This window comes from Mustela lutreola, chromosome 5 (genome assembly GCF_030435805.1).
Source record: "Mustela lutreola isolate mMusLut2 chromosome 5, mMusLut2.pri, whole genome shotgun sequence".
NCBI classification, from domain to species: Eukaryota; Metazoa; Chordata; class Mammalia; order Carnivora; family Mustelidae; genus Mustela; species Mustela lutreola.
The window spans coordinates 85051563-85195741 of NC_081294.1; the positions used below are offsets into that span (position 1 = coordinate 85051563).

A 144179-nucleotide genomic window follows, 5' to 3' on the forward strand; every position below is an offset into this window, starting at 1 on the left:
AAATGAGATAATTCACGTGAAACCACTTACAAACGGTAAAGTATAATTTGCAAGTAAATGGTTAATCAGTGGGTCAGTTTCTGAGACACCATAAATCTGGACTAGAGGATCAGTTTGTTTCCTCTTTCTGGGAATATGTTGACTGATATTAGCTGTTTGCTTCCTAATTTAATGAAAGGTCTAAATCCTTGCTTTTTCCGTCCACTCCTTTAAGGGCTGTGTTTATTAAATGTCATATTAATGAGAATTACCTGCGAAACTTGTTAAGAAGCAGTTTTTATAACCCTTTCCCTAGAGATTCTCAGTTGGTAGGGCGAGGTTAAGGGCCAGGATTCCAGTCCTGGGGGATTATGGACCTCAAGTTACAGAAATATAAAGTGAAATTTGTCCCTGGTGAATGAATTTCCTATGAAATGCTCGACTATACATGTTGCAACACAGGAGCCCAAAGTTGGGAATCTGGAGACCCAGACTTTATTCCTGGCTCAGGTACCAATCAGGACTTCGTACAAGGTGGGAGTTCCATAAATATCTACCTTAATGAGTGGATGAAATGACTTGTCCCATGACCTCAGATGTCTGCTACTTCCCCTGTCCAAGCATCTCTCTCCTCATCAGTAAAATGAAGGGGTTGAGCTAGATAATCTTTAATACCACGTCCAGCTTTGTGTGTCTTTGACCCTTCCAACTCTGAGGACTGCTGTGAAAACGAAGAATAGCTCCGTAGAAAGCTATGTATGCATCTTGAGAACCCATACTTATTCTTTCCAGAAAATAAAGGTTTTCTGTAATATAATTTGTTAGGTTGGCATCCTGTTGAATTAATGCAATTTGTTAACATGACTGATTTAATTTCAAAGAATGTCTTTAGCAAAAGAGAGGTTATGTTTGTTGATTTCGTATGTTATTATACTTAAATTTTAGAAATTTGGAGATAATTCCTTTTAAAACTCCCATACTTTTCTCATGTTTTCAGTAAATGAGTATGTTCTGTCCCTGGTGAGTCCATCTTGGTCCAGATCCTTCTATCTTTTACCATAGCCTCCGGGGGCTTCCCACTCAATTCTAACCTTTTGTTCTGTTTTCATCATTTTTTTCCCAAAACAGCTCCCTCTTTTTTCATGGTATAAATCTTCAGTGGCTCTCGTATTAGGTTATTGGAATGACATTCAGAATGTCTCATTACCTCTCTAAATTTCCAGTGCATCCTCTTCTGTCATGACTCCTGTCTTTAGCCATCCTGGAAACTTGAACTTGTGATTGTCCATCATGCTTTAAGTTTAAGCTGTTTTTTCTGCCCTGAATGACCTTCCTTTGACTCTATTTGTCTTTCTCAAAATTTAAAACCTAGATCAAATGTCATTTATACATTATGGCCTTCCTTGGCTACCAGCCTGAATTAAGCTTCTCCTTCTGAACTTCCACAGTACTTTTAAAAGAGTATGACTCCACCAGGTAGAAAAAGAGAGGGGTCATTTCAGGCGAAAGAAAGAGCAAGAACCAAAATATAAACTAAAAAATAATTATATGGTATAGATTTAAACATTACTACATATAAATAATAATAACAGCAATACTAATAGTATGTACGTAGACCAAGCTTATCCAGAATTAAGAGAATATAATGATTACTCATCTTAAGAAGTAACATATTACCAAATATATTGAAGCTCCTAGATCTCATGGCCTTCTCTTCCTGCCAAAGATAACCACTTTCCTGAATGTGCTGTTTGTAATTCTTTTGCTTTTTTACATATACATATAAAAGTTTGTTCCTTGTATGATAACTAGGTAAGTTGTTTAGATTTTTGTATGTCTTGATGTGCATATAAAATTTATTATATACTAGGGGCACCTGGGTGGCTCAGTGGGTTAAAGCCTCTGCCTTTGGCTCAGGTCATGATCTCAGGGTTCTGGGATCAAGCCCCGCATCAGGCTCTCTGCTTGGCACGGAGCCTGCTCCCCCGCCCCGCCCCGCCCCGCCTGCCTCTCTGTGTATTTGTAATCTCTCTCTGTCAAATAAGTATATAAAATCTTAAAAAAAAAAGTTATTATACACTATATTCTTGCCACTTGCATTTTTTCTTAATGTTTTATTTGTAAGGTCTTATCTATGTTGATATGTACAGTTCTGTATATATCCCATGTTAATCGCTCTGCACTATTCTACCATGTGAATAAGTCTCAACTCATTTATGTAAAGCTCTTACTGATGAATATTCATATTGATTTATTTTTTTCTCCCTTTTTTTGTTGGAAAAACTGATATTTGAATATTTTTGTACATTTCCCCTAGTGTAGAGGTGTGAGAGTCTCTGACATGTTTATCTAAGGTTTGCATTGCTTGCTCAGGTGGTACATAGATCTTCAACTTTTCAAGACAGTATTGTTTTCCAAAGTGTTTTGGAAATGTGTAATATTAACCATTGGTAATTAGTCATGATTAAACTTTACTGTTTAAGATGACTATTAGGAAATAAAGCTGGAAAAGAAAGTTGGAATCACACTGTGCAGTAAGCCAGGGGCCTGGGTGTTTCAAAGGAAACCATCACTTGTGAGACCCTATAGGATACTTAACTTCTCTGAGTCTTAGTTTCCTTCTCAATAAAATGGGGGCAGTAATGCCTTCCTCACAAGATTGTTGTGAAGACCTTAGCATGTGGTAACAAATCAATAAATTGTTAGATATTAGTATCAGAAATCATGGTGAACTGGGCATGATATAAATAGATTTATATTTTAGAACTTAATGGCACCTGGGCATAGAATGAATGTTTTCAGGAAGATAAGAAGCTATGGTGATCATCTAACTGGTAAAAAAATCCTCATTAATCTTTTAAAATATAATTCAGGGTTTTTTAGCTTTGACACAATTGAAATTTTGAACTGGCTCATCCTTTGTTTTGGGGGTGCTATCCGGTGCATTACTGGATATCCCCGGTATCTGTCTACTCAGTACCAATAGCAATCCCTCTCTCTCTCAATGCGACAATCAAAAATGTCTCCAGATATTGCCCAGTGTCCCCTGAGGGACAAAAGGTCAACTACATGAGGACCTTTGCTCTAATTCCAATGTCAACTTATCCATGAAGCCTTCCCAGTCTCCTTTAGAAAGATGGAATTGTTCTCTTTCTACAAGTGTGTTTGTATGGCGTCTGTTGCATGGTTTTCTCATTTTTTATCTACTTCGGCACAAGGCCACATTCTTGTAAACCATATTGATCATCATTTGTAGGCCCTTAGAACTTACTAGAAACTAATGTAGATTTTTAAAATGTGAATTATCAAATGAATAATTCAACAATTATTACTGAGTATATCCCTTGTCCTAGAGACTGTATCAGGCATTGTGCTGAAGCTATAGTGTTAAACAAAATGGCATGGTTCCTGATCATGTCAAATTTATAATATAATGGAAGAGAAGGAAAAGATATGTAAACAGTAAAATAAGAAATAGTTACAGAGGTGATAAATTCCATGAAAGAAATCCAAATGATGTTTTGACCAAAAAAATAATTAGGGCCTTTATTTATTTTAGGGCCTTTAAGTTTTTCAGGGAAAACAGTGTTGTTTAATTTGACACACGAAAGTTGACGTAAGTAAGTTGTAGAAAGAATTAGGTAGAAGAGCTTTCCAAGTAAAAGAACTAACTCAGAAATGTCTAGTTAAGGGGGGTTATGATAACTTAGAAACAGAGAGAAAGGTTGTACAATCGGAGCCCAGCCAACACAAGTGAGAGCAGCACAGGATAGAGATGAAGAGCTGACAAGGATGAGATCATTGTTGGCTGTACTAAACAATTTGTGTTTAATTATAAATGTAACGGAAATCTGTTGAACAGTTGCTTAGGAAAGGAGACACATGACCTGGTTTCATTTAGGTCTTTGGCCTGAAGCAACCTATTTTACTTCTCTAAGCCTTGGACCTCACAGGGGTGTTGTGAAGAAGAATTAACATGTGTGAAGCACTTCAACAGTGCCTGGCATGTATTCAATGTGTCTGTATTATGATTATGATTATGGTTACTTTTTTAAAATGCAGTCTGGCCTTTAATATTTTTTAAATTTTTTTCAGTGTTCCAAGATTCATTGTTAATGCACCACACCCAGTGCTCCATGCAATACATGCCCTCCTTAATAACCACCACCAGCCTCACCCAACCCTCCATCCCCATCCCCTCCAAAACCCTCCATCTATTTCTCAGAGTTCACAGTCTCTCCCCCTCCGATTTCCGCCAACTAACTTCTCCTTTCCATCTCGCAATGTCCTCTGTGTTATTCCTTATGCTCCACAAGTGAAACCATATGATAATTGACTCTATTTATTTCAATCAGCATAATCTCTTCCAAGTCCCATCCATGTTGATACAAAAGTTGGGTATTCATCTTTTCTGATGGAGGCATGATGCTCCATTGTATATATGGACCATATCTTCTTATCCATTTGTCTACTGAAGGGCATCTTCGTTCTTTCCACAGTTTGGCAACTGTGGCCATTGCTGTTATGAACATTGGGGTACAAATGGCCCTTCTTTTCACTACATCTGTATCTTTGGGGTAAATACCCAGTGGTGCAATTTCAGGGTCATAGGGAAGCTCTATTTTTAATTTCTTAAGGTATCTCCACACTGTTTTCCAAAGTGGCTGCACCAACTTGCATTCCCACCAACAGTGTAAGAGGGTTCCCCTTTCTCCACATCTTCTCCAACCCTTGTTGCTTACTGTCTTGTTAATTTTGGCCATTCTAACTGGTGTGGTTTTGATTTGAATCTCCCTGATGGCTAATGATGATGAACATTTTTTCATGTGTCTATTAGGCATTTGTATGTCTTTGGAGAAGTGTCTGTTCATGTCTTCTGCCCACTTTTTGACATGATTATCTGTTTTGTGTGTGTTGAGTTTGAGGATTGATCTTGGATATCAGCCCTTTGTCTGTAATATCATTTGCAAATATCTTCTCCCATTCCGTGGGTTGCCTCTTTGTTTTGTTGACTATTTCCTTTGCTGTGCAGAAGCTTTTGATCTTGATGAAGTCCCAAAAGTTCATTTTCATTTTTGTTTCCTTTGCCTTTGGGCACATGGCTTGAAAGAAGTTGTTGTGACTGATGTAGAAGAGGTTACTGCCTGTGTTCTCCTCTAGGATTTTGATAGATTCCTGCCTCATGTTGAGGTCTTTAATCCATTTCCAGTTTATCTTTGTGTGTGGTGTAAGAGAATGGTTGAGTTTCATTCTTCTATACATAGCTGTCCAGTTTTCCCAGCACCATTTATTGATGAGACTGTCTTTTTTCCATTGTATATTTTTTCCTGTGTTTTCAAAGATTTGTTGATCATATAGTTGCAGGTCCATATCTGGGCTTTCTATTCCATTCCATTGGTCTGTGTGTCTGGTTTTGTGCCAGTACCATGCTGTCTTGATGATCACAGCATGTGACCAGTGAGCGAAGTGGGAAATAAAAAAAAAAAATGCTTGGTTTTTAGCATCTCTGACTGGGTGAATGGTGGTGTAATTCACTGTAATAGGACAGACTGTGGGTGGAGGTCTGGTTTGGGTAAAGAAAGTCAGGAGTTCTACCTTGAATGTATAAAAGCAAGTGAGCAGTCATGCAATCATTAGTAATGAACTTAAAAATACAGACATAGATTTGGGATTTTATGGATAGACTCAAGATGTTGTAATCAGTTAGATGTAGCTAGATTTTTTAAAAAAGTTAAAATGACTTCTACATTATTAGCTGGGGAGGCAAAGCTCTAACTGTAGGGAACAAAAGAAAAAGAGACTTGGGCATGAGGAAGAAATAATGAGTTAGGTTTTGGATGTGTGAGTAATAATGGCTGATGGAGTGTTAGAAGTTTAGATGAAGGGGAATACTGAGATAGAGACAGTGGTTTGGGGTTGAAACTTAATGGGTCAGGAATAAAACTATGAGACATACCAGGTGTGAGAGCTAGGCAGTGAAGGAAAGAAAAATAAAGAAATGAGATTGAGAAAGAATGTTCAGTATGGCAGGAGCATAGCTGAAGAGAGGGGCACTGAAATGAAAGGCAGAGGGTTCAGGGGGAAGTGCAACAATCATGTCAAATGTTTTAAAAAAGATGTATTTATTATGAGAGAGAGAGAGGGCATGCATGAGCAAAGGGAGGGGCAGAGGGAGAAAGAAAGAGAATCCCAATCAGACTCCACACTGAGCACAAAGCCTGGTACATGGGGCTCAAACCACAATCCTGAGATCATAACCTGAGCTGGAATCAAGAGTTGGATACTTAACCAGCTGAGCCACCAGGCACCCACAGTCATGTCAAATTTTTATGGGAAATTAAATAAAACAAAAAAAGAATTTATTTTCAAATAGCTAATGCTCAACGTTTTTCAATACAATTGTAGGAAAGGGGCTAAATTAGATTTGGTGAATGCTGAATGAATGAGAGGCAAGGAAATACAAGTCATAAGTAGACCCTGACCTCTTGAGGACCTCGGGAAGACAAGAAGCAAGGGAAAACTGAGGGAGTAACTTACAGAGAAAGATAAAGCATGTTTGTGGGTTAAAGGAAGAGCATCCTGTTGTGGTGAGACTATCAGAAGGAAATTTGATAGGGCAATTTTGCCTCTTGGGGGTGGAGAATATCCATGTGATGAGGAGGCTGGAGTGTGTTTATGTCATATAGGTTGTTATGGTAGAAAATTCCACAAGGAAACCTTCTAGAAGTATTCAAAGAACATGTAAACTGGGAGATAAAACTGCAGGGCAGGTAACCCCATGTATCATAATAAAATCCAAAGGGTGTATCTGTATTTTATTTTATTTTTTTTTAAGATTTTATTTATTTATTTGACAGAGACAGATACCACAAGTAGGCGAAGAGGCAGGCAGAGAGAGAGAGAGAGGAGGAAGCAGGCTCCCCACTGAGCAGAGAGCCTGATGCGGGGCTTGATCCCATCACCCTGGGATCATGATCTGAGCCGAAGGCAGACGCTTTAACCTACTGAGCCACACAGGCACCCTTGTATTTGTATTTTATAGAGTTGTCAAAGATAGATAAAATTTTGTAGATTATTTTTTCTTCAAGGAGGCAAAATGTATGTGCATAGATTTTTAGAATATTTCCCTCTCCCCAGGTATGGTTAAGCCATATGACATATAAAAGGTAAATTCTGAATTATTTGGAAAACTTAACCATACTGAGTAAGTAATTGTGCAAGGTATTGGCTTAGTGATACCATGTTCTTTAAAATTATTTCTACTACTTGTGTACTCGCTTAATGTTCTGGCCCCATTGTTTAACTGATTTTTCTGTCATATATGGCCAAGTAGGCTATATGTCTGTCAAGTATATACTCCTTGCCGGTAAATGCAAGGAGTCCTCAGAATCCTGAGAAATGTCTCTATTCTTTGGTACTTCAACTGAGCTGCCCTTCCACCATGTTGGGTAAGCTCTTCCCTTCTTCAGAGAACTACTTGGGAAATTCCCACTTGCATTCCACCTGAAGGTTCTAGCTGCTTCCCACCCACTCAGTATTTTTAATAGCTCCCAAAATAGCTTCTGTCATCTATTTTTTCTGTCTTCCTCCTGATACAATTCCTCAAGTAATAAAAGCAATAATAAGTACATATGGTACAGTTTTCAAAATGTTTCCATAGGCACATCTTTGTCTTCACTCCCAAGAATGAGAGAAAGCTCGAATTATTTTCACTTTACTGACTGTTGAGAGATGTCAAATGATTGCCCAAGGTTGTTTCCTCCAGTAAATAAAGATGACCAGTGTGAAAACCTAAGTCTTCTGAAGTCACCTCTCATCCCGAGAGCTTCATTCCTTTAAAGAAATATGAAGTTTAGAGTTTGAAGGAAAAGGTTTTAGAAACCATCACTTGGAACCTTCCACTTACTGCTGATATCCCATCCTCAGTATCCTTGCAGGGGAGCTTTTGGCTCTTCTAGGCCCTTTACATTTTCATATGTAATATAAATTCAGCTACTCGCTTTCTACAAATTGTCTTACTATAACTTTGAATGCTGTTGAGTTGACTTTGTACATTAAATTTTGGAACATTTGAAATTTTTATAATTTTGAGTCTTTGTATCATGAATATGTTGTATTTATCCATTTATTTCAGTGTTCTTTTCTTTTCAAGTATTGTTTCATAGTTTTCATAGAGCTTTTGCACATCTTTCATTATGTTTATTCCTAAAATTTTTGTTTCTGATGCTATTGTAAAAGACATTTTCATTTTTTATTTAAAAAAATTCTTTCTAAACAATTTTTAGATTTATGTTTTAAGTAAAGAATAGTTGCTGTATATTAGTTTCAGGTGTACAGCAGAGAGATCTGACAATTCTATGCATTACCCAAAGCTCACCTAGGGTAATCACCATCTGTCACCATACAAAGTTATTACATTATTGACTATATTCTCTATGCTATACATTTCACCCATGTGACATCTTTATTTTATAACTGGAAGCTTGTACCTCTTAATTCCTTTCAGTTATTTCTCCTATCCCTGTATCTCTCTTCCCTGTGACAACCACTAGCTTGTTCTCTGTATCTATGAGTCCATTTCTTTGTTGTTTGTTTGTTCATTATTTTAGATTCTACATATAGGTGAAATCATATGGTATTTATCTTTCTCTGACTTGTTTCACATAGCACAATATCTTCTAGGTCCAACATATGTTGTGGCAAAGGGCAAAATTTCATTCCTTTATTATGGCTGAGTAATATTCCTGTGTGTGTGTGTGTGTGTGTTTCTTTTTTATCTATTCATCCATTTATGGACACTTACGTTGCTTCCATATCTTGACTATTGCAAATAATGCTGCAATAAACATAGGAGTGTATATGTCTTCTCAAATAAGTGTTTCTGTTTTATTAATAATTGAGAATTGATATTGATAAAATTTGGATCTACCATCTTACTGTGTATTTTACAAGTTTTCCCTCCTGGGATTTGTTCCCTTTTTCTCATTTTCCTGCTGTTTTTGCATTGAGTATTTTTTTTTAAAAAGATTTTATTTATTTATTTATTTCACAGACAGAGATTACAAGTAGGCAGAGAGGCAGGCAGAGAGAGGAGGAAACAGGCTCCCTGCTGAGCAGACAGCCCAGGACCCTGGGATCATGGGCCTGAGCCGAAGGCAGAGGCTTTAACCCACTGAGCCACCCAGGCGCCCCAGCATTGAATATTTTTTATGATTTCACTTTTGCTCCACTGTTATACCTTTTTTAAAAATTTTAAATATACATTTTGTTTTTGCAGTCTATGACTAAATATTATGCCAACGATTCATCATGTAATAATCTTATAATAATATGTTTTCATTTCCTCTCTCCAGTTATTCATGCCATTGTGGTGATGTTTAATTTCTTCATATATAATAAACCCACAAATATATTTAACTTTAGGGTATCACATCATTTATTTATTTTTATTTTTGTAGAGATTTAAAAATTTTTTTTTGAGGATTTTATTTATTTGAAAGAGAGAGAGTGCAGGAGCAGAGGGGAGGGACAAAGGGAGAGGGAGAAGCAGACTCCCTACTAGCAGGGAGCCCTCTCAGGACTTGATCCCAGGATGCTGGGACTATGACCTGAGCTGAAGGTAGATGCCCAACAGACTGAGCCACCTGGGTGCCCCAGGGCATCATATCTTTTATTAAAGTTACTAATTTTTAAAAATGTTAAAATTTGGGTTTGGGAGTTAGTAGAAGTGAAATCTCATCTCATTTATTTTTGTTCCAGATATCATGGACTAAGTTTGACATTTTTCCTCATCCTTTAAAAAGATAGGACTTTTCCCTTCTATAATACATTTTTGTTTTGTGAGATGTTAATATTCTAATCTAATGATAATTTAGTGGTTAAATGATTTTAGAAAATGCTATATATCTAGTTTTTCTCTAGGCATTCCACATGTACATTAGCACTTGAAAGATATCCTGCAGCTAAGCACAGCTATTTAATTTGTTTAAATCAAGATTGTCAAACCACATTTGACTCTAAAAAGCTTTTATCTACTTGGTCTTGTATGGAATATACTTTGAAGATCAATGCTTTAGAATATATAAAATATTTTTAATTTTATTGTTCCTAAATCCAGAGGTTAAATTATTGATCATATTTCATTCAATCATCCTTTCTCACTCCCCCCTTACAAATAAACTGAGTGTCTACCATGTATAATTTATACAAATAAGGGTGAAGTTGATCTTTAAATACAAATTATCTGCCTTCAAACTCAATACCCTTTCTTTTTTGTTGTTGTTGTTTTTTAAATTTAATTTTTTTCAGTGATCCATAATTAATTGTTTAGGCACCACATCCAGTGCTCCATGCAATATGTGCCCTCCTTAATACCCACCACCAGGTTCACCAAACCCTCCACCCCCTCCCTCCCAAAGCTCTCTGAAAAACAAAAGTTTGCTTCTCAGAGTCCACAGTCTCTCACGGTTTGTCTCCCCCTCCAGTTTTCTCCAACTCACTTCTCCTCTCCATCTCCCAGTGTCCCCCATGTTATTCCTTATGCTCCACAAGTAAGTGAAATCATATGATAATTGACTCTCTCTGCTTAACTTATTTCACTCAGCATAATCTCTTCCAGTCCTGTCCATGTTGATACAAAAGTTGGGTATTCATCCCAATGTGGCATAACATTGTGGCATAACACTCCATTGTAGATATGGACCATATCTCAACAGGACAGTACACAACAAGTGTTGGAGAGGATGTGGAGAAAGGGGAACCCTCTTACACTGTTGGTGGGAATGAAGTAAATGAAGTTGGTGCAGCCACCAACTGGAAAACAGTTGGAAACTGTTTGGAAAACAGTTCCACCACTTTGGAAAACAGTGGAGATTCCTTAAGAAATTAAAAATAGAGCTTCCCTATGACCCTGCAATTGCACTACTGGGTATTTACCCCAAAGATACAGATGTAGTGAAAAGAAGGGCCATCTCTACCCCAGTGTTCATAGGAGCAGTGGTCATAGTTGCCAAACTGTGGAAAGAAACAAGATGCCCTCCAATGAACGAATGGATCAAGAAGATATGGTCAACACCTTTCTACTGCGCTTTCCCATAGTATGACAAGGGCCTCCATCAAAACTTCTCTACAATTCCAGGTATTTCCAAGCCATTATGGCATGAAAAGTAAAATCCAATACTAGCTTTTTCATTATTCCATGATCTTGGGTAAGTTTCTTTCTTGTTCGACAGAGCGATTTTCCACATTTTCGATCCTAAATGTACTTCACAACATACAACAAAATGGTCTCTGAATATTATTCAGTAAAAGATGAGATTCCCACAGGCCTCTTAGTATATAAACAGTTATTTTCTTTTTTCATTTTCTTTTTAGATAGTTTTATACACTAAAATTTGTAAGTCTTAAGTATACAGTTTGATGCATTTTTATGGATGCATAGATCAGTATAGAAATTGCCTTAAAGGTTTCTTTGTGCCTCTTTATGGCCAATGCCCCCTCTCCCCATTCCTGCCCTCCCAACCACAGAGGTTTGAACTTCCGTCATCACAGAACGGTTTCATTTGTCTGGAACTTTATGTAAAAGGAATTACATACTACGCAGTCTTTTTTCTTTTTTTCTAAACAGGCTTAACCCACTCTACTCTTCTTGTATAAAAACATTACATGGTAACTATGTGGTCTTTTGTATCTGGCTTCTTTCACTCCACATGTCTTTGAGATTCATCCAAGTTGTTACCTTGTGTTTTAATGTCAATAGGGCTTCAGTCTCTTAATGCAATGAAAGAGGTTGGGCTAGATGGACTCTAAGGGCTCCTTGAGTTCTGACAGTAAGTGAGACACTCTTTCCACTGTTAGGCAAGAATTAAAATGCAGGAATTCTGACCTGAATCAGTTGCCATGACACTGTAACAACATTAGGAATGACACCTTTGAATGTGTAATCCAATGAGAGCTTTCATGTTGCATGTCTGGGCTGGAAACATTTTATGCACCTGTGTTATGTAAGGACAGAAACCATAGTCTATCTCAGGATGCCCTCACTGACTTCTGGGTCCTCCCCTATTCAGCATTTTTTATGTGTGACTTACTAAGTTGAATTGCCCATATTACACTTTTAAAATTGTTGATAAACAGTGAATTGCCCATATTACACTTTTAAAATTGTTGATAAACAGGCTTAGAATAAAACTCTAGTGAAAAGCTCCCTCCTAATTTCACTTAGAAATCTGTATGTGTAGTGTTGAAGAATTTAAGGGGTGCCTGGGTGTCTCAGTTGGTTAAGCGTCCAACTCTTGGTTTCGGCTCAGGTCACAATCTCAGGATCCTGAGGTCAAGTCCCACATGGGACTCGGTGCTACAAGCCTGCTTGAGATTCTCTCCCTCTTCCTTTCTTGCTGGACCTCCCTCCTCTCTGCCCCTCCCCTTGCTCGCTCACATGCTCTCTCGCTCGCTCGCTCACTCTCTCTCAAATAAATAAATACAGTCTTTTTAAAAAAAAAGTGTTTAAGAGTCATCCATGGTGTTAGGATAATTCATATTCAAATTCTGAAACTTTATTTCTACCTGTGTGACCTTGGGCAAGTCTTAAACTCTCTGAGTCTGTGTTTCCTTACCTGGAAACAGAAATGAGGCTAGCTCCCTTACAGGGTTGTTGTGAAGAGCCAAATAAGAGAACATAGGCAGAGTGTTCATGGTGCCTGGCACACAGGCAGAGCTGCGTCTGGGATGCCTGTTAGCCTTGACGGACTGCAGGGCCACCTGCATCCACACTGTTTCACTGAACTTCCTTTGTACACCACTCCCATTTGTTCACGTTTGCTGGGACAAAGGTGGGCATAAGTAGTGGGTAAGGAACAACCACAGAATTGTTCACCAATCCTATGAAGGGGAAAATGTCCAATAGAGAATGGATTGGGACAGGTAAATGAGAAGATCAAGCACTGGTCTACGGGATGAGAAACGGGTTCTAACAACTTGTCTGGTCATAAAACATTTCAATCTTGACTGAAGCATTGAATATCGTTGGGGGTAGCAAAATAGTTGAATGGTTTAGTCTGTGTCTTTTTCATTCAAACCCTGTTCTGCCACTTATTCTCAAATTGCACAAACTCTTCAAAAGGAAATTTTTGTCATATGTGAAAGCGATATAATATAGAAGTTGAAAAATGAGGCTGGACTCAGACAAATTGGCTTTGAGTCCCAATGTTGTCATTAACAATAGCTGTACAGAATCATACCAGTTAATTAATTTCTCTTCTCCTTGGCTTCCTGACCTATAAAATGTTAGTTGTCATGAAGATTGATTAACATAAGAAGAACACTTTTAACAGTGCCTGGTATGGAATGATCAGTCAACAAATGTTAGCTGTTGTTCCTGAAATGGGCCTGATGATACCCAGCCCTTCAGGTTATTGAGGGCATTTAAATGAGACACCAGAGATGAGATGACTGACACAGATACAAATGATACTTTGAGTCCTATTGCTATGAAAAAAGTACAATGCATAAAAAGAGATCTGGTAATGTGATCAAGGATGAGAAGATTTAAGGAAAAATAAACATCATCAGTACCAAATTAATGGGTTTACTATTTTTTAAAAAATGGGAGCATAAGAAAAAATGAATGAAAGAAATTGTGGTTTGTGTGATCTATGTAATGAAATGCTCTTACTTTTGCTCTGAAATAGGGAAACCAAGTGGAAATTCTCAAGTCACACAATAAATAATAATAATAATGACAGTGATAATACCATTAACAATAATCATGAAATACATCCTCAAGGAGTAAAATCTGAGAAAGAGTTTTTTCTCAGGGAATGTTCTATCTTTATGGAGCCTATATTCTAGTGGAAAAGACAAATAGTAAAGAAGTAAACATTAATAATAAGAGGATTCCAGTTAGTGATTATTCTACAAAGAAAATAAACTGTCATGAAAATGACCCATATTGAGAATGCAGTAGATGGAGGGTCTGTTTAAATTTGGTTACAAAGAAAGGTCCGTCGGAAAAAATATATATTTAAGTTGACTCTCATGTGGTAGTCAACCCCTCACAATTTAGGGGATGAGCTTTCCAGGCAGAAGGTTAAGCTCATATGAGATTCTAAGGTAGCAGTAAGCTTGCATGTTGGAGAAACAGGAAAAGGGCTGATGGTAATAGATTCTAATAAGTGAGAAGAAACAATAGTACAAGTTGACATTGGAAAGATTCATTAGAATTTTTTAGGTCAAAGTCTGGATCTAATTCCAGTGTGAGGTCTTATAGAAAACAGAAGCTCTGAGAAGGTGGTTTAATTGATCTGATTTGTATTTTTAAAAAAGATATCTCAGACTACTGTGTGGAAAATTGACTAGCATGGGGGCCAAAATGGAAGCAAGGAAACTGATGAGGACGCTGGGAGCATCAGTCTTTATGAGAGATGGTTCGGGTCAGGCCACAATATAGAGACAGGTATGCTATAGAAGAAAACTTGACTGGATTTAACTGGAAGATTAGGCTGAAAGGAGTCAGATAAGAATCATAGGTTTTCGGCTTAAGAAATATATTTACTGAGATAGGCTCAGGATAGGTAGGATAGGTAACAGAGTACAGTTATGGTTGAAAGGTCGATGAACTCAAGCCTTAGCAGCTGAACTCTGTGGCTTATTTCACCATTTTCCGTTTGGTGTACATTTAAGTTGTTATTTGCTTGTATTTAGAGATACACAACTATCAGACTTATATGTTTAGGTTAGTGAATTTGATCTGTTGTGTCACTGGCATAAAGAAGTTAGATTACAGATTAAGATATGCATTTAAAATCCTTGTGCGTTCTCTATATTGCTTTGCAGAATGGCTGTATGTGTTTCCACAAACTCCTCCGCTGTTGTCAGTGTCTTTCTTTTTAAGCCTTGTGAATTGAAATTACATCCTTTTTCAAATCATTAAATATTCAGGACCCTCTCTGTGGCCAGCTAATGCTAAATATTTGGGGAGGTTGCTGGTGAGAAGGTTATCAGAGAGAGCAAAGAATGAAATAATAACAACAACAAATACTGAGAACTTATGATTGCCAGGAATCATTCTAAGTACTTTATACATGTGCTAACTTATTTAATTTTAGTTATTTACTTAAGAGATAGCTGTTATTATTATCCAGAATTTCCATATGAGCAAAGGGAGGCAAGGAGAGATAAAGTAACTTGTCCAAGCTTATACAGTTAGTGGCCGATGTAAATCCAGGCAATTTACTTCCAGAATCCATCCTTCTAATCATTACATTCTGTTGGCATCTGTAAGACACCTGATTGGTGAATGTTTTATATATATAAAGACAACAACGTGAGACAGAATCTGTGGCTCAAATGTCAGTCTGTATAGTAGTTAGGGAAAAATACGTGTGGGTTGAATAAGTCAATATTGATTTAGTTAAAACTCAAAGTATTGAAAGAGAAAATTTTTTTTCTACTCTCTGCATCTCAGCTCAGTGGCCAGAAAATCATCTTCCTCATTTATCACCATAACTGCCAACTACTGAGTGCCTACCATGTGCTAGGCCCCGAGGTATAAACCATATCCTTGCATTACCATCACCTTTTCATAGATGGAGCTAGATTAAGTGAAATCCATAAGATCCTAGAGGTATGAAGGGGTAGAGCCTGTATTCAATCTCAGTTAACTGTAACTACCTTTAGAATCTTTAATCTTTCTACAGTGACAAACGGAGGGACAAAAAGATGTATTCAAAAGCTAGGTTGTCAAGGTCGAAGAATTCACACAGATTCCCATGTATTCCAACAGGTAAACGACACACAAATTATTTGGTCTTTAAAAAGCAAAGATGAATAGGAAGATCTTGATTCTGAGGCTGGGAGGAGTCCCTGGAAGGTTTTTGTGGATGAAATCATAAGGTAAGATTTAAAAGTTAAGACTTTATATTAAATTTTTTTTAATTTTTAATTTTTTTTTAAGATTTTGTTTATTTATTTGACAGACAGAGATCATAATTAGGCAGAGAGGCAGGCAGAGAGAGAGAGGAAGGGAAGCAGGCTCCCTGATGAGCAGAGAGCCCGATGCGGGGCTCGATCTCAGGACCCTAAGATCATGACCTGAGCCGAAGGCAGAGGCTTTAACCCACTGAGCCACCCAGGTGCCCTAAGACTTTATTTTTTAGAGCAGTTTTAGGTTCACAGCGAAGTTAAGGGAAAGGTACAGAGATTTCTCATATATCCCCTGCCAACCTGCCTACACAGAGCTCCCCACCAGAGTGGAACATTTGTTACAGTTGATGAGCCCAAGATATCATCACTGAAAATCTATAGTTTACATTAGGGTTCACTCTTTATATTGTTCATCCTACGAGTTTTCAGAAATGTGTGATGACATGTGTCCATCATTATGGGGTCATGCAAAGTATATTCACTGCCCTAAAAATCTTCTGTGTACTAATTATTCATCCCCAAACCCACTCCTAACCCCAGGGAACCACCGATTTTTTTTACTGTATCCATACTTTTACCTTTTCCACAATTTCATACAGTTGTAATCTGACAGTACCTACCCTTTTCAGACTGACTGCTTTCATTTAATAATATGTATTTAAAGTTCCTCAGTATCTATTCATAGCTTTTTCTTTTTAAAAGCTAATTTCTTTCTAGCCTGAATAATATTCTGTTTTCTGGGTATACCAGTTTATTTATCCATTCACCTGAAGGGTATCTTGATGGCTTTCAAATTTTAGCAATTACGAATGAAGCTGCTATAAATATGCATGTGCATGTTTTTGTGTAAATGTAAGTTTTCAGCTCTGTTGGGTAAACACAAACGCACGGTATTGCTGGATTGTATGGTAAGAGTGTGTTTAGTTTTGTATGAAACTGCTAAATCATCTTCCAAAGTGGCTGTGACATTTTGCACTCCCATCAGCAATGAATGAGAGTTTTAATTGCTTATATCCTAGCCAGCATTTGGTGTTGTGTTAGTATTCTAGATTTTAGCCATACTAATCGTTACATTTTAGTATCTTTCATGTTTTAATTTACATTTCCGTGATGAAATATGATATGGAGCATCTTTTCATATGTTTTTTTATCTATAGGTGTCTGTCTTTGGCCCATTTTAAAATCAGATTGTTTCTTTTTTCAAATATTTTATTTATTTACTTATTTGAGAGAGAGGAAGTGTGCTTGTGGGGAAGAGAGGCAGAGGGAGAGAGAGAATCCCAAGCAGACTCTGCATTGAGCATAGAGCCTGATATGGGGCTTGATCTCGAGACCCTGAGATCATGACCTGCGCTGAAATCAAGAGGCAGATACCCAGCTGACTGAGCCACCCATGTGCCCCTCCAGCACCATTTATTTGAAAGATTATATTTGCTTCCTTGTATGGCTATTGCCCCTTTGTCAAAGATCCATTCCCATATTTATATCAGTCTATTTCTGGGCTCTCTGTTCTGTTTGTCTGTTCTTTCACCAATACTACATTGTCTTGATTATTGTAGCTTGATAGTAAGTGTTGAAGTCAGGTAGCATCACTCCTCCAACTTGTTTTTTTCACTTTGCTTTACTCCTTCAACACTGAATTGGCAATTCTGCATCTTCTGTTTCTTCATATAAACTTTGAATCAGTTTGTTAATATTCACAAATAACTTACTAGAATTTTTATTTTGAAAATATGCATTGAATTTTTATTTTGAAAATATGCATTGAATCTATAGATCAGGTTGGAAAGAACTGACATCTTGATAATACTGAGTCTTTCTATTCATGAACATGAGCTATCTCTTTATTTAGTTCTTTGCTTTCATTCACCATATTTTGTAATTTTCCTCATATAGGTCTCTAACATATTTTGTTATATTTAGACCTAAGTATTTCATTTCTCTGTGTGTTAATGTAAATCATGTTGTTTTTAATTTTAAATTCTATTTATTCATAGCTAATATAGAAAAGTGATTGACTTGTGGATATTAAGCTTGTATCCTACAACTCTGTCATAATCACTTATTAGTTCCAAGAGGGTTTTTTTGTTTATTTGTTTGGATTTTCTACATAGACAGTCATATCTGTGAAAAGACAATTATATGTTTTTCTTCCTAATCTATATAAATTAATATTTTGAGGAATGAATAGTAGTTACCATTTACTGAGTACCTGCTAAAGCCTAGAAATTTTTAGATATTATCAAATCAGTCATCATGATAACTATAGAATAGTTTAATCTCAGCAAGACTCAGAAATTTCAATAATTTTTTTTTGCTTTCATGGCTGGTAATTATAGATTCAGGACCAAGAAACTGATTTAATTTCAAAGCCCTTGTTTTCACTTGCCATTCTTCTCCGTCTTTAATTGATATAGGAACATAGATCAGTAGTAGAATGTATAACATTGTGCAAGATTTGAAACTGTAGGAGGCATCAAACTTAATAATTAAAGTGAAAAGGTTTTACAATGTCTGGGACCAATGTTAATGACGGAAATTATTTTGCGTGAACCAGAAAACATGTAATTGTCAACACATTCAAGGTATTTAAAATTTTAAATCTGAGAGAACACAAAAAAAGTTTCCCTTACCAGCATGTTTAGATACTCTATCAGATATTGTGGTTATGAACCTGTGTAAGGCTCTGTTTACTATGTGTCTTCTCTGTTAACTACACCTATGAAAACAAAAACCAACTCATAATTTAATCACTAAAATTGTGTGTCAAATGGGTGATCAAATCAATAGGCTAGAGGAGATCAGTGGAGGGAGTGTTCCCAGGTGGAGAGGAAGTCTTGTTGTAGCAACTGGAACTACCTCTATTTTAAGGTAGCTGCTGGACTCCCTGATTGATCTTCTGCTCCCATGATAATATTGCATCATAAACGTTGAGAGAAAAATGAAAAATCAACTAATCCTACTCCCTCAGTTCACCGAAGTGGAAACTGAGACTCAGAGAGGGCAATTTTAATGAAATCTAGCTTTTTGGATGATGAAATTATCCTCAATTCTGAATTATTCTGCTTTCAGATTAGCATGTCTTTCCTTTTCTACAGGGTGTTTTTAAGTTGGGAGACCACTGAAAGGATGAGTTTTCTCATGTTTATGTCACTGTTTATATCCTGGCAATTTGATTTAAGTTGAGTTGTCTGCCTTAAATGCTTTGTAGAACAAGGTGGGATGGAAATAAATTAGCAAGTGAGCAGAAATAGACATGAAAGTCCTGGATAAAAATGACACCTTTAAATCTAAGGAAGTCCTATATGATGAATCATACTTCATGCATTTCACATGATAATTTTACCTCGGAGAGTTTGATAGATATTAAACACAGTGTGATTTGATTCTTAAAAAGACAATGGGTGGGGGGCGCCTGGGTGGCTCAGTGGGTTAAAGCTTCTGCCTTCAGATTGGGTCATGATCCCAGTGTCCTGGGATCGAGCCCCACGTCGGGCTGTTTGCTCCGCGGAGAGCCTGCTTCCTCCTCTCTCTCTCTGCCTGCCTCTCTGCCTACTTGTGATTTTTCTCTGTCAAATAAATAAATAAAATCTTTAAAAAAAAATAAGAAGGAAATCCTGTCACATTCTACAACATAAGTGAAACTTGGAAGACATTATGCTAAGTGAAACAAGCCAGTCACAGAAAGATAAAATACTGCATCATTCCACTTACAGGAGGCATATAAGGTAGTCAAACTCACAGAAACAGGAAATAGAATGATGGGTGCCAGGGACTGATGGGTAGGGGAAACGGGGATTTAGTTGTTCAGTGTATATAAAGTTTTAGTCATGCAAGATGAAAAAGTCCTAGAGATCTGCTATACAACATTGTGCTTATAGTGAACAATATTGACATACAATACAAGACATTTAAAATGTCTTAAAAGGGTAAAACCTCATGTTATATAGTTTCTAGCAAATAAGAAAAGGAAAGAAAAAGAAAGAAGGACCCTGGAAGGGCTTTGGTTCACAACCAAAATCAGTTCAAATAAAGGATCCTCTCCACCTTTGTCCACTTCTCTCCACTTTAGTAGTCATGCCTCTCCATTCTGAAGAACATCCTAGAATTTCTTTTTCTTCAAAGAAATTGGATGGGGCAATTTTTCGTAGACAGGTCTGACATCATGGAAGACAAAATTACTATTATTGTCATTATTTGAAACTAGAAGATTTTGGTCTATTCTCAGTATGGCATAAATGGATAATCTCTTTTCCAAGAGGAAAATACAGTTTGTCCAAGGCCAAATGACATAATTAATAGCCACGATTGTAGTTTTGGTCTCTAGATTTCCACTTCAATGTTTCTCCTATACAAGATATTATCATTGTGGTATCAGCAGTGGTTTATTTTTTAATTTTTTATTTCTTTTCAGTGTTCCAGAATTCATTGTTTATGCACCACACCCAGTGCTCCATGCAGTACGTGCCCTCCATAATTCCCACCACTAGGCTCACCCAACCCACCACCCTCCTCCCCTCCGAAAACCTCAGTTTGTTTCTCAGAGTCCACAGTCTCTTATGGTTTGTGTCCCCTTCTGGTTTCCCCCAACTCACTTCTCCTCTCCATCTTGCATTGTCCTCCATGTTATTCCTTATGCTCCACAAGTAAGTGAAACCATATGATAATTGACTCTCTCTGCTTGACTTATTTCACTTAGCATAATCTCTTCCAGTCCTGTCCATGTTGATACAAAAGTTGGATATTCATCCTTTCTGATGGAGGCATAATACACCACAGTATATATGGACCATATCTTCTTTATCCATTCGTCCATTGAAGGGCATCTTGGTTCTTTCCACAGTTTGGTGACTGTGGCCATTGCTGCTATGAACATTGGGGTACAGATGGCCCTTCTTTTCACTACATCTGTATCTTTGGGGTAAATACCCAGTAGTGCAATTGCAGGGTCATAGGGAAGCTCTACTTTTAATTTCTTAAGGAGTCTCCACACTGTTTTCCAAAGTGGCTACACCAACTTGCATTCCCACCAACAGTGTAAGAGGGTTCCCCTTTCTCCACATCCTCTCCAACACTTGTTGCTTACTGTCTTGTTAATTTTGGCCATTCTAACTGGTGAAAGGTGGTATCTCAATGTGGTTTTGATTTGAATCTCCCTGATGGCTAATGATGATGTGTCTGTTAGGCATTTGTATGTCTTCTTGTGTCTGTTCATGTCTTCTGCTCATTTTTTGATGTGCTTATCTGTTTTGTGTGTTGAGTTTGAGTTCTTTATAGATCTTGGATATCAGCCCTTTGTCTGTAATATCATTTGCGAATATCTTCTCCCATTCCGTCAGTTGCCTCTTTGTTTTTTGACTATTTCCTTTGCTGTGCAGAAGCTTTTGATCTTGATGAAGTTCTGAAAGTTCATTTTTGCTTTTGTTTCCTTTGCCTTTGGAGACTTATCTTGAAAGATGTTGCTGTGGCTGATGTAGAAGAGGTTACTGCCTGTGTTCTCCTCTAGGATTTTGATAGATTCCTGCCTCATGTTGAGGTCTTTAATCCATTTCAAGTTTATCTTTGTGTGTGGTGTAAGAGAATGGTCGAGTTTCATTCTTCTATACATAGCTGTCCAGTTTTCCCAGCAGCATTTATTGAAGAGACTGTCTTTTTTCCATTGTATATTTTTCCTGATAAGGAAGTGTTGAAAAAGAAAAACAAAACTGGGGCATCATGTTGCCTGATTTTAAGCTTTACTACAAAGCTGTGATCACCAAGACAGCATGGTACTGGCACAAAAACAGACACATAGACCAGTGGAACCGAGTAGAGAGCCCAAATATGGACCCTCAACTTTATAGTTAAATAATCTTCAACCAAGCAGGAAAAAATACACAATGAGAAAAAGTCAGCATTGTTTTTTTTTTAAATACTTTATTTACTTATTTGAACAAGAGAGGAGGAGGGAGCCTGACACAGGGATCCAGATAGAGCTTGATCCCCGGACCCTGAAATCATGACCTGAGCTGAAGGCAGATGCTTGACTGACTGACACCCAGGCACCCCTGATATCAGCACTGTTAAAGAAAACTAGCACATGGCAACTTTTTCTTAGCAGTACAAATCTGTTATTGTATTCGTCATAGTAGATGTTATCACCACTGAATGTCTGGATAGATAGTGACAGGTACCACTCGATACAGATATATAAATATGTGGGTACATTTAAAACCACAAACTTAAAGTGTTCTTTTTAAATAACTGATAATTTTTCATTTTTACTTTTTTCAAAATATTATTCATAAAGCTTGCCTCATTTTCAGTAAAATCGTTTAGCCAGTTTCATTTTTAAATGTCATTTGTGTTAACTTTGGCCAAGTTTTTTTTTTTTTAAGATTTTATTTATTTATTTGAGAAGTAGCACTCACAGGGGGTATTGGGAGGGGCAGGGGGAAAGGGTGAAGCAGATTCCCTTCTGAACAGGGAGGCCATTGTGGGGTTCAGTCCCCAGGTCCTGGGATCATGACCCCAGCCAAAGACAGATGCTTAACCAACTGAGCCATTCAGGCACCCCATCTTTGGCCAAGTTTTTAATATTTCCTTCCTGATTATATGTACGTGATAACCATTCCCACTGATTATATTCTCTGACTAATAGAGCTATATTAAATTGCTGTTCAGTTTGCATGTCAATGTTGGTGTATACTCTGCAAATATTCAGAGCAGAATTGTTAATCAAGATGTTTATTTTAATAGAAGATTAATCCAGCCACAGAGTTCCTATAAAGAAAATATTTTCTATTTAAAAATACCAGGTAGAGGGGCACCAGGTGGCTCAGTGGGTTAAGCCTCTGCCTTAGGGTTGGGTTATGATCTCAGGGACCTGGAATCGAGCCCCGCATTGGACTCCCTGCTCAGCAGGGAGCCTGCTTACCCCTCTGTCTCTGCCTGCCTCTCTGCCTACTTGTGATTTCTCTCTGTCAAATAAATAAATAAAATCTTAAAAAAAAAAATACCAGGTACAAAAAGCCATGAGAAATAAAGCAGAACGAACTTAAGATTTGGGTATTGTGCCTTTTATTTATTTATTTTTTAAAGATTTTATTTATTTATTTGTCAGAGAGAGAGGGAGAGAGAGCGAGTACAGGCGGACAGAATGGCAGGCAGAGGCAGAGGGAGAAGCAGGCTCCCTGCCAAGCAAGGAGCCGATGCGGGACTTGATCCCAGGACGCTGGGATCATGACCTGAGCCGAAGGCAGCTGCTTAACCAACTGAGCCACCCAGGCGTCCCTGTGCCTTTTATAATCTGGTTCCAATATCCTATTCTAATTGTATCATTATTTTCATTCAGCTTTTATTACATCCTAATTAAAATCTACAATATCACTTTTCCTCCACATATACTTCTGCACTCGGGGAAAGATAAAATTTTTAAAAATCAGAAATGAGAAACTGGTTAATATAGTAAGTCACGAATAAATAAATATTACTTGGCTTTTCTGACGGTACCCTTATACCCTCTGTGTGTCACAGCAGAATCCCTTGTTCCAGAACCAACTGTCTAATCACTAAGATACTTAATAAAACTTTGAAACTAATACTGGTTAAGAAGTATAGAGCAGGGTTTCTGAACATCTCTATGGCGTTTTGGACTGGATAATTCTTTGCTGGGAGTGGGAGGTGCTGTCCTGTGCATTGCAGTATATTTAACAGCATCCCTGGCCACTATCCATTAGTGCCTTAGAATATCCTTAATTGTAACAACTAAAAATGTCTCCAGACATTGCTGAATGTCCCCTGGTTCGGAGACAAGGGGAGACAAAATTGCCTCCAGTTAAGATAGAGTAAACCTAATAAAAATGTAACCTGGAGTTCAAATCCATTACACAAAATTGCATATGCGATGAGTCTCAGCTTATTCCCAAAATACAGGGTGATGAAGAGTCAATCCCCAAATCAAGCACGAGAAGGTGATTGAAAAAGTGGTGTGGGAGAAAGCACATGAGGCTGGAGGTCAGGAGATGTGGAATGAGTTTTAACTCCGCCACTCTCTGTCTGTCCTTGAATCTAGCTTCGCCCATCGGCCTTAATGATAAAATGAAGATATTTGAATATACTGGAATACACTAAGACCCATTCCCAATCAAAGACTATGATTAGTTTGTGACCATTCATAAATATTCACCTGATTCTTTAGATACTGAATTCTCTCAAGGACTGTACATTCAAGAGGGCTGAGTATTTTCTTGTCAAGCCAAACCTAACAGGTTTCCCCTCTTTCTTTTTTTCTTTTCTAACAATGCTCATTGCTATAGCTACCTTCACTATTTAATTGTATAAGAAATGGAAGGGAGAAGTGTGTTCTGCCAAAGGCATCTGTTTTGCCTTACAATATTCATTTTATTTTCATCCTAGAGAGGAGGTCTAGGGCTAAGCACTTTTGGTTATACAAGCAAGTGGGCAAAGAATCAAGAGTGAACTTCCATGGGAATTATGGGGCCCAGTTCTCTCCATTTGCCTCTCTTCCCAGAAAACAAACGTTGGAGGATATTCTGCATTTCCGCCGTAAGTAGGCTGCCATTTTCCATTGCATCACAACTTTAAGATGAAAGATTACTGTGACTCCGAAGAGTTGTTTTCAGAACACACCAGTTAATTAGGTGACGGACAGCTGGGTGGAGTGATACTTTATTATTCTAGATGTCTCCACACCCACAGTGGATTTGGCCTGGTGCCACTGCCAGGCACCCTCAGAGCAGTGGCATCTTACTATACAACCACACCCAGATGACAACAAATTATATTTTTTAAGAACTAGCTTTAGTTAAAATTGCATATATTAATTAATCTAAGGGCAAAAAAAAAAAAAGCTCTTCCTTTCCTTATTCCCTACTCCCCCTTTTTAAAAGATTTTAGATGTAATGAGTTAGCCTTGTAAATGAATATGATCGAGACAAGGGTTGAGGCAGCTTGAGGCGCACAATACCAGTATGGATCAAGAAGAGCAGCGAGCTGCTTAGCTCTTCAGAGTTTATGGACTACTTCCATAAACTCTTCATGACAAAACTAATCTGTAGATAGCAATGTTATTTGTATGGTTTTATTTTTAAGATTTTATTTATTTATTTGATAGATAGAGGTCACATATAGGCAGAGAGAGAGAGAGAGAGAGGAGGAAGCAGGCTCCCCGCTGAGTGGAAAGCCCGACACGGGGCTCGATCCCAGGACCCTGGGATCACGACCCGAGCCGAAGGCAGAGGCTTTAACCTGCTGAGCCACCCAGGCGCCCCTATTTGTATGTTTTACATGAGAAAATGGGCTCAGTGATAGAAATAAACTTGTTTAAAATCACACAGATAAGTTATGGGACCTAGTTTTTTTATTCCAAATCTTGTGCTTTTTTCACTGTGGTTCTCTAAGTCACTTAATGATAGAATTTTTTTTTTTTTAAAGATTGTATTTATTTATTTGACAGAGAGAGACACAGCAAGAGAGGGAACACAGCAGGAGGAGTGGGAGAGGGAGAAGCAGGCTTCCCGCCGAGCAGGAAGCCCAATGTGGGGCTCGATCCCAGGACCCCAGGATCATGACCTGAGCCGAAGGCAGACGCTTAATGACTGAGCCACCCAGGTGCCCCAATGATAGAATGTTTTAATCAAAAGGGTCATCAGTTACTTCACTATCTACTGAATGCTGTTAACATTCCAGGTTATGCTGACTTTGAAGACAATATTTTAAAAAAAATTTTATTTATTAGACTTTATTTTTTAGAGATGTTTTAGATTCAGAGCAAAACTAATGGAAGTACAAAGGTTTCCATATTCCTCCTGTCCTCACACATGCATGGCCTCCCCTGTTACGAACATCCTCACCAGAGTGATGCATTCATTACAATTGATGAACCTGTCCTGACATATCATTATCACCCAGAGTCCATAGTTTATTTTAAGGTTCACCATTTTTCTTAAAGATTTATTTATTTATTTGAGAGAGAGAGCATGGGTAGGGGGAGAAGCAGGGAGAAGAGGGAGAGAGAATCCCAAGCAGGCTTCCCGATGAACACAGAACCTGAAGAAGGGCTCAATGCCAGGGCCCTGAAATCATGAACTGAGCCAAAATCAAAAGTCAGATGCTTAACTGACTGAGCCACCCAGGTGCCCCACTTTAGGGTTCACTCTTGGTGGTGTAGATTGTGTGTTTTGGACTAAAATGTAATAACATGTATCCACTCTTACAGTATCTTTACAGAGTAGTTTCACAATCTTAAAAATGCTCTGTGTGAAGGCAGTATTTTTATTACATTTGTTGATTCACTTGATTAGTAAAAATTAACTGGTCTACCCTCTTTTTGCCCCCATTGTCTATTTTCCATTGTGCTTCACACCTCATCAGTAATTTAGGAAATTAATCCATGTTCACAGTCTTTCTTCAGCTAAAGTGAGGACTGGAATTAAAATGCAAACTTCCTAATTCTTCATTAGATACTATTTGACTATATTCATGAACTTGCTAATGAGTTAGAGGTCTAAGAGGGACTCCCAACAGTAGGAAAAGGCAGTTCCCCAACCCCCATTTTCAGGTAGGTGAAGAGACATTTCCTCTCTTTTAAAGGGGGAAAATATTTGAAAATTGAAGAGGTTAGAATGAACCATTTGGTTTTCTGACCTATTTGAAAAGGAGTCACTTTTTCATGTCTCAAATAACCTGTCAATCCATCTAGCCACGTATGGCTATTGTTCATAGAGGATGACCCAGTTCCTTCCAAAGGCCTCACCACCTGGAGTGCAATCAGCTGTCCAAAGGAAGGGGTGCTGATAAGGAAATGACTCTTCTACCCTGGACATTGTTAATTTGTGCCCCTAAAATTAGACACTGGTTTTTGACACTTCCCATACAACATTCAATACTTTGAAAGACCCAGAATTGGATTTCACCACTGTGATCCCTAATTCAATATTGTCAAAAGGCTAATAATAAGACATTTCTAATAACATCTAACACTGCACTCTCCATATATGAGGTATCATTTTAAGTCTTTACTATGAATTACTTCCTGTAATCCTCATGGCAGTTACTGTTAAAATTCTCAGTTTAGTGGTAAAGAAATTGAGACAGAGTTGAGGTAAATTGTCACTGGTCACACATCCAAAAAGCCAATTTTTGAACCCAAGTAGTATCACTGCAAAGCTGAACACTTAACTTCAAATTTTATGTCCTTCGGGCTCTCAGGTAGTCTTCACAATATGATTTGCTCTGTTCCCAGTATAATAGTTGCTTTAGGTTTTTCACATAATCGTCTCAGTCTGCTCAACAATGCTGTCAAATGGATGATACTCTTATCATTGTTTGCTGAGGCCTAAATGCCCTAAGTCTCATATTTCAAAAAAAAAATCACTAGTCTATGGTACATTTTGGAGAACTGATCTTCTCTATCCAGACATTGGCTCCACCTGTAGATGGCTTGGGAAAATCCTGAAACATTTTACTTCATTTTGTCTGGAATCCTTTGTACTCTGGGTGTTTTTTCCCTTCTTTTATTTTTTTTTTATTTTTTAAAATTTTTAAAAATAATCTCTGTGCTCAACGTGCAGCTCGAACTCATGACCCCAAGATTAAGAATCACATGCTCTACTGACAGAGCCAGTCAGGCACCCCTCTCCTTCTTTTCTAATCCTTGAGTAACAAACAATAGAGAGGCATATATTCAGAAAGAAGTAAAGGGAACAGAAGGACACCAAATGCATGGAAAGAGAGAAATAAATATCATTTAAAAACAAAATAAGATTTATGCTTCTGGTTACAACAGAGTAACAAGTAAAAGATATTTCCTCCTACCTGAAACAATGAAAAAAACACAGAGAAATGACATAGTTTTCTGACATGGGACATCAAATAGTGCAGGTCAGTGATCCCTGGGAGAGGGAAAAAATAACAAGTAAGCTACACATAGGGAGAAAACACAGGTGGAGACTACCAGTCTCCCTGAGATGCAGATACATAGCTTAGAGTTGGGGAGACCAAGGGAGCTAAAGAAACATAAGTAGCATTTTCTATGTGTGAGAAAAAAAATAACCCCTACCTTATACTGTAGACTAAAGCTAGTTATTGCATTTTCCAAGGTTGCTTATGTGGTTGACAAGTAAAGTCCACTATTTACAGCTCCTTGAAATAGTAAAATTACTTTTTATTTTATGTTTTAAAAGATTGTATTTATTTATTTGACAGACAGAGATCACAAGTAGGCAGAGAGGCAGGCAGAAAGAGGGGGGGCAGATGCCCCGATTAGCAGAGAGCCCGATGCGGGGCTCAATCCCAGGACCCCGAGATCATGACCTGAGCCAAAGGCAGAGGTTTTAACCCACTGAGCCACCCAGGTGCCCTAAGTAGTAAAATTACTCTTAAGGGAAAATATTTTCTTAACTAAATAAGTTTTTTAGTAAGGATTTGGAATGTATTCATGTCATGTTGGAGATATCACTCAAAATAAAACAAAAACCCACCAAATTCAAAATCATTCCCATATTCAATTTTAATTTCAACTCCTGCCTCTGTGTGAGATAACTAACCAGAGATATAGTTAAAACTGAAAATGTCAGAAGAAATTACTAGATCAAAACTTTGATTCTCATAATTATTAAAGGAATGATTCATTCTGATTAACTGAATTTTTCAGATAGGTGAGCTTATATATCTTTTTAATCCCAGTTCATTTTTTTAAATTGAGCCTGATTTCATCAGGAAATCCCCCTCCAGAGTTTAAAACCTGTGTTATATGTTAGCTTTACTCCATGGATAGCTTTTTAAAAAATACTTTCACACTGGGGCATCTGGGTGGCTCAGTCAGTTGAGCTGACTTGTTTCAGCTCAGGTCATGATCTCGTGGTCATGAGATTGGGCTCTGCATCAGGTTCCACACTCAGCACAGAGTCTGCGTTAGATTCTCTCTCCCTCTCTCTTTCCCTTCCCCTCTGCTTTCCCCCTACTCATCCTTTCTCTCTCTCTAAAATAAATAAAATCTTTAATAAATACAAAATAAAAACAATTTCACAGATCTGACTGAACAATGATTTGTATGATCATTTTCCACCTCTTCCACTAGATTGTAATCTCTTAAACATTCATGTCTTTTTTATATGTATATATAATATATATATTTTTATAATCTCTTAAAGATTCATCATGTCTTTTTTATTCACAAATTTAGCATGAGGCTCTCAAACAGTGCCAGCAAATGTAGGCATTTAGTCAGTATTCATTGTATTCATGTGGGGAATATTATGGAATCTGTTGGAATACTGTAACACCTCACTTTGGACTTACATTTTCAACTTTTTAAGTCACATTTTAGGAATTTGGCCCCATACTTGAGAACTATATGGTTTCTATTCATTCCTTTCTTGCCTTTTCCTGTCTAATGAATCAAGATTGTGGCACGATACAATCATTATGTTACATGATTAAATGAAATTTAAATCTTAAGACCTAGGTAGGAATCTCAGCTTAACCACCTACAAGCCAGGTGGTTTGGTGTAAGTCACTGTGCAGACACCTCACTGGTATTTCTCTGTGTGTTCAAATTTCTTCTTCTTATAAGGACACCAGTCAGTTTGGGGCAGGGCCCAACCCTAATGGCCTTATTTTAATGTAATCACCCCTTTAAAGGACCTATCTCCAAATCACCTCTTTAAAGGACCTATTCTGAGGTACTGGGTGTTAAGACTTCAAAATATGAATTTTGGAAGGACACAATTGAGACCATAACAGTGGAGTGTCTGAGCTGAGTCAATTACAGATGTAGGTAATGTGGTCTCTGCAGTGTGTGGTATTTAAGGGCATGGGCTTTGGAGTTTGCCTTTATTTGTATGATGGTTATCAGTTGCAAAGACTATTACTTACAGGCTGTATGACCTTGGAAAAGTTAAAGTATTTCACAAAACCTCAATTTCTTTGCCTGTAAAACAGAATGAAATAGTTACCCTTTAGTTTTATTGTTATACCTATCAATAAGTGCATAATAAATGCCAGCAAATTTTTTATTTCTTTGCAAATGGTTTTATAAAGATAAATAACTCAAAAGCACATAAATTATCTTTTCCATATTTTGCTTATAAATATAACAATTTTATTCTTGCTTACTGTATACACAAACATATAAATATTTCACACATAAAATATGCAGTATTCTTTCATCAAAATTGCTCATACTAACTACTTCAAAGTTAATTCACTGTGATTTTTTTTCAAGGACTGTAGCTCCACAAACTTCTGTTTTCTGTACTCAGAGTGAATCCTAGGAAACTTTGGAATATACTGAATTTCCAGGTGATGGGCAGTGTGAAGTCACAGAACAGAGTTCCTGTAGCATAACATGTAAGGATATTGTATTTAAGAACCAAATATAAACCAAAACATAAAACTTAATGCAATTTAAAATTAGGTATTGGAACTTTCTTGTTTTTTTTAATCCTAATCTAATAAAAGCAACAATTATATCTATAAATAGCAGGGTCTGTGATCCAACAGTGCCCATCCCATTTTGTTCTTCGATAAAAAGAGATGCTTATCTCTGTAGTTTCTTAGCTTTTGCAGACAAACAGAAAGGAATTCTCAGAGAGGGAATAAAGTTGGCTGTTAACAGAACAGTGCAAAATAGGAAGGTGTGTAAAGGCTGTTTTCCAGTTAGTGTCTTTCAAAAAAAGAAAAAAAGAATACAGACACGCTAAATTATTGGGGGAACAAAAAGAATTATAGGAAAGGAAATTAAGAGTTAAGAAAATAAATTATTTTATCTTCTAAGATCTGTTCGGACATACACTTTTCAGTCACGATCACAACACATTTCTTTTTGCCTTAGTCATTATGGGCATATGGGGGTGTGTGTGTGTGTGTGTGTGCGCGCATTTGTATGAACATGAGACAGAAGGAATTAGGAGAACAAACTACATTAGCAGTAGCATGCTCTCCCTAATTTATAGCACCATAATGTCTGGATTCTCTCTGAACCCCCTGAAAGGCTCTGGGTTAGCCACATTGGGTGTACAAGGTGAGAGAGTGACAAGGGTGGGATTACTTTCTACACTAGTACCTGCTCTGTATCTCATTTGTGGTACCATTTGGGGCAGGTAAGAAAAGGATAATACCTACTTTGCTACCTCACATTATTGCATAGGCAGATAAGAGAGCTAATAATGGCAGATTGTTTTGAAAGATGCAGAAGGTGATCTTAAACTTTAAGTTTAAACTTCTTTGATCATGAAGGATATCTCTACATAGAAAAAGAGAAGATTTGAACAATAGTCTGGTAACTTCGGATTTTGGGAATAACCTTTGTGTTCAGTAATGCTACTGGTCTACAAAACCTTGTTTACTTTTATAGTTTCTCATCTCTTCCCTCGGTGTCAGTATGCTTGATATGAGTTCAGATTCTGGGTCACTTGATACATGTTCTGAATCATAAAGTTTGTGCTTCTTATAATCTAACTCCATTTGTGGTAAAGCAAGAAGAGCAGAGCAAGTCCAAAAATGAGGGAAAATCACTATGTGAGAACAAGCCAAAATCCCAGGCAAAGCCTGGAAGCCAGCAGTGGGCTTCAGAGAAGCACCTGGCTGGAGATTACATGCTGAGGAACGCAAAAAGAAAAAAGGACAGGGGTACCCCTTGATTTCTCCAAGGACTGCAGGACGACTTATAGGAAAGGCACTTGGGATACAAAAGTACTGATTGGAGGGGACACAGCAGCATTACCAACAATAGCCAAATAATGGAAACAGCCTAATTGTTAATCACCTGATGAATGGATAAAGAAGATGTGGAATGGGGTGCCTAGTTGGCTCAGTTGGCTAAGCCACTGCCTTTAGTGCAGATCATGATTCCAGGGTCCTGGGACAGAGCCCCTCTATGCTCAGTGAGGAACCTGCTTCTTTATCTCTCTCTGCCTACTGCTCCCCATGCTTGTGCATGTGCTCTCTCTCTCTGTCTCTCTCTCGCTCTCTCTCTGTGTCAAATAAATAAATATAATCGTAAAAAAAAAAAAAGATATGGTGTACATAATGGAATATTACTCAGCCATCAAAAAGAATGAACTCTTGCCATTTGCAATGACATGGATGGAACTAGTGTGTATTATGCTAAGTGAAATAAGGCACTCAGAGAAAGAAAACTACCATATAATTGCACTCATACATTGGATTTAAGATACAAAACAGATGAACATAGGGGAGAGGGGAAAAGTAAGCGGGACGCAAACAAGAAGAGACTCTTAACTTCTTAACTATAGAGAATAAACTCAGGGTTACAAGAGGGGAGGTTAACAGGGGTGGGCTAAATGGGTGATGGGCATTAAGGAGGGCACTTGTTGGGATGAGCACTGGGTGTTGTATGTAAATGATAAATCACTGAATCTTACTCCTGACACTGATATTACACTATATGTTAACTAACTAGAATTCAAATAAAATCTTCAAACAGAAAAAAAAAGAAAGGGCACTTGTGCAGTGAGGAGATGAAAGAATGTGGAGATATGTCAAGAGCTCACAAAGAGCTAAGGAAAAAAACAGAAAATGGGTAGTTTACATTGGATATAATAAAATGTACAAGATCCATTCTCCTTTCAAGGTGCAACAGCTGTCAGGGGAGTCAGGAGTGGAGGCAGGTGCCAAAGGGGCTTACATGATATCCCATATCTTTAATGCCTTTGACATTCAACTCTGATTTCTCTGATGAGAATATTGCTGACCCTGCTTTCCCTGACAGGCTTTTGCCAGGCTATGCGCTTTAACCTTAGGTGTCATTCTTATTACCAGCAACCTTTTGACCCAACCACAGTGTTCTCAATCAGTAGAATTGTTTTCGGTCATGTACATGGAAGAGAAAGTCATGCAATATTGTAAAATAACAATAAAGAAGAAACATTTTTCAGAACCACACACAAAAAGCACTCTGATGACCCAAACCCCAATTTTCTAAAATCTCAATCCCATTCACTTGAGTTGCATTTTGTGGTTTTCAGAAACATGGAGTGATTAACAGAGTATGCAATGAATCACCTCTGGATTTAAAACATTCCTGAAATGAAATGGAGAAAGAGTCATGATGCCAATGGGTAGCTGAGTATCCTTCTACTATTGTGGGTGCTCCTTGAATCTTCTTTTGGCTCCCTCTCCTCATAGAAGAGGCTCTCAGTTCCAAACCTCTTATTCATCATTTCAGGATGTCCTGGGTGGCAGTGAGGAGCACTTTTCCAGTAAGAAGGAAACCAACTCCTCAGCCTTTCCTCATAGCAGAGATTCTTCAGAGCTACAGTAATCTCTAGGTTCTTTTGTTCTACCCTCATACCACTTCCACTCCTGGGAATTATATCCATTTGGGCTAGATTTGAGGTTCATCAGAGCACGTTACATAGTCACCAGTCTACTGTGAGGTGCTAAATTTTCTTACGATCAGTGATAGAGTGTATTGTCGGGACTCATTTCATATGATCTGACAGATCAGATAAAAAATAAAAAATTAATACTAGTAAGTCAATATTTAGAAGATACTTTTTACAGAAAAAGCTGAGAAATCAATGCTGGCTGAAATCTTGCAATGACTTTGACAGGTTTTAAAAAGCAAATGCTTTGTCTACGGCCATACCACCCTGAATGCACTCAATCTCGTCTGACCTCGGAAAAAGCAAATGCTTTGATTTGTTTTAGGTATTGCGGTTTAGAACATAAAAAAATTAGAAAGAAGACTTATGTCTTGACTTTTTAATTTCACTTCATAATGTGTTGGGGGGTCTCATTATATCCTGAGTAAGCTTAAAATCTTTTGATAAGGACAATGTCCAAGAGATCTTGACTTTTCTTGTATCTTTGAAATTATCTAATAATACAACTACATCATTGTAATAACATAAGAATTCAGGACCAGCTGTCATTAACTATAAAACTTATCACTAAACTCAAAATTGTCCTAAGCCTCACACACACACACACACACACACACACACACATGAATTACCTCTAACTCTTACAACAATTGTACAGTGTAATTTTATTACCCCTGTTTTGCATATTAGGAAGCCAAGGCAGAGAGAAAATAAATGACTTGCCCAAGGCAACATAGCTAGTAACTGGTAAGTCAAGATTTGAACCCACGTCTACATTATGTCAAAGCCAGGTTCATTTCCATTACACTGTGTAGTTGCAAGGACAGAAATAGAAACAAATTTCCTGACTCCCTGTTCCATTCTCTTTCTATTAAGCTATAATGGATTCAATTTTCTAATCTGTAACAATAATGTAGTTTGAGCTTGCTTTCCATAGACACTCATTTTACTAAACTATTGAAAAGAAACGAAGTACAGACTTTGAAACCAATGATTACACTTTAAGAGGAAATAAGTTATTTCGTTTAAAAAAAGGGAAAGGAAATACTCTGGCTTTGATGGTATTCAGAATATTGACATCATCCTCAAATTGGCTAGCCTTAGATCAGTTTTCTGGAAGAATCTTTAAAAGGGCTTTGATCTCATAGAGTCCCAAACTTCCACTGTGAATGTGGAGACCCTTTGGAGTACTAGAATCAAACTGTTTGTCTCTGTCTTAAGTCATTTTTGTGTAATTTTTCAGGTGCTTTCTTGAACTATTAGACTAGAATAAGCTGGTAGACAAAAGGCATTACTTGTAAAGTGGAAGAAGGAACCAAGGAAAAGATACTTTCTCTGGAAAAATGTTACAATGATATATTTTTAAGTATTTAATTCTTTCTTTTCTTCCTGGGAGAGTAAATAAAGAGTTGATATTGTAGTAAACTTAATTTGGGGGGAAATTGATTTAGCCACATTTTTTCAAACAGTAATTTGGGGAGTGATGGGCTATGGGAAGTTAAAGTTTGAGCTTCTAATGTTTATGAATACAACATTTGGTTAGACAAAAAGATAAGGCTTTAGAATAGAAAATGTCCTTCAGATTGAGAATTTCTGGAAGTAATTATGTGCAAGCCATGATTTCACATAGTTTCTGCCTTTATCAGTGTGTGATAGAAGCATTGTATGGAGTTTTTAAAAAAAGTGTTGAATTTGCATGGTCTTCCTCAAGTACCACCTCTGCCTCTTCCATCTAAACTATATGCTCTTGTGAAAGTCATTGTCCCTTTCCTGAATTTTGCCTTCACCATGTACTCAGTGTTAAAATCTTGCAGGGTTATCTCTTTGGGTTGTTCACTCTAACTTGTACATGAGCCCATGGCACTGAATTGAGACCCTTCAAAACACCTGCAGATGGAAACAACAGAAATTCTAGCTTCTCTTAGTCTCAGCAACTTTCTCCAGATGTGGGACTCTGTAAGTCTCTACCTGACTAGTAGGATAACCCATCTGTCGTCTTTCCTTCCCTCCCACTTATGAAGGGAGCCCAGTTAAAGATATGTTTATCTGCAGAGTTGTATGTCTGGTCTTGGTGAAGAATTCAGTTCTTACATAGGAGAATGGAGCATTTAACTTTAATAGGGTTCTTGGACTGAGTCTATTGCCTTTTGGGGGAGGTATCATGAAAACATATTAGAATTGTGGAAATAGACATTATCTGTTCAGATCTGCCACCTTGACAGGATGCTAAAGGATGGAAACTAAATTGATGTGGTATAGTAAGTCTAGCATGACCTAGAACAACTGGTTTTGTAATGTTGGTTGTTAATTGTGGGTGTTCACCGAGCATATAAATGTGAGCTGCATCTCCATGGGTTCAGTCTTAGAGCACCAGCTGGTGAGCAATGCTCGAAGCTGACTTGTAATCAACTTACATCATCTTCAATATGAAGATAGCCAAAGTGCCACTGCTTCTGACCCTGGCCCTTTGCCTCATACAAGGTGAGCAATTTGCATGTAATCTAAGCCTCTTGCCACACATGGCAAAGCCCTAGGCAGGGACTTGTCTCCCTCCCCCTGCTCCTCAAATGTATATATGTATGTATGTATGTTTGTGTGATTATATGTATTTGTGTATGTTTACTCTTGAAATATCTTGCCAGACACAGAGTTTTGAAAAATTATATATGTGGCTTAATAACTATTTTGTTAACTTTAGAAATGGCAAATAGTTTGACATAGTCTGAATTTTCATCCTTGAGAAATCCTTCTGTTAATTCTATAATAGTTCTAAAAAGCTAATAGATACTTCCTCATCTTCCTCTCGCCAAGCATATTAATTCATACTGTTAGGAATTATATATATTGTGCGTATATATGATACTAAGCATACCAATTCATACTGATAGGAATTATGTATATAATATTTAAAACTTAGATGTATATTTTATAAATAATAATGCTATATTTATAAACTATTAAAATTTAATCATCTATTCTTATTTTAAAGTAGTAGTGCCTTCTAGCGCATTTTATTTCTGTGTTCTGCAATCCTAAGTTGATTAAAAGCATTTCCCCTGGGTACCTGGGTGGCTCAGTGGGTTAAAGCCTTTGCCTTCGGCTCAGGTCATGATCTCAGGGTCCTGGGATCAAGTCCCGCATTGGGCTCTCTGCTCAGGAGGGAGCCTGCTTCCTCCTCTCTCTGCCTGCCTCTCTGCCTACTTGTGATCTGTCTCTGTCAAAGAAATAAATAAAATTTAAAAATTTTTTTTAAAAAAGCATTTTCCCTAAAAGGTAAGATACTTTTGTGGGAAGTAGAAGGTAACTTTTTGTATTTGTTATTTGAATTTGAAGGGAACATTAATTTCCTAGACTCAGTCTTGCTCTGAAGCATTTGTATTTTTTTAGAAGATTTTTCAAATTTATTTAACAGAGAGAGGGACAGCGAGAGAAGGAACACAAGCAGGGAGACTGGGAGAAGGAGAAGCAGGCCCCCCACCAAGCAGGGAGCCTGATGTGGGAGTTGATCCCGGGACTCTGAGATCATGACCTGAGCTGAAGGCAGATGGCTAACCAACTGAGCCACCCAGGCTCCCTGAAGCATTTGTATTTTTAAAAGAAAATCTCAGAGATGGAGTGTCATGAGATCATTATACATAAATGATGCCCACTTTCCTAAAATAAGTATCTAAGTACAAAAGGGAGTCTGTTAATGAGAGAGTATAATAGCCTATGATTTTAATTATTCTTAATGTTTGTCAGATCTCTAAGTTTTGTAGCTGTAATGAGGAGAGAGGGTTGTAAGAATTCAGAAACTTTCATTTTATGTACATATCTGATATAAACTTTATGCTACATTATACTTTTAAATTATAATTGACATGATACATTTATTGTATTATAATTTTAAAAGAGTTCTACCATACTTTGCTGTGAAAGGATCTCTTTGAAATTAGATATTTTGAAGAGGGTAAGAAAGTACCTGACTACTATTTTCCAAAGTAATTAGACTTTTATGAGTGACTAGACCTCTGTGAGTACATGTACTGATTTCCTGGTGAAGTGCCCTCATTTTATTTCCATGGTAAATTTTAACATGTTCAAAAGCAATTTGTGGTTTTATAACATGTAGTCATTAAAATAAGCAAGGCACATCACTGAGTGAATCGTTTATTTGTTGAATAGTTTACATTCCCTTAACTTTGGTTTCTGTATTTTTGTCCCAGATGCCGCCAGTGAGGATGAAAATCAGGTTAGTCCTGCTTTTTCTGTTCATTGAAACCATTCCAAAATCTCTAAAGAAAAACGGCCTGTGGCCAACACCTTCACATTAATAATACAGACATATTATACTGATAGGCACTAGTAGCTTTTGTTAAAAACACAGAAACAGGTCTTTATGAAGGAAGACATGAATCACACACAGACACACAAACACACATATACATCAATGTATTAATGATGATGGATGTCTGCAAGATGCAATCTACCATGTTAAAGGAGTGCTTTCAAATTCCATAAACAAACCAGTGAATTAGTATTGTTTGACTTAATAGCTGAAAAAGTCATGACAGACATAGAAAGCAAAAATAAATGTCCTTGTGGTCGTTGTGTATAAAGGGGTTGTCTGTACCTTGTATATAGTCAGTGTATATATATATCATTCAGTAAACATTTACTAAGCATCTATCATTTGTCAGACCCTGTGTGAGTTGTCAAGGATATTGGAAAATAAAGATAAATAGGCAAGAATTCTCCCCTTGTGGAGCTTACATATTAGTGAAGGGAAACAGATAAGTTAGTAAGTAAATTAGTAAAATATATAGAACATTAAATGATGATTAATGTTAGGAGGAAAATGAACCAGAATGGAAGATAGGAATTTCTGGGGATGGAGGTGGTATCAATACTTTAGAATACTCAAGTACGTTTTCTCTGAAAAGATAGTATTAGACCAAGGATCTGAAGGTAAAAAGTCCTGCAGATTTTTGCAGGTGACAGCAGATCAGGGAGAAGAATTTGTAATGGCCGAGGCCTTGAGTCAGGAGGGTGTGTAGCCAACTATTAGAGGTCTTTTGTTTGAACAATAAAAGTATCATTTTCTTATAGAAGTTAATTTTTTTTTTTTTTACCTATTTGGGAAAAAAAATAGACAGTGGGTTACATCCCAACCAGTATAGGAAAGAGTTTGGCCTTGGAGGGCTTTAGTTTTTCTGAAACCTGTGGAGAAAGCACAAACAGCAATAATAACAAAACAAAACAAAATGGAAACAAGCCAAAAGCTGGAAGGTGGAGTGCAAGTAAATACTTGCTGAAAAGCAATCTCCCCACCTCAGGATGCCTTTTTGGTGTAGATCTGTTCTTGTTTCAACCCTCTTTCATTTTTGGGTAATTGAGAGGACATTCCTTCTTTCTCAGGGAAAACCCTCCTCCTTTCAATTTGTATGGTCTTTTCCTGTTTTCCAAGAGAGTATGTTGGATTATTTCATAACTCAGAAAGCAGCATTGAGTTCTACCTTAACTAATTAAACTAATCTTGACCTTCTCTCTGGGTCTTGGTTGTCCATCTGTTAAAAAAAAAAAAAACAGGTCTTGGGGCGCCTGGGTGGCTCAGTGGGTTAAGCCGCTGCCTTTGGCTCAGGTCATGATCTCGGAGTCCTGGGATCGAGTCCCACATCGGGCTCTCTGCTCAGCAGGGAGCCTGCTTCCTCCTCTCTGCCTGCCTCTCTGCCTGCTTGTGATCCTCTCTGTCAAATAAATAAATAAAATCTTTAAAAAAAAAAAAAAACAGGTCTTTCTAGGAATTAGCCATTCATCTCATTGTGATACTGGAGAAGTCTGTCCAGTTCAGGAGTTATCCTGATTGGTAATGTTCTTTTTCAACGGACCACTAAAAACTATTAAAACCTTCATTCTAGTGTTCAGTGAATCTTTGTTTTCAATACTTTCTGAAGACCTGCCTCACAAGGGATATAATTCTATCATAAAAAACACCAGGTTCTTCTCTGATTGTATGACAAATTTTTATCTAGACTATATAGAATCAGTTACATCTGGCAAGCTAAGCAGGAACTTGCAATGTGGCATTAGATACTGTAGAGTCAAGAGACTAGACAGATCTCAAGAGGCCCAGTCGTCAGTCTGTTGCCAGAAATTATTGCTGTGCTACTCAGATAAGATCACTGGGTGGTGATAATAATTTTAGAGATATTTTAGTAGGTCGCCATTGGCAAAATTTCCCAGGGCTGGTCTCTGATATTATTTATTTATTCTTCTTCACCATTAATCATTCTGCAAGTGCTACCAACTGCCTCCCATGTTTAAGGGGCTAGGTGAAGTACATCGTTACCCATTTGACGGTAAGCACGGTTTAGGTGAGGATGGTTCTGCCTTATTGCTGTATCCATGAACCTAGGCATATCCGTGTCACCTAGCAAAGTAAATTAATATCATAATGAGTTTTTGTTGACAGACTTAATGATTGTTATAAAGATACAGGGGGCTGGATAGAATACTTTTCTTTTTAAAATTCAATTAATTAACATACAATGTGTTATTACTTTCAGAGGTAAAGTTCAGTGATTCATCAATTGTATATAACACCCAGGACTCATTACATGACAAGTCCTCCTTAATGCCCTTCATGCTGTTACTTTTTTGTTTGTTTGTTTGTTTGTTTTGGCAAAATTGAAAAAAAAAAAAAAAGGCTTGCTCTAAAGGCCCACTGGATTTTCTAATAGGGAGTATAACTTATTAAATCAGTACTTAGTGAGATACTGCAAATGCTCCATTTATTTTAAGAGTGACATATAGCAAGTCTTCCGTAAAATACATTGAATTAACTTGTTCAGCAATCTTTTTGTGTTCCTTTTGACAGTAATTACTATTGACCTACTGTGTAATAGGTATTTTATATGTGTCATATTCCAGTAATAATAATCACAACAATAATAAAAAAAAAGAGGAAGAAGAGGGGAAGAGGATAATATAATTATTATCTACCATGTGTTGGGCACTTTGAAAGTTTTACATACTTATAATATTTAATCCTCACAACACATATGGAACATATGAAATAATATCCTCAGTTTTTATAGATAGGATAAATAAGCCATCAAGAAGTTAATTTGCTAAGACTATTGGGCTTGTAAATATCTACCCTGGAATATAAGGTCAGGTCTTTCCATTTCACTGTTTTAGAAGAAATCTTATTAAGTAGATTCGCAATCTCCAACGGACAGTCATTGTTTTTATTTGTGTTCTTCCTGTTGATGGAGTGAATGGCTTCTGTACAAAGCAGGTATTGGTATTTAAATAGTAGTGCTGAAGGAGGTTCTTAGAGGGTAAAGTCTTGCTTTGATGAGATTTTAGTAAACACACTTTTTTTCATCTTTTCCTTAGGAAACATGTGATGAGTATCGGACACTGATGAAAAATGGAAAATTATTTTGTTCCCAAGATAAAGAACTTTTTCAAAGCCCTGATGGAAGAGCCTTCATCAGTAGATGTGCCATGTGCAAAATAATACTGTGAGTAAACTTCCTCTTTAAGTGTTTGGGTTACCTGCTATTCTCTGGACTAGTGAGTGTAATTTTGTGTTCTGTCAAATACATTTTTCTAACTTGCAAAGTTTAAATAAAAATGCTTAGCAGATCACTCTGACCCCTCTTCAGGTGGAGCTGGATAAGTGCCACCTACCTGATAAGATTTTAACAATCACACAAATGGTATTCCAAAGCATTCAAGAGCATCCAGGGCTAATACCTTATGTGGTACTTAATAGTCTTTTGAAGAAGCAGTCCCAATTTGAGTTTTCTGGCTCTGGGACAAAAAAGAATTCTTGGGTGGTGTGTTAAGCCCTGACTCTGTTGTATGCTTGGGACTGAGGAAAGACCCCTGGGAGTGATGCCGAAGTCTCCTTATGGCAGCCAGCCAGTAGAAAAACAAGCGGGACAAACCCTAATCCTGTGAGTTGCCAGTGTTTTTAAACATTTTGGATTATGCTAGAAAAACATAGTCTAAAGAACTGATTTTAGATTCCACCTCCCAGGAGCTCAGGAAGGGTCAGTTTCCTGGGGGTTTACTGACATCTATGCAATGCTCCTTAGCTTGATTTCCTTCTCTTTAATGACACCTAAAGGTGGAAGAAGGCTTGTTATCCATTGAAAAATCCTCAAATCAAAGTGTTCTCATTGGTTTTCGAAAGGAGGTCCTCTTTAATGTCTGACCACCATCAAAACTTCAGCACTGATATCAAGCCTATACTAAGCTTATCCACATTATAATAATTAGCATTTTAAATGCCAGGCGGTATGTCTCAGGGGATTTAATTTGACATAGTCAGTAATATTGGGATAATGAAGCTGTGATCACATATGCTGCTCCTAGTGAAGAAATTGTGGAAGATAGAGAAAGAAAGGAAAGATTTAAGGGGTGGGGTTGGGGGGAGACCCAGGGCAAGCTGGTCTCTTGGAAGCTGAATGTAAACCAGCAGATGTATTATTTACTAAAAGCTTCCTTCTTGTTATAGGATGTCTTCCTAGGAGACTGAAACTATGAAATATAGTACATTTTGAAAAATAATTTGAAACAAAAATAAAATACCTTGAGATATACAAGGCAGGCTATTTATCTCTTTGAAGTCACTCACTCAGTTATTGTTTCTGTCACCTATTTAAATTATGTTGGAATAAACTTGGTTTCTTAAACTGAAAAGGAGATATACAAGGCATAAAAGCTCTTAAATTTCTGAATTTGCCCTGTGGGACCTTACAGTTTAGAACGAAAAGAAGCAGATAGATTTTGGTTCAGTGCAAATATGGTATTTCAAAGAGACTATTCCAATGATGGCAGAGATGGCTTTTAGAGTTGGTGAACACCTGGATGTTATAAGCATGAAAGGGGTCGGGGAGCATAGTCTGTTGGTTGTGCTGTTAAAGGTAGAGATTCTTGCCTCCTGTAGAACCATGTCTGAGATATTTTTCAGCACTGAAGTAGAATCAGTAGAATCATTTTCAGCACTGAAGTAGTCTGAGATATTTTTCAACACTGAGGAGAGATTTATGGTCCTTTAGCTAATTTCTGCACATACCTATCTCCACATCTGATATACTAGATTGAACTGAGAAGAAGAATCAAAATTAAGGTTGGCATATATGCCATTATCTCCCAAGTTGGGAAAGCATTCTAAGCTATGCTACTCCCTGCTCTCTTCCAGGGAAAAAGAAGCAAAATCCCAGAAAAGGGCCAGCTATTTAACAAGAGCCTCTCAGACCACTGCCCCAGAAAAGGTGAGATTATTTGAAGTCAACTTGTCATTATTGCTTTCAAGATTGTGTTCGATTCTATTTAGAGCTACTTGTGTATTTCCTAATTACTAGGTCATACCTGTTGTGAGGCCAACTCCTTAGGAAGCTGTTGATGAAGCTGGGGGTTATCACTAGGAATTCTGACGAGTATTCGTATCACTCCAGGTCTCCTGGATAGTTTCTTCTCCAGTATCTTCTTGCTGTTCCTTCTTTCTGTCCCTCACACATAATTAAAACAATCAGTCAAGGGAGATGCACCCAAATTACTGTAACACCCCTGGTCTAACCAAGCTAAAATTTTCCCCATCAATGTTACTTAGGAATGTCTGAGATCCTTAGCCTTCACAGTAAATCTACTTAACCACAATCTTTGCTTGAACCTAACTGGTCTCACTTTTAAAACAATAACACAGTCACCCCTCAAGTGTCAATCACTGCAAATCCTTTATCTGAGCAAAAGTGAGCAGCTTCTGTGCTCTAAAAACATCCCTGGAGATCAGAAAAGTTTCCTGGAAAGTTCCAGTTCTGCCTTTAGTTGTCACATTTAGAGAGAGGCTCATTCAGTATGATCTATTCTCCTTCTTCACCCTCTCCTCCCATCTTTTTCCTTCATGAGAAACTATTCAGTGATGTTTTAAGATAGAAAACACAGCAAATGACAAACAAACAAACAAAAAAAGAAATACACATACATACCAATTCTAACAAAACTATTTTGAAATATTTCTAATCGTACATTTACTGAATTTTAATCAAATAAGATTTTTAAGAAATAAAATTTTGGAATTCTAAGACAAGATCCTTTTCTATTATCATTTTATGCCTGAGTTATAATTTTTAACCTCTTAAGTCCTTATGATTACTTGCCTTGCTACCTAGGAACATACTTAACTTACAAATTAAGGTAGTCCATATGTGACTGCAGGCCCTTGAGGTAAAATTACCTGTTTAGATTTTTACGTGTTTGTTTTTGAATGGTTTCATGTAATTACACTGGTTTTGTTGTTACTTTCCCCCATAAGAGAGAAAAATCTACCTATTTTCTCTGCTTAGATTCCTCACATGAAAAATCAACCTGATGTTCACTTTCAGAATAAGGTGCTCTACCTATTCAAGAATTTTCCTCCTACATGGGGCTCCTGGGTGGCTCAGTGGGTTAAAGCCTCTGCCTTCAGCTCAGGTCATGATCCCAGGGTCCTGAAATCGAGCCTCACATCACGCTCTCTGCTCAGTGGGGAGCATGCTTCCTCCTCTTTCTCTGCCTGCCTCTCTGCCTACTTGTGATCTCTCTCTGTCAAATAAATAAATAAAATCTTGGGGGGGAAAAATTTTTTTTCTCCTACAGACAGCCTTTCTCACTTGCAACATCAATTTCTTCTTCACTAGTATGTCATCTTTTCACTTTCTGGCACTAATATCCAATCCATCTACAACTCTCATTGGTATTGTCTCCAAAGTCTATCCCAAATATGACCTCTTTTCACCATTTTCATTTCTATCATCTGTAGTCCAATTTCTCATAATCTTTAATGTGTTTGGTCCATTTAAAGACTTTTACTTTTTTTTTTAACAGCTCTTTTCCTCTCTTTTTAAAAAATTTTTTTAAATTTATTTTTTATTTTCAGCATAAAAGTATTCATTATTTTTGCACCACACCCAGTGCTCTATGCAATCTGTGCCCTCTATAATACCCACCACCTGGTACCCCGACCTCCCACCCCCTGCCCCTTCAAAACCCTCAGATTGTTTTTCAGAGTCCATAGTCTCTCATGGTTCACCTCCCCTTCCAATTTCCCCCAACTCCCTTCTCCTCTCTATCTCCCCATGTCCTCTGTGTTATTCCTTATGTTCCACAAATAAGTGAAACCATATGATAATTGACTCTCTTTGCTTGACTTATTTCACTCAGCATAATCTCTTCCAGTCCCGTCCATGTTGCTACAAAAGTTGGGTATTCATCCTTTCTGATGGAGGCATAATACTCCATAGTGTATATGGACCACATCTTCCTTATCCATTCATCCATTGAAGGGCATCTTGGTTCTTTCCACAGTTTGGTGACTGTGTCCATTGCTGCTATGAACATTGGGGTACAGATGGCCCTTCTTTTCACTACATCTGTATCTTTGGGGTAAATACCCAGTAGTGCAATTGAAGGGTCATAGGAAGCTCTATTTTTAATTTCTTGAGGAATCTCCACACTGTTCTCCAAAGAGGCTGCACAAACTTGCATTCCCACCAACAGTGTAAGAGGGTTCCCCTTTCTCCACATCACCTCCAAAACATATTGTTTCCTGTCTTGCTAATTTTGGCCATTCTAACTGGTGTAAGGTGATATCTCAATGTGGTTTTAATTTGAATCTCCCTGAGGGCTAGTGATGATGAACATTTTTTCATGTGTCTGATAGCCATTTGTATGTCTTCATTGGAGAAGTGTCTGTTCATATCTTCTGCCCATTTTTTGATATGATTGTCTGTTTTGTGTATGTTGAGTTTGAGGAGTTCATTATAGATCCTGGATATCAACCTTTTGTCTGTACTGTCATTTGTCAATATCTTCTCCCATTCCGTGGGTTGCCTCTTTGTTTTGTTGACTGTTTCCTTTGCTGTGCAGAAGCTTTTGATTTTGATGAAGTCCCAAAAGTTCATTTTCGCTTTTGTTTCCTTTGCCTTTGGAGACATAACTTGAAAGAAGTTGCTGTGGCTGTTATCGAAGAGATTACTGCCTATGTTCTCCTCTAGGATTCTGATGGATTCCTGTCTCACGTTGAGGTCTTTTATCCATTTTGAGTTTATCTTTGTGTACAGTGTAAGAGAATGGTCGAGTTTCATTCTTCTACATATAGCTGCCCAGTTTTCCCGGCACCATTTATTGAAGAGACTGTTTTTTTTCCACTGTATATTTTTTCCTGTTTTGTTGAAGATTATTTGACCATAGAGTTGAGGGTCCATCTCTGGGCTGTCTACTCTGTTCCACTGGTCTATGTGTCTGATTTTATGCCAGTACCATGCTGTCTTGGTGATCACAGCTTTGTAGAAAAGCTTGAAATCAGGTAACGTGATGCCCCCCGTTTTATTTTTGTTTTTCAACATTTCCTTAGCGATTCGGGGTCTCTTCTGATTCCATATAAATTTTAGGATTATTTGCTCCAGCTCTTTGAAGAATACTGGTGGAATTTTGATCGGAATAGCATTAAAAGTATAGATTGCTCTAGGCAGTATAGACTGCTCTAGGCAGTATAGACATTTTAACAATGTTTATTCTTCCGATCCAAGAGCATGGAATGGTCTTCCATCTTTTTGTGTCTTTTACTTTTTAAACTGATTGATTCACTCATCAATGTTTCTCATTGATGTGGATTGCCAACTATGTAGGATATCAAGTCCATATGCGTGTATCTGTGTGTTTCTGAGTTCCCTATTCTGTTCAGATGAGCTCGTTGCTTCAGTAACTAATAAGGCAGGTCCCTTTTCTTAATTCATCTTTTTCCAAGTTCACTTACTTTATGCATAGACACACTTTTTTCCATATACTAGAAATAAAAAGTTTATTGAGTTTATGTAAAATCCAACATGAGTTTGGGAACAAAGTGATCAGGGATACCAAGAATTTAATAATTTGAGTTAAATTGACTTTTTGTAATATGAGCCTATCCAACTCAAGAGGACAGAATACCTTATCATTAATTCATAATCATTTCTGTCTGCTTTATGAAATCTATTAAGTATTCTCAACAGATTTTTATAATTTTTGCTAATACCTAGGTAATTTGTCATTTTACTGATATTTTGTTTGGTATTTTATTGTTTATGGTATTTCTATCTGGTTATTGTTCTGTTGATTTCTACAGGTTAATCTTATATCGAACAGCTTTATGATATCTTGTGTTAATTCTGATAGTTTTTTGAGTCTGTCATTTTTTTCTTGGTAGTTGATCACATTATCTGCATAATAGGAGATAATAGGTGTTTTATAACTCCCTTTTCCATTTTATCATTCCTTTATTTCTTTTTCTTTTCTTATATGATTGTCTAGGATCTAGAATTCCTTAAACAGTAGTGATGATAATGAACATCAGCTTGCCCTGTCATCATATATTAAAAGGAATATATCTAGAGTTTCTCCATAACTATACTTACTGTAGGTGTTTTATAAATAAACTTTAGCAAGTTTAGAAAATTCCTTTCTGTTCTTAATCTCCTGAATCTGTTTTGATCATTACCAAATGTCTTTTCTACAACTGTTGAAATAATTTTCTGATTTTTCTCTTTCAGTCTATTAATATAATAAATTTCTTGATAAATTTGCTTATGTTAAACTATTAATGTTTTCTTAAGGTAAATCATACTTAACCATACACATTTTTAATACACTGTTGAATTTGGATAGTATTTCATTTAGGAAATTTGAAACTTTTCGTAAGTTAAATGAAAACACTTCATTTTTCATTTTACTGGAGATCTCATTTCATTTAGGTTTACTCACTTCATTTAAGGAGGTTAGCAAATCCTCTATCCAAAAAACAAAAAAACAGCTCTTTCTGCTTACAGGTCCTATTCCTGTACTTTAATAAAACCACCTTTTTTGCACCAGAAAAAAAAAAGAGAGAAAGAAAAAGAAAACACAGTGAAAAAAATCCCAGTGGAAACCAAATGCTGGGGTAGATGTAACTATATCCTGAAATTTGAATGCCCTCCCCGGTACATACAGGCCTATCTGCAAACAGTGGAAGCCTTATTAGCCTGAGGTGTTTGAGCCCAAACTGTGTCTGATCATTGGCCAACCACTAAGTTATAGAGATAAATAAAGAAAAACCTAGAGAGACAGTCTTAAAAAAATAAAAACCATAAACATTTCCATGGGAGACACATCAACAGCTGTACACTATAGAACAGCAAGAAATCAGAGAGTTAGCCCAGCCAAAGATGCAAATAAGCAATAAGACAGCAAAAAGAATCTTTACAGTAAAATCATTATTCAAAATGTCCGATCTTCAACAAAAATTGTGAAATATGCAAAGTAACTGGAATGTATGACCCATACTCAGGGAAAGAAAAGCCAATGGAAACTATCTGAGTGTCCCTGAATGTTAGATTTCACAAAGACTTGAAGCAGCTATTTTAAAAATGTTCAAATACTAAAGAAAACTATAGGTGGATTATTAAAGGAAAGTATAATGACAATGAATAAACAAATAGAAATTTTCAGGAGATAGAGATGGAGATAGACAATGGTATATATCTCAAATAGAAATTCTGGAGTTGACAAGCATAAGTCAAAAAATTGAGTAGAGAGGTTCAAAAGCAGCATTGAGGTTGCATAAGAAAGAATTACTAAACTTGTAGAAAGATCAATAAAAGTTAACAATAGAAATAGAGAAAAATATTGATGAAAAATGGAGCAACAGAGTCTCTGAGGTAGCAGGCATGCCAAAATATGTGCAATAGAAATATCAAAAATAAAAAAGAGATAAAATAGAACAATTATTTCAAGAAATAATGGCCTGGGGCGCCTGGGTGGCTCAGTGGGTTAAAGCCTCTGCCTTCAGCTCAGGTCACGATCCTGGGTCCTGGGATCGAGCCCCACATCAGGCTCTCTGTTCAGTGGGGAGCCTGCTTCCCCCTCTCTCTCTGCCTGACTCTCTGCCTACTTGTGATCTCTCTCTCTGTCAAATACATAAATAAAATCTTAAAAAAAGAAAGAAAGAAAGAAAGAAATAATGGCCTAAAGTGTATCACACTATATTTTTTAAAAATTACTCATTACATTCAAGGATTTCAACAAGTCCCAAATAGGATAAATATAAAGTGATTGGAACTTAGGCCATCATGATCAAAATGTTGAAATCAAGAGAAAATGTTTGAAGTGGCAACAGAAAAATGACACATTCTTTATACTGGTTACAATTGATGACTCATCTAAAATAATGAAGGCCTAAAGACAATGGAATGGCGTGCTCAAAGCTCTTAAAAAAAAAAAAAAGTTTATCAATATTCTATATCCAGAGAGTTAATCTATAAAAATTAAATCAAATAAAGAAATTTCCGAATCAGTGAAATCTGGGAAAATTTGTTGCCTTCAGACCTGTCTTACAAGTAATAATAAAAGTAGTGCATTAGCTGAAGGGAAATGACTCCTGGATGGTAACTTGGACTTACAGAAAGAAATGAAAAGCACCAGAATGATAAATATATATATTAATATGAACTACTTTATAAATATATTTCCCTTATTTTCATCGTTTCTTTTATTTATTTTTCATGTAATCTCTGCATCCAATGTGGGGCTTGAATTCACCAAGATCAAGAGTCCCATGCTCAAAAAAAAGAGTCCCATGCTCTACTGACAGGGACAGCCAGGTGCATCTCACCCAGTTCCTTTTAAAGATACAACATACAAAGCAGTAATTACAGTGCTGTTTTATTGGGTGTATTGATAATTTTTTAAATTAATTAATTATTTTTTTAAATAAACATATAATGTATTTTTATCCCCAGGGGTACAGGTCTGTGAATCGCGAGGTTTACACACTTCACAGCACTCACCATAGCACATACCCTCCCCAATGTCCATAACCCCATCCCCCTCTCCCAAGCCCCCTCCCCCCAGCAACCCTCAGTTTGTTTTGTGAGATTACAAGTCACTTATGGTTTGTATCCCTCCCAATCCCATCTTGTTTCATTTATTCTTCTCCTACCCCCTTACCTCCCCCCACATTGCATCTCCACTTCCTCATATCAGGGAGTTCATATGATGGTTGTCTCTCTCCAGTTGACTTATTTCGCTAAGCATGATACCCTCTAGTTCCATCTACGTCGTCACAAATGGCAAGATTTCTTTTTTTGATGGCTGCATAGTATTCCATTGTGTATATATACCACATCTTCTTTATCCATTCATCTGTTGATGGACATCTAGGTTCTTTCCATAGTTTGGCTATTGTAGACATTGCTGCTATAAACATTCAGGTGCACATGCCCCTTCGGATCGCTGCATTTCTGTCTTTAGGGTAAATACCCAGTAGTGCAATTGCTGGGCCATAGGGTAGTTCTATTTTCAACATTTTGAGGAACCTCCATGCTGTTTTGCAGAGTGGTTGCACCAGCTTGCATTTGTATGGATAAAATATTTAAGATAACTATAGTACAAAGGGGAATAAAAGAGCTGTACTGGGACAAAGTTTCTATATTTTACCAGAATTAAATATTAATCTTTAATAGATTGTGATAAACTAGGAGGTATACTGCAATTACTAGAGTAACCATCAAGAAAATGACAAATATAATAAATAAATAAAATGAACACAATAGTTAAAAAGACACCCTAGAAATATTTAACCAAAAAGAAGGCAGTAGAGGAGGACTAAAGAAGTAAAAAAGCACAAAATCATATTGAAAACAAATAGAAACATAGCAAATAAAAATATATCAATAATTATACTAAATTTAAATAATTTAAATATTCCAGTCAAAAAGTGGAGATTTTTGTCTGATTTTAAAAAACAGCTATAAATTATCTCCATTAGGTATTCCTTAAATCCAAAGACAGAAGAAGTGTGAAATGATGAGTGATAGCAGGCCAAATATAACATGAGAGAGCAAGATTTGCTACATTACCATCTGATAAAATAGACATTAAAAAAGGCATTTTTATTTTATTTTATTTATTTGTCAGAGAGAGAGAGAGGAGTGAGAGCAAGCACAGGCAAACAGAGTGGCAGCAGAGGCAGAGGGAGAAGCAGGCTCCCTGCCGAGCAAGGAGCCCAATGTGGGACTCGATCCCTGGACGCCGGGACCATGACCTGAGCCGAAGGCAGCCGCTTTAACGAACTGAGCCACCCAGGTGTCCCTAAAATAGACATTAAGACAAATAATATTATTGGAGACAAACAGGGATATTTTGTAATACAAAAGTATTAACACACCAGGAGATATAACAATTATAAATGTATATGCTCCTACTCACAGAAGTTCAAAATGTATAAAACCAGATATTCTTTCATTAAATGAAAAAATAGACAATTCAGCAATAATAATTCGAAATTTTAATACTCTACTGTTAAAAATGGATGGATCTAGACAAAATATCAATGATATAGAATACTTGAACTAACTGAAATATACAGAGTGTTTCCCCAATGACTACAGAAGGTACATTCTTTTCAAGGAACAATGAAACAGTCTACAAAATAGATTAAATGCTAGGATATAAAATGTATCTCATTAAATTTAAAATAATTAAAATCATACAAAATATGTTTTCTGAAAAACAGAATTGAATAGAAAACCAGCAAGAGCAAGAAATTGGAGAAATCCCCAAATATTTGGACAGTAAGAAGCAGCATACTTCTAAATAACTGATGGATAAAAGAAACAATCTTGAGAGAAATCAGAATATAATTTGAACTGAAGAAATATAAAAGTTCAATTCAAGACTTAAGAGCTTAGCTAAAGCATTGTATAGAGCTTTAAAAATACCTAAATCAGAGAAGAAAAAAGGTCACAAATTAATAATCTTAACTTCTACATTAAGAAACTTAGAAAAAGAAGAGCAAACTAAACCTCAGTCAAGCAGAAGGAGGGACATACTAAAGAATAGAGCAGAAATCAATAAAATATAAAACCTTAAATTAATAGGAAGTTAATGGACCAGATGTTGGTTCTTTGAGAAGATTAACAAAGCTGGTATACCTTTAGACAAAATGCCCTAACAAAAAAGAAAAAAAGTGAAAGAAAACAAAATTACCAAATTCAGGAATGAAATATGAAATATCATTATATACCCTAGAGAAACTACAAGGATTATAGTAGAATGTTATGAACAAATGTGTGCCCCAAAAGTAGACAACTGACATGAAATAGACAAATTCCTAGAAATACATGAATTACTAAAAACTGACCCAAGAAGAAATAAAAAATCAAAATAGATGTACAGCAAGTAAACAAGTTGAATCCATGATTAAGTGAAAGAAAAGTTCAGATTTTGTTGGTGACCCCCACCAAATAGTGAAAGAAGAAATATTAATCTTGTATAGACTCATTCAGGAAATAGAAGAAGTAACACTTTTTAGCCAGTATTATTTTGATATGAAATCCAAAGGAAGATATCACAACTACAGAAGACTACTGACAAATATTTCTAATAAATGTACATAGAAAAATATTTAACAAAATATTAGCAAACAGAATCCACAACAACAACAACAAAAGATAAAACCATAACCAAAGGAAATTATTCTAGGAAAGAAAGGTTGGTTTAACAACAGAAAATCTAGTATACCATATTGATAAAGGACAAAAATACCTCATTATTTCAATAGAGGCAGAAAAGGCATTTAACAAAATCTAACAGTCATTCAAGATTAAAAAAAAAAAAAACACTCTTCTGTCTCTCTTTCAAACATGAAAACACACAAACTCACATGCACAAAACTACTGATAGATAAAAACTTCCTCCGCTGATAAATGATAAAGCTTTAACTTACATCTACTTAAGGGTTAGGGAGTGAATACTTTTACTTTAAAGACTAGAAGAAAGTGCAGATGATTGCTCTTACCACTTTTATTCAACACACCACTTCTATTCAACATTGAGCTGGTGGATATAGCCAATATGATAAGGCAAAATTTCTTTTCTTTTTTTTTTTAACAGATTTTATTTATTTATTTATAATTTATTTATTTCACAGAGAGACAGCGAGAGAGGGAACACAAGCAGGGGGAGTGGGAGAGGGAGAAGCAGGCTTCCTGCAGAGCAGGGAGCCCAATGAGGGGCTTATCCCAGGACCGGGGGATTATGAGCTGAGTTGAAGGCAGATGCTTAAGTGCTTAACGACTGAGCCACCCAGGCACCCCAAGGCAAAATTTCTTAATTAATTAAGATATTCTGCTTGGAACGAAAGTAATTTTTTTTCATTGTAGGTACATGATACTGTATATAGAAAATCCTAAGCATCCATAAAAAGAAGCTAGAGAATAAGTTTAGCAAGAAACTAATAAAAGAGTTTAGCAAGATTTCAGTATACAAATCAGTAATGCAAACTGCATTGTATTTCTGTATACTAGCAATGAACAATCCAAAAATTATTATCAAGATGGCAATTCTACCAAAATTGATCTATAAATTCTACATATCCCCTACAAAGTCCTAGCTGACTTTTTTTTTTGGTAGAAATCAATAAATTAATTTTAATATTTATATAGAAATATTGGGACACCCAAGAGTAACTGACTTCAAAATGTATTATAAAATGAAAGTGAACAAAACAGTGTGTTATTGGTTTAAGGGCAGGCATAAAGATCAGTGCAGTGGAATGGAATTTATATTCTTTCCATTTATGGTCAGATATTTGACTGACTTGTCAAGATAAAACAAATGCTTGGAAAATTTAATATCCATAAAAATAAATTTAGACTCTTACCTTACATCATCCATAAAAATTAACTCAAAATGGATTAGAGTCTCAAATTTAAGAGTCGCAACTTAAATCATTTCTGGGCTAAAATGTAACAGAAGAAATTCATGAACTTGGGTTAGACAGAGTTTTTAAATATGAAACCAGAACCATGCTCCATAAATACAAAATTAGTAAGTTGGACTTCATCAAAATTACAGGCATACTTCATTTTATTGCACTTGCTTTATTATGTGTCTCAGATGTTTTTACAAATTGAAGGTTTATGACAATCTTGCATCAAACAAGCCTATTGATACCGTCTTCCCAATAGCAGTTGCTCATTTCATGTCTCTGTGTCACATCTTGGTAATTCTCCTAATATTTCAAAACTTCATTATTATAAATTTTTATGGTTATCTGTGATCAGTGATCTTCAGTGGAGAAGAACAATGAAATTAATGTTGTTTTCATGACTGCTAATGCAACATTCATTCTGCAGCCCATAGATCAAGGAGTAATTTTGACTTTTAAGTCTTATTGTTTAAGAAATATATTTTGTTAGGCTCTAGCTGCCATAGATAATAATTTCTCTAATGGCTTTGGGCAAAGTAAATTGAAAACCTCTAGAAAGGATTCACTATTCTAGATGCCATTATGAACATTTTGATTCATGGGAAGAGGACAAAATACAGTCTCAACATTAACAGGAGTTTAGAAGTTGATTCCAACTTTCACAAATGACTTTGAGGGATTTAGAACTTCAGTGGAGGGAGCAACTGCAGATGTAGCAGGAATAGCAAGTATTCTCCAGAAGTGCAGGCTGAGTGTGGCTGAATTACCACAATCTCGTCATGAAACTTGAACCTATGAGCAGTCACCTTTTATTCATTTATTTGAGGGGAGGCACTGGGGAGATGCGGTGGTAAAGAGAGAATCTCAAGCAAACTCCTTACTGAGTACACAGGCCTGCATGAGGCTCCATCCCATGAGCCTGAGAGCATGACCTGAGCCAGAATGAAGAATCAGGTGCTTAACCAACTGAGCCATCCAGGTGCCCCAAGGAGTCACTTATATAGTTTCTTGAGCTGGAATCTACTCCTGGTGAAGATGCTGTGAGGATTGTTGAAATGACAATAAAAGATTTAGAATATTCTGTAAACTTAGTCGATAAAGCAGGGTTTGATAAGATTGACTCCTAGTTTTGAAAGGTGTTCTGCCGTGGGTAAAATGCAGTCAAAACGGTGTCACATGCCACAGAGAAATCATTCACAAAAGGGAGAGTTCATTGGTGTGACACACTTCATTGTTGCCTTATTTTAAGACATTGCAACAGCCATGCCAGCCTTCAGCCACCACCATCCTGATCTGTGAACCAAGACCCTCAACTAGCAAAAAGGGGAAGACTCACTGAAAGCTCAGATGATGATGATAATTTCTTAGCCAAAAAAGTATCTTTTAACTAAGGTGTGGACATTGTGTTTTTTAGACATAACACTATTGCACCCCTAAAAGACTACAGGATAGTATAAACATAACTTCTGCATATACTGGAAAACAAAAAATAATGCGTTTGACTTGCCTTACTGCGATATTTGGCTTTTGCGATGGTCTGGAACCAAACCTGCATTGTCTCCAAAGTATGCCTGTACAAACATTTGGGCTTCAAATAAAATCACCGAGACAATAGAAAAACAAGTATGGACTGAGAGAAATACTCATATATAGGGTAAAAGACTTTTATCTACAATATGTAAAGAACTCTTTACAACTCAATTATAAGAAGGCAGCTCAATTAGAAATAGCCATCACACTAAAAATGTAATGGCTAATGAGCACTTAAAAAGATGTTTTACATTATTATTATGTAGGGACATGCACATTAAAACTTCAGTAAGGTGCTATTATACACCCACAAGAATGGCTATAAATCCTTAAAATGGAAAATACAGAATGTTGTTAAGATTGTGGACAAACTGGAACACTTAAGAGGTGGCAGGAAAGAGTATTCAAGAGTGCAACTACATGGGAGGACAGTCTGGCAGCTTCTTAAGAAGTGAAACATAAATTTGCCATAAGACCTAATAAATTTGGTCCAAGGAATCTGCCCCATTGAAGTGAAGACATATGTCCACATGAAGCCATGCATGTGAATATTCATAACAGTATTCTTTTTAATAATCCCAAACTGGAAACAATCTAAATGTCTGCAGGTCTGCTGGTGACAGATAAATAAAATGAGCTACATTTATAGAGTGGAATTTTATTCAGAAATAAAAGGAAAGTACCCCTGATAATGTTATGACATGGATGAACCTAAGAAACATTATGCAAAGTGAAAGAAGCTGGAATCAAACAATTGCATATTTATGATTCTATTTATAAGAAATATCCAGAAAAGGTAAATTTTAACCAGAAAAATCTGTGGCTGCCTAAAGCTAGAGCTGGGAACTGGGATTAACTGTAAATGGGCACAGGGAAACTCTTAGGGTGACAGAAGTATTCTAAAACTGAGGTGATGGCTAAACACCCCCATAAATTTACCAAAATTCATGCATTTTACAGTATGTAAGTAAAACCTCAATAAAGCTGTCTACAATTATTTTTCAGTTAACATACCTTCTCAATTTTTGGAATAACTTTTAAATTATTATTACTCAGTACAAGTTTTCACTTTTTCTTAACAATTTAGAAAGTGGATTTTATAAAGCTATTAGTACTTGGGCATTTGGAGGAGGGAGTATCTCAGACCAGTTTATCTGGATTAATGCTATTGGTCTGTTCCACTTCTCCTATCAAACCACTGTAGGTATTCTACACTTTTTTGGTAGCGCTGTCTCTATTTCGGTTTTGCATATAGATACTGATAATATGTTTTTGCTGTATATATGTGTCAATTTTTATATAGTTACTTAAAATGATGATTGCAAGTGTTTTTAATTCTGTCTTCTCTATCTCTTACCAACTGTCATAGGAATTTAAGTATCAGCTTTTTGGTTAATCTCTATTCTTTTTGTTATCTGTGTCACTTGTTCTTATTTCTTTATGTTTTCTATGGTGCATGTTTTGTAATGGATTGAGCATTAAAATTTTTAATTTTAAGATTCCATGACAAGGGTATGTAAAGATACTAATGATCATCTATCTCAAGATTTTTTTTAAATTTATTTTTTATTTATTTCCGCCGTAACAGTATTCATTATTTTTTCGCCACACCCCGTGCTCCATGCAATCGTGCTCTCTATAATACCCACCACCTGGTGCCCCAACCTCCCACCCACCCGTCAATTCAAACCCCTCAGATTGTTTTTTAGAGTCCATAGTCTCTCATGGTTCACCTCCCCTTCCAACTTCCCCCAACTCCCTTCTCCTCTCTATCTCAAGATTTGTGCTTGAAGTGTTTCCGTTTGTCACTCTTTGCCAAATATTTCTTGGGCAGAGAACATAGACCATATGACATTGATTCTTTGACTTTCCTAAGACTTTCTGAGTGGCCTAGTAAATACTCAACTTTTATAAATGTTTTCTATGTCTTGGAAAAAATGTTTATTTGCTGTTTCCTGGATATAGTTTTCTATAAAAATCTAATGGCATAAGCATCTTAATTTTTTCCCTTGATCTATCAGTTTCTGAGAAGTGTATTCTAAAATCCATAAATTTAGTTACTGATTTATCTTATTCTATCAAAATTTTTTGGTTGCAGTCTGACGGAGGTAGAGCCTATATTATTAAGTGAACGAATGCTCAGTAACTATTATACCCTTATGTTCTGTTTTCCCTTTTACTTTACATAGTGTCTTTTGTCACTTACGATGCATTTTGGGCTGAATTCTATATTTTTAGTATTAATATTACTGCATCTGCTCTCTTCTTATTTATTTTCACCTCATATCTTTTGTCTTATTGTTTCAGTATCTGTGTGCTCTTTACTTTTAATTTTCTTTTATCATCCATACCTGATCAATCCTGTTATTCATTTTTTAAAAATTTCTTTAAAGTACTTTATTTATTTGACACGGAGAAATCACAATTAGGCAGAGAAGCAGGCAGAGAGAGAGGAGGAAGCAGGTTCTCTGTTGAGCAGGGAGCATAATGCAGGGCTCGATCCCAGGACCCTGAGACCATGACCTGAGCCGAAGGCAGAGGCTTAACCCACTGAGCCACCCAGGTGCCCCTAATCCTGTTTTTTAAATCCAATTACAAATTGTATTTTAATTTGTGTGCTTAGCTCATTTATAGTTTGTTATTTCTGTTGTACTAGGACTTGGTTCTCCTAATTTTTCATATTTTCAGTTATCAGACTTAAAAAATTATTTTAAAAGTAGTTTTTTCCTTTCAGTTTTCTTTGATGATGAGTTAAAGGTTGCATATCTATTTTGACTCTTACTATGCCTCCCCTTAACCAAATACCCATATTTATAATTATTTATCATCACTATTACTAATGTCACTGTTTATTGTTAAATCCGTATCTTCTCCCCTAACATATGTTAGTTTGCTTTTATTTGGTTAAAGAGCCCTAAACTTCAGGCACCTGGATGGCTCTGTGGGTTAAGCCTCTGCTTTCAGCTCAGGTCATGATCTCAGGTTCCTGGGATCGAGGCCCACATTGGACTCTGCTCAGCAAGGAGCCTGCTTCCTCCCTCTTTTTCTGCCTGCCTCTCTGCCTACTTGTGACCTACGACTCTCTCTCTGTCAAACACATAAATAAAATCTTTAAAAAAAAAAAAAGCCCTAAACTTCTCTAATTTGTTATTGACTAGATTCCATCTTTGAGTTGCTATGGCTGTTTCTCTGTTTCTCTTGTTTTTGTTTTTCATTTTTCATTGATTCTGGAAATGTTCCCTATTTCTTCAAATATTTTTCCTATATATGGTTGCCTCATTTGGGGACTTCTAATTCTATTCCCCATGTTGTTTAGATTTTCTCTTCTATTTTAAATTCATTTTCCTTTATGATTGCTTCTCTGAGAGTTTCTTGATCTAATCTTCTAATCTTCTAATTCATTAGGTACTTGTACCTGATGTTATGGTTTTTTTTTTTAAAGATTTTATTTATTTATTTGACAGAGAGAGATCACAAGTAGGCAGAGAGGCAGGCAGAGAGAGAGAGAGGAGGAAGCAGGCTCCCTGCTGAGCAGAGAGCCCTACTCCGGACACGATCCCAGGACCCTGAGATCATGACCCGAGCCGAAGGCAGCGGCTTAACCCACTGAGCCACCCAGGCACCCCCTAATGTTATGTTTTGTTCCTCACACATACAGGTATTCTAAGATTCCATAATAGCTTTAGTTCTTTTTTTCTGCTACACTGAGTGAGATGGTGTTCAAGGCTATGCTCTGTCTCTGCCTCTCTGGTGAGTGTAAGGATAGGAAAAGGGATAAAGCCTAGATCAGAAGGTTGTGGAACTAGCGTTACCCCTCCAGTCTGTTGCCAGTCCACCAGGTTGAGAATCCATCTGTAAGTTCTCAGAAACTGTTAGCAATAGGAAGATGTGTTCTTTCTAGGTTGTGACCTACCAGCCCTTGGAGTTTGGAGGGGGAGGAGGAGGTGGAGTAATAAATACCCACACCTGTTCTCATCGCCTCACAGCTGGGCTTTTTATCTGCCCTATCATCACCCTTCCAACACCTGTGACCTAGTATGCTGCTGTTGCTTTTGCTGAAGAGGGAGAGCAGTGATTGTCCCAAGTTAATAAAATCAATCCATGCCACCCATGCTTCAGTGGTTTCTTCAGAAATGACCTTAGAGAGAAAACCAGCAGCTCTCCTGCTTTTTCCTTATACTTCAGACACATTTCTTTGTGCCCCTTAAACAGGACAGTCTAGTTCCTATCACAGATCCTTTGCACTTGCAGATCTCTAGGCCTGGAATGTCCTTCCCTCAGATCTCTAATGGCTGGTTTCTCCCCATTTATCCCATTTCACCTCGAATGTTACCTTTACAGAGAAATCTTTCTTGACACTCTGTTTAAAATAACCACCATTCTAGTTATTGTTCCAGTTATTTTAAATAGCATTTATTTTAATTTAAAATTATATTTATGGTCTTTAACTTCTCATCAGAATATAAGTTCCTTAGAACATACATTTCAATTTTTTTTTTTTTTTTTTTGCAGTGTCTTAGTCTGGTAGAAACTCAGAGCCTAGCAAATTTTGAGGAACAAATGAACAACCGAATAAATGCAATAATACATATAGCCATTATTTATCTTTACTCTATTTTAACTTCTTCCCAAACAGATGACATGAATAGTGGGTTATTTCCATAGCTTTTTTTTTCCCCTAATTAAAATTCTTTTTCCAGGTCACCTGGGTGGCTCAGTTGGTTAAGTGACTGCCTTCTGCTTAGGCCATGTACCTGGAGTCCCAGGATAGTGTCCCACATTGGGCTCCCTGCTCCAGCAGGGACTTTGCTTTTCCTGGTGCCCGCCCCTCCCCCCTCTCATGCTCTCTCTCTCTCTCTCAAATAAATAAATAAATTCTTAATAAATAAATAAATAAAGTAAAATTCTTTTTCCTTTTTTATTGTCTTTTGGAAGTATTCCTCAATGTAACATTTTGGTTCACAAATTCTCTATGTATTTGTATCCATTATTCTTTTATTTTTTTCTCTTGCGTAACTTGCTATGTCACAGGTCTATATTCTAAGTGTTCCATATCTATATTTAAAATATTTGTGTTATGACAATAACATCAAAAGTTTATTTTGCATGCAATATAATAACTGAAAAATTCTCCAATGTCCTTCTTTGCTTTTAGATAGAAATTAAATTCAAGTTAAGTCTAGGTTTTCTTTAGTTAGCTCATGTCACAGTAGTATTGCCAAATAAGGTTTCCTAGGTATTTATTTGATGCTCAGCACAAATCTGTAGTACAGGTGTGAATTTCCATTTGTCAGATAAGAAAAGTAAGGTTCATAGAGGTGGAGTGAGTGGGTGGCGGAGGTGAGAATCAGATCCTAGTTTCCAGTTACCACCTAGTGTAGTTGTTTTTCTCACCATATGGGTATGTCCCGAAGTATGTGTCATATTATTTGAGCTGAGATTGGGGATTTCTTCCATCATCCCCAAAACATATTTCATGATTGGCTTGATTGTCAGTGTAGAAAATGTTCAAAATAACAACAGTAGGTGGTTTTGACATGCTATGCGCCATTGTAAATGCTGTGCACATATTCGTACACTGAAAACCGTTTAAAATGTTGAGAGGTTGGTACTGTTGTATTTTGCAAATAAGGACACTAAAGCACAGGGGGATTAAGTAACTCCCACATCACACAGCAGTATGTGGCAGAATTTGAATTATGAGCCCAGCAATCTGGCTCCTGATCACTACCCTGATCTATAATAATAAAAACTTTATTGCAGCTTAGAGTTTACAGAGAGCTTTCCTATACATTATCTATTAGACTTCATTGCCACTCTGCAGAGAAGGAGGGCAGGATTTGATAAACAGTATATACAAAGTCTCAGAGAGGAGACTTAGCCTACCTCACCAGATGGCAAGTGGCTGAGATCAAACAGCAATTCTTTGTCCTGAAATCTAATTACATCTCTGTTCTTGGGCCATGTTCTATTATCCATAATGTTATCCATGCAATCTGTTTTGCTCTTCAGTTAAGTTATATTGTAGTGGGTTTAAAATGTTAACCTATTTATGTATCTATGTATCTAACAAATATTTTATCTCTTCTATTTTGATGTTCCTTGATAATGTCTCTTGCAGTTGAATTGTGATGATTTCAGGAAAGAAGAGAGAAATGGGGATTTTATTTGTACCTTTGACAACGCAGCCGTTTGTGGCACAGATGGGAAAACCTACAGCAACAAATGTGCGCTATGTGCTGAGAACGCGTGAGTATCTGCGGCAGGCTTTCTCCCTAAAGTATGCTCTCCATATAAGTACATGACACAGTTTTTTCTTCCAGTCTTTAAAATATCAATTCATTTTGTGAGAGTTAGCCAGCCATAAATTATTAGCACCACTCCTTTTACTATTCTTATGGAAAAAAATATGTAGCGCGACACTTTATATTTTACAAAGCACCTTTGTGTGCAGTTTATCAGATAGTTATCAGTATCTCTGTGAAGTAGACAGACATCTGATAGATCTAAATCTGTGTATCTACCTGTGTGTGCACATATAAGCACACATATATGTACATATACTTACACGTAACAGACATATTTCCATTTCTATCTATCTAGGAGTATATCTTTATTCACAGAGAATTATTTAATTATCAAGTGATTTTTTTCATTTAGTGCTCAGTAATTTATAATAGTAGATAGAGAATTAGAATTTTTAATATTGAACTTCTCCCCATTGATTCGACCTTTGTCACATAGCTAACGCATCTTGCTGTACAACATTTTGTCCCCATTTCGTGCTTTGTGTACCCTCAGTGCTAAGTTTGGTTGTCAGTTGTCTTCAGTCAGCAAGATGGCACAGGACCCAGCTTCACAGGTTCTAGCCTGTGGCCTCAGTCTTGAATTGTCTGCTTTTCAGTTTTTGCAAATATAAAGCAACCAGTGCTTTGAAGCCAATAAAGGGTATGATAAACATTCAGTCTTCAGGATTGTGCAAGAGTTATCCCTTCTTGTCATAAGTATCTTTACCAAAATACAACTGAATCAAATCACTCTGATCCTTTGCATTTTTGCATTTTCAGAGATGCAGTCTGAAATTAATGTCTTCACCTCTTATGAGTGGTCAACATAAATGGAAAATACAGACATACATACAGAGAACAGACAGGTTTTATTAGATATGTGTTTTGTAATACTATTATGAGCACACTGTACATTTAACTACTATTGTGTTTTATATGGAGGGTCCTGTGATAGAATGTTTAAATCTCATCCCGGTATGCTTCCTACATTATATAGTGAGAGTCAAACTGCTCATTGGGTTTCTTCCTTAGCTTTGTTTACTAGGAGACTCTGCAATAACATTGGAATTCGATTTTTTTGTTTGTTTGTTTCCCTCAGAGGTTATCTTTTGATGTAACTTTTTTCTTATCACTTTTAATAGCTTCATTTTTCTCCTTATATTGTTTTTCATTGTTATACACAGGCTGTGGTTTTAAGCTGTCTTACCTTTTTAAAAAGTAGGGAGTATATTTTACATTTATGGTTCTGTTTTCAGATAGCATTAAAGCTCTATTAGACTGAATCAACCTAATTCTTTAGGTACTTTCCATGACAACCAAAGTGTGAGTCAACATAAGCCAAACAAAGAATAATTTAGTAGGATGTTAGATCTATGAACTTGAATTCATATATTCAAAACAACATCATCAACAACAGCATAGTTCTTTGGGGACATCTACTATCTAGTTATAAGGTGTACTTTTTCCTTCTCTTCTGATATGGATTCTCTTTAGACATAGGAAAGAAAATTCTAGAAATAATATTTGTAGATCTGACTCTTATTAGCCCTCCAACATAATTCTGTTTCTTCAACTCTAAGCTGTAAACATAAGCTCTCATTAGAAAGAGCAAGTGAGGAAAAGAATGCAATGTGACATCTGTTTTCAAGTACAAAGGAGAATCATAATACAGTGACAATAAGTTATTTTTGAATGGTAAGAAGTTCTGTGATACTAAACTTCTGTGTCTCCTGACTTTCAATTTCAGTAAAACCAGGTCCCAAGTTGGCATAAAAAGCGAAGGGGAATGTGAGACCAGTAAACCAGAGCAGGTGAGGACAAGTGTCGAATGGTGGGAAATCTTGGGAGGCTGACTTTAGAGAGAAAGAAGATGCTCTCCTCTTCTTTCTTTGGTGTGGGGTGTTAGGAAGAGAGCAATTCTTGCTTTACATAAGATCGGCACTGCCTGTTTAGATGAAAAGCAGTTGATTCCTACAACTGGAGCAGGTGACGCTGGTAGTTAGAATGTTCAGCTCTATTTCTGCTTTCTATGAAAAAACAAAACAAAACAAAAACCAATCACTCCATCCATCCATCCATCCATCCATCAAAAGGAAACTACACTTGTAGTAGAAAGGGCATTATGAATCGGTCAATCTGAACTGAAACCGTAGCACTGTTACTTGCTGTCAGGAGACCTTGGACAAATTACTTACCACACTGTACCAGTGTTGCCATATCAAAAAATGAGATTTTGATTAAATAGCTTTTCTCTTTGCTAACATTCTGTGCACTTGTGATGACAGAAGAAAGAAATGAGTATCTCAGACATGACACACTTGACTTTTTCTAGCTGAATGTATTTCCTAAGTCAAGATTTGGTGCCCTTTCTATGATCCTAGAGCACCTACTAGGACAGTTAGTGCATCATATTTTAAATGTCTCTTTGTGTCATCCAGGAGATTGTGAGCAAGTTGAGTGCAAGGACTGTGTTCCACCTTAATTCTAGCACTTACTAGGGTATCTGTGTTCACTAATAAATGAATAAGTAAATGAGCACCATATGTAACCTCATGAATTATGCAACACTTACTAAGCTACTTCTAAGCATTGCTCTAGGTGGCTAGGATACATTGGGCAGAAAAACCCTGAGTACTATACGATTTCTGAAAACCGTGGAAGGCATTACAATCAGGATGGTGAATGTTAAGTTCTTTTCCCTGTTCTTCAGGATGTATGTAGTGCTTTTCGGCCTTATGTGAAGGACGGAAGACTTGGATGCACGAGGGAAAATGATCCAGTCCTTGGCCCTGATGGCAAAACACATGGCAATAAGTGTGCCATGTGTGCTGAGCTTTTGTAAGTATCATCATCCCCACTCTGAGTAGGTGGACTTAAAGAGGACACACTTGGTTGCCTTCCTGACAGTCACTCCAGAATCACTTTTTTTCTCACTCTTTTTCAGAGAGATACAGTCCTTTTCATGAAGCATATAATTCTTTGTCTTTGTAAGGTGAAATAAGCCTTGCTCTCTGAATGGCTTCTTTTCTTTTTAATTCATATCATCTGCTAGAGTTTCTTAAAAGGCATGGGTAAGGTAATTATGTTAGTTCTTAAATTCAAGACTCTTCCTTTGCTTAATTATAGTGATAGGACAATGCACAGTATTTTATAAGGCACAATATTTTATAATTTAGGAAACACTTTCCTGGAATAAACTAGGTCAGTCCTTTGACAGGCATTGCTTCATTTGAATATGTACAGAGACTCTTACTAGAAGTGACAGTCTGGGGGTGCCTGGGTGGCTCAGTGGGTTGAGCCTCTGCCTTCAGCTCAGGTCATGATCTCAGGGTCCTGGGATCGAGCCCCACATCGGGCTCTCTGCTCGGCAGGGGGCCTGCTTCTCCCTTCTCTCTGCCTGCCTCTCTGTCTACTTGTGATCTCTCTCTGTCAAATAAATAAATAAATTTTTTTAAAAAAAAGTGACAGTCTAATTTAAGATAATAACAGTAATGTCATGGGGCTGCCTTCTTATTACTGTAGAAGGTGGAACTTTAGTAAAGGAAAGGATAGGGTTAACTTTCTCTGAGTGCCTAACAACTGTGAGTACTAAGGCTGAGAAGTAAAGATCCAATGAGTCTTTAATATTCTGATGGTTAAACAAGATATAGACTTTCTATATGTCAGCAGGCTTTTAAGTGCTCCATTTACATCCATGGATCTTTAAAATCAGGACAGAGAAAGATCTAACAGATTAATAAATTTCACACCTGCCTATGAAAATTACAGTGTGCTGCCAGAGAATTCAAGGGCACGTCCTATCAGGTTTACAAAACAGTGATTATCTGGTTTCCAGACAGGAAATAAGCCTAATTTCTACATTTTTTTTTTTTTTTAATTTCTACATTCTTATCTAGGAGACATGTGCATTTAGTTTTCCAACCCACCCCAATTCTGTGACTTTCTGTTTTCATGCACTAGCTAAAAAAGAAAATTTGACCTCCCTAACTCCTGGTTTCTTCCTCTGTGGAACTAATAATACTGCCTGTCTCTGGATGGCATTGTAATTAGGTAACAGATACACGAGGACTCAGAAGCTCAATGTCACTTTTTTTTCACTGTGGTGATTTTACATGAAGGCAAACAAATACTTTACAAGGTATAGAAAAGGTTTACATAAGGGTGTGGACTGCAGTACTTCAAATGCTCAGTTTGGTCTCACCCTTGTCACAGCATTGTGTTAAAAAGCTCTTGGTTTTGCCAGTTAAAGGGTATTTTCCCCAACTATCTCCTTTTGTCAATCAAGGAGTCACACCCACCTTCTTTTACAGAACAAAGCCTTTAATTGACTGTCAGTGAGTCAGTTTCACACCCTTCCTTATCTTTGGCAATTTTCTGGCTCGAATTGGAGACCGGGAAAAGCTTGTCTCTTGTAAGTGGATCTGTTTAACAAGATATGACCAAGGATATGAAAGTGCCTAGCACAGAACTGGACCCTGAAAATATGAATCAGAAACTGACCAACTGTTCTCTTTCTTAACAGCTTAAAAGAAGCTCAGGAAAATGCCAAGAGAGAAGGTGAAACCAGAATTCGACGAAGTGTCGAAAAGGTAAATTCCCCACCACATAATTTGATCTTGCAGCCAGCCTCCTGCTCCCTCATCAAAAGTATTAATAAAGTTAGGATTGACTCTTTGAGGTAGGTCAGTAATGTCATTGTCTTTAATTTTTACAATAAATTGTTTCCCTTAATTCCCAACTTCCACAAGTTGACTATTTCAAGTATATTAATCATTAGATTCAGATTTAAAATTTCATTTTCCTACCCGAAGTTCACAATATGCTATTTTTAAGAAAAAAGGGAAAGAAAGAATATAAGCCAGAAAATATGCAAATTAAATTCCACTGAATTTCCACCATCCGTCTCCCTGGCTTAGATTAATTTTGCTTTGAATAAAATTTTTTAATACGACATAATATAAATTAGACAGGAATAACTTTAAAATAGTTCTAAGTCTTTTAAACAGTGTATCCATTGGTGTATTTTATGAATCATCCCACTGATACAAACTGGAGTTATTTGTTATGGTTATTACAGTGAGACCTACATTTATATAGGTCTTGCTTCTGTTTAAACAAAAATATCAGACAAATATTGTGTTTTTTAAAGAGGCCTTAAAGTTAAGTTTTTTCAAATTATTATGTGGTTTAATTGTTTAGTATAAAAATTTATTCCTTTTAGTAATTGAGTAAGCATTATAGGTCATACAGCTTGGATTTCCTAAATCACCAAGTTTATTAAACCCTACTTTCACTATAACTGATAGCAGTTACTTTGCTAAATGACTAACTTTCTGTTGAGAAGTCAGAACAATTTAGTTTTATCCATAGTTTTGTTAGGTTCTTGCTGTATGAAACTGACCAAGTCTTCTCTTCTCTCTGGGCCTCAGTTTCTTTGTTCCAAATTAAGAGTTTGGATAAATGACCTCAATTTTACTTTCTTGTTGTAATGTGATTCCACACCCTGTACTCTTCTGTGCTAATACAAGTGTAGAGGCATCTTTTAGGCCAGAGGCTTGAACAATGGAAATTTGATCAAGGCAAAAGGTCCCACAGTGATCCCCTGGCTGAATCCAAATAAGCCCATCAAGTGACGGGCTTGAAATATATATCAGCCCTAACTAACCAATGGGCTACTTACACCCAGATATAGGTACCAAAAAAGGAAAATTCCATATATTCCCATACCTCCTCTCCTTCCCCTTTAAATACAGCCCTTACCCACTACCACATGCAAGAGTCTTTCCTTTGCTGCCCTTCCCCCTTCCTTGTGGGGTATCCAACATACTTTTATCTCTTTTGTTCCGCTTTGGGTAGATTCTTTTACTACCTGTGCCACCTGCCCCAACTCCATCAGGATGCCCCACATTTGGGGGCCCCCATCTGATTGGGAGAGATGGCACAACAAATACACCATTTTTGTGGATGATGGGCATGTGTTTTCCTAAGGATAGATACAAGTCTAGTTTTTGGTACTTCTACTTCATGATATTATTCACTCAAACAAATTTCCCACCCTAATAGGGTGTTCAACAGAGTTTCAGTGAAGGAATATGGAGGAGTCAGTCTTTGTTTAATACTAACTGAGGTTTGAAAAGCAATTCTTTTGGTTGTTAAATTTCAGTCAAAAACTTCGGGTCATCTTGTAATATTGAACATTTTACTCCTCCGTAAACACAGACAGTTCTTTTCCATTATCTATCCTCAGGTCTTGTTTATTTTTCCCTCTTTTCCTCTGTGGCTGGGGTCGTTGTTTTGGTGGGGTCACTGGACGTGATCGTGTTGAATGCGACTCCTTTACAGTGATGGCTCAATATCTGCTGCATAATTAGCCTGTCAGTGGGTTGTTCACAAAAGCATTTCTTCAGAATCTCCTTGGATGAATCACAACTTATAAACTGAAATTATCATTGTTTCTCTTATGGGAACCATTGAACAGTAATTTTCCTACCATGCTATGATTATCAAATAGATGATTGTCTTCTGTGTCTTTATTCCTGGATTGTTACAACAAGGAAGTTGGGAGCACACCCATTGCTCCTCCAAAAACAAATATCTTCTTATTAGGAGTCAATTAGGATTCTTTTTTTTTTTTTTTTTAAGATTTTATTTATTTGTTTGGCAGACAGAGATCACAAGTAGGCAGAGAGGCAGGCAAAGAGAGAGAGCAGGGGAAGCAGGCTCCCTGCTGAAGCAGAGAGCCTGATGTGGGACTCGATCCCAGATCTCTGGGATCACGACCTGAGCTGAAAGCAGAGGCTTTAGCCCACTGAGCCACCCAGGCACCCTTAGGATTCTTTTTTTAAAGTGTCCTGATGAAATATGAGTTATTTTTTTTTAATTTAGAAAATTACATAATAGAAAGGGCCTTCAAGAACATTATTCCAAAAACCTCATTGTGTAGTTGGTAAGATAGAGTTGTCTCTGGTGTCTATGCCCATGCCCATGCCTTGCTGTGATTTCCAGAAATTTCACAGAGGCACAATCTAGCTGCTTAGGTCTTCCAACTTCAAACCACACTCTTTATGCTCATGTTTTCTTGGCTGAAATGGGAAGATGAGGGTGCATAGTTGAAAAAGGCTTAGAGAAGCATATTTTTATAGATTGTGTTTTGTAGATTATATAGTAATACAGGCCATTACAAAATATCTTTATTGACCTGGAGATTCCTAAATTTAGAGTAATTTGGGGTAGATAGAGATATAAATATAGCTGTAAATATAAAGTTTAGCCTTCAACTCAGATAATAGAATTTTCAAAACAGAGAAAAACCGAAAAGTCCTATACCAAAGCATTGGGAAATCTGGAACAAACCTTTCTTGGGTTATTTGGGGGAAGTCACAGCCTTTTAAATTAAATTTAAATTTTAGTCTTGGTGTTTTACCTCTCTCCAGTGGGGAATGAAGGAAAATTAGATTCACTCTCTATGTTTTCCACCTACTGTATTAGAAATGGATATCAATAAAGGAGGCAGAGCACATTAAAGTGAACATCAGTAAAGGAGGCCACAGATTCACAGAGAGGACAATGGATGCCACCTTATTCATTTTCCTTGCAAACCAGACCAGATTGTTCTTGATTTGATCCATATTAAATAGTGTTTAAGCATCTCATCTTACAGATTCTCTATTCTGCTTGTTGACATATTTTTCTTTTGTCTTGGCAGCTGCATTTTATGTCTTTCGTGGAATTCATTGAAAGATCTTTTTTCTTTGTAATCCTTTTCTCATAGACTTAAAAGTTAGTAAGAGTCATCTTGTTTTATGAGATGTTTGCTCAGCCTTATTCTTTATAAGACTCTTTGACATTTTTAAAATTTTATTTATTTATTTTAGAGAGAGAGTGCGTGTGCAAGTTGGGAAAGGGGTAGAGGGAGAGGGGGGAGAAGCAGTCTCTCTGCTGAGTGTGGAGCCCAAGGGGAACTGAATCTGAAGACCCTGAGATCATTTCCTGAGCCAAACTAGGAGTTGGTCACTTAACCAACTGAGCCACCCAGGCACCATACAGTTCTTCTATCTTTTAATAAATATACACATAGTAAATGCAGGTACCTAGTAATTTCATAACATAATTATTATTTCTTATTAATCCTCATTAATATGTTATACATTTACCAACACCTTCTAGGCCTGACATTCTTTGACTGTAAATCCATGATACACATTTTCTGTGTTAAGGAGTAGAAAAGTGCTAAATGTAATTACTCACCTTTTTGCAGGAATTTTGTAAAGAATATGAAACCGAAGTGAGGAATGGAAGACTTTATTGTACACGAGAGAGTGACCCAATTCGTGGCCCTGATGGCAGGATGCATGGCAACAAATGTGCTCTGTGTGCTGAAATTTTGTGAGTCCAGATGTGGGTTCTTTAGAGGGACGGGATGGGTAAAGTGGAGATTGGTGGGAATGGTGAGTAAGAACAATGTTGAGGTGTAGCTTTGTTGTTGAAAATTTTTGAGTTTTCTGTCTTCTGCAAATCATATCACCTAGTAAGTAGATCCTAATGATATATGTCTGTTTCCAAATACAAATGGATTCTGTTTTCCAGTTAGAGGGCTGGATTACAAAATACTTCTTATTGTTTCCTCCCACCACCTTTGTAAGCCTTTTTATAAGATAGTCATAATAGAGAATGAGGGCAAAACGTACCAAGACTTTTCGCTGTTTTCCTTTAGTAATTATCCTGAGTGAAAGAACAGATGTTGTCTCCCAGGAAAACTTCATGTTTATATGTGACTTGGATTAACTTTATCTTTTCATATCGGGCATCTGACCTGGGGGGAAGTGCAAATCCTGCAATAATTACAGCATTTATGAAGATGTCTCAGACCAGGTCTTGTCACTGTTTCAGATCCTTGAACCCTCGAAGCTCTCTCGTTTATGTTGTCCTACTGCCGTTGTCTCAGTCTTGGCTACCCAGTGTCTCTTCTGTGGATCACATTTCAAGATTATCCTTCTTTGGATAAGACTTCCTGAAATTCTTAATTGAAATCAGTCTTTATAACTCTTAATAATTTTATTTCATAACAATCAATACAGCTGGCAATTCTGTAATTACTTCTGTGACCATTTGTTGACCGGGTTCTAAGTTCCAAGAACAAGACCGGCTATGTGTCTATTTTATATATAGCACCAGGTTAGCGCTTGACAAAAAATAGTTGCTAGCCAAATGTTGAGTGAACATATGAATAAAGATCCCTGCTCTCAAGAAGCTTAAAGTTAAATAGCAGAAAAAGCCATGGACACACGGACACACATACACACACACGTTGCAAGACAGAGTAAGAACTATGCCATAAGAGAATATTCAGCTATGAAAATACAATGGCAGATATACAGTTTATTTTCACTGTGAGGTCTGCTCTGTCTTCTTAAAGAAGGCAGAATTTAAGCTGAGAAGATCTAAAAGAAGGCAAGATGACAAAAACAGTCATTGCAATGGAAAGAAATATCATACTTAGAGCAAAATAAAAGAGATTCTTTGGAGAAAGAGTGAAGATTTCAATCAGGAGCCCCAAGATGAATGGAAGATGTTTTTTCTAGAACTCATGAACACGTGGCTGTTTTCCACCTGCACCTAAATGACTATTTTATTTTTGTTAAAGATTTTATTTATTTATTTATTTGAGAGGGAGAGTGAGAAAGAGAGAAAGTACAAGCAAAGGGGGAGGGGCAGGGGAAGAGTGAGAAGCCAACTCCCTGCTGAGCAGGGAGCCCTAAGCTGGGCTCAGTCCCAGGACCCTGAGACCATGACCTGAGCTGAAGGCAAATGCTTAACTGACTGTGCCACCCAGGAGCCCCCTAAATGACTATTTTATAACATGAGGATTTGAAGCATCTGTACTCATTTATTTATTTTTGTTTTTTTCTCTAGCAAACAGCGTTTTTCAGAAGAAAAAAATAAAGCACAAGAAAACCTGAAGAAGACTGAGGAAAAAGTCAAAATTAAGAGAGAAATTGAGGTGAGGATTAGTTTGATCAATTTAATGATGACTTTTGTGGGCTGTGTGCATTTTACTCTAGAACGCATTTTCAATATTGGTTCATTTTCCTCCACTATTGATGGATTCTCTGGAAAGTAGTTTATAGTTAGTATTTCATAAGCTTTAGAAGAATAATTCAGCATTACAATTTTTAGCTCTATTTGGAGGAAATTAATCAAGTCATATTAGTAGAATAGTTCCTAAACGAAGGTACTATATCAAAGCATTAACTGAATCCAAATTTTGATATGTGTGATATCACACATATATTTGGAGGTCTTCTATATAACATTTTAATATTCTCTCTTTAAAATCATACCACATTCTACTTTCTAAACATCTCTTAGCTAGCTATTTGTTCTTTTTTCTCCTGCTACCAACTTAGCTCATACATCTAATAGATTTCCTTTGTGTTGATGCATTAGCATTTTGGCTAGTCTCTATGCTTCTTACCAACAACTTCCTCAATCCTCAATATTCAGTTCATCTTCCACATTGTTTTTATAGAGTGGGAAATATTTCCACGACTCAGTGACCTTATGAAAAGCTAACATTTGAGGGTATCTTAGAGGATATTTGGACCATTTCACTCCTATTTAACTTACTTTTAACAGTGAGTTACCCCCGCTTCTGTAGTGTGTGGTTCGCAGTTTCATAAAACAGCCTACTTCATTAGTTCCCCTTCTGACTTCATGTAATTCCAGAATATTGTCTAGGCCTCACTTTCAACTGATTTCTTCCCCTCAATCCTTTAATTTTATTTCTCGAATCAAGACATGCCTTTTATCATTCATTCTGGTTTCTTCCTTCCTCTTTGTCTTCCTTGTTCTTTTTCCTTCCTTTCTTCCACCCTCCTCCCTCCTTTTCTTTCCTTATTTTCTTCTATAGCTTCTCCAACTTTAGTCTCCAGTTACTCAAATCCTCACACATCCAGCTGGGTGGTCCTTCTAAAACAGATTTGCTTATGTTCTTCTCTTCTATAAAGATTCATCATTTTCCACTTTCCTAAGAATAAAGTCCAAATTCCCTTCAAGGTTCAGTGATCTAGTTTTGACTTACCATGAAGGTCTCCTTTTTGACCCCTTCCCAAACTTTCCTCTCTTTATCCAGCTAATAGTTTATTCCTGACAATAATAGATTATCTCAAGATACTATGGTCTTATATGCTGCTCTGTCTTTGCATATATGTCATAATTCCTCTTAGAGAACCTTTTGCCACACTATTTACCTGGACACATCCTAAAGATATAGAACTCAGCTATAAACTCTTCTCTGTACTTCCATGAATTATTCTTCCCTTTGTGCTTGTTCAGATTTAACGCAGACCTTTGTCATATCTCTCAGCTTTTTATATTGCAATTCTTTACTCCTGTCTACTTGAGTGATAAAAGAGCTAAATCACATTTATATTTATATCCCCTTATTATATTTGTTGACTTAAATGGGTATCTATTACATGGAGAGAAATACCACAAAATTTTGTGATGACCCTAAATCCTGTAAGTTTTATTTTTTATCCTTAGTTCCTTTTCTCTGATATCTTTAATTAACAGCATCTAAAATGTATAAACAGAGGGCGTGAGGGTAGCTCAGTTGGGTAAGCAATTGACACTTGATTTTGGCTCAGGTCTTGATCTCAGGGTCATGAGATCGAGCCCCACATTGGGCTCCATGCTCAGCATGGAATTTGCTTGAGATTCTCTTCCTCCCTCTCCCTCTGATTCCCCCCACCAACTCATTCTCACACTCTTTCTCAAATAAATAAATAAAATCTTAAAAAAAAAAATGTGCAGTGGGTACCTGGGTGGCTCAGTTGGTTAAGCATCTGCCTTCATGGATCAAGCCCCATGTTGGGCTCCCTACTCAGTAGGGAGTTTGCTTCTCCCTCTACTGCCTGCTCTTGTTATCTCTCACTATCTCAGTCTCTCTCTCTCTCTCAAATAAATAAATAAAATCTTTTATAAAATAAAATGTATAAACAGAATAGGGAGCTGTATGTAAACTCTCTCATTTTCATTATTTAGAAACTCTGCAGTGAATATCAGGATCATGCAAAGAATGGAATACTTTTCTGTACCAGAGAAAATGATCCTGTTCGTGGTCCAGATGGGAAAATGCATGGAAACTTGTGTTCCATGTGTCAAGCCTTCTAGTGAGTATAGAATGCCAGAGTGTCTAAAGAATGCCAGAGAGAGTAGGGACTTAACAGAGAGTCTAATAGAATTAGATACTTTTGTAAATGGGGAAACTGTGGCCCAAAATAGGGAGGGGAGTTGAATAAGCGGAACACTTACACTGAGAATGTTGGTGGTAGAGCTGGGAGAAGAACCTACAGCTATCTACTCCAATATGTCTACTTCCCTGACACTCCTTCTCTTACCACTAGAACATCCTAGCAGCCCTGAGCTTGTGCAAATACCACATACTCCCTGCACTGAAGCTTCACATGTGAATCTATTGTACAAGTTTATAGGCAGCTCATCTTCCAGAGAGGCTGTGGTCCAAAGCAAGCACTGAATACAGATATTGATGATTAGAGTTAATGTTGCCTATCAAGCAATCATGAGCCCTTACAAAATTAAATATTACTTTATATAATGTGACATTTCTCAGTAAGTTAGAATTGGAAGTTAGCTTTCAAAATTTGGAACTGCTCCCAGTTTATCTGATTGAACTAAGATTAAGTAGTTGATTTCTATTTTGATTCTATGTTCTTTTGTTTTGATTGACAGCCTTGTGTGGTGAAGTAGCATTAGTTAACCATACATTCTATGCACTTTTATTGTTCAAAGCAAATATAGGCTCATTTGATTTATCAATGTATGGAAATTATTGGCCTTTTTCTACCTCTACTGTATATTGTCTTTAGATAATGCAACTATGAATAAGCAATACATTTAAGGTGAATTAATAAAGCTAGGGTGTGCATGATGTGATAGAGAGACTATAGACTTGAGAGACCTTGGATGATTATAGCACTGTCCTAAAAGTATAGCCAAAGCTTTCTCTGCCTCAGCTCCTCTCTGTGAAACAAGGGAACCAGTCATTGTCCTTCTTAAAGGCCACTTTCAGCCTTCAGGTATAGCGTCACAATGGTACTAGTTTTGGTATCTCCTTAATGGACCTTGATGGTATTTCTTTTTTGACCACAGGCAAGAAGGGTATTTTATAGAAATCAAGCTTTCTAGATCCACAGTCACTGTCTTTCTTTCAGTCTTAAGCCAAAAGTATGAAGAAGTTATGGTATCATACCATACTAAAGGCTGTTTTGTTTCTTCTCATTGGTATGTAGTGATAAAAAGACAAAATTATTCTTCCTAAGGAGGGAGGACAGAGTAGCAATGCAAATAATTGCCTGTACTTGGTCCAGTGGATTCTTCTCATTTTTTTTCCCTCTAATTTAGCCAAGCAGAAGCTGAAGAAAAGAAAAAGGCTGAAGTAGAAGCAAGAAATAAAAGAGAATCTGAAAAAACACCCTCATATACAGTGAGTGGAATCCACCCATTGAGTCCTACTTGGCATTCTAATTTGAACATATTTCAGAGTCTAAAGGGTAGGGTATCATCCACTAAAAATTGCCAGGAAATCATAACCCTTTAATATGGAGATGACATTGAGATTAATGCTATGGGAACTTCATCAATTCTTTCTGCTTCCAAGACTAACCCTGTGAAGTAAAAATTATTTGAGGTCTGAAAAAACTGGGTTCTAACACTGGTTTCATCACTTACAGACTGTGTTAGTTTTTGCAGACCACTTCCCAGAGACTATACGTGTATACTTTCTACATATGAATTTTTGAAATTTCACATATGAATTGAGATAAAATACCTTCATTGTGCACACAGAAAGCCCGATTTTTACTTCTAAAATTACAGTACTCATTTCCATAGCCTTCTATAAGTTGTTACTGCTTATTATTTAGAAGATGAGGTCTTTCTAGATTCTAGTCTTTCTAGATTCTAGTCTTTCCCTTGTCCAGCTGTCCTCCCCAACTGAGCTAGAATAAAGCTTCACGATATTCATCAGATTGCAGTACTGTTCTGCTTAAATGCTACAGGTGGCTCATCATCAACTATAGGACGTACCTCAATCTCTTCTCTCCCCCTTCTTATTTGGTTTACCTTCATTCAGAGATTCATGCTCTGCTACATGCTCCTGTAGTTTCCTACTTTGTTTCCCAACTTAAGAGTCTTGTAAGCATATTCCCCAATCCCGTTCTTACCCACAAAAATGCTGTTTACTCTTCAGTCTCACCCAAATTATTCTTGTTATATGACATCTTTCCCAGTTTTCACAATCAGATCTCATGGCTCCAACCTCTGTGTTCTCAGATTTCCTTGTACCTGTATGTTTACACTTATTGTATTACACAAAATTTTTTTTTAAGATTTTGCTTATTTACGAGAGAGAGGGAGAGCATGGGAGAGAAAAAGCATGAGTGGGGGAGGGGCCAAGCAGAGGGAGGGGCAGGGCAGGGGGAAGGGCAGAGCAGGAGGAAGGACAGAAGGAGAGCGAAAACCAGACTCCCCACCAAGCCAGGAGCCTGACCTGGGGCTCCATCCCAGAACCCTGGGATCATGACCTGAGCCAAAGGCAGACACTTAACTGACTGAGCCACCCTGGCTCCGCTACCCATATTTTAATGTGTTTAGATTATAGTGGAGTTTACTTGTCTACCTCTTTTATTATATTGTGACATCCCATTATGTCTTGTTTCCATCTTTTAGTTACATTTTACATTTGAGAGAAACACAACTAAAGTCCTGGTGTCAAAGAAGCATAACATTAGTTTCTGCCAATGTTGATGTTCCAGTCTTCTTCTTAGAATAGGAATAAAATGTATCCCCAGCTTGCTTTCTCTATCTTGGCAGGAGCTGTGCAGTGAATACCGCAAGCTTGTAAGGAACGGAAAACTCCCCTGCACACGAGAGAATGACCCCATCCAGGGCCCAGATGGGAAAATGTATGGCAACACCTGCTCCATGTGTGAGGTGTTCTTGTGAGTAGCACTGTACCTGGGAAAATGAGGGAGAGTTTTGTCCTCTCTGCTTTGTTTTTGTTTCTTTCTTTGTTTTTTAAAGATTTTATTGATTTATCTGACAGACAGAGATCACAAGCAGGCAGAGAGGGAGGCAGAGAGAGAGAGAGAGAGGGAAAGGGAAGCAGGCTCCCTGCTGAGCAGAGAGCCCAACGTGGCCTTGATCCCAGGACCCTGGGATCACAACCCGAGCCGAAGGCAGAGGCTTTAACCCACTGAGCCACCCAGGCGCCCCTCTGCTTTGTTTTTTGTTTTTTAATTTTAACTTTTTATATTTTATTTCTTAAGTAGTGTTTGTTTCCTGTCAATGGCATTTTTTCACAGTGTCATCATTATCAAAGAGTAATTTCTGCTCTGTGCTGCGGCGGGGCAATGAGGTCCACATGTAGCTGCTGCTTATACCCTTCTAATGCAGTCTGGCTTGGTCTCTGAGGTGCAATGCATACTTCAAGCTCGTCTTTGTGTTCTAGGATTCTCAGTCATGTCTTAAATAGAGGTTGGTTGTTCTGGTGAGAGGAAGGGAAGTTAACAACCACCTATGTTGCCATCATGGTGATGTCACTCCTAACCAACTCCAAAGAATCATTCTTGCTTGTCAATCACTAATTGGGTTCCTGTGGAAATATACAGGATGTAAAACAAGGATCTACCCTTGCAGAGAGGGCTATGAAGTCATCTGAAATCACACAACACATCACAAAGCAAACATACCAATATGTGAAACGGTACATTAGTTCAAAAACAGGATCTGGAGGAATGACTTGGAATAACTCTGGTGGAGTTAGCCCCTCCCAGGTGTCTCATCAGCTTGAACAGCCATGGTAAAGCCTACTCTACATCCCTAACCCCACACTTTCTCCTTCATGGTAATCAGGACTTTGCTTCATAGCACTATACATGGTCAGTAGCTATAAATTGATATGTGTGACAATATATTCAACATCTCTCTCTTCTACTAGACAAATGTTGTTATGGAAGGGACTCTAGAAAATGTAAGCAGTGAGTTCAGATTAACTTTCTGCTTCATTTTTGTGTTCCATTATGAGAGGACCACTACAGCAGGAAAGCAAAAACAAATTTAGAAGAAATGTATAACATGGAAGACATGGGGAGATGGAAAGGAGAAGGGAGTTGGGGGAAAATGGAGGGGGAGACAAACCATGAGACTCTGAGGAACTAACTGAAGGTCTTGGAGGGGAAGGGCGTTGGAGGTTGGGTGAGCCTGGTGGTGGGTATTAAGGAGGGCATGTATTACATGGAGCACTGGGTGCATAAACCTTATGTTTATGCACTGTGGTGCATAAACAATAAATTCTGGAACACTGAAAAGAAATTTAAAAAATAAATAAAAATTTTAAAAAAAGAAGAAGGAGAAATTAATAAAACAGTGTCCTTCAAGGACTCTTAAGCCTCAGTACATTTAGCAAAGGGGGAGTCATGGTCTTGAAATTTCCAAGTAGCTTTTGTTTTATTAACATTAGTTCTTGGTTGTCTCTGTGCATAAAAGTGGGAACACTGAGTGAAAGTTCTGGAAGGGGTCTGGCTCAATGCCAGGAGCAACTTCCTAACAGTCTGAGGACTTAGGGGTAGAATGACCTCTATGGGGTTTCAAGGATGATATAAGTAGAGAATTTCCTAGCAGATTAAAGAAAAGCTAGACAGTAATCAGACCTACTGAGTATTAGAAGTCTTGAGTAGTGGAAGATCAAAAAACTTCCTCTGAATTAGGGTTTAAATCTATAGTGTACATTTGTTAGTTCTCTGTCCTTGGAAAATTGATCATTCTGTCAGTTTTCTCATTTGTAAATGGGGTTATAGTAGTAGTTTTATAACATACAGTTTGGAAGATTTCATGGAATGAGCGCCAGGTCAGGCACATAGTAAGAATTTAGTAAGCTTTTTTTGTTGTTGTTTTTTGGGGGTTTTGTTTGTTTGTTAGTTTTTATTTTTTTAAAAAGAGAGCACAAGCAGGGGAGGAAGGTGGTGAGATGTAGAGGGAGAGGGAGCAGGGAGCCCAATGCAGGGCTTGGTCCCAGGACCCCAGGATCATGACCTGAGCCAAAGGAAGATGCTTAACTGACTGAGCCACCCAGGGGCCCCAGAATTTAATAAGTATTAACTGTAATAATTAAGTGATATTTGAGGTCACTTTCAACCTGGACATTCTATGATCCTTACTGATGTCTTTTTTAATCATTCTTTTTTTAGCCAAACAGAGGAAGAAGAAAAGAAAAAGAAGGAAAGTGAGTCAAGAAATAAAAGAGAATCTGAGAACACAGCTCCCTTTGAGGTGAGGGGAACTTCTCCAAAAGTCAGAGGACCTGGACTCCATTGAGAGCATCCATGAAACTCATAAATCCCCTGAAACTGTAGGAAACATTTGTACAGTTCGTATTTGTTTATATGTGAGCATATACCCATGTGCATGTGTGACTATTTCCAGATCAAGGGTGTGTAACTTTTATCATTTAAAAATAGTCATGTCTTCCCAGGTAAGAACTATTCTAAAATAAGCCAATTACCGATCCCCCACTTAAGAAAAAAAGTCTAAACTTCAGCTCTTTCCAACTTGACCCAACCTGTGTTCAAAACCTCAAACTTCCTTCCTCAATTTCACAGGAATTGTGCAGTGAATACCGCAAATTAAGGAAGAATGGACAGCTTGTCTGCACACGAGAGAACGACCCCATCAGGGGCCCCGATGGGAAAATGCATGGCAACACGTGCTCCATGTGTGAGGCTTTCTTGTGAGTAGAGCCCAGTACTTCGGAAGGAGAAAGGGAAAGAACTGAGGGAAGTTTTCAAACAATTGTGAATAATGCGTTTTTCTCTTCAGGGCAGTGGTCATTCTTAGGTGTCATATATGAATGAACTTAAATTAAAAAAAAAAAAAAAACCCACACACAAGAAAACACAAAAACAAGAAGTGGAGAGCTCAGATAATGATTATTGTGATCTAAAAAGAACGTAATTATTTCTTTTAGGATATTTTCAAGGTAACTCAAGATCTTTTATTCAGAGAAAAGACTGCTTTATGATTCAGTCTTCCCTGGTGAAGAGCATTATATATAACCCCGAAGATTGGTCCTTTAGTGTTTGGGCATGAAAGCACTAAAAACCGAATCATCATAACCAACATTTATTGAATGCATGTAATTGGCATATACTTGCTAAAAGCTTTGATACCTAATCCCATTTAAGCTTCACAAAAACATATGAAGTGGGTCTTTCTTGCATTATCCTAAGTTATAGATAAAAACATAAAGGCCCAGAGATGTTGGGAATGATAGAAATATCAGTGCAGGGGAAAAAATGAAGAAAATTATGTTTTCCACTGTATGCTGTAGACATAATATAATCATTTAGCAATGCCTTTATAACTTCTGTATTATAACTTCTGTATTTCCCTGTAATTAGGCTTCTTTCAGTCTGTTTTTCTTTACCTGGACATTCATCTTTCAGTGACAAGGAAGTAATTCTGCCACCTAGTGATCAGCTTTGCTGCGTCCTCTGATAATTTCCCAGAATGGAAAGAAAATGCTTCTTAAATCTTTTAGTCAACTTAGACTCATGATAAAGTTTAGATCACCTTCCATATAAAAAAGTATGAGACACATCACAGTTTTGGGCCTATTTTAGTAATTTTCTCCCATCACTGTAAAACTTCCTTACCAAAAAGAAATAAAGATTTACTATGTCATATTTTGTGGGTATGTTAGCAAAGGCTCTTGGCTTTTTTGAGAATCATTTTCCCTCCATGGTCTTTTCTTGCACACGTTCATACCATATACAAACTGTCTTTTCACCCTTTTTTTTTTTTTTTAAGATTTTATTTATCCATTTGAGAGAGAGAGCATGAGCCAGAAAAGGGGCAGAGGGAGAGAGAAGCAGACTCCCTGCTGAGGCCTAATCCCAAAACCCTGGGATCATAATCTGAGCTGAAGTCAAATGCTTAACTGACTGAACCACCCAGGCACCCTATCTTTGTGCCTTTTAAAAAGGTTTTAATTTGATAAATGAAAAAGTCTTATCTTGATTGAACCATAACATTTTTACATATTATTTACACATTCTTATATCTTAAAATGAAAACTTTTTTACATATTTAACAGGATTAAATTGTTTAGATTATAGATCCAGTTGTGCTAAACTTGATTTGCAATGCCATTAGTTATCAAAAATGGTTAAGAGCTATCACTCTTACCTCATTTCCATCATATGCCTTTTTTGGGAGGGTTCACTCTTAATAATAATTACAGTGATGATGATTGTGATCATTTATATCACTTTTGTCAGTCATTTCATTATGTACCAGATACTTCTCTAGTGGTTTTATAATATCAATTCACTTAATGCTCACAACAATCCTGTGAGAAGAATGTGGTTACTCCTCCTCCTGTCCCTCCCTTCTTCCACATTTAAAGATGAGGAAGGCACAGAGAAGTTCAGACATCTCTTGTGTTCTTATAGCTCCGGGATCTGTCCTCTTAACCACCATGCTATACTGCCTCCTAGAAGCCAGATATTACACTTTATCGAGAGCTATTATAGATGCAAAAGAATCAGCCAATAGGAAAGTATTACTGCTGTGTCCTTGCTGAGGACCTGAATGGGTTTCTCATTAAGGGACTTTTTCTTGTACACTGTTCTCTTGAGGTGAAATGAATCATTTCAGTTTATCACCCATAAAATTACAAATTGCTGTGAGTGGATCTTTAGTGGTGCTTGAGAATTGTCAAAGCAACAGATTATCAATGTGTAAATGTTAAGAATCTACTCTACTGTATTAAGACCCATTTATTCTTTTGCTCTCTTTTTCTTCTCCTGATCCTTATAGTCAGCAAGAAGAAAGAGCAAGAACGAAGGCTAAACGAGAAGCTGCAAAGGTAATTTTTCTCAGGACTGTGAATGCTGTGCCTTGACATTTGTTTCCTCCTTAAGGTATTCTAGGTATCTCATTAGCAGAAAGGTTTTCCTTTTCAATTGCAATTCAATTCAATTCAATTTCAATTCTGAAATGAACAATAACAACAAAAAAGCTTTCACCTATAAAAAGTGGTCTCAAGTAGAAGTTTGTAGAGTACCAATTTTTTTGCATGATAATTCAAATTTTGAGTTTCATTTTATAAGAAGGAAAGGGTTAACTTACTCTGTAGGGTGTATTCTCCATATTTGGCTTTTCTTAGATTTCTGTACAAGTAGCACAAGAAATCTATCTGTATGTGATATTGGATTACTCTTACATAATGGCCATAAACAAGATTTACCTTTATGGATTTTATTACCTAATAAATGCAGAGTATAAGCCCAATATTTATTTAGGGAAAGTTGACACAGTTTAAAAGTCCATATTTAAACTGACTCACTTTCTCATGAACTTTCTTTCTGTTAGTTGAAGCCATCTTTTTATTGGTAATTTAGAATTGAACACTTGTTTTATCCATAATATCTGATCAGCTGCTAAATCACCTTAGATTTTCCAGTCGGTCTTTTTTTTTAAAATTAAATTTATTTATTTTCAGCATAACAGTATTCATTATTTTTTCACCACACCCAGTGCTCCATGCAATCCGTGCCCTCTATAATACCTACCACCTGGTACCCCAACCTCCCACCCCCCCACCACTTCAAACCCCTCAGATTGTTTTTCAGAGTCCATAGTCTCTCATGGTTCACCTCCCCTCCCAATTTCCCCCAACTCCCTTCTCCTCTCTAACTCCCCATGTCCTCCATGCTATTTGTTATGCTCCACAAATAAGTGAAACCATATGATAATTGACTCTCTCTGCTTGACTTATTTCACTCAGCATAATCTCTTCCAGTCCCATCCATGTTGCTACAGAAGTTGGGTATTCGTCCTTTCTGATGGAGGCATAATACTCTGTATATGGACCACATTTTCCTTATCCATTCATCCATTGAAGGGCATCTTGGTTCTTTCCATAGTTTGGCGACCGTGGCCATTGCTGCTATAAACATTGGGGTACAAATGCCCCTTCTTTTCATTACATCTGTATCTTTGGGGTAAATACCCAGGAGTGCAATTGCAGGGTCTCCAGTCGGTCTTAACACTTTTCTTCTTCCCTCTGCTCCTATTGTACCTCTCCTCTTTGAAATCTGCATCCCCTATCCCTCTACTTTATCAAGGAGCTCCCAGGAAGGTGTCAGTTTCTCCAAGGACTCACACTTGCCCCCTCCTCCATATCTTTATTTCAAATATATCTTTATTTTTTAGTTTGTGCATGTCTTTTTTTCTTTCTCAGCCTTCTAAAGACAAATCAAGACCTACCTTTTTTTGCTCATTCTTCTCATTTTAGCTTTTCTAGCTTTATTGAGATATAATTGACATATGACATTGTATACGTTTAACATTGTGTATATTGTCTTGATTTGGTCCACTCATATATTATAAAATGATACTCTTATAGCATTACCTAAAACTTCCATCATATCACTTTATGACATAAATACATTTCTTTTTTGTGGTGAGAACATTTAAGATCTACTCTCTTAGCAACTTTCAGTTCTACTGCATAGTATACTGTTGTATTGCTAACTATAATTACCATGTTCTAAAGCAGATCTCCAGAACGTAATTCATCTTATAACTGAAAATGTCCACCATTTGACCAGTGACTCCCTATTTCCCCCACCCTCCCAGCCCTTGGCAAATACCACTCTACTTTCTGTTTCTTTGAGGTCAGCCTTTTCAGATTCCACATACGAGTAAGGTCGCACTATATATTTTTTTTCTGTCTCATTTATTTCACATAGCAGTGTCCTCTGGTTTCACCCAAGTAGTTGCAAATGGCAAGATGCCCTTCATTCTCATGAAGGCTTAGCAGTATTCTTCCAGGAAGTTTCTGGAAACTTTCAAGAGCCTCCTCCTCTTGAACTCTTGCCCCTTTGATCTTTCATAGCTTTCAGAGAGTGTTATATGTAACATAACACAAACATGTGTATTGTTCTCTGCCAATTTTGTCAGCCTTTTTCTGTACCTAGAGTGTAAGCAGTCTTGGGAGAATGATGACGACAACTTTTTCCAGATCCACTCTAGTGCAAGTACAGTTCTGAGTCCACGATGGAAGCTTTGTAAATACTTATCAATTTACTGCTCCCTGTCATCCATTTTTGTTTTTCTTCTATTCTGTATCATTTATTCCTCAGAAGAGACAAAGGTACAGGAAAGGCAGAGAGTCATTCTGAGAAAATATTTTCCAGGAGCTCTGCAGTGAATTTCGGAACCAAGTGAGGAATGGAGTGCTTATATGCACCAGGGAGAATGACCCTGTCCGCGGCCCCGATGGCAAAACGCATGGAAACAAGTGTGCCATGTGTGCAAGCCTATTGTGAGTACCTACCCTCATCTGTCCCACTGAATCTCTTCGTCATCGATCATGTCTGAGTCTCAGTTTCCCCAGAAATGTGTAGAATATATACCGTGGTGTGTATGCAGTGTAAGTTTAAAAGCACATGGACAAGACATGAAGTAATAATGGATCACAGTGACAGTGTGATTCTCCATCCAGTTATCTGTCTATCCTCTAGTTAAGCCATGGGCAAGTCTTAATTTATATTTTGAACACTTGATAATCATCATTCATAACAGAGCAGAAGTTTCATGATCTGGATGCAGTGATATCTTTGTCTCTCTCTCTCTCCTGACATTTTATGATTCTGTGAATATATTCAGCTATTGGCTAAGGGAAAACCAGTTGGACAGAAGTTAGGAAGCCAGTAGGAAAGAGGTGTTAAAATAACCCAAATGAGAAATTGAATGGATTGCATTTATCCTTTCAGGAACATTACTGTGTATAGCTGAAGTAAACACTTTGATAAGTGGTTTAGTATAGAGAATAAAGCCTCTAAGAGACAAGCCCATACAATAGATGTTTACTGAAATATCTTCTTGTGAGCCAAGTCCAGGGACTTTTAGGCCATTTTTTTGGTGAGTGAGACCAAAGCTCCATTGGGTGAGACAGTACAGGAGAAATGGATTATTCCCTCCTCAGGTTCTCCTCCTTCATAGACTCCTAATCCTAAGGTAAATGTTGAGGAAAATATTTAAATAATATCTGTTGAATGGATAAGGAAAATGTGGTCCATATACACTATGGAGTATTATGCCTCCATCAGAAAGGACGAATACCCAACTTTTGTAGCAACATGGACGGGACTGGAAGAGATTATGCTGAGTGAAATAAGTCAAGCAGAGAGAGTCAATTATCATATGGTTTCACTTATTTGTGGAGCATAACAAATAGCATGGAGGACATGGGGAGTTAGAGAGGAGAAGGGAGTTGGGGGAAATTGGGAGGGGAGGTGAACCATGAGAGACTATGGACTCTGAAAAACAACCTGAGGGTTTTGAAGGGGCGGGGGGTGGGAGGTTGGGGTACCAGGTGGTGGGTATTATAGAGGGCATGGATTGCATGGAGCACTGGGTGTGGTGCAAAAATAGTACTGTTATGCTGAAAATAAATAAAAAATAAATTAAAAAGAAAAAAGAAAAGGTGCAAGGTTAATTTTGTCCTTTAACTTTCACATGTCCTTGTCCAATTTCAGGTATATGCACATAGTTCCTTAAAGGAGAGATGACAGACTAGGCCAGTCTACACAGTAGACTACACAGTAGCCTGACATTCAGGAAATCAAGACTCTTTTCTCGCTTGATCCATTTGTCCATGCTGTGGTGATGACTAGTTGGGAATGTGATCAGATTTTCCAGCTTTGATAAGCTGTGTATCAATAGAAAGTGGCAAGAAAGCCAGAAGCTTAGGCTCATGATCAACCTAACATATTAATTATTGAATCTTTTTGGATTTGGATAATTATTCTATAACTTGAACTTCAACTTAAATATTTATTACCTTAAAATAATATCTAAAATTTTAATTTCATAGTGAAACACAGTTTATTTTGACTATGGGCTCATCATCTGACTTGGCATCACCTCTGGCTTTCATCACCGATATAGTTGCTATTTACATAGGGAAAGTTGCACAATTTTTAAAAATCAAGGTAGCTGTGGCCTCTTTCAGATCATTGAAGTTACTGATGGGATAAGACTGATGGAATCAGGACTACTTGAGGATCTCATATTGATAAAAGATCATGCTAGGTTTTTTTTTTTTAAGCGGATTATATTTTATTATTATTTTGCTTATTATCTGCATTATTGGGCACAGTGATAATGATAGCATTTCTTAGACTGGATAAATTTTTACTGAAGAGTGAATCTGACCATGTCTGAAAGGTCCTCATCCCTTTTTAAAATGCGTTATCATAGAAATGGGAAATTGTACTTAGCTTGTATCTTCTTTGTTTTTAATTGCAGCAAACTTGAAGAAAAAGAGAAGAAAAATAATGGCAAGGAAGGAAAGGACAAAGCAAAGCCTGAGAAAGTGAAAAGAGAAGCAGCACAGGTAGCTGTTTTAGATATTAGAATCACATAAATATTCCATTCCCCTAGACAAGCCTCCCAACTCCCACCCACCTCCTCATTCCAGTGTCCTTAGTGACTTCACAGAATGAGATCATGTATTTGGATCCTTGTATATAACAAGATCCCTTCTTCCCATTCACACCAAGTATGATTTAGTTGCTTGTGCATTTGAGAAGAGGTCAGTCATCATTTTTTCCACTGACCATGTGAATAGTATTATCCCAAAAAAAGAAGTGCATACAGATGGCTGTCTTGTTGTCTGAATACAAACCAATAGAGGCAGATTTCAGATTTTTCTCTGTTATCTTTTTATGTAGGGATGGTTAGTTCTAAATAAGCAAAACAAAAACAAACCCTGTTTTTTAAAACAATTTTTTATTTTTTAATAAACATATAATGTATTATTAGCCCCAGGGGTACAGGTCTGTGAATCGCCAGGTTTACACACTGCACAGCACTCACCATAGCACATATCCTCCCCAATGTCCATAACCCCACCACCCTCCACAGACCCCCCTCCCCCCCGCAACCCTCAGTTTGTTTTGTGAGATTAAGAGTATCTTATGACAAGCCCTAAATTTTAATCCCAGTTAATTTTCTGTGAGATTTGGGGGAAATTGCTTAATGGTATTTTTGAGCCTTGGGTTTCCATTCTCATATGATGATGATGATGGTGATGGCTGTTAATTATTTAGTTGCTGCTATATGCCATATAGTATAGCAATTTTAGGACTGATCTTTGTAGTAACCATTAATGTATGTATTGTTGTCTGTATTTTATAGATGAGGACTCAGAGGCTCAGATAAGAAGTTAGAAAATACATATAGTTAATAATTTGAGAGCTAGCAATTGGTCCACAAGTTCTGGCTATAATGCCCATGATATACCTTAGATTTTGCACCCTGTCACCATTTGTAAGAGTCCTAAAGGGTACGGTCAGCTCTTCATTTCTCCTCTCCTCTATCCTTTTATAATTTGGAAGACCTGATTTCTTACTGTTCTCCCTGCTCTCACCTTTGTTCCCAACAATCTACCCTCAACTCAGAAACCAAAGTAATTATTTAAAAACAGAAGGCAGCTTATGCCACCCAGTGGCTATTCATCTCACTCCAAGTAGGAACCAGGCCACTAGAAAGTGGTTTACAAGGTTTACAAGGCCTTGCATGATCTGCCCTCTGCTACCTCTCAGACCTCATTTCCTACTTTCTACCCATTGCCACAGTGGCCACCTTGTTGCTTCTTGGACATGCCAAGCATTAACTCAAGGTAGTCCATCTTATGGACTCAGTCACATACGGTTAAAAACCTGAACTCTGGACTCACACTGCCAGGGCTCAAATACTGGCTGTGTCTCCCTCCCAGTAAGGCAAATAGTTTGTGTCTTATTTTCTTCACTTATAAAATATTATTATGTACATTTTTTTTGTGAAGTTCTAGGAAACTTATACATGTATAAGTCTTCAGGATTATACATGAAATGAACTTTACTTTCTGTATGGCCCCTTCATACTCAGACAGGACTATCCTTTTCTTCTGTCAAAATTCTGGCTATTTTTCATGTTTCAGAATAAGTATTAGCTTCTCTGCAAAGATTTTCCCCATTTAAACAATATACTTATTAGCTCTGTCATCTATTATGCCAGCAATTTTTTTTAATTTCTCAATTATATCATTTGTTTTATTCTAACTACAGATGCTTCTGTGCACTTTCTCCAAAGGCTCTAAATACTTTGTATTTGGTTTTTACGGTTGCTCTAACAGATTACCACAAACCTGGTGGCCTACAGCAACCCAAACTTATCATCTTGGTTTTTACATTAAAAGTCCGACCTCGGTCTCAGTGAACTAAGTCAAAGCGTTGGTAGGGCTGTGCTTCTTTCTGGAATCTATAGAGGAGAATTTGTCTCTTTGCTTTCTCTCACTTCTAGAAGCCATCGTGCTCCTTAGCTCCTAGACCCCTTCCATCATCTTCAAAGCCAACAGCATCATGTCTCTGACTGTTCCTCTACAGTTAACTCCTTTCAGTCTCTCCTGTCTCACTCTTCCAATTGTAGGAACTGACCCCTGCATTTACATTGGGGACACTAGGATAATCCAGGAGAATCTCCCCATCTCAGCATTCTTAACTTGATTATATTCACAAAGTCCCTTTTGCCCTGTAAGGTAATATTTTCACAGGATTTGAATATTAGGGCTTGGACAAATTTGGGGGGTAAGAAATACTGTTCTGCCGATCACAAATTTTTTTATGAAAGGAACAATAGATGATTCTTCATCTGTCTCACGGTACCTAGCCCAGAATAATATTTGAGTTGAATTGAAGGTTTTCTAATGAGATCAGTAACATAATCTTATTTTCCAGATAATGTGTGACCTAGACCCCTGATAAGTATCTTGGTAACATTGACCTTCTACATCACTGTTTTGATGTATCCACTATTTGGGAGCATTCTGTCACAGTTTTCAAAGGGGTAATGTGGAGGAGTTCTCCAGTATTTAGTTACCCAATTCTTAAATCCACCCTCATTTGGTAGGAGTTGTGCAGTGAATACCGTAACTATGTGAGAAACGGACGACTCCCCTGCACTAGAGAGAATGACCCCATTGAAGGCCCAGATGGGAAAATGCATGGCAACACGTGCTCCATGTGTGAAGCCTTCTTGTGAGTAGAGCCACATCCACTGCTGCTGAGTGTGGGAGAAAGATAGGCCTGGGGCAGGCAACAGTGGTCACACCTAAGGTTTTCTCTAGTAAGTAGATCTGGAAGCTATCTTTGCATGGACTTGAAGCATTTACAGTTATAAAACCATATACGTTGTGCATTTCTTTGAGGTATTCTCAGTGTTCTAAAGTGTTCTTGGACCATGTGCTCACAGCAGATTCCTCCAGAGTTAATGGCATCCGAGGACTGGGATACCTGTTCTCTGCGTACATACTACCATGAATAATCCAAAGATGTGATCATTAGGTGCTACCAAATTGAACGTTTGCTAAGATCTAGTAAATATTTTCAAGCGTCCTCCTTGCTTTCTGAGAAGAAGGACAAGATCTTTATATTTCCAGAAGAATGTAGTGCTAAAAATTTGTTGGCTGGTTTCCTGTGATGCATGTGTCTTATTCTTTAAGCAACATTAAAAACAAAAAACAATATGGAGAGCTGGGCATTTACCTTCCTACTCCCATGCTCAGTTGGTAGAGTATGGAAATAATAGGATATTTCTGTCTAGCGAGATTTTCCCGTTAGGATAATAGGTACTGGGTGCCAGGAATGATTCTCCCTTCTCCCCCTCCTACAGCCAGCAAGAAGCACAAGAAAAAGAAGAAGCTGAATCCAGAACAAAAGCTAAGAGAGAAGCTAAAAAGGTAGTTATCCTGGAAGGTTATTACCATAGTGAAGGATGAGGTTTTGCAGTTTCTGTTAAAAACAAACAAACAAACAAAACAAAACAAAAACATAGAATTACTGAAAACCAAAGTAAGAGAACTCAAGGGTCATCTAGTCCAGGAATTGATAGAATTTTCTTCAAGGACCAGAGTAGACATTTTAGATTGTGGCCATTCAGTCTCTGTTCCAACTCTGCTGTCACAGCATAAAGCAGCTGTAGGTAATATGCAGGTAAATGGGCATAGATGTGTTCCAAAGAGACTTTATTTACAAAACTAGGTGGTGGGTCAGATTTTGCTTATAGGTCATAGTTTGCAAACATTGGTTTTAACTCATTCCTGAATTTTTAAATGAAGATTTGAAATCCAGAGAGAAGGAAGAAATTGCAGTGGCACCATTGACGTCAGATTCCACATGTTCATATTTTCAAGTTCTCGTAGTTGAAAAATGGAAACAAAGGAGTTCAAACTTAGATCTCCAGACACCAAACCTAGCATTATTCCTAGCCCACTATGTCGGTTGGATGACCACATTGGGTCACATCAGTTGTGTTCCTCACTTTAATTATTTCTGGTGCCAGCATTTTGGGGAAAATAAAAAAAAATACATCGGGCACATTAGAATAATCTGGAATAATATTTTCTTGGTTTCAAAAAGGTTGATTCCAAGTAGATTTTTTTTCAGGTTTGTGGTCATTTGCTTGCTCCCATCAAAGATGAGTGGCCAGTTCTCAAAGAAGCCAGGTTATTAAGGGATTCTTTCTTATGTGTGGGTGTAGATTCAGTCTGGATTTGGGGACTAAATCTCAAGGGAAAAGAAAAGGAAACTTCTTATTAAGTCATCCATGTTTGGTAGGAATTGAATGGAAACAACTGCCAGGAAGAAAAATACCCAGAGGTCATTTTCTGTACCTGTTTTACTAGAAATCTCTTGGAAGGAACCCAACAAAGTAATTTATATGAAAATATCCATGGCTCTTGCCTTTCTCCTCCTTTAGGATACATGCAGTGAATTTCGGAGCCTTTTGCAAAATGGAAATCTTTTCTGTACACGGGAAAATGATCCTGTGCGTGGCCCAGATGGCAAGACTCACGGCAACAAGTGTGCCATGTGCAAAGCTGTGTTGTGAGTGCTCAAATGATGGGGTGGGCAGAGTTGGGGAGCCAGAGAGCCAGGAAGATAATGTCTATTGTGTTTCTCCTTTCTTTACATATCAAGGAAATAAATGATTCTCTGCAGAATGTTTTCAGGCAAATCTTATAAAGGCCAATATTAGAACCAGGTAATATATGACTAGGGTACTACATTCTCTGTAATTTCTGGAGTCAAGCCTACCTACTAATAGATCACAACAGGGTAAAATTTGAAGTCCTTTGCTGTCTGATGTATCCCTTTTCTACATTATCTTTTAAATACCTCTGGGAAAGTAATAAATATATTTTACTATCAGTCTAGCTTTTCTACCTATGTTTTTTTAAAATATCACATTTTTCACAAAAAGAAAAAAAATCTTTACACAAAGCTCAGAAATACACATAAAATATTTCAGTCATTCAATAGCCATTTACTGAACATCTACAGTGTACAGTGCGAATAATAATTGTACATAGATGGATGCAATAGACATGGGTACAAGTTCATATAATAGGAAGGAGAATAGGCACCTGGGTGACTCAGTTAAGCATCTGCCTTTGGCTCAGGTCATGATCTCAGAGTACTGGGATCCAGCCCCACATTGGGCTCCGCCATCAGTGGGGAGTCTGCTTCTCTCCCTCTCCCTCTGCCCCTTCCCCTGCTCTCTTTCTAAAATAAATAAATCTTTAAAAAAATATGAAGGAGGAATTGCTGAATGATAAATGATATATTTGATGTGTTCTAGTACTTCGGGAAAGGGAGAGTTAATAAGAAGTTTTATGGGGGAGTAAACCTGGACCTTATAATTTGGATAAGACACAACAGTCCAGGCAGGAATGAGAGGAGAAGGGAAAAACATAGGTAAATCTCTTAAATTAAGGAAACCGTATGAACAGTAAAGAGCAAGTCACTTAGTTTGTTAGAACTAAGCCATTTGCTGGGTTTGAATGTCAGTTCAAGGATTTTGAAGTCAACTCTCTATATAATGGGAAACTGCTAATATAACATTTTCAGGTAGGAGAGTAAGTGGGATAAATATGGTTCCTTTGGGAAGATTCATTTATATCAGCAGTGGAAAGGGAAAAAAGAGAAGGAAGGGACCGAGATTTGGAATGCAGCTGGTGGTGGAAGTGGTTTGCCGGAATCCAGGAGCAGTAACTAGTGTGAGAGAAACAGGAGAGAAGATGAGATGTGAAATCAGTGCCATGCTGGCAACAGCTGTGGGAGCTGAGAGGTGAGAGCAGAGATAGCTCCAGGGTTTTGTTTTTCCCGAAAGATAGAGAATCCAGGAGCAAGAGCACATTTGGTGGAAAAGATAATTATTGTTGGACCTCTTGGCTCAGAGGCATTTGAGAAGAATCCAGCTGAGAGTCACAGTGAGCATGTATGAAGGGCTAGTAAATTGCTCACATGGACTTGCTTATGCTTATGTACATGTTGGTTTCCCTCTACAGCAGGGAGAGCTCCTCCAGGCAGAAGGACTGCACGTAATTTGTCTTTCTGTTTTCAGAGAAGGGCCTGCAGCATGGTAGATGTTCAGTAAATGCTGGTGACTTTCTATACAGATTTAATCTGGTGACAGGAAGAGGAACTCACGGACATGCACTCCACTCTGTTAATCTATTCTTCCCTACCTCCCTCTTTCTAATTTCCAGCCAGAAAGAAGATGAAGAAAGAAAGAGAAAAGAAGAGGAAGATCAGAGAAATGCTGCGGGGCATAGTTCCCATGGTGGCGGTGGAGGAGGCAAAGCTCAGGTGGGAGGACCTCTAATTCCCACAGGCAGGGTGGACACAAGTCATTGACAAGGGCACCGCGGCCAAGCCCGTGGTAAAGGGGAATGGAGGCCATGCAGGGTGTGAAAGCATCCTGGGAAGGACAGGGGACTTTCCCCTTGAAATTGCAGGGTAATATCTCAGCAATTTTTCATCTCCTTTGGGTGTGTTTTAACTTCCTTAAACCTGGAATAATTAACATGATGACGTCATCTGTGTCTCCTGACCCCTTTTTACATAATGTCACTCTCAGGCCAGTAACTGATCCCAGGAGAGATAGTGGAGCTGTTCCCTGTTAGCATTTCATGCTCTTCCTCTTCTCTAAAGTACTCTCTCTTTCCCTCAGTGAAGCCATATGTGAGAGGGAGACTTTCTGTTGATCCATGCAGCGTATTAGGTGAAACAGCAGGGTTTTTCAGAGCCAGATAGTTTGGAGTATGACTCTGCCCCTGCCACACAGGACTTGTCCAGTGTGGAATAAATGACTTCATCTTGCTAAACTCTAGTTTCCCTTATTCAGCAGTGCTCTTTTTTTTAGTATATTTGCTGCTGAAGCGAGCACTTCAGCAGTGCTCTTACAGAGGATAAAATAAAATAATTTAGGCAAGTTTTTAGCACATTTCCTGAGACATTTTGAAGGGTCAGAATGACAGTAACTGCCTATAAACCCTTCCTTGGGCATGTGAACAGCACTGCGTAAGATGAGAGCTGCTTGGTCTCTCTTCTTACGACCTTGGGCTATCAAGACCATCTCTTTGCTTCCAGATCCAACATAGGCTCAGCATAAAACAGTCTTTGATAAATTCTGGCTATTCTGTTTTTCCATCTCTCCTTAAGGAGGCTTTATCCTCACTTTCAAGGGGAAAACCTGGTAAGGCCCTTTGTCTCTCTACTCCACAGTTCGCTTGAGCCTGTCTTCTTGGCATTTTGCATAACTTTGTATTTTCCTCCAGCATTTCTTTCTCCCTACGATCTACACCAGAGGTCAGCAACTTTTTTTTCTGTAACGGCCAGATAGCAAGTATTTTAGGTGTTCTGAGTCGTTATAGTCACTGTTGCTTCTTCTTCTTTTTTTTTTTTTAAAGATTTTATTTATTTATTTGACAGAGAGAGATCACAAGTAGGCAGAGAGGCAGGCAGAGAGAGAGGAGGAAGCAGGCTCCCTGCTTTGAGCAGAGAGCCCGATGTGGGACTCGATCCCAGGAGCCTGAGATCATGACCTGAACCAAAGGCAGCGGCTTAACCCACTGAGCCACCCAGGCGCCCGTCACTGTTGCTTCTATTTAGTTCTGCCACTGTTGTCGGAAAGCAGCCATAAATATACCTGAATGAGTGAGGGTATGTTTCAACTTTTATTTATAAAACCCCATATATAAAAACAGACAGCAGGACAGATCAGTCCTGTAGGCTCTAGTTTGATGACCTTTCATCCATGCTATTAAATCCCAGCAAGTTTGATGATTTCCCTGTATAGAATCTCAAAAGCAGTATTATTATCCATGACAACTGGCGTTTTAGGATATTGGTGATTCCAGTCCTCCCTTTCTCTGTAGCCATGCTAGATGTTACATATAAGAGGAGGTAAATCAGAACTTTTCTTAACTCAAATTGTTTTGAATTGAATTTTTTAAACTTAACAGCAATACAATAGATCAGGTAATCTGGAGGCCTACTCTCCTTTTCTTCCTCAGGACCAATGTGCAGAGTTCCGGGACAAAATGCAAAATGGAAAACTCAGCTGTACTCGGGAGCGTGATCCCGTACGTGATGCTGATGGCAAGTCGTACAACAATAAGTGTATCATGTGTAAAGAGATACTGTAAGTACTTCTTTCCTCCAGCAGTCCAAAACATAGTCACCGTTTCCCCCTGAATGACTGGCTCTTTCTCATTTACTTACAACTCCCTCCAGGAAAATTACTGTTTTTGTTAATTCCCAAATAGTATCTCTTTCCCATACATTGCTTGAGGAACCACAAGCCCTACCAATGGCAGCTAATCAGTGTCTGCTTCCTGCTCTATTTTTTCTATCATAATTCTGTGACCTATAAGTGCCATCCCAGTAGATAATTGTGCTTTTGAACATACGATGCCTAAATCCTGTGGAGGGTCTGTGAACATCATTTGGGATAACTCACCGGCATAGTTTAAGAGGCCTGTTTCTTGTATGCATACAACACATTTATTGTATAATCCAGGGTGTGGTGCTTCTGTTTTCCCATGGTCAACGGTACTGAATTGGAGTGCTTGATTATCCAACTCAGCCACACTTGATTTGTGTTCCCGAGGCAAGTTAACAACATAACCACTGCTGTATATTAAGATAATTTTCTAGGTGACCTTGATGGGTACTCATAGTTCTAAAATTGGATGCCTGTAGCACAATTCTATTAGTTATGTCATGTAATTGATACGTAATTAGTAAGTAATGCTTCTCCACAGATACACCTTTTTCACCTTTCTCTTTGAAAAGAAATTACAATCTTGTGATAGTATAGGCCACGTGAGAAAATCTAATTAGTATAAATGTTGGATTTCACAGATGAGAAAACCTGAATTTTTTTTTTAAGTTCAAGGTTTCATGGGGGAGTGAACTTTGGAGCTGAAACCAGAATTCAGTTCCTCTGGATACCAGTCTAATATTTATTCACATTACAAAAAGTCTTTAATAGAAGCAGGGCAGTAGAGTAGAGCAGTGCTGGGGTTTTAGCATCAGATGATTTGAGCTTCATGTTCCAGGACAGGTTATTTCACCCCCCAGTATTCTGTCTGCTTGTATTTATAATGCGGGTAGAGGCAGCAGTAATCATCAGAGCCACATAATGTTTCTTATGAACGTTAAATGAGCAGAACCATGTAAAAACTCCTAATACGGTGTCTTGTACAAAGTAGGCGTGGGATAAATGTGTCCAGTAAATAATACATAACAGCATAATCACTGATTTTATGATCTCTCACACTATCCTATTACCCTTTTGTCCAACTTTAACTTTGCAAATACAACTAACACAATCAAGATAGCTTTTCACTTATGACTTTGTTTCTTTTGTGTCACAAAGTAATAGGACATAATTTGGTTAAGGAACAAATAATTCTGAGATGCAGAAAGTTATGAGATAAAATTTTGCCATTGTGACCAGTATCATCTATGTTAGAAGATACTTACGTGGAGTATTTTTTAAAAACACAACACAAATAGAATATTTCTTGTGATCTTTGGAAATCGTTAATCTGACAATAAATGGTTTTTGACTCTCTGCTATGTAATAGGCCCTCCTCATGGACAAGCATTCTTGATGTGAACAATGCAAAGTTCCTGCCATGGAACTATAATATAGAAAAGACAGATTATAAATAAATAAGGAAATAACTACATAGCACAAGGCCAGGTAGCAATGGGAAAGTAAAATAGAAGGCAACAGAAAAGGATTGCAGTTGATGCTTTGTTTATGGTATTCAGGGAAGGCCTGACATGTGAGGGATACTGGTAAAAAGTGAGTGAAGTGAACCATCTGGACATCTGGAGGAAGCAAGTTTCAGGCAGAGCAAGAACCAATGCAAACTTCTGAAGAAGAAAAATTACCAAGCTCAAGAAACAGAAAGGAGGTCTTCATGTCTCAAAATTATTGCATGGAAAATTGCAGGAAAAATGAGTTTGGAGAGATCAGATAAGGTTTTTTTTTAGACCAAGAGAAGGATGTTGGATTTTATTCTATGTGTGATCAAAGGTCACTGGAGGCTTTTGATCAGCGCCATGATTATCACGAGAATTCCACTAAACTGAATCATTACAGTACTCTCTTTTTCCAATAGAACTTGATTAAAATATCATGACTTCATATATGCTTGAATCTCTAGGATATATTTTATTGCCACTTTATTACACAGGGAACTCCCTCAAAAGAATATATACATATTCCGGTTATATATATTCATATACATGTTTGTTTTGTGAACAAAACCAAACAAAACTTTGAAAGAGATAAAAGTGTTTTAGAGTTTTGCAGTATTTGGATCTTGAGCCAACTGCATTGGAATGACTTGGCTTGTTAAAAGTTAGGCTAGAATCCTAGTCTAGATCTTGCCAGTAAACCTGTTGGGATGGTCAGTGAATCTGAACTTTTAAAAATTTCAGTGTTTCTTAATGCACATGAAAACTTAGGGGGCCACTGACATCAGTATTTTATCAGAAAAATAAGAGATTAAAAAACAAACAAACAAACAAACATGATCCCAAGGTACTTTCTAGATTACTTGTCTTTTTTCTGTCTTGGACTCCATTCTTTAAGAAATAATATTCTAATGGGTTGCCTTACTTGTCAAGGCACTAGGATGATGAGTTGGTGGTGAATTAAAAACCACCAATTAAAAACCTGGGAACATGTCCAACTCAACATGATGAGTTGGTGGTGAATTAAAAACCACCAATTAAAAACCTGGGAACATGTCCAGCTCCCTGCTCTTTCCTGATGGAAAGATGAGGAAACTGGGCTTAAGACCTGAAAATTGGCTCTAAATATCTGATGGGTTAACATCCAGAAGAGGTCATGGATTCAGCAAACCTGTTCTTGTTGTCCTGGGACTGTGAAGTAAGGTTGAAGGACAAAAGTTAGAGATAAATCTGGACACAAATAAAGGAGACTTTGAAATTACTTGAGTTGTTCTACCTATAATATCTACCTTATATACCCTGTGATAAGAAGATTCCTAGTAACAGAGCTGGCTGTCCGCCTCAAGGATGCACAGACATTCTCTGTGAAGGAGGTGGTTTAGGATATCCGAACTGTAAAGCTACTTCCAAAGCTAAGTTTGGGTTAACATGATGACTATTGACTTTTCTACTCCAGGGAAAAAGAAGCAGAGGAACAAAATAAGCCTTCTGGCTACAGATCAAATGGGACTGAATCAGCACCAGAAAAGGTGAGTCGTTAACTAGATTTTGACAAGAATGGTCTTTCTGTAGGTCAGCACTTGGCAACCAAATAGGGAAAGAAGGGACACCTTTGTGGCTCAGTCGGTTAAGCGGTTAAGGGTCTGCCTTCGGCCCATGTCATGATCCCAGGGTCCTGGGAACATGTCCAGCTCCCTGCTCAGAAGGGAGTCTGCTTCTCCCTCTACCTGCCACTCCCCCTGCTTGTGCTTTCTCTGTCTCTCTCTCTCTCTGACAAATAAATAAAATCTTTAAAAAAAAAAAAAAGGGAAAGAGAATGTCAGTGTTTCCACCCAAGATCTTTGCCCTAAGATCAGAAGCCATCATACATGTCAGTATTGCTAGTAACTTGTTCAATGTAGATATTTAATACCAAATGGAAATCTTTCAGTCTAACATATTACAAAGCACTTTTACAAATAGTAGTTTACTTCATTGTCTGAATAGCCTGGTCAAACACCTTTTTTAATTTTACTTTATAGATGGGGAGAATGAGGCTTTAGTACTGTCACAAATTACTATCAAAAATGGCTTATCACAACACAAATTCTCTTTGTGGAGGCTCTAGGGAAGACCTGTTTCGTAGCCTTTTCTAACTTCTAGAGGCTGCCTGCATTCCTTGGCTCATGGCCACCTTTAAAGTCGGCAGTGGCCAGTTGAATTGTTTTCGTGCTGTCTTACTCTGATACTGACTTTCCTGCCTCCCTCTTTTACTCATGAGAACCTTTCTGATTACACTGGGCCACCCAGTAAACTCAGGATAATCTCTTCATGGTAAGGGCAGCTAATTAGCAATCTTAATTCTATCTTCATCCTTAGTTTGTCCTTACCGAGTCAACCTACATATTTACAGGTCCCAGGAATTAGAATATGAACGTGTTTAGGTCATTATGCCACCTCCCAGCAGGGTTAAGTGGCTCTCTGACTCTCAAATCAAAATCTTGGATTTTCAAGCTCAGTCAAATACTATGTGAAAACAACCATTTCCAAAATACTTTCCTTCTCTTCAGGACACATGTGATGAATTTAGAAGCCAAATGAAAAATGGAAAACTTATCTGCACTCGAGAAAGTGACCCTGTGCGGGGTCCAGATGGCAAAACACATGGCAATAAGTGTGCTATGTGTAAGGACAAACTGTGAGTATTTTAAAAAATGTGACTTTAATTGCGAATATTGAAGTATGATAATCATTTCTTATCAGTTTGAAAAATAACTTCTTTTCAAAAACATCTAATTATTAATGAGGTGCTTTTCATTTCAGCTGAAATGTTTTTTTCCATTTTTTCTTCAAGGGAAAGGGAAGCAGCTGAAGGAAAAAAGAAAGAACAGGACAGCTTGAGAAACACAGGAGAAAAGAACAATGAAAACCAGGTAGTGTGTGTTAAGATGTATTAATACCTAAAGCTGGAAGCTTGGGGGTAAGGTTAATTCATTCAACAACTATTTATGAAATGTCTGTCCCACTCTGTCCCACTTACTCTGTATATAATGATGAACAGGAAAGCATGGCTAGGTCTTGCAAAGAAATAGCATGCTATTCAATGCCCTGAAAGCAACCCTGATGCAATTACCATCTATTTGCAGGACCAATGACAATCATCAAGCTACTGTTATTATCAAGTGGATTTCTTCTCTGAAGTTTTATTTTTTTTTAAAGATTTATTTATTTGAAAGAAAGAAAGAGCATGCGCCTGTGGGTGGGGAGGAGGGGCAGAGGAAGAGAATCTCCAGCCCACTGAGCACAGAGCCCAACATGGGGCTCTATCTCATGACCCATGAGATCTCCACCTGAGCCAAAACCAAGAGTCAGATAATTAACTGACGGGGCCACTCAGGCACCCCTCTTCTCTGAAGTTTTAAAACAAATAATCAAGCAAATAGATAGCAAAATTATAAACAAAAAAGCAAATATCCAAAACTTGGAGCTCCAGAGGGTAAATTCTTGACTTGGCGTTCTTGTGCCATCTTGTATTCAATAAGGGCTTTAAAAATAATGTTCGGTGCTTTACAACACTAACACATAGAATATGACACAGCACAATCTCTTCTGATCCATTCATGGACTCCAAATAGAAAAGAGAAAATAAGAAGTTTTCTTTCCTCAAAACAGGAAAATTTTCCTATTAATGAATATTAATGAGGGAGCTTTTCATTTGGAATATACTGACTTATAAAATGAACCATTAGTAGTAATTTTCATTTTTTAAAAGATTATTTATTTATTTATTTAACAGACAGAGAGATCACAAGTAGGCAGAAAGGCAGGCAGAGAAAGAGGAGGAAGCAGGCTCCCCACCAAGGAGAGAGCAAGATGCGGGCTTGATCCCAGAACTCTGGGATCATGACCTGAGCCGAAGGCAGAGGCTTCAACCCACTGAGCCACCCAGGCGCACCAGTAATTTTCATTTTTAAAAAATATGTTGGTAATATCTGTTACTTATTTTGGTAATTGAATGGCCTTGAGGTAAGATTGTGTCATACAACTTCAATCATTTCTAATAGCTGTCTATTCTATTTATAATCTTGGGCAATATTTTTCTTTTTTTAATACCTGCTTTAGAAATTTCAAACAAAAAATATATATTCATATATTAAAATTGTCCAGACATTTTCTGTGTTTGTGTGGCAAAGAGACCTGTTGCTCTGAACAGAAGATGCATAACAGCTATGTTTCAGTTTCAAAAAGGAAAGAGAAGTTTATTATTATTATAGAAACCTAATAGGAACAGAAGAAAAAAGGAATCTACCTAGATGAAAGTATTGTAGGCAATAAATGAGAATTAGGCAAGGTTACATCAAATCAGGTACTCGAAACATCTGACCTCATTAGATGGGGAAGCCCATGAGAATAGCCTGACTGGAGTCTCAGCTGGAGACCTGGACTGAGCATCCTCCCCTCAGGTGAGACTTCAATCGACCCTCCCCATAAGAGCCTTTTTTATAGGGTAAATAATAGGGTTTGAAATTAAACATTTTCCACCTACCTGCAGTTTGCAGTGAGCTGTATTTCTGTGTTAACCATGTTTCTAGATTTTCAAGGCACCTGGGCTATGTCTGTTTGCCTCCTCTCCCAGATTACAATCCAGGGGGCCAGCCCAGCCTTGAGCAGGAGGGGGTGTGAGACAAGATTTGTAGTGCCTGGCACTCAGAACAGAAGGGCCATCTGGAGGCCAGATAATATATTTCAAACCACCAGGCTCACAGGATTATTCACATAACATGAGTCTCACAAATTTCTTAGCCTGCCTGTGTACATGCAGATCCAGGTGGTTGTCTCTGCAGGACAAATCATAATAACATTTATCCATATGGACATGTGCCCAGGACAAGCTTCTAGTTCTAGAATAAATGTCAGGAAGCTATAATGTACACATGAAGAATACAGTCAGTAACATCGTAGTAACTCTGTATGGTAACAGACGGTAACTAGACTTACTGGGGTGACCATTTTGCAAAGTATGCAAATGTCAAATCACTATGTTTATCTGAAACTAATATAATCAATTATACATCAATAAAAAATTAATAAGTCTTCCCAAAATCTGTGCAGCAGGTGGTATTGTTCTAGAGTTTTAGTTGAGAAAAGCTCAGATAATAACTACATGCAGATAATAAGAGAAGAGCTGGAGATTGCATCCATAAAGCAAAGATGGACGCACAGGCAGATGGGTGCTATCATAAACATATACATATGTGGGATTTTGTGTAGCTGGAAATGGAAATAAATTCTAGCAGCTTCCAAAAATGATCGCTGTGAGACATTTAATATTTTAATCAAGTATTCCAGAGAACTTTTTTAATACTGCAGATAAAAGTAGGTCTGGAGTTTTTCATGGATATCACAGTTTAAAGAAAGAAGGGTAGGAGCAACTGGCTGGCTCAGTAAGTTGAGAGTCTGACTCTTGATTTTGGCTCAGGTCATGATCTCAGGGTCATGGGATCCAGCCCCACGTTTGGCTCCCTGCTCAGCACGGAGTCTGCTTGTCTCTCTCCCTCTGCTCCTCCCTCAACTCACACACACTCTCTCTCTAAAATAAATAGATACCATCTCTTGAAAGAAAGAGAGAGGGAAAGAAAAGAAGGGAGGGAGGAAGGAAGGGTGACTGCCATCCATGTTACTAGCAGTATTTTTCTAAGTAATTTTCCCATATCTTTCCTTTGGCTCTTTGAGCTTTCGTGTAATTTTATGACAGATTTCTGTAGATGTTCAAAAAGTTCATCAGAGGCCAGATCCTGTGGATTCATTTTCACTGTCTTCTTTTTAAGGTTCTTATTTTTCAGTAGATATAAAATGCAGCTTTATCTGTTTACAAATGTTTAGGGGTTTTATTCTCAGCCACGTAAAAGCACAGAAAATAACAAAGATCAATACAGATTTCTGATCACAATTCCAGCACTGACTTTACTTAATCTCTGAGACTTATTTTCTCATCTATAACATGAGGATAATGAGTGCTTATCATCTATAAAATGGGGATAATGAGTGTTTATCCTGTGTGCTCTTAAGTCCATTAGAGCACACAACAAAATGCCTGGCATATAATAAAAAAATTTATTTTATAATAAAATAAAATAAAATTGTTCTTGAGGAACAGAGCTAAATGTCTTGCCAAAGAGCATCTATCAGTTCATTCTGGGGCTTACTTATGTGTGGAGTGATGAGTATGCTGCAAGGAAACAGGTTTGGGGCTCAGCCCGCTAAAAATTGCATTAACACAGTAAAGGCGCCTGAGGTAGGAATGAAATTCCATGAGGACGAGGTCATTGTTTGAGAGGGATGCTATGGAGAGAATTCTAACTTCCTACACAGATACTGAATAAAGAGCATCTGAAACATATTCCATCTCGAAAATTTTGTTTAGAATCTAGATTTTTTCTTTCCCCTCTCAAGTATTATGAGCTTATGTCTCACAAATTATGTTTTAAATTTTAGAGATCAGACTATTGTGGTAGCATCTATTTTCTGTTCTCTTGGCAGGATCAGTGCCACGAATTCCGGAGTATGGTGAGAGAGGGGAAGCTTATCTGCACCAGAGAAAATAACCCTGTACGAGGTCCAGATGGCAAGATGCACGTCAACAAGTGTGCTATGTGTCAGAGCATTTTGTACGTGAAGAGGATTATCAATCAGTTTGATGGGTGGTTCTTATTTGCAAGGACATGGTTCTTTTTAATTTAAAACCTAAGGCCCTGGCATTGTACATGAAAAATCTACTAGGCCTTCACTTTAGAAGAGGAGAGTGAGCTTCTAGAACACAATCACAAGATATGTTTATTTTGATGATCACAATCATACTTGGAGCATCTGGGATAGGGAGACAGCTGTTGTTTGGAGCCCAAATCCTGGCTTTCAGAGATGAAGTACATCAGCTGAGTAAAGGGCCATATACTTCCTCTTATATAAAGGAAACAATTTCTATATAATAGACTTTTCGTAAGAATTCAAGGAGATAATTTTTTCAGATATTTGTAAACTTGAAAGCAATATAACTTCGTGAAGAAAATCAATATTGGAGAGTTCAGTTCTAATTTAATATGAAAAAGAAAAAGAGAAATGAAGCAACTCTCCATGAGAGCCATATAAATACTTTACTAAGGAAAAAAATACAATGGACTTTTAGGAGCATAGCATTCTGAATGACAGTGTAGTAATTGAATTTCTGAAAGTTCATAGCATTGCCACAAATGCACTATGAAAATTCGAACAGTTAAGACTCGTTAGTGAAAAAACAAGTATTTTAGATATTTTTTAGATATGAGAAAATAGTGTTAGATTTGCTAAAGTTTAGAACTAGAGAAGAATTTTAAAAACAGTAAAAAAAAAACAAAAAATCTCAGTAAGAACCCTTTTTTTATTCTGCAGCGAGCGAGAAGCTAGTGAAAGAAAAAAGAATGATGAAGAAAAATCAAGAGCCAAGCCCTCAGATGATGCAAAGGTCATTTCTTAAAAGATGCAAAGATAACTGTTTCACCTTTCATCCTCAGAATCTGACATTCTCCTCCAGTTTTTTGGATAATCGGAATGCCAATGTTTTGCTTCAAAGAAAATAGGTTTTGCTAATATTTCATTTTGGTTGTAACAGTATTTTCGTCTGACTTTAAGGTTTAATATTTTTCTCAGTTTTATAAAGAATTTGCCCATCATGTGAATCAAATATTGCTCTCCTCTTTGGGAGAAATATGGATTGAAAAAATAGAGTGTAAGATTCTTTACCACCACCACAACATGCTTTCCTCTGACACTAAATGTGAAATGAGGCTTCAGGTAGCTTGTTGACATTGATTTTTACAATTCAGGTAACATACACTAATATCAAAGCCTCCCCTTTAGCTTCTCTCCTTGATGTCTTTTTTTTTTTTTCTGTTTCAGCATCAACAAATCAATAGTGTGTATGCGCAATGCTGCCTTTTCTTTTTTACTTTTCAAGCTTGCAGAAAAGACATCTTCAGTCAGTCCTCTGCAGTGATAATCACATTTATGGCATTAGATCCCTGTGATACTGTCCTTTGCTCAAAAGTACAGCTCATGTGAAATGCTGGGGTGGCTCAGTTGGTTAAGTGTCTGCCTTTGGCTCAGGTCATGATCCCAAGGTCTTAGGATCAAGTCCCACAGTGGGTCCCTTGCTTAATGGGGAGCCTGCTTCTCTATCTGCTGTTCCCCCTGTTGTGTGCAGTTGTCTCTCTCTGATGAATGAATTTTTAAAAATATCTTAAAAAAAAAAAAAAAGAGTGCAGCTTACGTGGAAAATGAGGGGAAGGAAGGAAGGAATCTGGGAAGAAAAAGGTGAGGGAGACATGATCTATCAGGTGTTCACCCAGCATTTCTAGGACCAGGCGGAGAGTTTCAGAATGAAGTGTTTAAAGTCTGGGCATTCCTTGGCTTCCATTGCCAAGATAAGGGCAGTGAGTCTGAACTCAGAGCTAAGAAAAAACTTAGCTAAAATCAAGTTTTGAAAGGGGAAAAATCCTGTTCACTTCCCCTTTCTCATTTTCTAGGATGAGTGCAGTAACTTTCGGCAGTACGTGAGGAATGACCGGCTCACATGTACTCGAGAGAATGACCCTGTGCGTGGTACTGATGGAAGATTATACAAAAACAAGTGCTATATGTGCAGAATGATCATGTGAGTAGGAGGATCCTGCTCCCACTCCAGCTATTGGGGGGGTTGCCTTTTTATTTTTTAATTTTAATTTTTTGGTGTAAAGGTGTCTTTACTAAAGCATAGGGACAGGACCCATGGGAAATGCATCTTTAGAAGTTTGCCGATTAAATAAATGTGTGCTCATGAATCCATGGCATCCTTAGAATAAGTTTTTAGATTCAATGCTCTTAGGTTAAGAACACCTGATATGGGAGACAGGAAATCCAGATGTGAATTCTAATCAGAATATTTACTAGCTGTGTCACTGGAGGAAATTTTTTTCAATTCTCAGGATTGTAGCTACAAGAAATTCATCCAAGTCTTTGTTCCACAACTAGATCAGATTCAACATAGAAGTCTTTTTTGAGAAATACAGATATTTTACCCCCAAAAATGTATTTGGCAGAAAATTCAGGGCTAAGGAATTTGTTGTTTAGAAGGGATTTCTAGGTTATTTCAGTGAACAACCATATTTGGGCATGATTGATACTGATTATGATGATTATGGAAACACTGTGAAACTGTGAACATAATTATAATAATTAGTATCTTTTTTAAGCTCTTTGTAGTATGTTCCTGGAAACAGGAATTACCAATACCACCTCTTTTTATGTTCTAGAAATCTAAGCTCAAGGGATTTAGGCAGCTTGTCCAAGGTCATACATCTATTAAATGATGAGTGCTCTAAACCAGTTCCCCATTACATACTTTTCTTTACATCATCCTCTGGTTGAATGTTCTGTGGTTCTGTCATATTTTATTTAGTATTGCATAGCTTCCCACTGGAAGTTATAGGTTCTAGTCTTTATGGCTATAACTTTAAATTACTTTTTGTCTTCTTCTGTAGTCAAAAAGAAGTTTTGGAAAGGGCAAGAATTCGGGAGAAATCATTCCACATTAGATCTACAGAGGAAAACAGCCCAACTGCCTCCAGTTCTAGTCTGGTAAGAATGACTACTCCTGAAAAGCTACTTATTAAGTTAATGCCTTAAGTCTGTTGCCACTTCTCCTCCATGAACTTCATTTCCAGAGAGAGGCCTTGGAAAGGGGAATTCAGTGTAGCTCCAAACCCTTTGTATGTAGTTCCAAGCTCAGTGAGAGTTCTGGGATGACTCATCAATGCATTATTCTGTGCTCTTTTAGATTATTAGCCCTGTTCCAAGCCAATTTAGTACATTATTGAAATTTTAAAATGTGGGTGTGCCGTGAATGTGATTTACTGCACATATGGTCACATAAGTAGTGAGCCTCAATTCTGTAATTTCAGCAGGCCAAAAAGACTCCTCATCCAGCTTTTTCTCTATCCCTCTCCTCAAATCAACCCTCTTTCCAATAGCCTAGAGAGGTGTGCAGAGCATTTTCACACTTGTGAAATTCCACTAATCAGCGATTCACAGTGACTAAAACTTGTTTATCCAAAATATAAGTTGATGGCCATCAGTAACATGTACCCTAGTGTAAAGTAGCCTAAGAGGTTTGCTTTTTAGGGCTTTGTCAAAGTCAGGAATAGAAAGAAGGAAAGGGAATAAGAGCATATTCATGAAGTAGCATATCAAATTGGCCTCTAAAAGTGAAACTTTAGCATCTAGTCTGATGACCCAGAAAAAAAAGAAAAAGTATCAAACATGAATTTAATCTTATTATTTACCCAATTTAAGTAAGATAGTAGATGAGTTACACTAGTGAAATATATACTAATTACAGATTTCTAGTAAATTAGATGCTACCCTAGGAATCCCATAAGCATGGAGAGAAACTATTCACAGAATCTCTTCTTTTTTTCCCCTAGCTTTATTGAGATATAATTGACATAACACTGTAAACTTAAGATGTACAGTGTGTGATTTAGTGCCTTTTTAAGTTGCAAAGTGATACCACCCTAGTGTTAGCGAACACTACCATCACCTCACATAATTACTATTTGTGTGCCTGTGGTGAGAACATTTAAGATTTATTCACTTGCCAACTTTCAAGTATAAAATACAGTGTGATTAGCTATAAACACCATGCTGTACATTACACCCCCAAACTTACTCATCTCATAAGTGAAAGTTTGTACCCTTTGACCAATGTCTCCCATTACCCCAGTCCCCTCCCTCCACCATTCTTCACTATGTTTCCGAGATTGCATTTTTAGATTCCACATATAACTGATACCATACAGCATTTGCCTTTCTCTGACTTATCTCAGCGTAACACCTTAAAGATTTCATCTAAGTTGTCATAAATAACAAGATTTCTTTCTTTCTCGTGGCTGAATTATATTCCAGTGCTTTCTCGGTGTGTGTGTGTGTGTGTGTGTGTGTGTGTGTAACACGTATTCTTTATCCACTTACCTACTGATGGACATTGAGATTGTTTTCATGTCTTGGCTATTGCGAATAAGAAAAAAAAGCATTTTACTGAAGTATAATAGTCGTATAGAAGAAGTGTGCTTATCAAAGTGTACAGCTAAATGCAGTATTGCAAAGTGACCACAGCTGTGATATTTGCACCTACATCAAGAAATGAGAAACTGCCAGGGCACCTGGGTGGCTCAGTGGGTTAAGCCTCTGCCTTCAGCTCAGGTCATGATCCCAGGATCCTAGGATCAAGCCCTGCATTGGGCTTTCTGCTCAGCGGGGAGCCTGCTTCCCCTTCTCTCTCTACCTGCCTCTCTGCCTACTTGTGATCTCTCTCTCTCTCAAATAAATAAAAAAAAATCTTTAAAAAATAAAAGAGAAATGAGACACTGCCAGACACCAGAAGCCTCACGGTTCTTCCTAATGTACAATCTGGTTTTGAGCTGAGCTTTCTCTTGGAGAAGAGAACCAAATTTATTATTCATTTTGCCATCCATTCATTCATTTTACAAATGTTTACCGAACTCCTACTATTTTCCACACATTATTCATGTGTATGAGAACAATAGTCATTAGCAAAGCAGACAGAACTCTACATTCATGGAGTTTATGTTTGAAGAATATAGATAGTAGATAATGTGAATAAATAAAATGTAACTCCAAAGGGAAAATAAAATAAAATAATGATATAATAAATACTAGGATCAGGGTCAGGGTGGGGGGAGTACAGTTTTAAGTAGCCTGTACAGGAAGGCACTCTGAGGTGACATTTATACTGCAGCCTAAATGGATTGATATCATACATGTTAAGTTAGAGAACAGCATTCCAAGAAAAGAATAGCAGATCCCCAAGGAAGGGGTCAAAGGACAGCAAGGAGTCCAGGATAGTTGAAATAGAGGGACCTCAGAGAGATCCATAGAAGGGGAAGTCATTACAGTAATAGGAGGCCATATTATAAAGGATTTTATAGACCATATTAAAGATATTGACTATTATTCTGAATGAAGATTTTCAAAAAAAGGACTGATCTGGTTTGCTTTTTAAAAGACTAATTCTGGGGGCGCCTGGGTGGCTCAGTTGGTTAAGGGACTGCCCTCGGCTCAGGTCATGATCCTGGAGTCCTGGGATCGAGTCCCACATCAGGCTCCCTGATCAGCAGAGAGTCTGCTTCTTCCACTGACATCTCTCCTCTCATTCTCTCTCTCTTTCTCCCTCTCAAATAAATAAATAAAATCTTAAAAAAAAAAAAAAAGACTAACTCTGCCTGGTATAATGAAAATACATTACAGGGAGGCAAGAGCAAAATCTGGACAGCTGGTTAGTCATAGCAGTAGTCAATGGAAGAGATGACACTAGTTCATGCCATGGCAGTAGTGGTAGAAGTCATGAGAGGTGCTTTGATCCTGGGTCTGCTCTGAAGGTGGAATCAACCACAGTTGGTTCAGAGTTGATGTATTATGTAAGAAAACAGAGAAGCAGCCTGTCATTGCTTCTCTGTAATGATTTATCCTAATGGTTTTGAATCTTGTAGTGGCAGATACCTGAAATAATACTAAGGATATATCTGGTTCATTCCTACCTTTGCCAGTGATTCATTTGAAGGTGCTTGTCTAAATTCTCCCTGAGTATCTATCAATATGGAGCTCAACATAATCTAAAGCAGTTCATGGGATGTTTTAAATTTTATTTTAGAGAGAGAGAGAGAGAGATCTTTACCCTTTTCTTACATAGTCTGTCAACTCTGAACCAATTATGGTTAAATCTTAAAACTTTCGTCTTTGCCAATCATGTATTTAGTTAAAACTTTCCCTCAAATCACTGCTTTAGCTGCGGTAATTTGGTAGTTTATATTTTTTTGGTAGTTTATATTTTTATTATCAGTCCGTTTAAAACACTTCTACATCCCATTATGATTACCTTCAGTCATGAGTTACTTTTATAAGTAAGTGTGTTGGTTGATTTTTAAATACTGAGTTTCTATGACCTATGTTGCTGTTCCTTTACTAATGTTTTAATCAGATGCGATTGAGGAAATCAAAATATTTTTCCAAGCCCAACCCTCTTGAGTGCCATTGAGTAAATATGATTTGTTTTACTCCTTCAGGATTCTGAGATGTGCAAACACTACCGAGTATTGCCCAAGATGGGTTACCTTTGCCCAAAGAATTTACAGCCTGTCTGTGGTGATGATGGCCAGACATACAACAATCCCTGCATGCTCTGTCATGAAAACCTGTAAGTATACAAGTGACAAGTGACACTATCATATCTTTGAGTGTAGAGGTTCTTGACTATGGTGTTGATCCACAGGCCTGCACTCTATCAACTTGAGGTGTGTTACACCAGTTTACTAATCATAGCAGTTAAAATTCAAATTTTGTGGATGATCTTATTCAAATATAAAATAGAGAGGATTGGAGGTTATCTTTTTGATTAAGTTGCTTATATATTTTACTGAGTGGAAGAGAAGGAAAAAGTGGTGGGGTTACAACAATTAGAGAAAGTCACTATGACTTACTCCATGTACAGTCATGGCAATGTGAACATCGTCCTTGTGTTGTGTAAAAAGAAAAAAAAAATTGAGAATCATTACTGTGTTGAGTCTGTCCAGCCAATAATTTCTACTGGGCCCTCTGACTACCTGATGGTCACATATTTCCATTCTCTCCAAGTCTTCTTCTTGGAGCAGAAGTGGTATTGTTCAGGAGAAAGCCCTCTGGAGCAAATGGTGGGCTTGGTGTGGGCTCGGATTTATTACTGCCTGTGCATCTGTGGGCATATTATCTCATCATTCTCAGATTCACTTTTTCCACTGCGGAAATGCAGATCACTGCAGAAGTGCAGAAGTTCTCTGAGCCAGCTGGCTTCACTGAGTTTTTAAGAAGAATTGCCCTTTTTATTTAAAATTCAGAATGAGGGATTTGTTTTAATACTGTCATTATGGATTTTAGCTTTTTACTTCTCTGTTCAAATACTATCTTACCCTCACCTCCAGTCACATGCCTCATGTTTGACTACCTGTCTGTGAAAGCGTGACGACAAATATTAACTCTTCTATCCCACCCCAAGCCCATCCCAGACTTACACTGTAGTCCATATATGTTCTTGCCTTCTGGGGACACCATAGGCAAAGCTCAGAATGTGAGGATTGGACACTCTACAGTTTATACATTTAGAATCATATCTGAATGTGAGTGCTTTATGTGTACTGACATCTGTAGGTAAGACACTCGCACATTCACTCTCTCACTGAATCATCACTACATGCTGTGAGTGCTATTATCTTCACTGTGCACAGGGTGAATCTGAGGTTCAGAGAGTCCAGGTAATTTGTTTAAAGTCACAAAGCTAGGAAGTAGATTGGACAGGATTTTAACCTTGTTGGTTTGGGTCTAAATACAGTTCCTTTTTTTACCACACTTCTTTTATATCCAAGGCAGTAGTTCTTTAAACATTTGGGGTTCAAAAGTTCCTTTGATGACATAGAGAAAGTTACCTCTTTCTAGACAAGAAAAGAAAATGAAGCAACATTAACAATTTGTATGCATAGTATTTATGGGCGCATGAATCTCTTGAAATCCAGAAGCACCTGGGTGGCTCAGTCCGTTAAGGGTCTGCCCTTGGCTCAGGTCATGATCCCAGGGACCTGGAATTGAGCCCCCACGTTGGGCTCTCTGCTGAACAGGAGCCTGCTTCTCCCTCTCCCTGGTGCTCCCCCTGCTTATACTATCTGTCAAATAAATAAATAATTTTTTGAAAAAAATTCATTCATGAATATTACAGATTTTTAGGAATCAAGAAATCTCCATTTAAGAAATGAATGCAACCAGGGAGCCTGCTTCTCCTTCGGCCACTCTGTCTGCCTGTGCTCTCACTCTCTCTCTCTGACAAATAAATAAATAAAATCTTAAAAAAAAAAAAAAGAATGCAACCATTCAGGAACTTGTTACAATACATACCTTATCTTCAGCCCAGAAATTCTTCAACTTCCCTTTATTGTAAATGTCAGGGTCTAAATTACCCTCCCAGTGTTCTTTAAGCATTCCATTAACTGTTACAAACCCATAACAAATGATACTCTAGTCAAGGGAACTTTAGAATCAGAAACTTTGATGTTACAAATATTAATAAGGCATGCCTCCGGATGGATTGTTTAGCAAAGGAACTGGTAGTATATATTATAGAGAGAAGATCCAGGCTATCCCAGGCAAGAGGAAATGGTATTGGTTTCTGTAGTCTTAGAGGGAAGCCATTTCAACTTGAGCAATGTCCAAGGACAAGTCAAACTGCCTTAATAGATAGTGAATTTCCCATCACCAGAGGCAAGCAAGCAGTTGTTTGATATGCAATATTTCTGAAAAGAGAGGCATTAAAATTCATACCTTTTAATATTTTTCCAGCTATTAAATATAAACTGTATGATTACATATTTTGTGTTTTATAAAATCTATATTCTCTATATATTATATATTTTTATTTTATATATATATTGTATTTTGTAATCACACATTATAGGTATTCAGTAAAATGAGGCTTCTCTGTGGGATCCAGTTTTCCCATCTGTAAAATAATGGCTTTTGGAATAGATGGTCTCCAAGTGTATTTCTAACATTGAACAATTTCATGAGTATATAGGTGAATGAAAGGTGATGGAATGAATCCAGGCCTGGGGAATGAATCTGCAGCTAAATCCTGGTGATACTGGGAGGTAGTTGAAGTCAGATCCTGGGTCTTACCTGTAATTTCAGTTCTGGTTTGATGCCGGGATGTCATCCACATTGATCTTTGTTTGTTTTCTTTTCTTATCCTGTCAGTTTCTCCATCTTTTTAATTTCCTCTGCTTTGTTTTAGAATACGCCAAACTAATACACGCATACGCAGTGAAGGGAAGTGTGAAGAGAACAGCATCCCAGAAACAACCCCTCTCGACTTGCCAGCATCCGTAAGTACACTGGGTTCGCAATTACTGGGCCAGAGCCAATTGGTTCTGCTTCGTGTCTGCCACTGACCGATGGACATTTCTCTGCCAAGGGCAGTGATCCTGGGTTATATAATCCCAGAACTGGTCACATCTTCATTGTGATGATAAATATGCAATCACTAAAATATGCAGGGATAGTAATAATAGTTCATATTTTAAGTGTTTACTATTAACTGGGATCATTAATAGATTATTTGTAAGCAATATCCCTCACATAACACTTTTGCAAAGTAGGCTTTATTTCCTGTGATTTACTATAAAGAGAGAAGAAAAGATTAGGAGAGGATGTGATGGAACACACATAGTGATGGAACTGAATTTCAGCCATTTCAGAGTAACCCCCATGTTCTTACACTTCCCATTGTTTCCCACTTCACATTGAACTGTTTCCCAACATGAAAAGCTGGGCTTGTCATTTAAATCCCTGCAACAACTTTTTTATTATTATGCTCAGTTAGCCAACATAAAATACATCATTAGTTTTTGATGTAGTGTTCAGTGATTCATTAGTTGTGTATACCACCCACCGTCCATAACCACACGTGCTCTCCTTAATACCCATCACCCAGTTACCCCACCCTCCAACACCCCTCCCTTCTGTAAGTCTCAGTTTGGTTCCCAGCTTCCAAAGACATGGTAATGTCCTCAAATACAGTCACCAGGGAGAATAGCAAACTCGATAATGTCTGTCAGAACATCCTTGTAACCTGCAAAATTGACAGACTTTGTAGAGTTTGCCATTTTCCCTGGTGACTGCATTTGAGGATGCTCTTCCACAGGCAAGATGGTATGTAACTTGGGGGGGAAGTGTAGGAATTTTGTTGTAGGAAATTTAGGAATGCTTGTTACTAGGTAAATATGGGTTTAAATTCTGCTTTTTTATGTTCCTTATATATGAGACCTTTGGCAAGTCAAAGATCTAAACCAAAGATCTCACCAGGTTGTTGAAAATACTCAATAAATACTGACTTTTAAGCATTTAGCACAGTGTCTACCAACTAATGGCATTGATTATTATTATCACTGTTATTATTATGCCAAAGAGACCAAAGTATGAACTTACACCAAGAGAAGAGTTCGTAGTGTAAACTTAGAGAAAAAGATCTTGGTACAGTGCTTATGTATGTTTAATAATTACAATGGATTATAGTTTAATAACATATTTGATATTAAAAATATACTTACATTCAATAAAAATGAAATAGTGTAATAAATTACATTGATGAAATAAAAATTTATTATTATTCAGAACTGGTTTCACTTCCACTGCCACCAAAAGCTCTGGCAATAATGGAATTGGAGAATACTTGGCGAGATTTGGGGCTCCTGAGGAATAGTAGATGAGAGCACATTCATAAGAACTACTCAGGGGCACCTGGGTGGCTCAGTGGGTTAAAGCTTCTGCCTTCAGCTCAGGTCATGATCCCAGGTCTTGGGATCAAGCAGGGAGCCTGCTTACTCTTTCTCTGCCTGCCTACTTGTGATCTCTGTCTGTCAAATAAATAAATAAAATCTTAAAAAAAAAAAAAAAAAAAAAGAACTACTCAGTGAATATTGATATGGGACACTGAAAAAACAAGAGATAGAAACTCAGTGGTTTGGGTTTCCCGTTAACAGCTGGAAGGTTGGGTAGAGTAGGTGGAGTATTGGGGTGAAGCCAGAAGACCTTCATCTTTCCTCCCGTGGGCCTGACAGGCATCGGTGTATTTGAGGTCTTTACACATCCATAAAGAGATGGTATAATCTTTTGTTCTAGTCCCCACATTGTGTTTGCTGTCTTACTACATATAAATTCGTAGTGGTTTGCTCCTTATTTTATTAACAGAATATAGTATCCTTCCCACCTCATAAATATACCTGATTACATGTAACTCAGGACTGTAGGTAAAAATAATCTTTATGTGAATCTTAAAGATCACTTTAGACCACATCTTGCTGTACTCTCATGTAGACAAATTGACAAAAACTACTTTATGAGAAATTTGCCATAGGATTACTAATAAGGTGTATTTATTTAAATATGGAAGAATCTTGACAGGGTTAAGCGTAAAAGGTTTTGTAAGAGAGTTTCTTTTCCTTTTTCAGTGTTTTCTTTCCACTAGAATGACACAACACATTATTAATGACAGGACTTATTTGTGGTATTAGATGATGGAATAAATCATTAGAACAGAAGGCGTCATGAATATGGGTTCAGTTCCCTCTGTATGATTCAGGGGTGTGATCTTGGATACACTAAGGTGCTACAAGTGGGTCATGGCCCAGCATTGCTCTGACAGCTATGACGCATGCATGTCCTGGAAATTGAAAGCGATTGCCTGAACTATATAGAAAGATTCTCTGAGAGAGTCTGGAATCTGAAGAATGAATGAAAGGCCAGGCAGTCACAACTCTCCTAGAAAAAGAGACTGAAGATTCTACAATGCGTACTCATGCTTAGTATCTAAGAATTATTTTCTATTATACAAAAACTCCCAAGATTTACGTAACTCAGAGTTTTATGTGCTCTTTCTTGTGCACATCCTCACAGTAGGCCTGTGATTAGGCAGGGATTTTTATCTTTCCCATTTTACCAAAAATCAGCCTGGGAGAGATACTGTAATTATCAGAGTTATTCAACATTCTATGTTGCATCTGGTATAGATCTTCTGGCTTCATGGCTTCTGCGCTGCCACCTTCCCTTAGTTGTCAGGAAATTCTGAAAACCAGGGGCTCTAGAAAAGGAATTATATATCTCAATTAAATAAAAATTAGCTACCTTGAAAGGACATTTCTCTGTTAAGGAAAATACCAATACTATTTTGTGAGTTGAATAAATGACTATTCTCAGTTCCATGGTAAAGCTTTTCAGGATATCACAAGACCATAGATTGCCAACCTCAAACCAAAGGAAATCTCCTGGGGTGGATGTGAGAACTAAAATGGAGGTCTGGGTATGGAATGATAGTGCTACTGGCTGACACTGCATGGTTATGTGGGGGAAAAAAAAAAAAAAAAAAAAAAAAAAAACAACTTCCTGAGACCCTTGCTTTCTTTTGAAAAAATGTTTAGGTGTTGATTTGATATTTTAAATGTCCATTTCAAGAGCATATGAATATTGGATGGGTCAGGCAAGGAAGTTAGCTGATGAAATCCGTATGGCCTTAAACAACTTGTAATAGTAAAGCATTAGTGTTGGAGGAATTGGATTTAAGTTCTGACCCAGTGTGAGACCTTGGCAAGTCACTAACCTTCCCTGGAGTTCTGTTCCCTCCTCTGTGAAATGATGTTATGCACACCTACCTCTTTTCATTGCCAGGGTCTGGTCACACATGATCACACATGATGAGGGTCACAGATGACCAAGGGTAGAGTTAGTATTTATATCTACTGCTGCAGGTAGTGTGCACTAGGTGCCTGATACTCACTGAACCAATTGAATAAAATGTGAAAGTGATCATAAATGGTGAGCTCCTGGCAGATTGCAAGGCTGTATGGGTTTCTTTGTCTTACAATACACCTTAAATGTATAACCCACATTTCTATAATATCTCTTAGTTTCTAGCACCTAACCTATTCATCTTCTCTTCCAGGACAAATGATGGAAGAATTGGTGAAAGCCATGAGGAAAAATATATGCCCCAATTCTGAATCACCTAACCCTCACCATCTGTACAGAGAAAGACTTCTTCAGAGCTTGTCTTATTTACTACAGAAAACCATACAGAGCTATTGGGGGAATGAACTCACTGACCTTCAGTCTTTCCCATCTCTTTCCTCCTAGATTCTGTGATCTGAGGGCACAGAGACACCTCCATCTGTCTGTGCTTAAAAACTTCCTGATCACAATGCTGTCTAATACTTGTTCAATAAAAGTAAACCCAGCAGAACACCCTTTCCTGGGATTCCTTATCACTGCCTGGATAATAGGAATGTCTTGTTTGTTTGTGTGTATGTATGTGTGTGTGTGTGTGTTTTTTAACAGAAGCTGAAACTCTACCGCTTGGCTTGTTAAGCTATTGGTGGACACAGAATGCTCACTTTTTTCCAGATTCAAATTGCTTTCATAGTTGGGAAGACATGTCTAGAAGAGAGATAGGGAGCTATGAGGTCCCTGGCTTTCAAGAGCTGTATAAGACCAAACCAGCTATGAATCACCTCAGTACCTGTTACCTTACCAGCTCTCCTGCTTACCTTCTGTACTTCCACAGAGCGTAACTACCACTGTTAGCCAGATAGCATCCAAAGTCACAAACCAGTAGTTTCTCATATTCTGTCATGTTGCCTCTCGACTATTTCCTCTCAGGGCCTTGGACCCATGGTCTGGGGCAAGACTAAGGAAATGAGAACTACTAGTGTGTCACATGTCTCTAGAACAGCACTGTCCATTAGAAATAGAATTCAAATCACATGTAATCTCCAATTTTTCTAGTAGATACAAAAGAAATGGGTAATATTGACTTTAATGATATATTTTAAGTAGCCTAATATGTCAAAACTATCATCATTTCAAAATATAACCAATATAAACTTTCATTTTAACCAGGTCTCTGATATTAGTATAGGTATTTTGTATTTCCAGCATATCTGTTTGGACCAACCACATTTCAAATGCTTAACAGCTACATATAGCTAGAGGCCGCTAAACCAGACAGTGAGCTCATGCACCTGAGAAATCAACCAGGGAATACAGGCAGTAGGTAAGAGTGAGATGGAACAGCTTATAAGCTCCTGCCTCAGTGCTGAAACTTTGTCATGCTCCCCATCATGATACTGATGTCCTGTGACCGTACCATATCTAGTTAACATTGTTTGCTTATAGATAGTGGGCTGGACCTGAATACATCCTAGAGGGAGAAAGCTATGCGGAATCCATCATGGTTGAACTTGTTCTCAGCTATAAAGGAACTATGCACAGAATGGCAGGTCTACTTGGATTTGGGAAGTTAATCTTGTATTTTTCACCTCTGCCCTTTTATTTTAGATAAGTAGTCCCTAGGGCAATTATAGTAGGATTTTGTGATCTTTGTCCTTTGTAACTGTGTGAGAAATCAATTCCACGCTAGTTTTTTTTTTTTTTTCCTGTGTTGTCATTAAGAAAACAGAAAAAAAAGAAGGCTTTGAAAAAAAAAAAGTGAGAAAACGATGTTGCTATTTTCTTTGGCAATTCCAGGATGTGAGGGAAGAGTTTAGGGAGTCTGTAACATGGAATTATGGCTCTCCTTCCTGTGTAGTTTAGGAAATCTAGAAACTCTGGATGACTAGGGTGTCCATGGCTAAGACATGTAATTTTTTGAGAAGTAGCTGAATTTTGTTATGTCATTTTGAACATTTTATTGAGCTATAAACAATAAACCCTTTACCTTCTTTCATTAGTACTTTTTTTTGTATTGCATTTTTAATATAAAGAATCCTGAACTCTTATATATGCAGAATAACATATCCTTTTTACTTATTAAATGCTTATTTACATACTATTAGTTATTTCACTTATTTTTCTACTTGCTATAATTTCAGGATTTTGCTAGTGAGTATTTAGTAAGGCAGCATTTTTTTTAATTTTTTATTTTTTATAAACATATATTTTTATCCCCAGGGGTACAGGTCTGTGAATCACCAGGTTTACACACTCCACAGCACTCACCAAAGCACATACCCTCCCCAATGTCCATAATCCCACCCCCCTTCTCCCAAACCCCCTCCCCCCAGCAACCCTCAGTTTGTTTTGTGAGATTAAGAGTCACTTATAGTTTGTCTCCCTCCCAATACCATCTTGTTTCATTAATTCTTCTCCTACCCACTTAAGCCCCCATGTTGCATCACCACTTCCTCATATCAGGGAGATCATATGATAGTTGTCTTTCTCTGCTTGACTTATTTAGCTAAGCATGATACGCTCTAGTTCCATCCATGTTGTCGCAAATGGCAAGATTTCATTTCTTTTGATGGCTGCATAGTATTCCATTGTGTATATATACCACATCTTCTTGATCCATTCATCTGTTGATGGACATCTAGGTTCTTTCCATAGTTTGGCTATTGTGGACATTGCTGCTATAAACATTCGGGTGCACGTGCCCCTTTGGATCACTACGTTTGTATCTTTAGGGTAAATACCCAATAGTGCTTTTTATGATGACTGTGATTATTAGGTAATGTGCACAGAAGACTGTTATCACACACTTAAGACTTAACCAATCCTGTAAGGAATATGTGGTCCATATATTCAATGGAATATTACTCAACCATCAGAAACAATGAATACCCAACATTTGCATCAACATGGATGGGACTGGAGGAGATTATGCTGAGAAATAAGTCAAACAGAAAGTCAATTATCATATAGTTTCAGTTGTTTGTGGAACATAAGAAATAGCATGGAGGACACTAGGAGAAAGACGGGAAAAATGAAGGGGGAGGGAATCAGAGCGGGAGATGAACCATAAGAGACTATGGACTTTGAGAAATGAACTGAGGGTTTTAGAGGGGAGGGGGGTGGAAGGTTGGGTGAGCCCAGTGATGGGTATTAAGGAGGGTATGTATTATATGGAGCACTGGGTGTTATACACAAGGAATCACAGAATACTACATCAAAAACTAATGATGTACTGTATGGTGACTGACTATATATATCAAGGATTGGTATATATATATATATATATATATATATATATATATATATATATATACACACACATACCAATAATTCTGAGCACCAGGGAAATTGTGGCTTAGGAATTGTGTAGGATGGAGGATAGGATGGTCTGGAATGGGATGAGACATGGGGATGGGGAAATGCCCAGGGGCTCAGGGAAGGTCAAGGGTAAAGTGAAGAGTGCAGATGTCAGGAATGGGGTGGGATCCAAGAAAGACAATGGACTGAAGTGCAGGGATTGGGGTTGAATGTGAAGATGTTGAACACAAAACTTGGGGTTTTAAAAAAGCTGAAAGTTGATTTTTTTTTTTTTTTTGGCAAACACAAACTAGAGGTGAATGCAAAATGTCTTCAGTGTCAAAATGTTCACAACAAAATAGGTGCATTAAATATCAAGTAAACTAATTTTTTTCAAGTGAACTAATTTTTGAGTTGTTTCTTGAGTTATGGCTCAATGGATGGGAGGCAAATGAAAACAGACCAGTGTCACTGAGATTTCACAAACCAGCCCTAAAATTCTAGCCCAGGAAGTAACAAATGATCCTAAGTTGGAACTGAAAAAGCGGTATCACCTCAACTTGGTCACTATCACAAACTTAACACATTTTCTATAACTGATGCTATTTTGGATTCTGTTTTCAGAATATGGGTTTTCAGAGATCTAACACTATCAAACTCCTTATTTTCTCATGTAAGGAACTGAACAGAATTTCTCCTCTTTCTCAAGGCTTCAAAAACACCCAAGGAGAGCATTTGTCTAGGCTATGGGTAGGCAAACTTTTTCTGTAAACAGCCAGATAGTATTTTGGGCTTTGTAGGGCATATAGTCTCTGTCACAACCACTCAATGATGCTGTTGTGTAAGGAAATGAATTTACCTTCATTAATAAATATACCTGGTTGTGTTCCAATATAAGTATTTATAAAATCAGGTGGTGGGCCAGGTTTGACCTATGGGCTGTAACTCAGTAGTGGGTAAGAATCTGACTCTTGTCCTTCTCTGTGACTTAATGATCTTCTCTTTGCCCTTTTCTATACTTTTAGTAAAAACCAACCACACTTCTCACTCCATGATAATAGAGAATAAAAATAGGAATAGAATAGTTGAATATAATTATATATGTTGCCATTTCTAAACATTTAATATGTGCTTGAAACTGAGAAAAGCCCATGGCAATACTCAGATTTGTACCCCAATCCCATATTCTTTGTAAACTTCGTGGTGACTTTGACCAAGGCCAGTGTCATATATTATACAGAGAGATAATAGTAAATAAAGTGAATATGTCCTGTGCCCTTTAAAATACAAGGGCTATTTACCTCCTGGAAAAAAGCATAACAAGACATTCTTGTTTTTTCTTTGATGCCATTATGGCACACAAGTGCCTTTTTCTTTCCAGTATGGAAATTAAAGTTCTATCTAAATAACATGTGACTATAAATCACTCTTTGGGAATGAGGAAAGAACAGAAAGGACTTTGTTAAATGAGGATTAGTCCCAGTAAAACAGTCAAACAAAATATTTGTCATCCTTGATGGAAACTTCATATGACCTTAGAGCTCCTTCCAGATTATGTTGAGGAATGATGTGCTCTCTTCCTCAAGGTAACTGTGCCATTAACTAGTTTTCCTTGTTTCTTTCCTTGCCATCTATCACAAAGCAATCAGAAAACTGTGTGTACTTTTGCCGTTCTAATCTGTTGCAGTCCTTGTAATATGTTTTTTATGAATGTAGACCCTCTTTTTTTCCCCAGTTGACTTTTCTCATGGCCTTTGAGCTGACTTGCTAGTCTCTATCCTTTACAGCTCTCTCTTTTCAAAAAACAACTCTCAATGAGCTCTTCAAAACACTGATCTTTTCAATTGCCCAGTTTAAATTGTCAAAAATGGCTACTAAGCCCCCACACTGTGCTAGAACAAAGCAAAATGAGACAAACCTGAAGTCCAAGCATTGGTTTCTGTCCACCCTCCATCCTAGAGTCAGTTACCACCAATAAACCATCATGATTGCTTCATGATCATCACTTATAAATGATCTCTTTGCTTCAGTCTTCTCCCTTCCATTCTTCACTGTAGGCAGAATAATGCTCTGAAGTCCAGATCTGATAACATTACTCTTAAAACCTGTAAGTGGCTTCTCTAGCCCAAGATGAAGTCCAAACTCTTCCTGACATGCAAGGCCTCTGTTCACCTCTCTAGCCTCCACATTCATGTTACCGTATTTCCCTTGAATGATTTTCTTTAACTTCTTCCTGCGTGTCCCCTCCTAACATACTCTTTTTACCCACCCCCATGGGCCTTCTCTCAGTTTTTCTTCCATCTCCCAAGGTCCATCCCTCCAAACTCTATTATTGCTCATTGAAGTTACAGCTTTTTTCTGGAAACCTTCCATGACCTCTTTCCCCTTAGAATATGATTTAGTTGGGGCAGCTGGCTGGCTAAGTCAGTAAAACATCTGATTCAGGATACTGGCTCAGGTCATGATCTCAAGGTTGTGAGACTGAGTCCCATGACTCTGTGCTGGGTGTGGAACCTACTTAAGTTTCTCTCTCTCTCCTTCTCCTCTCCTCTGCACCTGGCTTGTGCATTCTCTCTCTCTAAAAATAAATAAAATTTTTTAAATTTTTTTATTTATTTATTTTTATTATTTTGTATTATGTTAGTCACCATACAGTATGTCATTAGTTTTTGATGTAGTGTTCCAAGATTCATTTTTTTAAAGATTTTATTTATTTATTTGACACAGAGAGAGATCACAAGCAGGCAGAGAGGCAGGCAGAGAGAGAGCAGGAAGCAGGTTCCCTGCTGAGCAGAGAGCTCGGCGCAGGGCTTGATCCCAGGACCTGAGATCGTGACCTGAGCCGAAGGCAGAGGCTTTAACTCACTGAGCCACCCAGGTGCCCCGCAAGATTCACTGTTTACATTTTATTTTATTTTATTTTATTTTATTTTATTTTATTTTTATTTTCAGCATAACAGTATTCATTGTTTTTGCATCACACCCAGTGCTCCATGCAATCCGTGCCCTCTCCAATACCCACCACCTAGTTCCCCCAACCTCCCACTGCTTCAAACCCCTTAGATTGTTTTTCAGAGTCCATAGTCTCTCATGGCTCACCTCCCCTTCCAATTTCCCCCAGCTCCCTTCTCCTCTCTAACTCGCCTTGTCCTCCATGCTATTTGTTATGCTCCACAAATAAGTGAAACCATATGATAATTGACTCTCTCTGCTTGACTTATTTCACTCAGCATAATCTCTTCCAGTCCCGTCCATGTTGCTACAAAAGTTGGGTATTCATCCTTTCTGATGGAGGCCATCATATGTATATGGATATCATATGTATATGGCCATAGTGTATATGGACCATATCTTTCTTATCCATTCGTCTATTGAAGAGCATCTTGGTTCTTCACATCGTTTGGCGACCATGGCCATTGCTGCTATAAACGTTGGGGGTACAGATGGCCCTTCTTTTCACTACATCTGTATCTTTGTCGTAAATACCCAGTAGTGCAATTGCAGGGTTATAAGGAAGCTCTATTTTTAATTTCTTGAGGAATCTCCACACTGTTCTCCAAAGAGGCTGCACCAACTTGCATTCCCACCAACAGTGTAAGAGGGTTCCCCTTTCTCCACATTTCCTCCAACACATATTGTTTCCTGTCTTGCTAATTTTGGCCATTCTAACTGGTGTAAGGTGATATCTCAATGTGGTTTTAATTTGAATCTCCCTGATGGCTAGTGATGATGAACGTTTTTTTATGTGTCTGATAGCCATTTGTATGTCTTCATTGGAGAAGTGTCTGTTCATATCTTCTGCCCATTTTTTGATATGATTGTCTGTTTTGTGTGTGTTGAGTTTGAGGAGTTCTTCATAGATGCTGGATATCAACCTTTTGTCTATACTGTCATTTGCCAATATCTTCTCCCATTCCGTGGGTTGCCTCTTTGTTTTCTTGACGGTTTCCTTTGCTGTGCAGAAGCTTTTGATTTTGATGAAGTCCCAAAAGTTCATTTTCGCTTTTGTTTCCTTTGCCTTTGGAGACATATCTTGAAAGAAGTTGCTGTGGCTGATATCAAAGAGATTACTGCCTATGTTCTCCTCTAGAATTCTGATAGGTTCCTGTTTCGTGTTGAGGTCTTTTATCCATTTTGAGTTTATCTTTGTGTATGGTGTAAGAGAATGGTCGAGTTTCATTCTTCTACATATAGCTGTCCAGTTTTCACAGCACCATTTATTGAAGAGGCTGTCTTTTTTCCACTGTATATTTTTTCCTGTTTTGTCGAAGATTATTTGACCGTAGAGTTGAGGGTCCATCTCTGGTCTCTCTACTCTGTTCCACTGGTCTATGTGTCTGTTTTTATGCCAGTACCATGCTGTCTTGGTGATCACAGCTTTGTAGTAAAGCTTGAAATCAGGTAATGTGATGCCCCCAGTTTTATTTTTGTTTTTCAACATTTCCTTAGCAATTCGGGGTCTCTTCTGATTCCATACAAATTTTAGGATTATTTGCTCCAGCTCTTTGAAAAATCCGGTGGAATTTTGATTGGAATGGCATTAAAAGTACAGATTGCTCTAGGAAGTATAGACATTTTAACAATGTTTATTCTTCCGATCCAAGAGCATGGAATGGTCTTCCATCTTTTTGTGTCTTCTTCAATTTCTATGTCCTGTGTTATTCCTTATGTTCGACAAGTAAGTAAAACCATATGATAATTGACTTTCTCTACTTGATTTATTTTTCTTAGCATAATCTCCTCCAGTCCCATCCACGTTGATGAAAATGTTAGGTATTCATCCTTTCTGATGGCTGAGTAATATTCCATTGTGTATATTGACCATGTCTTCATTATCCATTTGTCTGTTGAAGGGCATCTTGGCTCTTTCCACAGTTCGACTATTGTGGACAGTGCTGCTATGAACATTGGGGTACATATGGCCCTTATTTTCACTACTGCTGTATCATTGGGATAAATACCCATTAATGCAATTTCTGGGTCATAGGGTAGCTCTCCTTAATAAATGTTTTTAAAAGACTATGAATTAGTTATTCCTTTCATATGCTCCCATAATATCCTCTCCTTACACCTGCATGGCCAACTGTCACTGTTGGGTACTTGCTTATTTAGAAGTCTATCTCTCTCACTAGACTGTGACTTTTTTAATAGAGGAGATCATTTAATATTCATGTTTAAATCCCCTGTGCCTGGTAAAATGCCTGGCATGGAGTGATTGCTTATTAAAAGTTGTTGAGTAAAAGAAGACCCTTGAGAGAAGAATTTTAAAAGGGAATATAGGACAGAAACTCTCAGTTCTGGTCAATGACATAAAGTCTACAAATGATAGGGGAGGACCATTATTTTTCAAGGAACTTGAAGAAGGAACTGCATTTCCTTCCTGGTACAAATAAAAAAGTGCTGATGCTAATAGCTGGAAACAAACTAGTTACCTGAAAATACGAACTTATAAAATGTATATCCCCTCCTCCTCCCTGCCCCAGAAGGCTAGATTCATGAGGTATTTCTCAGAAATAACTAGCAAAACCTGTAGCTAAGAGGAATGCAAAGAGTAGCATGATCCCAGAAAACTATGCTGTGAAGTGTACTGTTGTAATTGGCATTGTACTTTGAATTGGTTTTTAATCAGCTAAATACATACTTACAAGTTCACAATCAGGAAAAGATCATTTTATTTCAGGTTGCTAATATTCCAGGTTGACAGGGCTAGAGAAAAATTAGAGACGATTTATCCAGGATGTTTCACATCTAGGAATCCTGAAACTTGGAAAGAGAAAGTGATTTTCTGAGCTTACACAAGTGGGTCTAAATCAGAAATACAATTCAGGTAAGTGTATTTAATCTCATGTTCCTTACACCACTCCCTCTGGCTTCATGAATCTCAGTGCCATGTTCTTCATACAAATAATATTATCTATCTCATTATGTTTACAGACAAAAGAAATGGATTTTGCATCTAGTGATCCTGAAAATTGCTCATGACCTACAGAAATGGTCACTTCTGTTTATTCATGGAATAATTCAATTCCAAATCTATGGGACATGTGGCAGTAGAGAGTATGACATGCTGGATTTTTTTTGCATATAGGAATGAGATTAATAATGCAAAGTGAATTCCAATGGCTTGACTTACATGGAAGAAGTCCTAGGAGCAGAAATAAAATGGGAATTTTTCAACTATTATATTCTTACCTCTGGATCCATTTTGCTCCTGAAATTTTAAGTCAGAAATTTGCCAGAACTCTTGTTGCCAAGGTCTCTAAAAATGAGTTATGGACAAGTTGTGTTCACAGGGAATATTTGCTTAAGTCCCATCCTTTGGTCATAGGACAGATATGGCTACGTCAAGCAGGGAATGTAACATCCTTCTCCACCCAGAGGCTGTTCCTTTGTGCTCAAAAAGGAGTAGGTAGTTGAATGGGTTCCAGTTATAAGTTTCTTCAGAAGGATTGCTGGTGGAGCTGCATAACCCCGGATTAGCACTTACCTAGAAACACAAAATAATCTAAAGGAGAATGGAATGTTGATAGTCATTTTAATGTCAATATGTCAAACATGAAATAACACAATATGCAATAAAAGCAATAGTTAAAAGCTATTAACTACTCTTCCCTGTATCTTTCCTTCCCATCTATCACAAATCTATAAAACAGTGTGTGTGTTTGCCTTAGAAGATATTTGAGTTAAACCGGACAAAAATATAAATAATGGACAAGAAATTAATCTTAATGGCTCATGTGCTTTGGAAAGTAACCAAAGGAGAAGCAGTAAAATTTTCAAGAGAAATGAAAAGGACCAAGTTCTAACACTGACTAACACTGCTGTTTGGCAGCAATCTCGAAAGGCAAAAGACTGCTTAGTGTATGACTATAAAAGGTGTCTGCCAAACCCAGGATTCAAGAGTTCTCAATCTCAAAAGTCACCACGTCGCATAGGTGGCACAGAATCAAGGAACTGCCTCAGGGAAGGGAACCATTTACAGCTGGCTTGGACCTTCAGGATGCAGGCAATAGCCATGACTATCCAGGGATTAGAGGGCCTCTCCTCATTTTCTTGTGCACTCCTTAACTGTCTCAGATCTTCATTAATCTGCATAATGAATGACACCACATGTCCCCAAAGCCCACAGAAGACTTGGAATCAGACATAATTTTATTTAGAGAAAAGGAGGTAATAGATAACTTCTATATTTATTTTTTTTAATTTTCTAATTTATTTTCAGCATAACAGTATTCATTGTTTTTGCACCACACCCAGTGCTCCATGCAATCAGTGCCCTCTTCAATACTCACCACCTGGTTCCCCCAACCTCCCACCCCTCCACTCTTCAAAACCCTCAGACTATTTTTCAGGGTCCATAGTCTCTCATGGTTCACCTCCCCTTCCAATGTCCCTCAACTCCCTTCTCCTCTCTAACTCCCCTTGTCACCTACTATGTGGGGGATCATACTGGGGGTTGCTAAGAATTCATGTGCAGTACACATCCACCTTGAGCGCTGGCTGCCCTAAAATCACAGCCCATCAATTCTTTCTGAGATAAAACCTTACGTCTGTTAAGGAACTGGTAAAAGAAATGAGAATGGACTTGAAGTTCCTTTGAAGTAACTTTTGATCTAGGCAATGTGTTGTGATTGTATTGAGTTTACATAATCATACTGTTTTTAGTTTTATTTAAATTCAATTTAATTAACATATAGTGTATTATCAGTTTCAGAGGTAGAATTCAGTGATTTATCAGTTGCATATAACACCCATTGCTCATTCCATCAAGTGCCTTCTTTAATGTCCACTTCCTAGTTGCCATCCCCCACCCATCCCCCCTAGCAACCCTCAGTAGTTTTCCCTGTGGTTAAGAGTCTCTTAAGGTTTGCATCCCTCTCTGTTTTCTATGTTCATCTGTTTTGTTTTTTATATTCCACGTATGAGTGAAATCATATGGTATTTGTGTTTCTCTGACTGACTTATTTTGCTTAGCATAATAATCTCTAGTCTTATCCATGTTTCAAATGGCAAGATTTCATTCTTTTTGATGGCTGAGTAATGTATTCTGAGTGGACATCTTTGTCCACTCATCTCTTGATGGACACAGGGCTCTTTCCATTCTTTGGCTATTTTAGACATTGCAATAAACATTGGGGTGCATGTGTCCCTTTGAATCACTATGTATCCTTCGGACAAATATCTAGTAGTGCAGTTGCTAGGTCACAGGATAGCTCTATTTTTAACTTTTTGAGGACCCTCCATACTGTCTTGCAGAGCAGGTGCACCAGCTTGCATTCCCACCGACAGTGTAAGAGAGTTCCCTTTTCTCCACATCATTGCCAACATCTGTTGTTTCCTGAGTTGTTAAATTTAGCCATTCTGACCAGTGTGAGGTGGTATCTTATTGTGGTTTTGATTTGTAGTTCCCTGAGGCCAAGTGATGTTGAGTGTTAAGTCTTTAGACAGTTATTGAGTAGTGGCAAGAGGAAGAAAGAAAAATGCAGTCTTAGTAGAATTTGTTTTTTTATTATGTTAGTCACCATACAGTACATCATTAGTTTTTGATGTAGTGTTTTATGATTCATTGTTTGTGTATAACACCCAGTGCTCCCTGCAATACATACCCTCCTTAATTCCCATCACTGGGCTAACCCATCCTCCCACCCCAAACTCCTCTAAAGCTCTGATTCCCAGGGTCCATAGTCTCTCATGGTTCGTTTCCCCCTCTGATTACCCCCCTCTTCATTTTTCCCTTCCTTCTAATGTCCTCCATATTATTCCTTATGTTCACAAATAAGTGAAACCATATGAAAATTGTCTTTCTCTGTTTGACTTATTTCACCCTGCATAATCTCCAGTTCCACCCAAGTTGATGCAAACGTTGGGTATTCATCCTTTCTGATGGCTGAGTAATATTCCATTGTGTATATGGACCATATCTTCTTTATCCATTCATCTGTTGAAGGGCATCTTGGCTCCTTCCACAGTTTGGCTATTGTGGACATTGCTGCTATGAACATTGGGGTACATGTGGCCCTTCTTTTCACTATATCTGTATTTTTGGAGTAGATGCTCACCTAGTGCAATTGCTAGGCCATAGTGTAGCTCTATTTTTAGCTTTTTGAGGAGCCTCCACACTGTTTTCCAAAGTGGCTGCACCAACTTACATTCCCACCGATAGTGTTAAGAGGATTTCCCTTTCTCCACAAGCTCTCCAACATTTGTTGTTTCTTGTCTTGCCAATTTTTGCCATTCTAACTAGTGTAAGGCGGTATCTCAATGTGGTTTTGATTTGAATTTCCCTGATGGCTAATGATGTTGAACAGTTTTTCATGTATCCGTTAGTCATTTGTATGTCTTTTTGGAGAAGTGTCTGTTCGTGTCTTCTGCACATTTCTTGACAGGGTTATGGGAATTTCCTATGGGAATTTCCAAAAGAAGGAACAACACACTATGGAAATTTCCTATGGGAATTTCTAAAAGAAGAAACAACACACTAATATTCTTGAACTCTAAATTTAAAAAAATAACAACAACAAAATACACTTACATTCTTCCCAAAAGGAAGGTACACACTCAAATTAAAACCTAGTTGGTGAGAGATAGGGTGTTAGTGTGAAAATCAGAAAAGAAACTTAAGATTCCTAAATTTTCCTGGATTGGGTTGCCACTGATAAATATTAACAAAGTGAAACTGGAGAGAAGCCACTAAAAATGAGATTTAGCAACAAGGTCTTCTAGGAACATGTTGAACTGGAAGATCCTTTGGGATGTCCGAAAGGTGATACCCAATAAACAGTAGAGAATTGAGTCTAGGACCCAGGTGGCAGATACTTTCTCACGTTCTCTGGGAAAGGAAGTAGGGGTGGAAATCCCATGTTGACATGGGGCTGTGTAACGTGTGAGAAGGTATGGCAGAGCAGAACAAATCTTGTACTAAAATCTGGGGATCCGTTTCACTGTGTGGTCTTAGACAAGATACTCTCCCTTCCAGGGCCTCACTTCCTTTTGCATGATAACTTTGGTATGTGGTGGAAATGAAGGTACTCTTGAATCCTGTCTTGCTTCTATTTAAGGGACTGCCTTTTTAAAATCTGTTTCATTTCATGCTTGCCTCATAAAATTACATTCAGGGAGGGAGACAATACCATTTCTTAATTAAATAACAATAATGAAAAGTTTGAAAGCCAAAGACCCAGGTGCTTGCTCCTGACCTCACCAGCTCTACCATCATTGAGCCATTTTTCTCATTTCTGTCATATAGAACTTGGTCACTCTAATCAGATGCTCCACTATGACTTAGAAAGATCATTTATCTCATTAAGAAAAGTTTCTGGATTTTCAATGTAGTATATATGATTTCTGAATGCTAAAGAAGCACTGAAATATAGGTGAGGTGTAAGTATTCAAATTTCACAATAGCATACACCAAAATAATAGAATTATCTCTGAGAAAAAGAGGTGGTATTAGAGAATGAAAAGTATGAATGAGAGAGGCATACCTTAAAAAATTAGAAATAAATGCAACTAGTTACTGGGAGATCATAAGTTCTGAAATTGAAAGATCTGGCTTGAGTCAAGATTCTGTCATTCATTAGATATCTGCTTTGGGCAATTTGCTTAACTCCTCCAATCTTAGAGTTTGTCCTTTGGGAATTATCGTTAGCTTAACTCCATATTAACTCTATCTTCTGGAGAGCTGATGTCTTCATCAGCTTCATTATGTTCACAGTTCACAGTTCCGTATTAGAGGAGCACAAAAAATGTAGGATTGATCAAACCACACTGTTAGAAACCATGTTGTGTACTACTGTACATTTTCAAGAAATGTCCTCTCTTTTAAGATTGTGAAGTCCACATGGGCCAAAATCTGCTTGGTTTCTAACAGTGTGGAGAGACTAGAGAAGGGAGTTGAGGTGAAAGTGCTAAGTAATTGGAAATCATTAGGGCTGTATTATTGAAAGAACGTTGGTTATGTGGATGGACAGAACATATACAGATATGGGTGCAGGAGAATGTGTCAAACAGAATATCATGGTTATAATCTAAAGAAGTGTGAGGCACTATGCTAAAATCTGGACATTCAATATAAATATTGGTTATTGTTATTGAAGTAGCATATCTTATTTAAAAAAGCGTAGAAGAGGAGTATAGGTCAAGAATTCTAGAGAACTGGATCTTTCAACTGTTACTCTGTGACTAAATAGAGGCCACTTAATCTTTCTGTGTTCGTTGTCCCATCTGCTAAGGGGCATAACACTAGTCTGAATATTTCACAAGTTTCTTTTAGTCACGTAACAAGCCTTCATAAAACACTGTAAATAATCTTCGAACTCTAGAAAAGGTATTGCAATGCTAAGTACTCATGTTGTGTACTACTGTATATTTTCAAGAAATGTTCTCATTGCTCCTGTTTTCTATTTCAACTCTCCTGCATTTCATATAATCTTGAAACCCTTTATATGTGTCATTTTGTTTATTTCTCTTTACTATACCTATGATTGTATTTGTTCTCAAATATAGCCATGCTGTTACATTTGCTAAGAAACCAGAGGATTATTATGCAAGACAGTGCTGGTAGGTGAGTTTCAGGGTGTAACTATTCCAGCTGCCTATAAATCAAGGGAGTAAGGAAGCTTTCCCTGACCAATGAAATTAACATCCTAGCTTAGGTTAACAACCAATCATCAGTGAAAAGGTCAATATTGAGGAAGGTGGACCCTGCCTTATGCATGTGTGTATATATACGTGTATGTGTGCCTCAGAAAAGCCACCCTCACTCATCATCACTATGGAGAGCATCACTGTTTTTGCCATCTTTGCTCTTGTAGCCACCGCATGGGCTGCCCCTCCACCTGGTGAGTTAGGACTCCTTTGAATTGCGATGGCTTTATGTTAACTGCAGTTTGTTCAACCTTCAGTAAAGATGGAATGGAAAGTCAGAAGAAAAATTGAGATGTTAATTATTTGGGTTGGCCTAATTAGCAAGAGGGGGTAGGGGTCAGACCTTCTAGAAGAGGAAGAGAGACTGAGAAGAGGGATAAAAATTGTCATGGGAATAAAAGGTGCAACATAGGGAATATAGTCAGAGTACCATACTACTGCATGGTGATAGATGGGAGCTATAGCCTGATGTGGGGAGCACAAGATACTATGTAGACTTAGTGGGTTTCTATGTTGTACACCCGAAACTAATGAAACATACTGCCTCAGCTATACTTCAATTAAAAAAAGAAAGAAAGAAAGAAAAGAAATGGGCTGTGGGTGACCTGCTCAGTTCCTGATCAACAGGTCAGGCTTCTGACTTGCCTCCCAGAAAAAACTTACGCAGCTTTGAGAACTTCACCCAACCCTACCCTGGCCTTGCTCAGAGGAATTCCTGGATACCTGTGACAGCCCTTTGTCCCAGGACCAGGGATTTCCTTCCCCCATGTTGTGGTGGGTTTTAATCAAAATCACATACATTTCTGGCTTCATCCTAAATTGACCCTGAGTAAAGAAGTAACCTGTCAGGGCTGGCCTGGGCGAGGGATGGCAGAAATGGGCTTTCGTTACTGTGGATGAATTCAACCTTGCATCTCTGACTGCGGAATTTGCTCTTTTTCTGATTCTTTCTGTTCAAATGCATCTCACGCCACTCTCTTCCAGTCGGTGATCAAGCAGGGGGAAGAAAGGTGAGTGTAGCTTTTTCTATGGGGTCTTGGTAAAAATGAAATCAGAGCTGATGTGTTAACGGAACTGTGAACATAATGAAGCTGGCTCACTGTGGATAGAAATAATTCCTGGGGAGCTAAAATAATTCCTACTCTCCTTCTCCTGGTGGTGGTTCTTTCTTTAAAGGTCACAAAAGGAATCTCTTTGCAAAAGAACAACAGATAAAGTAAACTGTTACCTTTAGGTGACATTTTAGACTTATCTGAGTATTTTTCACTTTCATTATTCCAGTGTACTCACACTGTAACTTAAAAAGGAGAGACTAGAGAAGGGAGTTGAGGGAAATTGGAAGGGGAGGTGAACCATGAGAGACTACGGACTCTGAAAAACAATCTGAGGGTTTTGAAGGGACGGGGAGTGGGAGGTTGGGGGATCCAGGTGGTGGGTATTGGAGAGGGCACGGATTGCATGGAGCACTGGGTGTGATGCAAAAACAATGAATACTGTTACGCTGAAAAAAAAAAAAAAGAGAGAGAGAGACTAACATTTCCTTCATAAACAGCTAACTCTAGTTTTACTTATGGAATGTTTCATGTCTGACTTAAGCACAGTTCCTGATCCACATAGGGTCTTCTAGACATGTTTTCTGAAAAGTTGAAGAGGCTAGGACTCTTTCTACTCTCTTTTCTGTCTTACCAACTTAATACAGGAAAGACTACGGAACTGAAGAAAGACAATGTAGGCCATTCTTTTTTGTTCCAATTATAGGTGGACTGTTTCAAATACAACTCAAAAGGCTCTGCGTTTGCATGCCCAAGGCACCTGAACCCAGTATGTGGCACAGATCATCGCACTTACAGTAACGAATGTATGCTTTGCATGCTAACTCAGTAAGTATCATACTCAGTTGAATCCTCTCTCTCTCTCTCTTTCTCTTTTAAGATTGTGAAGTCCACATGGGCCAAAATCTGCTTGGTTTCTAACAGTGTGGTTTGATCAATCCTACATTTTTTGTGCTCCTCCAATACCCTTTCGACATTGCTTTGTTCAAATAAAAAGTACATAAATACATTTACCTGTATCTCTAAGGAGATACGTATTTCTTTGCTATTCAGCCAAATTCTCTTTCACATTATACACTATTGCTCAGGCATTAGCTGTTTTCTACAGACATTTTTATTCCCACATTACACTTGCGGAAGCTGAGTCTTAGGCAGAAAATATATCTTGGTCAAAGTTCCATAATCTTCTGTTGTGTCTTTCTTATGAATAATGAGAGCTCACAAGAATGCTCTATGGAGGCTCTTTGCCAAGGTGCTATTACAAGACTTTGATCTATTCTCCCTACCCCAGAGAAAATCCATGTTGCTGGAGAAGTCTAGGGAGGAGATTATCTGGAGAAGTCTAGGGAGGAGATTGAAAGTAAAGATGGGATTTGGGACCCCCACCACCAGTACCCCACAAATTACATGAGTTCCTCACTGTAAACATCTCAGCTTCTTGAAGAATGAAAGAATGATTATTACCAGCCATTCCAGGAATTGGAAATTCACTACTTTGTGATTAGTGATTAAAATCACGGGCTTTGGTGTCACACATCTGCATTAGAATCCAGACTGTGCTTAGGAGATGTGTGACATTAGGCAGATACACAATCCACCTCATGCTTCAGTATTCTCATCTGTAAGATAGAAATTAGAGTAGTGTTTAGGATCCACAGTGACAAAACCCATCAAATCTTAGCTATGCAGCTAATACAGACTGAATACTTACAGAAATGAGCTCTTCTTCCTCAACATTTTCTCCTTTTCTAACTCTTCTGAAAGTGTATAGTCAAGTGTAATAACAAGTGCTATTTAGAATAAAGTCTCTCAGGATATGCAAACCAATGTATTAACAAAAACACAAGAGACTAAAGATGAGATTTGACTGATTTTTATCATCTCATAGACTCCTTTTAGAAGAGAGATATCTTTTTTTTTTTTTAAAGATTTTATTAATTTATTTGACAGAGAGAGACCACCACAAGTAGGCAGAGAGAGAGAGAGGAGGAAGCAGGCTCCCTGCTGAGCAGAGAGCCCGATGCGGGACTTGATCCCAGGACCCTGAGATCATGACCTGAGCCAAAGGCAGCGGCTTAACCCACTGAGCCACCCAGGCGCCCGCGAAGAGAGATATCTTATAGAAAGAAGTGACTGTAACAAAAACTACACAGGCTATAAGTTCCAGAAATGGATTTGAGCATACTTTCTTTTTCTTAACTCCAAAAATATTTTCACACTATATGATGCTTGATTTTCATCTGAGTATTCATGGACTAATTTTTTTGAGTGCCCAATCTCCTCTTAGTGTTGATCTTATTTTCTTGAATTTTATTTGTTTACAAAATGATCCTCCATCAAAGGTGTTTATGGTCAGTATTAACCAACCTGGGTAGAATATTAACGAGAGCTCCTCATTCTCAGTACAGGACAGAGAATACAGAATGACGTATGACTGTATTTTACCCTGTGGATTGTGAAATGTCAAATAACATATTACCCATTCAATAAAATCTTCTCTTTCAGAAACAAAGGATTTCCAGTCAGAATACTTCAAGATAATGAATGTGTAAGTATACACAAATTTTATTTATTCTTAATATAAAATGTTACAGTAATTCCTCACTTTATGAAAGTTTTAAAATGGACATTCTAGAAACTGTCCACAAGTATGTGTAGTCATAGATAAGTCATGTGGCCAGCCTAAACAGAAGACCTGAGCATAGTTAATTTACTTCTCCAGAGGAAAGCTCCACAAATTCTACTCATAGTCCTTAATTGGAGCAGATTGGTATACATGTGATTGTTTTCTAATTAGCAGGTTAAATAGAGGACATTAGGGACTCAAGGACACTCTCATAAAAATAAAGGAAGTTACTTTTTTTTAAATTCAAGAACAAATGTAAGACAATTCAAGAGTAAAGAGCTATGTGAGTGGATGTCAATAATTTTAATAGAGTTTGAAATGTGACAAGAGAAATAAAAACATGGGGTCATGGGGTTGTGGTAGTAAAGATAGGTCATCTTAAGGAGTGACATCTGACCCAATTTGAAGAAGAGAAATGCGGTCATCAAACGGTTACAAAAAGAGTTAAACTGATTTCTAAGGAGGACTCAGAGTCTTAGGAGTTGTTCTAATGGGTACAGAGGCCAGGTAGGACAGAAAGACAACCTAAGCAAAGGCACAAACATGTATAGGATCAGGAAACACTCTGGGAATTCCGTCAAGTTTAGCTGGAGTTAGAGGCAGAGCAGATGAGAGAAATAAGCGCAACTCGTGAGGGGACTTTCTGTAGATGGGGAATCTGTTAACTAATCAAAAAACAAGAACTGATTTGGTTTTTAAAAGATCACTCTGACATCAGTGTGGAGGGTGACTGAAATCTTAGCTAAGCATGGACGCTGGGCAGCAAACTGGCAGATACCTGCAACTATGCAGGCAAGACATCCAGAGGGCCTGAATAAAGTAGGTAAGTGTGTGGTGAGGAGAGGACTGGTTCGGAAATTAAGCACAAGATAGGACCCACTAGATGTACTCTGCTCACCAGAGTAAGTGAGAGGGAAGCCCTAACCTCAAGCTAAGCTATCTCTTTCTGTAATGAGATTGCCACCATGGTTGGGTCAGATTTGTAAATTGAAGAGGCTATGTCTTTTTGCATGTGGGGTTGAGGGCTAAATGACCTCTCAAGGCCTTAAAAAAAAAAAAGTCCATTTTCTATAATTTAACAACTTGAAGTTGTTCTTTCTTTTTTTCTTTTTTTGGACTGCAGGATATTGAGTGCCCCCAATATTCTGAAATGTGTACCATGGAATACATACCTCTCTGTGGATCTGATGGAAAGAATTATAGCAACAAATGTTTGTTTTGCAATGCTGTTATGTAAGTGCTGAATTTAATGTGTTATTTGTAGAAACAGCCTTTTCCACAGAGCCAGAAAACACGATAGCTACCTATTAGCAAGATGCTCCTATAAAGCATAAAAGTAAAGTGATACGCTGAAAATTATATTTTACAAAAAGAAGTAAAAAGGAGGGGGGCAAGAGAAAGAAAGAAAGTGGATAGTGGGAAGAAACTGAAGCTGGAAAAGGGAATTTGGTCAACATCATAATATTACTAAGTGAGAGATAACAGAGATATTTATAGATTTTTTTTATGGCTCGTAACACTGGCTTTGACTAGTACATTGAATTACTTTTTCTATGATGCTGGAACTCAGTTACTAATTACTTACCTTTCATGCTATGTGCTCATTTGGCTGGCTTGATCTAAGAATATTGAAGGTCCAATTTAAGATCTCTAATGCCTTCTCTTTTAAAAAAAAAAAAAATGATTTCTCTTGTAGGAGGAGCCGTGGTGCACTTTTTTTGGCAAAGCATGGAGAGTGCTAGTCTCCCTGATGCTCAAGGGCACCAAGTTCCCTTTGGCAGATTCCACATAGAGAACCAATCCCTCTTGGATGGCTATGGGAGCAAATGCATGAATCTGATCCTTCAATAAAAGATTCTCAGCAGAAAGCTTTCAGGTTTGTCTCTGATGTGACTGTTTCTTAACAAGAATGTCTATGGCCATTTCCCTCAATAGGTCACATGGAAAGATTTCCTCTATTTCTACTCAAGTTAAGAGCTGAGAGGTTGTATACACACTGGTGAGAGAAGAATCTGCTCTTAGCATTCCATTTTTTTTTTAAACTCACAATTTTTAAGTAAACATACATCAAGGGGCAGATCTGACCACAAGTCTAACATTAGTACTTTTAGCCACAATAAGGTGGAAAATTCAGCTTTGGAGAACGATAAAGTAAGAATCCATAATACTGTCAACTAATCAGACCAGGAATAATATTAGAAGTTAGATATCAATTTAAAGAGGACTCAGGGGGAGCCTGGGTGGCTCAGTGGGTTAAAGCCTCTGCCTTCAGCTCAGATCATGATCTCAGGGTCCTGGGATCGAGCCCCACATCGGGCTCTCTACTCAGTGGGGAGCCTGCTTCCTCCTCTCTCTCTGCCTGCCTCTCTGCCTACTTATGGTCTCTGTCTGTCAAATAAATAAATAAAAATCTTTTAAAAAAAGAAAAAAAGAGGACTCAGTCACAACTGGCATCCACAAAGGAAGACATTTTGTTGATGATGCTGGGAAGAGAATAAAAACAATATAATCTGATTAAATTGTTGAAGTCACTAAAAGGCCCAAGGAAAGTTCAAGGTAACTGGGAAAGATGAGGGCATATGCAGGAGTATTGTAAAATAGAGAGATCAGAACTTTGTCATTTCTGGGACCCCACAGAGAGGAGTCATGTCATTAATGTAACATGCATAGACAGATATTTTGCCTTGGTAAAGAGAAGAATTTTCTAATGGTAAATCTTTAAATATGAACAAAGCTATGCCCTATAAGTTCATCTGTCCAAAGCACAATGCTTTTGTTTTTTTTTAAGATTTATTTATTCATTTGAGAAAGAGAGAGAACGTGCACATGCAGGAAGGGAGGCGCAGAGGGAGAAGGAGAGAGAACTTCAAATAGACTACCTGCTGAGCATGGAGCCCACTGCTGGGCTCAATCTCATGACCTTGAGATCATGACATGAGTTGAAATCAAGAGTTGGTTGTTAACTGACTGATCCACCAAGGTACCCCAGCACAATGCTCTTTTAGTGAAGACTAGTCAAATACTTGCCAGCTATTTTGTAGAGATTTGTGTGTTTTTTCTAACAACACACATAGAAAGATTATTATAGGTCAAGCAATCTGTTGTGTAGGGAAAAGCAATACAAATGGGCAAAGAATCCATACCATTAAGAAGTTTGTACACTAGTCAGAGACATGCTTTTGAGTTGATTACTATAGAATGTAAAAAAAAAAACTATAATCAAGAATTATTTTTTTCAGTTCTTTATTTATTTATTTATTTATTTTTAATTAATTTTTTATTTTTTATAAACATATATTTTTATCCCCAGGGGTACAGGTCTGTGAATCACCAGGTTTACACACTTCACAGCACTCACCCAAGCACATACCCTCCCCAATGTCCATAATCCCACCCCCTTCTCCCCAACCCCCTCCCCCCAGTAACCCTCAGTTTGTTTTGTGAGATTAAGAGTCACTTATGGTTTGTCTCCCTCCCAATCCCATCTTGTTTCATTGATTCTTCTCGTACCCACTTAAGCCCCCATGTTGCATCACCACTTCCTCATATCAGGGAGATCATATGATAGTTGTCTTTCTCTGCTTGACTTATTTCGCTAAGCATGATACGCTCTAGTTCCATCCATGTTGTCGTAAATCTATAAAGAACTTAGCAAACTCAACACCCAGAGAACAAATAATCCAATCAAGAAATGGGCAGAGGACATGAGCAGACATTTCTGCAAAGAAGACATCCAGATGGCCAACAGACACATGAAAAAGTGCTCCATATCACTCGGCATCAGGGAAATACAAATCAAAACCACAATGCGATATCACCTCACACCAGTCAGAATGGCTAAAATCAACAAGTCAGGAAATGACAGATGCTGGAGAGGATGCGGAGAAAGGGGAACCCTCCTACACTGTTGGTGGGAATGCAAGCTGGTGCAGCCACTCTGGAAAACAACATGGAGGTTCCTCAAAATGTTGAAAATAGAACTGCCCTATGACCCAGCAATTGCACTATTGGGTATTTACCCTAAAGATACAAATGTAGTGATCCAAAGGGGCACGTGTACTCGAATGTTTATAGCAGCAATGTCCACAATAGCCAAACTATGGAAAGAACCTAGATGTCCATCAACAGATGAATGGATCAAGAAGATGTGGTATATATACACAATGGAATACTATGCAGCCATCAAAAGAAATGAAATCTTGCCATTTGCGACAACATGGATGGAACTAATCAAGAATTATTAGGGACACCTACGTGGCTTAATGGGTTAAAGCCTCTGCCTTCGGCTCAGGTCATGATCCCAGAGTCCTGGGATAGAGCTCTGCATGGGGCTCTCTGCTCGGTGGGGAGCCTCCTTCCCTTCCTCTCTCTCTGCCTGCCTCTCTGCCTACTTGTGATCTCTTTCTGTCAAATAAATAAATAAAATTCTTTAAAAAAAAAAAAGAATTATTAAAGGTTCAATAAAAACGGAAAGGAAGACCTCACCCTTATAACCTCATTTAACCTTAATTACTTCCTAAGCCCTATGTCCAAATACAGTCACAATGGAAATTAGTGTTTTCACATTTGTATTTGTAAGGGACACAGTTCTGTCCATAGCAGCTAGATTGCCAGAACTTTGTTTTTATTTGTCGTATTTGAAAATAGTATGCATGACAACACAATGATAGAAGAAAAAAATGAAACAGTTCTATTATATGATTCTCTGCTAAGTTAAAGGGTATAATTTCACTTAAAGGTGCACTGTAAGAAGCTAAGAATGTATACTATAAATCCTAAAGCAACAGTAAATAAGTTACAAAGGAAATAAGATGGAATGATGAAAAAAGTCCTATATTTGTGTATGTAAAAGAAGACAAAGGAGGTAGAGGGGAAAACAGATTGTACTAATAGAAAGAAAGTAGCAAGGTGATAGACTCAATGTAATTGCATTAGTTAGGATTCTTCAGAAAAACAAAATTAATTGTGTATGCATGTTTGTGTGAAGAGAGAGCGAGCGAGTGAGAGAGAGGGAGAGAGAGATAAAAGAAAAAGAAAAAGATTTATTTTGAGTAATTGGCTCATGTGATTATGGGGCCTGAGAAGTGGGTCAGCACTTCCCTAGAGACCCAGGAGAGTGTTCATGTTGCAGCTCAAGTCTGAAGGCAGTTGAGAGGCAGAATTCTTCCTGGAGAGATCTTAGGCTTTTCTCTTAGGGTCTTCAACTGATTGCAGGAGGCCCACCCACATTATGGAAAATGGAAATGTAGCACTCAGGAAAGCCCGTGCAGGCTATCTCTAGTCTCTGGGGAAGGGCAAGAGTCCAACTTTTCATGGACACCATGCTCTAAGTTGCAAAACTACCTCCTGTCATAAAGGTATGAGATGACTCCTCCCGGGTCATTGAGAAAGACATTTCTGGATTTTGAAACTAGTGAGAGGCTTTCAAAGAGAATTAAGTCTCAAGGCAACAGAGAAGGAATTTAGTTATAACATTTCTAAAGTAAATGTTCTAAGATAAGGGAGGTCAGGTGCCCGGAGTCAGGTAAAATCTTGTCTATATTTTTGTCAAGCTGTGGGGAACCGGAAGGCCATTAACGCCATTTCGGTCAGGAGAACAGGTCAGGAACTCTTACCCAAATCAGTACTCAAGACCAGAGTGGGAGATTATGCAAGTGTGGCTAATGCTGTTCTATGGCTTCTGTTAAATCTGTGAAAAGAAAAAGAAAAAGACTTTCTCTTATAGCCTGGGGTTGGAATGACATCTGTGTGGTGGCTATTCTGTGAGGGAAGGACATCTTGGGACGTAAAAGAAGGCAGCTCAGTGCTCTGGTGGGAATACAATTGGTTAATAGACAAGAGAGCTAGACAAGAGAGCTCTGTAATTTGGGCAGTGGAGCTGAAACTTTCCTTTCTGCAGAAAAACAGCAGAGCTGTAGGTTAAGTCTTGTAGAGGATTTTGGTATCCCTGAAAGGTGATAAGCACCTGCTTTGGACTCTAGAGTAAGGAGTTCATTTTTGGAAAATGTTGGTTTGAAGTGTCATGAAACATACAAATCAAATCATTTCATAGCTAGGAAGAGGAGCCTCCATCCAGGGACACAACCCCAAGTTATAGCTTTTAGCATTAAGCCATGGATATGCTCAAATGAGCAAGTCATACACTAAGGACTCTCTGAGGGAGATGTGATTCCTTAATCTTATTTATTCTCCTCACCCAATATTGTTAATTCAACTGGAATTTGGGGGAGTTTGGAAAAGCTATAGATACTTTAGCCTTATTTCTTTCCTATGATGTTTTACTTTTTCTTCTGTAATGCTTTCTATGCAATGGAATCCCTCTATCTCTCTGAGCTGGGGGACAAATGATACACTTAGTAAGGTGGCACTGTGTTTTCAAAATGTCCCACCTTAGATTACAAGCATAGGGCCAACAAACTAGGTGAAAACTACCTCTTTAATATTCTAGATGACTCGGGTCCTTTCTGGAAGTGTCCAGTAAGTTTGTTTTTAGGCATTTACAAAGTTAGTAAGAAATAAATTAACTGAGGGGATTAAAATTTGCTCATTCTAGCATTGTTAATAATAATAATAATGAAAATTGGAATCAACCTAACTGAGCAACAGTGGAAGATTATTAATGCAATAAAATCCCATATATGTGACATAATATGACACCAAGTATCTCAATTCAGGTACTATATGACTGCATTTAAAGATCAAGAAAATGTCACAGTACATTTCTAAGTGAAAAAGGCTGAAAACAATACACAGTACTACAAAAAATTTATTTTTGACTGGAACAATATAATTTAAGACATGTTTAACGGTTATCTCTGGAGATTTCACGTCTTTTTCTTTTTTTTAATTTCTATTTTCTATTCAATTCTATATTCTATTTTCTATTTCTATTCACATATTTCCTTGGTGTAAGAACAATTGTTCTTTACAGGCAGGAAAAACGGAGGCAGGAAGTTCAGATAATGGGAGGCAATTCAGGTATGACCACAGATTTTCAGGTCAAAAAGCTGCAAAGGCTCCAGATTGGCTGCACCCGCTACAAACGGTATCCGGAGACCTCATTCGGTGCCCACCTCCTTTCTTGCACGCTGGCTGGAGGTACTAATTCTTCTTGTAGAATATATTCTACTCTTTCTCCTGTACTCTTTCTGACTGTGGTATGTTTCCTCAAGCCATTGCCTCTTTGGATTGCCTGCCAAGGGCTGTCCAGTGTCCAGTGATCCATTCCCACCTTCAAGTCTTCTAGGCAGCTCTGTGCTTCCTTCCCCAATGCCTCCTGCTGAGGTTTAACTTTGATTTACCATGAACATAGGACCTCCAGGACCTGCTCCTCCCAGCAAACAATGCCTCAGTGCCTTTTCTGTCTTACATAGCTGTTCTACCCACTCCTGCAGCCCTAGTACGTGCTCCTTAAAGGAAGCACAAGCTGCGAAGGAGCATGTTACATCTCTCTTTCTTTTCTCCTCTTTCTGAGGTGGGTCGAAGGTGACCTATGTTGCAAGGGGAGTGGGTATCTGGCATCCTGCTTTTGTGCCACTGCTGCGGCTCTGGTCCGAAGGAAGCCAGGGATGATGTCAGGAAGAGATGGGGTGTGCTGAGCAGAAACATGTCCTAGGATGTACCAGGAGCAGGCAGGGTGGGCAGCTAGGCAGCTCCAAACACTGTGCCAAGAACCTCCAGCCATCCCAGGGAATGGAGTACCCTGGAGACTTAACTGGGTCTAAGAGATCACATATCAATCACACCATAGCATCTGGGAAAGAGTACATGTCAGTTGCCTTGTCACATGTGCTACAGAGCGGAGAAGGCCAAAGCACATAGGGAGGATGAGGTCACTTTTACAGGGTTAAGAAGATAGGGTAGTTCAATGTGATCCTTCGGTAAGGCCTGGAACCTGCCTCTACCATTCTCTAGAATCAGAAAGGCTTCTACAAGAGAAGGCAATCCCACAGGAGGATTTGCACGCTGACTTCTCCCTTTCCACGTGTCTGGATGAAAATAACTTTGGGGTACCCATGAGATATCATGGAGTGGTATTTCTCCCTATGTTCTCTCTCAGAATGCTCCAAGAAAGCTGAGCATTCCATGTCAGAAGATTCTCAGCACAGCCACGTATGCCTGAAATACTCCAATCTTTGTCTTACTGCAAAGAGCTATGCTCTGCTTCATGAGCAAGCACAGACCTGCTTCCTCTGTTGAGAAGGCCTTACTATCCAGAAGCCTCTAGTGGCCTCATTATTTTCTTTGTATCCCCTATAAGAAAAAAAATTGGGTGAATCCCCTGGTAAGGGATTGCCTTTTCAAGACATGTAAAATACCGCCACACTAAGATATTAGGATTCTGTCCAAAGAGTAACTTCTGATTTACTTCTCTCTTCTAAATAGTCACAGATCTGTCACTGAGTTCTGTACTTTATGACTAAGCAAGTTTAGGTTTTTCTGAACATTTGTTCTTAGTGAAGGATGAAATAATAGGCTTTCCAGATATGGCATACAGTGGTTACGGTGGGGAAGCGAGAGATGGATATTCATTTCAAAGATGGTTTTAATATCTTGATTATCTTGCTCTAGTGATTGTGCTAGAGGGGAACATCCCAAGGCAATATCTCAGAGCATCATTCTAAGGACACACACACACCGGGAAGAAAAATGGCCAAATACCTTCTAGTATGCTGCTCACTTTTGTTCTTCATCTTGATACATTGGGCGTTACCTGTTGGTGAGTAATTCTTTTTTAAGATTTTATTTATTTGAGAGAGAGAGAGAGAAAGAGAAAGGGAGAGAGAAAGAGAGCACAGCCAGGGGGAGGGGCAGAGGGAGAAGCTGACTCTCCGATGAACAGGAGCCAGATGTGGGGCTTGATCCCAAGACCCTGGGATCATGACTTGAGCTCAAAGGCAGATGCTTAGCTGACTGAGCCACCAAGGCGCATCTCTGGTGAGTGATTTGACTGGTTCTGGCAGTTAAGTAGATTTGATTCGTGAGCTCTGACATTGTAGTATGAAAGAATGCTTCGGAATTATTTTTGATTTATATATGTAAGGGTATCACTTTACTATATACATCTATATTTATAGAGAGAATGGCAATGCAGTATGGTCACAAACAAAAGCTCCCAGCCAATGTGCAAGGGCCTTTGTTTCCCCAGCTATTAATGCAGATTATGAAACCTAACTCATGGAGACTCAGTCAGGTGTGACATTACAGTGGTGGGCAACATCTCAAAGACTCAAAGCTTTTGAATATGCTTTGCCATGAATTTGAGTGGGTGTTTGTCCTCTTTTAGAGAAGAGCCCTATAGGGAGTTTTAAAGAGACCTGGGTTCAAGGATTGAAGAGCTTGAATTTTCACCTATCTACCATGAATTTCAGGGCATCAGCAAGTGTCTTTCCCTCTCTGTAAAATACGGGGGTTGGGCTAACAGTCTCTTTAAAGCTGTAGCATTTCTTCATGTCTTTTATGTATTGGCTGCCAGTTCTGAACTGTCTCAAGTGCAGGCTAACTCCTAGTAATAAAAAACTTATTTGGTACACTGGACTGGCAACATTTACAAGAGCGGTGATTGCTTGCTCATTATCTATCAGGAGTAGAAGAACTAGTCCACATTTTTGAGGGGAAAATGAGTGCATGTATAAAAAAAAGAACGTTTTCATATTGCAAGCTTCCTCTGTAGCAAATTAGAATTCTTTAATTCTGCTAACAGGTTAAAGCAGGATTTACCAACTATCATAGTCTGCAACTATTCTCATGTATGTCTTAGTTTCAGGCCGTCGAGAGTGGTGGCCACCACATGGAGCTATTAAAGTAAACCTTCCACTCTGTGTCTCAGGACTGGCATTCTAATCTGAGTTTTCTCTGGAATTGTTGTGTTAGAACCTTACTTTAGGAATGTGATCTGTGGCGCTCTTCAGAATCCACTCACAGGAACATGGCAGGTACACTACTGGTACAAGAGCCCTGAGCGGAGTGATCCAAACCGGGAACCAAGCTTAGATTTGGTCATCTGACAACCAGAGGACTCTCTCTCCCCAGTGCCTAGGAAGTGTTTATGAATACTGACAATTGCCAGGGGATTAGAGGATGTGGAGGGATTAATGGGGACAGACCTACAGGATGATGGGGCCTGGCCATGGTGGTGATGTGGGATAAGGAAAGAAGAAGAGTTTCTAAGCTCGGATAGGATCCCTCTTTCTCTAAATACTCAGCCAAAACTCTCTCCCCTGTTGTATTAGAGGCACATTATCAATCTATCTATGGCGCTCATAGAGCCCCTGAGACCACTTCCTTGAGTTCCAGGAACCCGAAGTCCCTGCTTCAGGCTGCCTCTCACCCCAGCCCTGTGAGGGGACATGGGTTCTCCTACCTGATGAGACATGTCCCTTCTTTTGTTTTTCATGTTCCCTACAAAGTCAGGGCATTATGCTAAAGGCTTTCACATTTCACAACTTCAAGAAAAGAGTTGACTTGGGGATTTTGAGAGTGGATAAACTATAGTATGTATTTTATTTTATTTTTTGATAACCTACAGAACTATGATTTATTAAAGCAATTACTTAACCCACTAACTGTTGGGGTGGTTTGTTACATAGTAATACATACGGCATGCGCACTCGAAGTTGACACTAGTTTCCCACCATCCATTTTTATTACACAACATGAATTCACACATTTATGTTATCTGTCTGCCTTCTGGATACATTTTGTTTCTGGGCCTGTGCTTATCTCACTGAAAATCTACTCTTTAAAGAAAGAACCACTATCTATTATGTCTTCATAAATACAGTGAGACACTGAGAGTACAAATATGAATACGTCTTTTTAATCCTCCTCAAGGCATCACTACCTAGTGGGTCAGGTAATTAATTATGTATGCAATTAGCATGGGGCAGGCATCAGTGCCTAAGATTACAAAGTCAGTCACATCAGCTAATAAAGTTCAGATCCCCACTTGGGACTTCAGCAGGCTATTCTGTCTGTCTTTATGGTTCTCTATTATTCCTATCCACAAGAATTCCAAGGTGCATGTACGTGTTATGGTACATATTTTAAATCAAAGCATATGGGTTTCAGTAAAGCATCTTCTCCAATTACGGGCTTTCAGGGTTTGTTTTTTTTTCCCAGTTGGCATAGAAAATCTCTAAGACTATTGCCATGTCTGATACTCTGTGAATAAAGGAGATTG

The 144179-nt window shown here is 37.9% G+C and overlaps 3 protein-coding genes across 3 annotated transcripts in view; all 3 read left to right on the forward strand.

Moving 5' to 3' along the window:
• The first annotated feature begins 35677 nt into the window (after positions 1-35677).
• SPINK5 (serine peptidase inhibitor Kazal type 5) lies at positions 35678-114895 on the forward strand. The gene is made up of 33 exons (XM_059173355.1): positions 35678-35732; positions 37457-37482; positions 40632-40759; positions 42448-42520; positions 60659-60786; positions 62572-62635; positions 63535-63662; positions 65347-65413; positions 69082-69209; positions 70737-70824; positions 72870-72997; positions 74250-74331; positions 75720-75847; positions 78095-78176; positions 78506-78633; positions 80724-80772; positions 83108-83235; positions 85224-85311; positions 87867-87994; positions 88629-88695; positions 89715-89842; positions 91507-91606; positions 93316-93443; positions 96471-96543; positions 97564-97691; positions 97848-97926; positions 101534-101661; positions 102419-102491; positions 103552-103679; positions 104545-104641; positions 108145-108275; positions 110892-110982; positions 114594-114895. The coding sequence occupies exons 1-33, from the start codon at positions 35678-35680 to the stop codon at positions 114600-114602; spliced, it is 3186 nt and encodes a 1061-aa protein (XP_059029338.1). The 3' UTR covers positions 114603-114895.
• Positions 114896-129415: 14520 nt separating this feature from the next.
• LOC131831382 (double-headed protease inhibitor, submandibular gland) lies at positions 129416-134870 on the forward strand. Its single transcript, XM_059173476.1, has 6 exons — positions 129416-129513; positions 130304-130329; positions 131078-131199; positions 132877-132919; positions 134121-134230; positions 134694-134870. Exons 1-6 carry the CDS (start codon positions 129447-129449, stop codon positions 134737-134739), a joined length of 414 nt encoding a protein of 137 aa, XP_059029459.1. The 5' UTR covers positions 129416-129446; the 3' UTR covers positions 134740-134870.
• Positions 134871-141646: 6776 nt separating this feature from the next.
• The window catches only part of SPINK14 (serine peptidase inhibitor Kazal type 14 (putative)), a 4248-nt gene continuing 1715 nt past the window's right edge, over positions 141647-144179 (forward strand). Inside the window, exons 1-2 of the mRNA XM_059173356.1 lie at positions 141647-141716; positions 142764-142801. Of these exons, the coding sequence (XP_059029339.1) occupies positions 141647-141716; positions 142764-142801 (108 nt within the window). The remainder of the gene's footprint in view (positions 141717-142763; positions 142802-144179) is intronic.

Excerpts from the sequence above, each read along its gene's own strand:
- SPINK5 (XM_059173355.1), top strand. The coding sequence starts at position 35,678 with ATGAAGATAGCCAAAGTGCCACTGCTTCTGACCCTGGCCCTTTGCCTC. Across the intron at positions 96,544-97,563 it reads CTGAATCAGCACCAGAAAAG|GACACATGTGATGAATTTAG; the intron begins GTGAGTCGTTAA and ends CCTTCTCTTCAG. Across the intron at positions 108,276-110,891 it reads ATGCTCTGTCATGAAAACCT|AATACGCCAAACTAATACAC; the intron begins GTAAGTATACAA and ends GCTTTGTTTTAG.
- LOC131831382 (XM_059173476.1), top strand. The coding sequence starts at position 129,447 with ATGGAGAGCATCACTGTTTTTGCCATCTTTGCTCTTGTAGCCACCGCA. Across the intron at positions 132,920-134,120 it reads TACTTCAAGATAATGAATGT|GATATTGAGTGCCCCCAATA; the intron begins GTAAGTATACAC and ends TTTGGACTGCAG. Across the intron at positions 134,231-134,693 it reads TTGTTTTGCAATGCTGTTAT|GAGGAGCCGTGGTGCACTTT; the intron begins GTAAGTGCTGAA and ends TTTCTCTTGTAG.